The sequence below is a fragment of the Rhipicephalus microplus genome, chromosome 3, assembly GCF_043290135.1.
Source record: "Rhipicephalus microplus isolate Deutch F79 chromosome 3, USDA_Rmic, whole genome shotgun sequence".
Taxonomy (NCBI): Eukaryota; Metazoa; Arthropoda; class Arachnida; order Ixodida; family Ixodidae; genus Rhipicephalus; species Rhipicephalus microplus.
This window is the reverse complement of record NC_134702.1, coordinates 180,463,955-180,608,133: the sequence shown is the minus strand read 5'-3', so window position 1 is coordinate 180,608,133 and position 144,179 is coordinate 180,463,955.

The window sequence follows — 144,179 nt, the reverse complement described above, 5'->3', positions numbered from 1 at the left end:
TTGCAGCATTATGAAGGCTAGGACAATTTCAACAAATCATGAAAGCGAGTTCTTTAAAGCTCTAATCATTCTCGCACATTTTTATCTGTGGTCTAATTCGTCGAACGCCCGCACCGCGAGATGGTTGAAATATCAATGGAGCGAAGTTCGAATCCAGTCGGGTGAACAGAAATCTATTAAAGGTTTTGTTTAAGCGTTAACCTGTTGCTGTGGCCTGATGCACTACGCCAACTGTTTAAGTGGGTTTGTTCAATTGTTTATTTATAAAGTGTCCGCTGCGTTGATTGCTCATCACGGAATCCAACAAAAACATTGCCTCTTTCTAGGGAATATTTAGTCGTTTAAAGTAGTGTTATTTTTATTGAACACCTCTGGATGTATGCCAGAATGCACAACTCAAAAAAAGCACGCGTGGTGACATAATTTATTTTATTTTATTTAATTTATTTAATACATACTGCAGACCATGGTTAGGTCAAAGCAGGGGGGCACAAGAAGATGAAATGCAAAAATACAAACAATACAAGCAAACAAGGCACTTATACAGGGGGTAATTCATTCCACATTTGTATCGTACGCGGAAAAAAAGAGTACTTGAAGGTGTCAGTAGCAGCAAAATATGGGGCGAAAGCATTCGGGTTGTGGTGCCTAGTAGGTCTTGTTTGTAACGGTGACAAGAACGGAGATAGGTCAATGGACAGTGCACCTTTACTTAGTGAAGAAAGGAAATCAAGACGGAAGCACTTTCTCCTGGATTCAAGGCTGGGGATTTTGTTAGCAAGCATTATTTGTGAGGGAGAATCAGTACGTGAGTATTTAGAGTAAATAAACCTTACAGCTTTTCTCTGAATTCTTTCTATATTACGGATGTTGTGATTTGTGTAGGGGTCCCAGACTATACAGGCATATTCGAGCTTAGGTCTAATAAAAGTAAAGTAGCTGAGGAGCTTGACTTTAGAAGGGGAATTTCTGAGTTTGTGTTTTAAGAAGCATAGCTTACGAAAGGCAGATGAGCAAATATTGTCAATGTGTAAATTCCACGAGAGATTGCTGGTTAGTGTGACACCGAGGTATTTATGACTGGTGACTTGTTTCAATGGCGATGTTCTTAGTGTGTATTGATAGTCGTACGGAACTTTCTTTCGTGTTATGCGAAGATACAGTGTTTTGTCGGCGTTCAGCACCATTCCCCAGTTCTCGCACCATTCAAGTATATTAGTAAGATTGGTATTAAGTTCACACTGATCAGCACAGCACGAAACATCCCGAAACAAGACTGCATCATCCGCGAACAACCGAATTTGCACACCAGTTGTAATTACATTAACAATATCATTTATATACAGTATGAAAAGCAATGGACCCAGCACACTTCCCTGAGGAACTCCTGAAGTGACATCAAGATAGCCGGACCCTATTCCGTCTATTATGACCAGTTGTTTGCGGTTTTTTAAGTTATTTGCAACCCATGTGACCAGAATTTCGGGGAGGCCAATACTTCACATCTTAAGAATTAATTTGTCATGTGGTACCTTATCGAATGCTTTACTGAAGTCTAGAAATATTGCATCTATTTGACCGGTGTTGTCTAAGGTGTGTGCAAACGAATGAAATACTGTAACTAACTGTGTGACGGTGGAGTACCCTTTCCTGAACCCGTGCTGGAAACCTGTTAGAATATTATGGTCGTTTAAGTATTCAAGAATGCGAGTGGCGACAATGTGTTCCATTAGTTTGCAACAAGAAGATGTTAGTGATATTGGACGGCAATTTTGAAAACATAGGCGGTCGCCCTTTTTAAAGATAGGTACAACCAGAGCTATCTTCCAGTCTTCGGGGAGCTCGCCATACATTAAAGAATGGTTTTGGGACGTTAAACCCCACACATCATCATCATACATTAAAGAAGTACGAAATAAAACAACAAGAAATTAAGCCAGTGACTCAGCATAGCGACGAAGAAATATGTTTGGAATGCTGTCGGGACCACATGATTTTTTTGTATTAAAGTTCAAAAGCATAGATAACACACCAGAGTAAGAAATAAAGCCACCATCACTAGGACGATACACTGCGGTATGCGCCAACATACATGCGCAAGAATCAGAGAATACACTTTGAAAGTACTGGTTAAAATGCTGAGCAATTGCCTGCGGGTCTGAAATAACCGAACCACCCACTACAATTTCCTTCACCGGCTTCTTTTTTTCAGAAATATAATTCCAAAATTTACTGGGGTCATTTTTAATAAAATTAGGCAACAATGTTTTAAAATAATAGTCTTTAGAGCCACGAACCTCACGTGCCAAAGTATTCTTTATCTCTTCTACAACGGGCAATTGTACATGTCTTTTTTTAAGCGTTTAATTCTTCGCTTAAGGTGAATGATCTTCCGGGTTACCCAAGGCGTGTGTTTATAGACTCGTTTGCGCTTGTTTGGCACAAATTTTGTACGCAGCGTTGGCACATTTCTTTAAATTTATTCCAAAGGGCGCATACGTCCTCTCCATCAAAATCATCAAGGGAAGATTCCAAATGCTCAATTATACATTCATCGTTAGCTTGTGAATAATCCTTGAAAGAGCGTGATGAACATTTATCAGTACTGACAGACCGACCCAATGGCAGAGAGGTACAAACAAGATGATGATCTGACAAGCCCTTTTCTACTGTTACTGTACTCTCTGTAAAGTCGCGGTGAACGAATACAAGATCTAGTACAGAACTGGACGTAGCGTTGACACGAGTGGGTTCTTTAACTAATTGGATCAAGTCGTGAGTAAGCATTATATCAAACAAAATATGTATTTGTTTGTTGGATTCATAGTCTGTCTGGAACCGCTCCCAGTTGACTCCTGGGAAGTTGAAGTATTATTTTGCTATTTTGGAACTGGAGCATGTGATCCCGTAATTTGGCAACATAATCAATTTCTGCATCCGGCGGTCTATAAAGAGCATAAAGAATGAAACTGAAGCCCCAACAAGACAATCTAAGACATGCGCACTCAAGCCCAAAAGGATTATCAACAAAGACGGCTTCTATTGATCTCTTGATCAAAACGGCAACCCCGCCCCCCCTAGATTCCCTATCTTTCCGGTATATATTGTAACCAGGGGGGAAAACGTGGTCGTCACTTTCATCACTGCGCAACCAGGTTTCAGTGACTACCGCAATGTGAGGGTCATGTTGAAGTAACAGAATTTCGAACTGTTCTGTTTTGTTATTGACACTTCGTGCATTTAAATTGATGATTCGCAGCTGTCGTTCCTTGCAAATATTTATGTTATTTTGTGCGCCGTGTTTGTTAAATTGTATGGAATGGTTCGTTTGGTGTTTACTTTTGCCTAGTGTGATGACCCTATAGCCAATGCATGGAGCCGTGTCATTGGGCGGCTCCTGTTCATGGCGTCGTTTTTTTTTTTTTTTTTGTAGTGGTACTCGTTCATTTTTATCGCTGTCCCAGACATAGGCTTTGTCGTTTATGTACAATTTGGTAAATGCTAATGCAACTTTCTCCTTTTTATCGCGGTTCGATTTGGCACTTTCCCACAGTTTCTTACGTACATTTCGTACGTTTTTTTAAAAATCCTCCCCAATTGGCGGTATTCGCAAAAGGCTTGCAAGGAATTTCATGCCCATTGTTTATGCAGTGGCTGACGATGATGAGGAATTATGGCTGAAGTGGGTATTCGTCACTGTTTATAGACCCTTTTACTTTTACAAACACAGACACTTGATTACATCCGGTTTTGTCCGCTGATGGGCCTGAAGAGCATCGGTAGACAAGAAGAGTGTTAGAAAACAGCACACTTAATTTCCACACTTCTCTTCCCTCCTTTGGCTAAATGTATTCTAATAAATGTTTTTAGCTACATGAAAGCTACATGAAATTGCCTTGAATATTACACACATTCTTTTTATGTGAAAAACTACTACGAGACTTTTCTTACCCTTAAAAAAAACGTGAAAACGTCCTTTGATTTTCGACGTTACGAGCTGGTAAATGAGATGACAGGAAGTTTTTTTGGGGGCACAACGCTTCCAATGTTGAAACCGTCTATACAGGTACAAGAAGAAGATTTTGTATTGTACTGGAGCATTGGATGACTCACCCGTTATGCTATTCGCATTTTGCGACGACTGCTTGTTCTTTCGCTGCTTTAAAGTACTTTAAAAGTCGTATTGGCGCGATTGCTTTCCCGACATTGAAACTGCCTAAGGCAACTTTGCCAACCAGTCGCAAGCACTGGCGTAGCTCATTGGTTGAGTACTGGTCTGACACCCAGCAGACCCGGGTTTCGAGCCCCACTGTGTCTTTATTTCTAGATTATTTTTTTATAATTTCGCACGATGTGGTTTCGTACACCGGCGGCGGCGGACAACTGCGCGTGACCCGAATGGTGACCTCATAACAGCTGTCACTGTAAAAATGAGAGGGAGAGAGAAAGAAATGGAGAGAAATAAATTCATAAAGAGAAATAAATAGACCACATGGTGTGTATAGAGAGGCAAAAAATTGAGTAAGAGACATATAGAGAAAGGCAGGAATGAAAGGGAAGCCAGAAAAAGCAAGAAATATAAAGAGAAATATACAGAGGAAGAAAAAGAGATAGGGAAGCAGAGGGCAGAGAGAAAAGGGAAGATGTAGAGGGAGGAAGAATGCATATTTGCAAAACCTAACACAAGAGCAAAAGTTGCCCATCCGCTCCGCTGCCTTGAGAGTATCGCGCTCACTACCGTACCTAAGCTGATTTCTCATACTTACAGTGAAGAGCAAGAGGCATACCAGGTTTTTTGGCGAGTGTGCAATATTATGCTCAACAGAGAGCAGGAAATCAATTGTGCGACAAGAGAGAGAGAGAGAGATAAATATGCAAGGAAAGGCAGGGAGGTTAACCAGACGCACATCCGGTTTGCTACCCTGCACTGGGGAAGGGATAAAAGGGAGAAAAGAGGTTGCAGAGAGATGAGAAGGTACACACAATCACGAGCACACTCGGGGAGCACACACAGTCTACAGGCGGTCGCTCAGGTTTGTTGATTTTAGGTAAATTAGCAGTGCTTTAGTTGCTTTCTGCGCAACTGAGGCAGATGCCCAAGGTCCTAGTATCTTCTGCACACAAAATGGTCCGGGGTCAAGTTGATTCAAAACCACCCGGAGCTGGCATCGCTGTGTGTCGTAGCAAGCGCAGCGGCACAGGACGTGTTTGATGGTCTCTTCAGCTCCGCAGTAGTCGCATGTAGGAGTGTCTGCCATACCAATGCGAAAGGAGTACACCTTTGTAAATGCAACACCCAACCAAAGGCGGCATAACAGTGTCGCATCGGAGCGGGAAAGTTGCGATGGTAGCTTTAGCTTGAGCGAAGGATCCAGTTCATAAAATTGACACCTTTGGAAGCTGGTAGACGACCAGAACGTGCGTGTGAGATCTCGAGCCAGCAGGTAAAGTTGTCCTGCTGCATCGTTCCTTGATAGAGGAATCGGGACAACACGGGTTCCTTCATGGGCTGAGTGGGCTGCATCATCGGCTAATTGATTTCCGGTAATACCGATATGTCCAGGCAGCCATTAATATATAATATCATGCCCTCGTGCTAGAGCTTCATGATGGTAATGTCTTATTTCTTGTACCAATTGGTCATGACTCCTCCTACGCATGGCACACTGCAAACTCTGAAGCGCTGCCTTCGGATCACAGAATATGACCCATTTTCCTGGACGTTCTTGAACGAGATATTGTAAAGCAGCCCTTATAGAAGCAAGCTCTGATGCCGTAGATGTATTCATATGCGACAACTTAAACTTGATTGTCATTGCTGCAGCCGGAATTACAGCGGCACCTGATGAGCTGCTGGACGAGACGGACCCATCAGTGTATATTTGCGTTCGGTCTAAGTACAACTCATGTAATAATAGCAGTGTTGCTTGCTTCAATGCTACTCTGGAGTGATTGCTTTTCTTTTTGATTCCCGGAATTTCTAGACGTACTTGCGGCTGGTCGAGGCACCACAAAGGACATGCCATTCTCGCAGCTGGCGTATATCCTGATGGAATGCTGTTGAGGTGCTTGGCTATGACGTCTGAAAACGTAGCACGTGGTCTTCTGGAGGGTAGAAGGGCCAAGTGGTGGTCGGGGACACGGCTAGCATGTCGAATGTGCCCTCTGAGGCAATCCACAACTCTATATGTCCTGACCGGATGGTCTTTGACAAGCATGATTGTGGCATAAGTAGAAGCGCATCGGGGCAGTCCTTGGCAGATACGCAGTGTCTGACCCTGCAAACTCTCCAATGACTGAGTATTGGATTTGCAAGTGTTAGTCAGTACCGGCAAGCTGTAGCGCAATAGACCCAGAAATAGGGCCCTGTACAGCTGTAGCGTGGAGGCCACAGAAGTTCCCCATGCTTTCCCGCAAATGAATTTCATTATATGCACAATAGATAGCAGTCTCTTCTTCAAGTACGCACAATGTGGGCTCCACGAAAGACTTCTGTCGATTATTATGCCCAGGAAACGATGCGTCCTTGCATATTTGACACTCTGTTCATTGATGTAAACAGGGTATGGCGTCATTGGTTTGCGTGTAAACGCCATCAACGCGCACTTCACAGTTGATATAGTTAGGCCTTGTTTCTGAAGGTAGGCTGTTGTGAGGGTTGCTTCCCGCTGTATTCGTGCACGCACCTGAGGGCGAATAACTGCAGCACTCCAGGAGCAAATATCACCGGCGTATATGGATAGGCCCACCGACTTTGGCAGAACCTTCACCAGACCAATGAGGCCAACATTGAACAATGTGTGGCTTAAAACATCTCCCTGAGGTACTCCGCAGTAGGTGTAATGTTCAGCAGTTGTCCCCTCTTATGTTTGCACAAAGAAACACCTGCCAGTTATATAATCTTTTATCCAATGAAACATTCGTACACCAATGCCCATTGCTGCGAGAAAAGTGAGGATGGCATCGTGAGCTACATTATCATATGCACCCTTCACGTCAAGAAAGAGTGCCACTTATATGCGCTTTCGACTTTTTTCTTGTTGAACAAATGTCGCTAAGTCAAGCACACAGTCGATGGAGGAGCGGCCCCGACGAAAGCCTGCCATGCAAGAAGGGTATTTGGTGTATCGTTCCAAGTACCACTCGAGACGAAATAGAACCATTCTTTCCATCACTTTTCCGAGGCAGCTTGCGAGGGCAATAGGGCGATACGCTGTCAAGTCCAATGGTGATTTTCCCGATTTCAAAAGTGGTATTAATCGACTTATTTTCCCTTCTCGGGGAACACTGCCGCTGAGCCAGGAGTTGTTGAAGCATGTTAAAAGTTCTTTTCTGGCTTTTTGTCCAAGGTGTCCCTACGCACTATAAGTAATACCATCAGGACCTGGCGATGACATGCGCTTAGAAGCGACTAAAGCGCCTTCCAGTTCTTCCATGGTGAATGGAATGTCCATTTCTGGTAATCGCGTCTCAGGAACGATCACGGCGTCGATGCTCTCGTTCATAATATTCCCGGCAACTCTCGTGCAAAATTCTTCAGCCACCTCGAGTTCTGTTTTTCCATGATGGAGTGCCAAAGCTTTAAACGGGTGCCTTGTTTTGGAGAGGAGCGAAGACCACGAACTGTTCTCCAGATATATGACAGCGGTTTATGAGGGTCTAGAGATTCGCAGAATGTTTTCCAGCGTTCGCTCTCCAGCTTGTAAATGCGTCGTTGAATCTTTTTCTGGAGCCGCCTTGCTTCCCTCAGATCGTAAATTGATCTTGTGCGTCTGTATCGTCGTTCAGCACGCCTTCGTATAGCTCGTAATCTTTCCAGTTCGATGTCAAACTGTGTTATTTTAGACGAAAATGGTAATTTACATTTGGACGCTTGCATAGCTTCCGCTATGGTATTTTCCAGGCTGCAGGCGAGGCCTTCTTGGCAAGCGTCCTCAACACGCGATGTAAACATCGACCAGTCAGTGCCAATTACAACACCGGAAGAGAAATTTTTTATGATACCATCGATCGTCACGTTGGTGGGTATGTGATCACTCCCATGAGTCTCAATATCGCAAAACCATTTAACTTTGTGAGAGAAGCACCGTGACACCAATGTCAGCTCAAGGCAACTGCCATACGTGAGACCCCGTAGATACGGGGGGGTACCATCGTTCATGATGGAAAGGTCGTAATCGGAAGCGAATGTAACAATGTTCCGGCCCCTGGCTTTCATTCTAGTGCTTCCCCAAAGCATGTGATGGGCGTTGAAGTCACCGGTGATGATCCAGGGCCCATCGGTCCTCATTAGGATGGCTTTTAATCTGTCGTAGTCAAATCGCGATGACGGAGATATATATCCACCAATAAGCGTGAACGAAACTGCATTCTTCTTTACACGAAGACACGCGTACTGATTGTCGTCATTTGAACTTATTGGGTGTGAAAGATAAGTCATGTCTGTGCGATTGTAAATAATTACTTTGCTTCGTTCTTCGCAAGCGGCTGAACAAAAAGCTTCATAACCGGACAATCTATAAGGCGTTGATACGTTTGGTTCACATATGACAAGTATAGGGAATTGATTGGCCCGGACAAATTGGCGAAAGTCCGAGCTACGGGACTTCATGCCTCTGGCATTCCACTAAAAAATCGACGCACTTTTAACTTCAGTGCGGAAGATGAGATTTTGTGGAGCCATTGTGCTTATACGAAGTTAGCAAGAACTGGATTCAGTGCATCCAGTATTTGCAGTGCACTCTTAGCAGACGGAGATTGTATGCTGCTCAGTAGCGTGCGAATCGTGGCAATTAATGATTGCACGATTGCAGTCACTTGCCTGTCTTGGTTGGAAAGATCTCGAACCGGGATCGCGGACTGGCCGTCATGAAACTCCTTCGGTTCGCTTGATGCTGCTTTCCTTTGAAGTGCAGGCCACTCTGTCGCAGTTAGGGTATGCTGACTGGCTTTGTCCTTTACAGCCTTTCCCACGGCATGTGGTCTTGGAGGCAAAGGAGGTGGTACTGATGAGGGATCTGGCAAACGTGTCGAGGAGGTAGCGGGCGTCCTTGAAGACCGACGTCGACGTGAACGACGCCTTCTGACTTTAGCTGCGGCTTCTCGATGAGATGAGTGATCGCGCACCATCTCCTTCAAAATGTCAATTTCCTTTTGAATCCGCGGGCAGTCCTTCGATGTGGCTTCATGGGATTCATTGCAATTAGAGCATTTCTTGACAGTTGCGACGCACTTATCCGCTTCATGGGGCTCGGCGCAGCGGTGGCATACCACCGAATTTTCGCAGACGCTGCTCACATGTCCAAGTTTTATGCATTTACGGCACTGGAGAGCCTTTGGAATGAAAGGCCGCACAGCATGTCTGAAGTCCCCCACCTTCACATGAGAGGGGAGTGACGTGCTCTTAAACGCAATCTTCACACAGCGAGACTTGCCTAGCCGGGTGACATCAACAATTGGAGTATCAGTTGTTGACTTGACAAGAAATTGTAAGTCATTATTGGAAATAGCCACATCTATGTCGTAGATCACGCCGGTGACTACATCACATCCCAAGGGAACATGAGAGCGCACCTGGTTGCCGTCCAAGTCAGTTACACTGCGCAGAACGCCCAACGCACTTGCGTGCAAAACGTCCACAGCCAGTATATTCTTTCTGGCGTTCACTCTTATGTCCATGATCTCATTCGGCACGAGCGTTTCCAGAGACCTCGACACAGACTGTCTGTTAAGGCGTTTCATGCTGATGGTAGGTAGTGCAGGCAGAAACAAGATGGTATAAGTACCGATTTTGGCGCTTCACTTACAGTTTGAATAGTTGAGGATGAGGATGTCCTCATGTTCCTTCTCTTCGCCTTGCGGCTCAGCACAGGTTGAAAACCGTCATCTGAGAAGTCCTCACTGCTGAGATAGTAAGCATGAGTATCTTCGCTGTCGCTGTCACTCGCTTGTCCCATCCGCTTCCTGGAGGCGGCCGCCGCTGACGCCGCTGGTGCCGGCAGGCGCCCGGGGTGGTCTACATCCATCCCCTCCAAGGGAGCAGCGAAAACTGATCAACAGACTTAAATTACAACTGAAATACGCCGGAGTTAGCAGAAGTAGCTTCTATTCAAAACACACTTCTTCGTCTTCTCCAATTGTGCGACAAACTGACCAACTTTTTCTACGTTCAGTTTTGTCAGGAATGTCAATTTGCTGGCCACTTCATACAATAAGAACGAGGCAGCATGTCAAGAATAGCGCCTCCCAATGGCTTCTGCTTGCAACCACGAATAGCTCCCAAGGAGATGTGCTATAGGATCCGCAACATTTTTAGCGCCTTCCATCACGACGGCCATTCCTGGCCAGGGAGCTTCAGAGACCACTAATACCGATGGACAGACGCGGAATGGGAGGCAGCGTTCGTACGGCTCCTGTGGACGCGCAACTAAATCTGTGTTTCTAAAGTTTTTTCTTCAAGTGTTCATGAACTGTTGCTCGCATCCGTTCCGAGAAGTCATCAGGATCCTACCGATACCATATTTGACCACAGTGAGTGATTTTTTGTCAATTTAGGAACAATTTATTTTCCTGTGGAGCGGTGCCCTCTTTAACCCTAACGAGTGGCTCGAGAGACCGCGCTTTTGCTGGGCTTGTTCTCGACTGCGGCCGGCCCTTCGGAGGCCCGGTGCGCGGAATTATCTGCTCACGATGGAGTATGAAGTGCACGGAGAGGATATTTCAGAAGAAGAGTCTACTCAAGATAAAGGTTGGCAGTCCGCTGGGGCCAGAAGAGCTGGCGACAAAACACGCACTGCTGACACTAACGCGCCATCGTCGCAGCCGGGCGCACGCCGCGGCAAATCGAGGGGCGCTGCGCTGAAGTCCAAAGTAATACGGGCGGGAAAGATGCCTTCCCTTCCTCAAGATGACATCAAGATTGTGATCCGGCCGAGAGGTGGACTCAATATCTCGAAAATTGGTGCAGCTGCGGTGGCAGACGCAATACTAGTTTCCGCTGGCATAAGCCAGGAAGATTTGTGCCAGGATACTCTATGCCCGAATCTGCAGCAAAATATTATGGTTGCCAGTACTCCCAAGCGCGAAAACGCAGACCGATACGTCCGGATGAAGCAAATACTCATTTCAGGCAATGTGCACGAGCTAAGTGCCTATGAGACTGCCCCACACTCCACTTGCAAAGGGGTGATTCGCAACGTCCCACTTCAAGACGGCTCTGACGTCATCGATGCGAAGATTGTCAACACAAATAATCCACTCGCCTTAGCAGCCAAGAGAATAGCCCAAACTGGCACGGTCATCATCGCTTTCGACGGTTATCGTGTACCGAACTTTGTCAGGTATGGACCAGTGCTGATGCAGTGCTCACTCTACCGCAAGCAAATCTACGTGTGTTATGCGTGCCGCCGTCTTGGTCATCGCGCTGACGTGTGCCCCACTCCCGGTGACACGATTTGCCGAGGCTGTGGTGCCGCAAGCCCTGACAAGCAACATGTGTGTACTCCCAAGTGCAAACTCTGTGGTGACCAGCATCTCACGGCTAGCAAAGACTGTGTTCAAAGGTTCAAGATCCCGTACATTGTGCGCCGTCGTCGCAGTGAGCTTGCCAGAATGGTTGGTGCTGCGTCACCGTCCCAGCAACGTCACCTCGACACTGGGGACGAGTTGCAGTCTTCGTCACCCACCACGGATGCTCAGCGCAGAGGACACCCCCGTTCCAGGGGACGCTCGGGAGGCCGCTCCGGATCCGGGCGCCGTGGTGCCTCCAAGGGATGTTCCAGCTCGCGCTCCAGGTCGAAAGAACGTGCCCTGGGAAGTTCCACTTCTCAGCCTCGCTCCAACTCAAAGCCGGGGCACATTTCGTCGGGGCCGATCAGGCCCCGCTCCCGCACGCCCACCACCTCTAACAGCAAGAAGCCGACGCTCTCTTGGGCCGACAAGGCCCGAGAAAGACGTGAGTCTCCTAGAGGCGACGAATCGAATCACGGTTCTCCCCACGCGAGTGAGCTCAACGAGATGCAACGAGCTAACGAGCAGCTGAGGAAAGAAAACGCGCAGCTTAAGCAAGAAATGAGCAGGCTAGCAGCGGAGATGGTGGAGATTAGAAAGCTCGCGTCCTCGCCCCCTTCGGTGCAGCCCGCCCCAACCCCGGTCGCAATGGATACGTCTGAGGCACTTCATAGGCCTAGCGGAACCAAGCGCCGAGCGGTTGAGAACACACAAGAAGAAGGGGCGGTAAACTTACTGTCGGAACTCAAGGTTTCCTTTGTGAGCATGCAGGCTACCTTAGCGAAAATTCAAGAAGCCGTGGCGCACCCCAAGATGGGATTAGGAGCACTGAGTGAACGCATAAGCAAGTTAGAAGAGGTCGATTCGAGGAGAGACCCCGGTCCGACTACTTTGCAGGTCCCAGCACAACGCAATGTACTAGCGCCACCGACTGAGGGCGCGGTCCTCCGGGCTGCTATAGCTGCTCAACCGTCCCCTCAGCCTAAACATGGATAGTGTGGACGAAAACTTCAGAATCTGGCAATGGAACTGTGGCGGGTTCACTCACAAAAAGCCCATTCTACAGCAATATTTAAGAACTCTCGATGTTAAGCCCCAAATCATCGCTGTTCAGGAAGTTGCGTCTGGCACCCCCATCAAACTCCCGGGTTACTTAGTAGCGTCATCCCATTCAAAAGGTAGGGGAGTTGCCACACTTATCAGCAAAAAGTACAATTACCTATCGCGTGACCTTGGTGCAGTTGCTGATGGCATTGAGTACGTAATGACTGAAATTATAATGAACTCCCCCAAGAAGGGTCTTCGAAGAAATAGCCTTTTTATTCTCAACGTATACTGCAGACCCAGTTATCGCAGAGCAAAAGCAAACTCTCTACTCAAAAGGGCTGTTAACATGGCCAGTAGTTACCCCTATGTAGTTGTAGGGGATTTCAACGCCCCACACAGCATGTGGGGATACATGTATGATACCCCCAAGGGACGCGAGCTATGGCAGACTGCGACAGAAGCCGACTTGACGCTTATAACTGACAAGGATTTCCACACTAGGAGAGGTAACTCCATATGTCGGGATACCACCCCGTACCTGACTTTTGTGAAGAATATAGATGGGGTCAAATGGGTCAACACGGCTCTAGACCTCGGAAGTGACCACTACATCATCGAGATATCCTTCGCGATTGCCCGCTTTAGGGCGAAAAAATTCTAGGTGGTTGACTGGGATGTTTTTCGCGAATTCAGAGCTGAGAGAGCACCGACGGCTGGGACAGACTTTAAAGGATGGTACAAAGGAATCAGAGATGACGCCACGGCAGCGACCAAGGAGGTCGTCACTGACCTCGATGTTGAAAACATGGACAGCAGGTTGGCACACCTACTAGAAGCCAAGCACGCCCTACTCACGAGGTGGAAGGGACAGAAGCATAACAGGAGGCTCCGAAAGAAGGTTTCCGAGGTTAACAGGGCGATCGAGGAGCACTGCAAAACCTTGTGTAAACAGCAATGGCATGAGCTCTATGAAAGTATCGAGGGTCAGCTCAGATCTGGGAAGAGCTGGGGTCTTCTCGAACACCTTCTCGATCAGGGCAGCACCAGGTCCAGTCAGAGGCGATCCCTCGCGCGAGCCATTCATCTTGCTACTGACTCTACCCCGGACGAATTGGTTGTGAACAAGCTTATAGACAGGTATCTGCGAGTCGCGGATAGCTCTGCACCCACACAGTTTTCGGACTACGTGGGGTGCGACGTGCCGGAGTTGAACCAGGACTATACTGTGGCCGAGATACGGCAGGCTCTCTTTTCCCTAAATGCCAAATCCGCCCCTGGCCCCTGATGGCATAACCAATAAGACGCTCAAGAACCTTGATGATGAATCCATCGAATTCCTTACGGAAAAGATTAATGAGGTGTGGCGCAGTGGGGAGGTTCCCACACAATGGAAGGTGGCCTACACCATTCTAATCCCAAAACCTGGTAAAGCACCAGGAATAGATAATCCAAGACCGATTTCCTTAGCTTCCTGTGTCGGTAAGGTCGCAGAGCACGCCCTTCTGAACCGGCTCAAGGTGCACCTTGAGACCAATGACATGCACACCCACAATATGATTGGTTTCAGAGCTGGTCTCTCGACACAGGATGCCATGAAGCTGATAAAGCATCAGATCATTGACCGCAGCACAGGAGATACCAGAGCCATCCTTGGATTAGACCTGGAGAAGGCTTTCGACAACGTTTCTCACGAATTCATTCTCCAGTCTATTGCCAGCCTAGGGCTAGGGAAGAGGGTCTACGGCTTCGTGAGATCCTTTCTTTACCAGAGAACTACCAAGCTCAAGATCGAAGGGTACTTCTCACGAGAGATCAACCTCGGTTCACGCGGCACGCCTCAGGGCTCAGTTATTTCACCAACACTATTTAACATCGTGATGATCGGGCTCTCCAATGAACTCGCAAAGATTCAAAGAATCAATCATACCATCCACGTAAATGATATAACCATCTGGTGCACCGGTGGGAGCGATGGTCAAGTTGAGGAAGCCATGCAGCACGCAATCGACGTGACCGAACGTTTCCTCCGTCTCACCGGTCTCAGGTGCTCCCCATCGAAATCTGAACTTCTGCTCTACAAGAAAAGACCCCGAGGCGGTGGCCACCGTGACTGGAAACCTGCGTTTCAAAGTGAAATAAGGCTTTTCACTAGTGACGGGTCCCCAGTGCCCAGAGTGGATTCGCTCCGAATATTAAGAATGTATATCGAGTCCAACGGCGCTAACGGCGCTGCACTGAGACAGATCACTACCAAGACGGAAAGTGCTCTCGGCCTCATCCGGAGGATCACCAACAGACACCGCGGAATCAAGGAAGACAATCTCATCCGCATCATACATGCGTTTGTGCTCTGCCACCTTTCGTACTCGACGGCCATGTATAATTGGCATGTTGCAGAGAGAAGTAAGCTCAATTCCCTCATAAGAAAGGTCTTCAAGCTCGCGCTCGGCTTGCCTGCAAGCACTCGCACTGAAAACCTTTTCAAGCTCGGTGTTCACAATACACTCGAAGAGATAATCGAGGCGCAAGAGCGCTCACAGCTGCTCAGGCTTTCCGGAACCAAATCGGGCCGCAAGATAATCGATGATTTGGGCCTCAACTCTATTGACCAGTGCCCCTATTCCATGCAGATTCCCAGAAACACCAGGTCTCAACTGTGCATCGCACCCATTCCCCGCAATATGCACCCTGCGCACAACGTCGGTCGGCGTAGGGCCAGGGGTAGAGCTCTGCTCGAGCACGTCCGTAGCAACCCGACTGATGCAAGCTTTGTGGATGCTGCGCCATATGTCCAACAAGAGGCATTCGCTGTTTCCATCGTCGACTCAAATTCCAGGCTCACTTGCTCCGCCACAGTACCCACATCGAAGCCCGTGATAGCCGAACAGGTTGCAATCGCGCTGGCTATGCAAGACAGTCGCAGAGAGTCAATATGCAGCGACTCCAAGACGGCTATCAAAGCCTACGGAACCGGGATGGTAGCCCCTCAGGCCCTCCGCATTCTCCAAAGCGTCAAGAGTATCACACCCCATTCTCTCACTTGGTTTCCCGCTCACCTGGGGTCGATTGAGGGCTCTACCTCTAACCCGAACGAGGGCGCACACGAGGCCGCGTGAGGACTCACTGACCGCGCCGCCTCCACAATCCCTCTGCCTCGCTGGGAACCCTTACTTACGTACAAAGAAATAACAAAGCACTTCTATCTGTCAAGAAGGGTATTTTCTCTCCCACACCCGGCCTTGTGCAGGGCGCAGGCAGTGACCCTAAGACTATTGCAAGCCAGTGCGTATCCTAACCCTGCGTTTCTTCATGCCATCTACCCTGAACGGTATCCAAGTGCGGATTGCCCCGCTTGTGGACTGTTAGCCACATTCAATCATGTGTTGTGGGAAAGTGAAGCCATCGGCACCGCCCTCGGAGAGGACAGGTGGGCTGCGCTCTTACGCAGCCCCGAACTTAAGGATCAACTCCTGGCCGTCCAGAGTGCCCGTTAACGGGCCGCCAAGCTCGGCTTGACGGTCCCAACGTGGGAGTAGCCGGGTGGCGTGGGGTCTTCCCTGCGTCTTCTCAGGACAAAAATAAAGTTTTAATCAATCAATCAATCAATCGCCACTTATACCCGTGGGTGACTCAAATGAGAAAGGGCGCGATATATAGAATGACCTATTAATGTAGTTTCTGGACAGATCGTGGAATAACCATACGTAAACAATGTCAGCCGAAAATGGGCAACGATATCCTTCGAAGCAGGAAACACATTTAGTTTACACTACCATCTTACCATTTCCGTGGTTACGCGGCCGTCGTCTCGTCTCTCCTCGGCTCTCGCGTCGAAACCAGGGCATGAAATTCGCAAAGGTGGGAGGCAGCGAACAAAAAAAGCTAACTAAAAAATGTTAGAGGTGAACTAAAATAAGCACACGCCGTGAGACACGTTCTAACGTTAAGAACACAAAAACAACAAAATTGAAACAGTATGATAGAGAGCGTTAAAAACAGATTTAGTTGCGCAACAACTAGTCCGCCAGGCCGTGGGATGGATGTGCAAGACACGAGCAAGACAAACGAAGAAAGCAACAGGAGAGAGATCGGCCTGTTAGAGAAACAAAAAAAAACTGAACAATGACAGTGCAGACATTTATTGCGGCTTTTGTTGTTACAACTGGCGAAGGCTACAGCGGGCAGGTACGAACAAAAGATGCAGCGTGATGGTTGCGCAATAGTGATCTTCAATGCACTCACGTCTGCTCGTGCTTTACGAGAAGGGAGGAACAATTATCGCGTCGCCAGCCACGTTCTTCTTCTCCCGCTTTCTCGCTCATTGTCGAAGAGCCAGCGAAACGCGTTGTTTACGACGCGCTCGCTTTTCAACGCGCACGCTATACAGGAGGGAATGACCCTTTTAGGAACGGGACCGCTTTGTATACAGGAAGTGTTCTCCTTATGAGAGCTAGCTGATGGTCTTAAGAGACCTCAACTGCCAACGGTGAGTGTAACAAGAAAAAAAAAGATAAGCGGAGGACGTGAAGTGCAGGGGACGACCGTGTGTGGCAGGGAAGCTCCGAATGCGCTTGGCTTTACTGCAGAGACAACGCGGCTCCTCCATTCGCCTCTCTCCACTCTCTCTAGCCATTTTTATTTCCAAGAATGTGGATCGAGAGAAAGCGGTACCGCAAACTCGAGCGACTGCAAAAGCTGCACGACGAGGCCGGGCTCTCCGCGACGTTGGGTCCACGAAATCCTCGGAAAGCAGGCGCCTACGTGACTCACGCGCGTCCGAAGAAAGCCGAGACTCGTTTCACTCTGCTCCGTATACGAGCGGTCACGGTTTCCGCTATCGAGCGGATTCGCTTTATCTTTCTGCTCTGATTTCGTTTAACGCTCAGCTGCCGTCGTCGGCTTTGCACTGGTGCAGCTGGGTCGCCCACTTCTGCCACTTACACGTCGCTCGCGGTATTTACGCGCATTTTAGAACGCCGCTTGGCACCTTATCCACTTTTCGCTAATACCGGCGAGTGTGGGCTGGATTATAGATAATCGGCTTTGCTGGGTGCCGGTTTAAACGCGTAGTGCCAGTTTAAAAGGCGCTTACGGCCGTGTTTCGCCGATTACGAAGTCGCGGAATGAAGGTATCGGCAGTCCGTGTGCTGAGATTTGGGTGCACGCTAAGAATCCCCAGGTGGTCGAAAATTCCAGAGCCCTCCACTACGGCTTCTTGCATGATCATATGGTGAATTTGGGACGTTAAACTTCACATATCAATCATTGAAGGTATCGACAGTACCGTACAAAGCTTTCAGGTTTAAAGTACCAAACATCACGATATGACTTCGAATTGTGCAACAGTAGGATGTTTGCTCCACTCCATCTCCGGCTGAGTTGCCTCCAAGGTGCTCATTTACCGAAATAAAACAAAAAGATCAGGCTTCGCTCGCACACACTCCATTTTTCTAGCGCGTTTTTTTTTTGTAGCAATATGGTCCTCTTTTTTTTTGCATTCTGCGATTTTTTTAATTCAGCGAACGCTGTATAACTACAGTAGAGGATACCCGTGTGAGCATGTCAGCGATGATTACCGGGCGGCCCCCAAAGTGCGGTACACACTCACTTTTAGCGAGGAATTACGGATAGAAGGGGCCTGTAGCGAAGTACTGAGATGCCGCGAGAACTCCTGGTCACCGACTCATCTAGGTGTGTGCTAGCCCACTTTTGTTTTCACCTAGCAGCTTTACTAAATGTTTTTATATAGAGAGACCAATAAGGTGTCTTGATCAAGTCGACTCTCCTTTGAAAACATAGTCAGCCATTCCACGGCTCCTTTCACCGACGGTGCAAGCAGCCCAAATTTCGAAGGTCCAGCCTGATATCTTCTGTCTTTTACAGATGTTTACTATAAAAACTAATTTTGACCTATAGAGGTCTCTTGGCATGCTCCTATATCTAAATGCACAACCCTTTTTCGTTTCTGCGCCATCTGAATGCGGCCGCCATCACCGGTAATCGAGGAGGCGTAATCATCGGAAGAGATGTCCACGGTGAACCTTACATGCCTCAGTTGGAAAACCCTCTGCCACGCTTGCTTTATGATAACAACTGCACTGCCGGCAATCATAAAGCAAGAAGAAGCTTGCAAGTTTTTACTGTATAAAGCGCACTCAAAAGAAGACAAAAAGGAAAGAAAAGCGGGAGAAGCGCTTACTCCGCAAATGCAAAAAAATAATAATTTATTGAGCAAGGATTTAGCCGGACATGGGTAACGTTTAATGTTTCATTTATTGAACAAGGAAGCATATAAGTACAACGAGTAACTGACCGACGCATGCGGATGAAGACAAAGGTCGAACATGAAAATTCTGATTTCACTAAAGCAATTAAATATCAAGCTATCAAGAAATACAAACTCCTATTCATGCAACAAAACAGAGGTTCGCAGACACACCGATTTCCTCTTTTTACGGCGATGACTACGAAAAGTATGCGATGAGATTGCAAAAAAAACAACTTAGAAGCCAAACATTTGTTGCATGGAATCAAACAAGTAACCTCTCGATTCTCAGTTTGCGGTGGTGTCCACTACGCCACGCAACGTAAGTTGTCTGGAATCTAACGGCAAGGCATCCATATCAGGCATACATCATGCACCTTTTACATCCATCATATATCATACAAACGATGACTTTGTTTAGATTGAGAAACTGTACTCTGACAACTGTAATGTTACAGCTTTTACTATCATAAGCTCATTACTACAGGATAAAATCAAGTTTCAAGTATCATTCTTAAGCTTGGAGCCGAAATCGCCACGCGTGGTCAAAAATATCAGACTGTATTTTTGGTATGTTCGCAGCATTGACTTCATAATATTTTTAGAAATTTCGTATACTACAGGCCCATAGCACACCCGCAGATGATAATGTATTCACTTTTTATCAATTAGAAGCTCCGCCGAACCCAGTGTACAGCTTCAAAATTTTCCAGGACTTGGGACTTTCAGAGTGGCGTTGCCACCTACGTTTCCTTTCGCGTGTTTTCCCGCTCACCTAGAGTCGTGTCGTGGTAAGAGTGGTGGTTTCGGGAATGTGAAATGGTACTCTACTAATAGGCAAAAAAAAATGTTTTGCTCTTTAGTTAACCTTTGCTTTTACAATTCATTGATTGAGTTCGCTTGTGCTATCAATGCACCTTTTCGTTGAACGTGCCCCTTGATTTATGAGGGATTCAAAACATAACTTCAAGTGGCACCATTCTAGATATAATCGTTACCTCCAACTAGTTTGCTTAAAGGATGAAATGACCGCCTGATTTCTTTTTGTGATAGCTTCTCATTTTTGCAGTTTTTATTAGAGCTTTTAGGCAAGGGCATCATAACTGTGCAATACAGCCATATCAAGTGTGGGGGCTTTTTAGGATGACTCAAGGGTGCTCCTTTAAAAAGGTTGCTGCACCACAACCTATGAGACACCGAAGTCCGCTGCTCGTTACATAGTAGAGTACCCTGTGCTCTAAATCGTTACCCTCTTTTTCTACCCCCCCCCCTGCTCGTTACACGGGAAGTTTCTCGTTACACGGGACGGCTTTACGCTCTCCCATAGTAGAGGACCTAGTACTCTAAATCGTTACCCACTTTTTTAAACACACAGAGAGATGACGTAGTACCTGTCATCTTGGCGATGTGTGCGAGCACCGTTCGAGGGACAGCTTCATGCTCTCCCATAGTAGAGCACCAAGTACTCTAAATCGTTAACAACCTTTTCTAAACACACAGATAGGAGGAAAGATGGGAGGCTGTTCGTTTGCAAAGCTCGTTGTTCTCCAAATACATGAGTACTCGTTTTAAACACAGCTTAAAGAGAGACTTAAGTCAAATAACAATTTACGTCAGAGTGAAAGGTCAATGTATGACAACATCTAAAACGACAATATTATTAACGGGAGTGCACTACTTGCCAAAAAATTATGGTAAATACACAAAAATACATGCGCCACAGTAGGCTATTCTCAGTATGATCCCGATCATGTCAGACGAACCGCCTACGAATATTCACTAGTAATGGATGTATCTGCACTAAATAAAGAAACTTCTGTGCATCAAGAAACTCGATAAAATGCTGCTTGTTTGTTTCTGTTTTATTCATGGAAACAATAATTACCGGACGTTTCTATGGGGAACGGTGCGAGTGGTTCGAAAAGTTAATTTTCGCGTGGTTAAACTGGACAGGTCATGTCATCTAGCGGAGCTCAGTTGAATGAAAACACGTCTGCCATCTCGGAGCCATTGGCAGGAAATTGATCAATGGCTGTTCTTGCTGCTGTGGCTCCGCTGATTTCTTTCTGCTGCTACTAGCGTCGGCGACCGCGCAGTAAAACCGGCCAACGTTGTGCACGGCAACAGTGACGTGAGATTGTCCGTTTGTTGAGGTGGTTAGTTTGAACTGCTCTCACCAGATGCGCACCACTAAAGCGTGATTTTATTTCAAAATAAGCCCTTCATTAGCGCAAAAGTAACACTACGTGGTTTCTGGACCGCAATTTCTACAATCAACGTCGACTTAATAGTTGCCTTTAGTGTCTTTTTAGCGCTCTCTCTCAGTAGAGTGCATCCTACTCTAAATGGTCGAACATAACATACTTTGAAGCTCTGCATAGCCTGCACGATTTCCCGTATTGTTATGCATGGATCACTACAGAGAACAATGATAGTTCTTCAAACGTACCAATAGGAGGGATAGAATCGAGGGCAGGTAGGCAAGGGTTACGATGGCAACAACTCAGACAGAACCGCAATGTTCTTGCGGAGCACGGAGATGTGTGTTATGGCAGTCGCCTAGATTGCAATGCCGCTTCGTTGTTTATGCAGTATGATTTATGTCCGCGTCAGTGTATCAGTGGCTAGGGCGTCCGTCTGCTGAGCCGGAGGTTGAAGGTTCGATCGCGGCCACGGCAATCGCACTTCGATGGAGGCGAATCGGTGGAGGTCGGGGTGTACTGTGTGATGGCAGTCCAGGTCAAAGAACGCCAGATGGTTAAAATTTCTGGAGTGCTCAACTACGACGTCTCAAATAGTCACATCTTTGTTTCGAAACGTAAGACCCCCGCATATTATTTACGGTTAGGTTTATTTCTGAGGTAGCACTCGGGTGTCCATCAGTATGTTTGCAAGCCAGACGAAGAAGAGTTGGTGTCCGTGTCAACGTGCACTTGCGGCCCGCTAAGGAACTACCTGAGGTAGTAACCCCCCCCCCCCCCACTTCGGCACTGTCCGAGCATATTCATCAAGAGCTTGGCTTGGGTCCTTGTCCACTGACAAGGAGCTGTTGGCCGTTCTGCTTGGCAGTTACTTCCCAGTCCGTTGATTATGCCAGCTTCTTTATTTCAGGCTTATATAGTGGTGATCACGGACCAGTGACAAGCTTAACATTCAATTAAAATGCCCCTAAATAGATTTTCACGTACAGAATATGTTGTGTTTGTTGACAAGCAATTAGTCTTGCACCACGCAACGACTTGTTTTCCGAACACAAAAATGCTACCGAGTATACACAATATGCAATACGTACACGATAAGTTTTGGAATGGTTTATTTCGCACAGGCTTGCTCACGAATAGAAAAAAGGGCACTTCTTTGCTTGGCTATCAAGTAGCCTTTCTTATATGGCTGCTATAAACATGCCGACAATAGATGGTGCATTTTTTTATTCCCCAGCACAAAACTTTTACTGCCATTGGGCACCGGTGATTGAAAAGCACTCGCACAGGAAACAAGTTTTTGGCAGCGAAATTTGAATTTTCTGCTTGAGAAAACGTCCACTGCAGATGGGAATTGTATTTTATAACATCTGAAACGTATTACTACCTGTCATAACTTAACTTTACAGCCATATTTAAAGCTTTTTGTGCCGGCATTTCGGCTGTCTAGTCCATCGTTCAACAAACTAAGCAAAGCCTGTCAATAAAAAACAAATCAGCAAATCAATTTTTCGTGATGCGGTCAGAAAGTAGCAGGCCTTTTTCAGTTTGAGCCAAGCGTTGCAAGATATATCGATGTCATTTCGTAAACTGAGAAATCAATCTGAAGTCTTTCCCTGAAGACATTGATGTCAGACTGTTCATTAGCTTGGAAGTAGGACTCTCCCTCACATCTCTCTCTGTATATATGTATAACAACAGATTGTTAACTACGTGCCGAAATTCTGATAAGTTCAGTGCTCAGCGCTTACACTGTACGGGTGCTTTAGGACTGTAGTCGCTGCGATCATGCGTTGCGGTTTTCAACAAGGTAAACGCTATTCTAAAACGCACATGGCGCCCGTTACGCTCGCAATGCCCGCAGCGCTTGCAAACGGTATTTTAAAACTCCCTGTTCTCTTCCACGTTAATTGAAAAGCCATGAAAAAAATTAATGCCATAGTAATCCGCTATCAAAGGTCTGCACTTTCCATTATCATTTACGTTTGCCATAGTTCTGGCGAGCGCCACTACAAGGTACGCAGTCAGCCCCGATATTTTCTAGTAATAGAGGGCCCCTTTAACGAGGCCAGCGTGTTGCAAGCATGGCCTATTACCGCTGTTCACTATTCAATTAAATGAAGATTGAGGAGGGACATTAACTTCAAATCTAATGGTTGGCGTTCACGAAAACGAATCACCGTCAGTGTTTACAAAATAGACAGATGTATTCGCTGCGTAAATTGGCGGCACAGGCGCAAGGCGGCAGTAATATACTCGCTAAGAAACTGTACGACCTCTCTGGCCGCTCGGAACAAGCGTGGCTATTCAACCTGTCGTTCATTACGCGCGGCCATCACGCCGTCACGATTGCACCCGGAAGTTGTAAATATATAGCCTGTTGAACGTAAGAACGTACAATTAGCGAGCGCACCCACCCGAAGAAATATACGGGTTCGAACAGGCGAAGGCGTCATAACAGGCCTGATGCGAGACAGCTAGTTAGGCATTGTCTCACGATGCAAATAAAATGTGTTCTGTCGAGAAGCATGTGGGATGTAAATACGAGATTTTGCTGTTTTGATCGCACGTGATGTTTGTCATAAATATTACGAGATAATGTGATACCGTCGTGTATTTTGTAGCGGATAAAGGTGCTTTTACACCCCTTTACCTTTTCGCTCGATAGATGTGTGTCGATACAACGCGAATAAGTTGTCAAGCACCAGAACCTGTCTTATTATTTACCTTAGGTGGCCTTTGTTTGGTTGAACCATAATGAATCTGGTGCATATATAATATAATTTACCAAAACAAAAATCTTCGGGCCTGGGCTGCCCCAGAAATCGCCTCATCGGAGTCCCGGAATAGGGACCCTACCCGTTTTCTTTGAACTTGCCTAATAAAATGCTTTCATCATCTTCATCAGATGGAATCGTTCAAACCATCACCTATACATTGAGCATGACCTTCGATGGCCTAAGTATTTTTTTTCTTTCGTTCAAACTGCAATATTGACGCCGCCAAAGTGCCAAACGCCAAGGTAACACATTAATGCCTGCTGGGTGTCACAGTTTATTGGAGCATTCACGTGTCAGATGGACACTTGGTTTCGTGAGTACGAGTAAAAAATTGTAGGCTGATCCTTCGATCATAAAAATCTTTATCTCGCGAAAGTGAAATGCACCTTCACAGAAGTAGTGCGTGTTGTGTTGTAATATTATTACACACAATGCATCCTCTTCACCCCTTAGTTCTTGAATTCACGTGAACAATATCAGCACTAAGCTCTCCCATGAGGATTTCGCGCTTCTCGGCTGCATGCTGTTATCACCGCTTGCGAAGTTCTAAACACAAAAAATGAAATGTGATTGGTTGATTGTGCACGAAATTTATGTGAGACAAAAAAGAACCAATGAGTGGCTGCACGAGGAAGGAGTGCTGGAAACAAACAACATGTGTACCAGAATCTTGAAAGAATGCTAACATCATCTTAGTACATAAGAAAGGAGATCACAAGGACGTGAAGAATTACAGGTCGATCAGCTTGCTCTCCGTAGTATACAAGCTATTTACAAAAGTAATTGCTAACAGAATTAAGAAAACATTAAAATTCAATCAACCAAAGGAACAAGCTGGATTTAGAACAGGCTACTCAACAATCGACCACATTCATAGTATCAATTAGGTAATAGAGAAATGCTCAGAATATAGCCAACCACTATACCTAGCCTTCATAGATTACGAGAAAGCGTTTGATTCAGTAGAAATATTAGCAGTCATGCAGACACTGGGGAATCAGGGCGTCGATGAAGCATATATAAACATCCTGGAAGAAATATACAAGGGATCAACTGCTACCATAGTGCTTCTTAAAATAAGCAACAGAATACCAATCAAGAAGGGTGTAAGGCAGGGGGACACAATCTCCCCGATACTATTTACCGCGTGCTTACAGGAGGTTTTCAGAAGCCTAGAATGGGAACAATTAGGGATAAGAGTTAATGGAGAATACCTTAGTAACCTGCGCTTCGCCGATGAAATTGCATTGCTGAGTAACTCAGGGGACGAATTGCAACTCATGATTACGGAGTTAGACAAGGAGAGCAGAAAGGTGGGTCTTAAAATTAATCTGCAGAAAACGAAAGTAATGTACAACAACCTCGGAAAAGAGCAGCGCTTCGAGATAGGTAATAGTGCACTTGAAGTTGTAAAAGACTATGTCTACTTAGGGCAGAGCCGAACCGCAGAGCCGAACCACGAGATTGAAGTAACTAGAAGAATAAGAATGGGGTGGAGCACATTCGGCAAGCACTCTCAAATTGTGACAGGTAGATTGCCACTATCCCTCAAGAGGAAGATATATAACAGCTGTATCTTGCCGGTACTTAGCTACGGAGCAGAAACCTGGAGACTTACAAAGAGGGTTCAGCTTAAATTGAGGACGACGCAGCGAGCAATGCAAAGAAAAATGGTAGGTGTAACCTTGAGAGACAAGAAGAGAGCAGAGTGGATTAGGCGACAAACGGGGGTTAAGGATATCATAGTTGAAATAAAGAAGAGGAAATGAACATGGGCCGAGCATGTAGCGCGTAGACAGGATAACCGCTGGTCATTAAGGGTAACTAACTGGATTCCCAGAGAAGGGAAGCGGGTTAGGGGGAGACAGAAGGTTAGGTGGGCAGATGAGATGAAGAAGTTTGCGCGTATAAATTCGCAGCAGCAAGCACGTCACCGACTTACCTGGTGGAACATGGGAGAGGCCTTTGTCCTGCAGTGGACGTAGTCAGGCTGCTGCTACTGATGATGATGATGATGATAATGATGATTATGATGTTGATGATTTTGCGTATATCAGCAAATCGAGAGCATGTACGCTGTAGATGTCACGGGAACTACTGAGTACGTCACAGGAGTGCGCCAAGAAGGACGAGAAATATCAGGAAGGAGTATAGCGCTTTTTTTGTTTTGGGAGCCTTGTGAGTGGCCCTTCAAGTGAAAGAAAAATTGTCGACATCTTCCCAAAGGGAACCCTGATGGGATCCGAAGCAGCGGCGTTGCGCAATGGTGGCGTCATGGGTAGAACGGCGCTAACGTGGGTGCTGCGGTGAGTGCTGGAAGATTCGTTTGAAGTGATCGCTGGCGTAGGTCTTGCGGTTTCTTCAGAGTGGACCCGGGCGCTTGACAAGAGCTGGCGCGCGTTTAGTCTTGATTAACACGGCCTTGTGATCAGTGAAGTGCACGCTGAGAGGTTACTGCCAGGCATTCGACGTCGAAGTTGGCAAAGAGCAGATCGATGCACGTTCCCCTTATCGTGGTGGGCAGTTTACGTTCCATCGAAACGCACTTGAGCGGGTGCACGTAACACATGTAATCGACAAGTTATTCTCCTCCTCCTCCACTGACGTCAACGTTGGCGTCTCCCGCGACTTTGACGTTGAGGCAAGCGTCGACCCGCCTCGCCGCAATCATTCAGCGTATCCTCCTGACAGCGCTGAATCTGTTCTATCGGCAGCTTAGGAGCGAGGTACAGTGCAAGGATTGCGATGTTAACGCGTGCATGGCAGTGCACTCGGAACAGGAGCGTCTTCGAGAGCTTCCGAATTGTTCTTCCAGGTCGACGTTAAACGTGCACGCTGACTCCGAACGTAAATAGAGAGTTAGAGTATACCGGGCTTACCGGATTACCGGATGTACCATGATAACGGAATCGAAGTGCGCATGTGCAGATACGTATGTCACCCGTACCGCTTCCTGTACGTGCGGTATTTTTCGGATTTCACGTTACCGAAGTAGCGTAGGTGTACGTAGTGTACGTAAAGATGGCGGCGCTCTCGGACGCCCGCGTCGAAGTGATTTTGGCTTAGTTGTTTAAAGATTCACTTTATTCGCAGCAAACGACTGTTCCAAGTGGCTTAGCTTGCTTTCAGTTAGCTTCGATTACCGAATATTACGGATAAGCTTGCGTAGTTTTTGAGATAGCTTCTTATTTAGAACGCATCTAGGCCTAACTACAAGATTGATGTAAACAAATCGGCAACGTAGATGTTTTCGCGTTTGGTACTTGGTTCATATTTTTTACTTAATAATCACCCAAATAAACTTCTAACAATACTTCGCGCGGTGGCGTAGGCAAACATTCTCGTTTTCTTTTCATTTTCACTGCTGCCCCACCACGGTGGTCTAGTGGCTAGAGAGAGATAAAGATGCAAGGAAAGGCAGGGAGGTTAACCAGACGCACATCCGGTTTGCTACCCTGCACCGCGGAAGGTATAAAGGGGAGAAAAGAGGTTGCAGAAAGATGAGAAGGTACTCACAATCACGAGCACACTCGGGGAGCACATACAGTCTACAGGCGGTCGCTCAGGTTTGTTGACTTAAGGTAAAGTAGCAGTGCTTTAGTTGCTTTCTGCGCAACTGAGGCAGATGCCCAAGGTCCTAGTATCTTCTGCACACAAAATGGTCCGGGGTCAAGTCGATTCAAAACCATCCGGAGCTGGCATCGCTGTGTGTCGTAGCAAGCGCAGCTGCACAGGACGTGTTCGATGGTCTCTTCAGCTCCGCAGTAGTCGCATGTAGGAGTGTCTAGTGGCTAAGGTACTCGGCTGCTAACCCGCTGGTCGCGGGTTCGAATCCCGGCTGTGGCGGCTGCATTTCCGATGGAGGCGGAAATGTTGTAGGCCCATGTACTCAGATTTGGGTGCACGTTAAAGAACCCCAGGTGGTCAAAATTACCGGAGCCCTCCATTACGGCATCTCTCATAATCAAATGGTGGTTTTGGGACGTTAAACCCCACATGTCAATCAATCAATTCATTTTCACTGCTTAACTTTTTAACCATCTAATAGGTGGCGCCACCATCCTAGCTGGGGCACGTAAACCACGTAAACGCTATCCCGCTAAACTATAAGACGCTGCCCACAACGAACATTTGCTGCGTGGTAATGTCATTCTTTTATTCTACGCTACCACGCTAACGCTAAACTATAACTATCTAATGACTCCTCTAACTTTGCGAGTGGTGGAGAGGGTGAAGCGAGAGAGATGACCCGCGGCTACAGGCTAGGGAGAGAGTGACGTCAACATGAGCACACTGCGAGGGAAGGCGTGACGTACTTGGCGCCACACCAACACCTGCGTCCAGGGGAGTGCGGTGCGGACGGAGGGACAGCGTTACGCAGGGTAGTCAAAACTGCTTCGCATCTAATATAAGGCGGTATTCGTACGAGGGAAGAAAAGCCGGAGGAGAGGCGAGGATGGCGCATCACGTGAAGACGACGTCACAGGTTAGTTTGTCGACACAACACCGACTAAATTTCAAGGCCAAAAGGCTGCCGCAGTGACGTCAGAAGGTGGGGGCCCAGTTACGCGGCGAATGTGGCGGAATGCCTGCGTTTCGTTCACGTTTTAGGAAAACCAACGCTCCCGCTCTCGCAGCTGCTGCGGCTTGATTGGGCCGAATAAAAGATGTGAAAAAAAGTCTTACTGAGCATGCTCAGTTGGGCAACTGAGCCCCCAACCTCTGACGTCACTGCGGCAGCCTTTCGGCCTTGAAATTTAGTCGGCGTTGGTCGACGCGACGTCCTCGCGGCTACTCGGGGGAGGCGGGGATCGTTCGTTTCTCCGACCGGTAAAACGATCCCCGTGCAGCGGGGGATGTAGCAAAATTTCGGGTGGGTCTCCGGCCACATTGTGGCCCTTTCTCCTGCAGTGCCTGCAGAACCCGGCAGCGGTAGCTGTTCCAATTTACGCTTCTAAATTGCGCTTGTTCCAAATTACGCTGTTCCGCAATCGCGTGCACATCTTGGAAGGAAGCGCAGCCACTATTACAAAGAACACACAACACAAGCGCTTAACTTCAACTAAACGTTTATTGCAAACGTCAGAGTTTATAAAGGAGGTGAAAAGAGAAAAAGAATAAAAAAGGTAGACAACAAAAAGCACACGTGCCAGTCCCGTACATTACTATTCGTTATTGTCTATCACCCCATCCAAAAAACATAGTTCTTTCCGCGTGAGCGACATAGAGGGTGCACTAACACACTCAAAATCATCACGTGTGAATTCCGCCGTTTCTACTATCAAACGAGTTAATAAATCTCTGTCCCGATATAGCACGCACGTGTTATCGAAATAAGGCACACAACCGCACTCCTCACAGTGGATCGCTAAGTGACCATCGGTGCCCTTCTGCGCTTATTTGTGGTGCTCTTTTAGCCTTTCAATAATGCATCTTTCAGTTGTTCCGACATAAACAAGACCACATGACAAGGGCACTCTGTAAATAAGCGACTCTGCACACTCAACATATTTATTGCGATGCTTAATTTGGCAACCTTTCTTTTCTTTTGAAACAGGACAAGTTTTGTGACATATTCTGGACAGTTTTTCAGGAGCAGATATGACCACTCGGACGCCCACCTTATTACCAATCTTTTTAAGATTGTGTGCCACACTATGGATTTAGGGGACAACAGCCGTTTTACGCGGCTGCAGGGAAGTGTTAATACGCTGCCTATTTCGTTTCTTTAGGTCCCTATGTAGAGATTCAGCGACGCTTATAACCATTCGTTGCGGATAACCGGCTGCCTTCAGTCGAAAAACCTGTAGCTCAAAGCTCTTCTTCATGAGGTGAAAACATGACTTCTTCAACTAATTAAAAAGGCACATTCATGCAACGGACCTCTTTACTACTTTGGTATGGGCAGAAGAGAAAGGCAACAATTGCTTTTTGCTCCTATAACGTGGTCATCCTGAAATTTCAACGAAATATCTAGGAACCTGAGCGTATCACCATAGGGAACTTCATGTGTTAGTTTCAGAGGCTGACAAACTGTCCCAAATACTCCGTGTCAAAACAGCAACACTTTGAAACTCTTTGGCATCACACTTAAAAAAAAACAAATAATCACCGACAAACCTGAAGATATTTGAAACCTTACTTCCCGACAACCTCTCACCAATTAATCGATCTAAGTGGGCCATAAAAATATCACTAAGGACGGGTGCAATAGCCGAACCGTTACAAATACCCTGTTTTGGGATATAGGTGTTCCCATTCCAATTAACAAGTTAAGTACAAAGCCAGTAAATCCAGAAAACCTCTCACTGACATACCACAAGTGTTCTGAAAGGTCACTGCACCATGCTCAAGTATGCACTGTTTGACAAATTCTAGAAGCATTTCATGAGGTAAAGAATAGTACAAATCTTTCTTATCTATGAACAGCGCCTTAACGACAGTTTAGGCATACGATACCAAAAAATTCACAATCTGCTCAGAATTCTTTGTATGAAATGGGTCATTAATATGAAGGATGATTTTGATGATATGAAGGTGTTAGTGCACCCTCTATCTCGCTCACGCGGAAAGAACTATGTTTTTGGGATGGGGTGATAGAAAATAACGGATAGTATTGTACGGGACTGGCACGTGTGCTTTTTTTTGTCTACCATTTTTTATTATTTTTCTCTTTTCACCCCCTTTATAAACTCTGACGTTTGCAATAAACGTTTAGTTGAAGTTAAGCGCTTGTGTTGTGTGTTCTTCGTAATAGTGGCTGCGCTTCCTAGCAAGATAGATTCTTACCACCAGGCCCGATACAATTGTTTATTGCGTGCACAGTTGTGGCGAAAATGAACGATGAAGCAGCTTTTTTCTTTTCTATCGTGAAAGAATATCATAGCTTTTGGGACATTTTTCCGATGACTTTAGTAAAGCTAACATAAAGAATGATGTGTTGGAGACCATCGTCAAGCAGATGATGAAGTGCTACAATCTCAATGAAGTGATATTTAGTTTTATTTCAAAGTGGTTATTCTGATAGGAATTGTGACATCGCCCGCTTTTGTTGTTGTTACTACTAGTGCTACTGCTCTGCTTGTTCAGCCTCGTGGAGATAACTTACTTTATACAAAATTTATTCAAGAGTCCTCTTTAGTCAAGTTTAGACGCTTAATATATAGGCAGCCGTAGAATCAGAGAGTAGCTTTTTATATTCAGAAAGATGACATACTTCACATTTTAATTTATCGGTTGCACTGACGCAGCAGAATTTTAGGCTGAGTTCGCGTAGTGAAAACAGAAGTGGTCTTCTATTACTTTGTGTTTAGAAATTATAATGAAACGCTTGTACAGATAACTGTCGAATAATAATAGGCTAGATCCCTTCCATTCTCGGTCGTTCTCATGACAGAAATGTTATGATAGCACAATTCATTCGTTCACAGAAAGCCAACAGATATAGAAAGATGCTGAAATTCCAAACTACCGACTCAATAGTAGCATTTGACGAGTCAGAGAGGCTGTGAGCAATTTCGTAGTAAAAAAAAAGAAAATCTGTTGTCAATGATCCTGCCCGGAAAGTCGCTTTAGGCGAGCTAGTTTTTGCAAAAAGAAAAGATTGTGGTGGCGAGTCAGAACAAGAAAACGCCGCGTCTGCATTCTGCACAAAAAAGACATTTAAACAAGAAAGTTTCTAAAAGCAGCAAAGCGGCAGGGTGGGTGCAAAACGGGCACTTCCCTCAAACCACACCAGCACTTTTCTCACCCAAGAAACACCATCACAACACAACGCGGCTTTGAACCCCCCCCCCCCCCCCTGCAAGACTAAAGGTTGCCTATATCTATGGCGGGGGTGGTCAAAGAATTCTTCAGTGCTCCCACTCCATTACATGGTGGAGGCTGTGGCCACACTGATCACACTGATAACCCCCACCGTTCGCCTCTTACGTGTGAGAGGGGGACATTTGGGGGGACATATCCACACCTGTTAACATCAATGGGTTCCGCCTTTATCTATCTATCTATCTATCTATCTATCTATCTATCTATCTATCTATCTATCTATCTATCTATCTATCTATCTATCTATCTATCTATACGAATCGTGATCTTGTGATCTCTCCCTTAAATTGGCGTGAACCAAAATTAGCATGGGAGGGTAATATAGTTTGACAAATATGACGCGCTGGTCAAGACATGAATAATGCCACTATCCCGTCGCGTGCGTAGTCAAACAATTCCCGCCAGACAGTGGCACATACCCACGGGCGGGTATGTGTCACTTTTTCATCTCCATGCACTGGCATGTAGCATGGCCCGCGGTGGCGGAGGCACCGCCCCGGTGCCTTAAAGGTCGTTGATGATGATTATATGTAGGGTTTAAAGGGGTCGTGAAACGCTCGCTCTAAAGCGACAATTGGAAGCCACCGGCGTCCACACGCACTAACTAGGGGACGTCATCATAAGTAATTATTCGCCTATCGAGGAACGCGGAACTTTTCGGTAGTTGCGTTCGTGCAACTGGGACACTCGTCAGCGTCTTTGTCATACGCAATCAGCGCTAACTTGAACTCTGACGTGATATTAAGCAGCGTCCTTGCGGGACGCGGATCGCGTATGGCAGACGCCGATGCGCGCCTCTTGCGTGTGCTCGATATGCCATAAAGTTCCGCGTTCCTCGATAGGCAAAGCTTCTATGTAGGTTCACTCGGGCTGATGATACCGTTAGCGCATGTGGCTGCCGATGTTGCCGCATTGTCATTGTAAAGTGACCGTTTCACGACCCCTTTAACGTCCCAAAACCACCATATGATTATGAGAGAAGCCGTAGTGCAGGGCTCTGGAAAGTTCAACCACCTGGAATTCTTTCAGGTGTACGCGAATCTGAGCACACGGGTCTACAGCGTTTCAGCCCCCGCCGAAAATGAAGCCGACGCAGCCGGCATCCGATCCCGTAGGTGCGCGTCAACAGCCGAGTACCTTAGCCACTAGACGGCCACGGCGGGGCGAGCGTGCCATGTAAGAACAAGACTACATGCTACGCTCATAGTGCTTTCGCGGTCATCTCGCTAGCTTCACAGAAACCAAATTTGGTATTACATGACATGAATGGGTGATTAAGGCTAATGAGTGACGTGGGTGCCATGTAAAACATGAGTACATGCGACGGTCATAGCGCGCTCGCGGCCTTTTGGCTAGCTCTACATATACCAAATTTGGTATCACAGGACGTGAATAGACGACGAAAGTAAATGGTACGTTCTAACACAATAGGGATCACATATAAGTCATGTACGGCCTAATTTACGTCCGCCTTGCAACGTTGTGCTGATTTTAAAGTGTCATATCAACCTTCTTCACTGGTGCTTCGCATATCACCGATTCTCCCTGTATGTGGGATTGGCCAAGTTTTTTCATGAATCAAACAGAAACAAAAAGGAGCATTTTATTACGTCTCTTGATGCACGGACGGTTCTTTATTTAATGCAGCTAGTTCGATTACTAGTGAATAATTTTAGCCTGTAACTCTGATGTCATCAGGATCGCCTTGCAAACGTCCTACTGCGGTGCACGTGTTCTCTTGCATTCACGTTAATTTCTCGATAAGTAGGACACTGTGATTGATAACATTGTCACTTTAAACATTGCCAAGTGAATTGTCATTTGAGCTTAGTGGCCCTTTCACCTGGGGTAATTAAATTAGTAATGGACGGTAAGATGGTTTGATTAATGTGATTCGCACTGTGGAATTTTTCAGCAAATTCGCTTCAAAGTTTTAAGATCCTAGATATACGCAACGCCGCTGTAACAAATACATTCATTCTATTCCTTTCTACGCAGGGTATCATCATAATATGACCACTTTGCCTGTTCGTTTGCTACCAATTGTAATAGTTCACGTTTTCAATACAGACGCGGTCCTAATAAAGAAGTGTGCTTAACCTGCATAAAATGGGTGCTTCACTTCACAATAGGTAGATCAAGGAACGCACGCTAAACTTGAAAGACTGGAAAGGCTGGCAATTAAAGCTTTCTTCACTTAAATATCTGTGTTCGTGATGACGTATGACTCTCGTAAGAAGGACGTGTAAAAATTGTTTGTTGCAGCTTTGACAAATTATTTAAAAAACAAAACAACGGACTAGGACACCTTTGAGGGTGGGTTGGTAAGTTTCTCAAAAGTAGTACGACGACAGCTGTGGCACCGAAATTCTTTGCAGAATAAGCCGTCAGGTTATTCTCCCGTTGTAGAGTAAAAAGTACTCTTGACCTTTGAACACTTTTTCCTAAACACAGAATATTTGCTCTATATTGAAACGGCTTAATTTTCGCCCATTGTAGAGTTCGAATTACTCTAAATTGTTGACCTTTTTTTTCTTAACACGAGTCGGCGTTCGCCATCTCGTGACGGCTTTGTACTCTTTCACATTAGAGTACGAATATTCTAAATTCTTTCTGTCACTGTTCTTGAGAGCAACATAAAACAACGGCAGGCGATGTGATGTGCGGCTCGGTGAGCTTTGACGAGCAGAGAAACGTAGTACGTCGGTCTTCCATTCACAACTCGGGTGACAATTGAGACTCCCACTGCCTCTCAAATACATCTTTCTTAATAATGGCCAGCTAATTTCGGGTGGTCTGCATGCATAAGGTGAGTTGTGCCTAAGGTCAGTGGTCGGCAACCTCTTGATGCGGACGGCCGACCTGCATGAAGGAGACATGGTGGGGACGAGATGGCCCATCGAAAGAGTGAGCAGGGGCATCGTAGGCAAAAAAAAGTTTGGGGCATTGACAATGATGAACAAAAGTAGAATAAAATACGTGTTTCTTCAAACTAGAATAGAAATCATGTTGAATACCGAAGGATATGTATTGTCTAGCCAGGAACTGAAAAGTGAAGGGGAGGGGGGGGGAGGTTCTGACGTCGTGTGGGGGCCCGTATATTAAAGCCACGCGCGCCGAATGCGACCCTGACCCGTTGGATTCCAATCTATGCGTGCTCGTCGCTGCGTTCACAAGTGCGTGGTTCTGACATGTATGAACTCGTGCTTTTCTAGTGAGCACATGTATTGCTGTTTCTGTATTGCTGTTTCGGCATTAGAGGTAGCACTCTGTGTGGAATCCTGCTTGCTTCCGTGTGAGCACGTACAAAAAGCGGCGTTCTATGTTCTGAGGCCCTTATCTTTCCTTGCTCTATAACATAGCTTTACCACTCCTGTGTTGAAGAGCAACGGCGAGAGTACCTTTTGCTGTCGAACTGTGGGCACAACCGTGAAATTTTCGATGTCACCGACGTCATCACAAACGGCACAAAACGGGAAAGCGCCCCGCCCAGTCTTAAATGAACCAGCTGGTGTGTATCCGGAGTCAGTTCTTATCCGAAAGAGCGGTGTCGCTTGTTCTCTAGGAAGTCCGTGGATTACGCATTACTGATGCGGAAACTTGTGGATCACCCTGAATTGATGGCGTATGACATCTTTTTTGTTCGAACGCTGGCTCGTCGCCGTGTTGGGCTTACCAAAAAGTTGTGATATTGATGATCAAGGAATTCGCAGCAGTGTTGCGGGGCTGAAGACCGTGTACTTGGAACTATTACTCTCAATCACCCCATTTTTTTTTATCGCCATAGCGTTAAATAGCCCGTTTCGCTTAAATTCCGGCATCGCCGCCGGTGTCAACGTCTGCGTCGGCGTCATTGATTGCGAGTTAAAAACTATCGTCTTGTCCGTGTCCGAAAAATTGAGAAAGATGCAAATAAAATAAGTAATGAATTCTCGTGTTTGAGGGGGTTCGAACCTGCGTCGCTTGCATGACAAGCAGTTTTTCCACCACACAGCCAGGCATAGCCTCACTGACTTCCTCAATGATAGTTTCCTTATAGCCTGAACTATTTGTCTTATTATTATATTTCAACAGACAGCTGAAGTTATGGCTTTACCGCAAAGAGACTTTGTTTATTACGTATAATGAATCACGCATCATTTTTCTGTATTTTCTTGGGTTTATAGCAAGAGGAGTTTCATTTCTTACAATTAGCGGTTACGTTTATTTTGACAGTTATGCTACACTGCCTATATAATTTTTGGCTTTGGTTGTGATGTGGACTCGGTGCAATTATTTGTGAATAGTTCTTGTCATTCCGCATGATTGTTGGAATGTCGCTTTCTGACTGCAGGGCCTCTTACTGTATATGCACCTCCTACAACTGCTACTTATCTGCAGACGAAAACAAAACGATTCGAAATACCTAATTTATTCCGTATGTTCTCGTCGCCAAATAAAATAGTTCGCTACAGTTTATATGAAGACCTCAAGCATCATTGGTGACTATTCTATCTCTAATTTTTTATGTTTATCTGTTATGAAGGATACTGATGTTAGTATTGGCTAGAACTAACTAGCACAGCTCGCTTAGCGCACTCATTCGTTCATTCATATCTATCATTTGTTTGCCTATTATATTGCCAGTTCATCTTGTCCATCCATTTCTACAGTGCGAATCTAGTGCGGTGACCGGACCTATACTAGAGCACTCTAATGTATTGTATTGTAGCATTTTGTTGCAGTCATTCGTGGGACGGCATAATCACATTATCGACAAAGTCACCCATGATACTTGCTGGTCACTGAATACTTGTGACCGCTTATCAGTGATACATATACAGGATGAGATGATGAGGACGAGAGCAACTAGAATATTGACAATGAGGGTCAAAATAACTGTGCTGTTATTCACTGGGATTCTCAAACGCTGTAAATCTGCCAAAAACAGGTTTCCTCCAAGAACACCAGCCATCACATTTTCATTTTGAGTTCGTCAGTGCCACAGTCGCATGACCAGAGTATAAGAGTATGGCAGAATGTTACCAGTAAGTCAATCATGGTTCTCAAGAAATCTCTTGGCACTTGCTTTACTGCAGTGTGAAAAACCGCAAAGCACTCCTCAAAATTTCAAAAAAAAACGAGCCATCGAACACGTATGCAATTTCTCGGGATGCAAGGCTCATAAGACAAAAAAAAAGATAACAAGAAAGGCCGTCCGTCAAGGATTGTCTTTTCAAGCAAACTACCCAGCTCTTCTTCATAAATATGTGCTTAGATCTGAACGGATTGACCATGACCTCTTATTTTACGGTGTACATTAAGACGAGGGCGGTAATGATCGAGGAATGAAGGCAAATATAACAATTACGCCATGGCCTAAATATTATGGTTGCGTTACGATCATCTCACCATGGGTCGCTTCGTGCACTGCAGCCGCACAGAAAGGACGACCAGTCGTTATGAGGTCATAACAACCGTTCGGCGCTTGCGTGCTTAGGCAAACAAGCCTCGCGTTGTCCGCGCGAACGCAAACACGAAAGGCCAACTGGCGCTGGTGTCCAATTACCGTCCTTTTCTTTTCTATTATCTCATACTCTCCAGCAGCCTCTTACGAATATTTCTGTTTTCCCGGTGGTGGGCGGGCTGTCAATTGGCACCCGTGAGCGTGGCTTAGCGTGCGCTCTCCTACAGAAGGACTCAAAATAAAGAGCCCGTTCTCGCTCGCTAATTTGGCGCTGCGAATGTGAAATGGCCTCGCGCCCGTATACGATTGTTTCACTCACCGTGGGCGGCCATGTTAATAGCCAATGAATCACTCCTGCTTTGACGCCCTTCTGTGCGTACACAGTAGTGCTACCAAGACGCGTTTTTTTCGCCCATTCTCACCGTTGCGTAAATATGCCACGCTGCGTTTCAGGACTGCGCATGTTTTCGGCTTCGAGCGTGAGCGAACGCTGCATGCAGCAGCAGCTGTATTGGACGCTCTCCTCTCAAGTAGAGCGGTGAAGTGGCACCGCGTGATTCCTATACGCACCACTCATCGGTGCCCTTTTTTGCCGGAACTGGGCGCGGCCCTTCTTCGGGTCGGTTAGAGTTCTACGAATGATACATGGATGTGTACTGTCATTAGGGTCGAGGCCCGCACGTCACCGCGTGCCGAGAAATGTTTTCGCGGCGACCACGTGTGGTGGGAAACTCGAGCGCTGTATTTATACGAAACGTGCGGACATACCGAGACCTTGTGCACTGTGGTGAGTGCGTGTCCCGATGTACCATTAGTCGAGGATTAGCGTGTCTATTTGAGTTGCAGGACAAAGTAAACAGGGGCTACAGAATGCCGGAAAGCTATTATTGACTCGAAATTGAGCGCTTTACTGGATTTAGGTGGCCCTGTCCGATTGCCGCTATGCTTCGGGATTTGAAGAGACTCGAAGACCTGCGTTGATCAATTAGCACCTTTGATGTTTTATGACAAATAGCTATGAAACTTCAATATGCCAGTGCTTTATAGAGAACGCAGGGAACTCGCGAATGCGTTGCACCTTAACTAGGAACTACGGTGCACGATTAACCCGCACGGTTAATCGAATAATACAAGCGACGGTGCTCGTTTTTCTGCATGAAGATAACTTCGGTTTGGATGCATAGATAACTTCGGTTTGGATGCATAAGATAACTTCGGTTCGGCTGGTGCATAGAGTTCGTCATGTTGACCACATGAAAAAAATCGAGTACAGAGAGCGATACGACGCCATGGGCAGTAAACTTTGAACTCCTTTATTCGCAGAAGACCTAGCAATGCAAACCAAGTTCAGGCATGCGCAGACGCAGTTACATTCACTCATCAGCCGAGCGGGGCTGTCTCTTGTGGAAGAAAAACAGACATATCGGTCTGAAATAATCGAATTGGGGTATTGCTGACACGGTCACACCATTATGACATGTTTGTCATAGCTGTCATGCTGTTCGATCATGGCTTCTGCCCAAAATCTTGATGCCCCGAAGCCGCGATTCAGAGGGGCAGTCTTTAAAGTGTGCAGGCCGGCACGCCAGATCAATTTTTTTAACAGCGAAGGCTGTATATGACTAGAAGAAACGAAAAACCGCTCGGCATCGGTGTCAGGAGCGGTCTCCACTGGCTCCGTTATCAGTTACGTCGTCTTCAGATTCCTACCCAAGCACACGCGCCATTGGCTGCACTGTGAGTGACGCCCTCCGTACCGTAGCAGCCGTGGCACCGAGTACGCATGCATCAGTTCCCACTGATAACTTCCTCGTGGTTTAGCCACGGATCCTTCGAACTCCCGAACAGCAGACAACTATACAAGAGCGTCGACAGTGGAAACATAGTAGAGCTTGCTCTCACCGGGCCGATGCAGCAGTCCGAGCACAAAACAGGCCCGGGAGGCCGAGTGCTGACAGTAACTGCTTACCGATGATCCAGCAGCCTTCCAAGCCGCGCTAAATTTCAAGCGGGAATGCAAGCGGTGGTGGCAGGCAGATCCTGCAAACCACGCCGACGATGGGCTAGCGAGTCAACGCTTGCAACAACAGCGCGCCGAGCAAGCGGCGTTGCGGGCACAACAGCGTCAACGTGATGATTGCGGGAGCACGTTCGCCGGGACGAACGCCCGCTTTCGGCGTTTCTTTACCGGAACTTTGCCTTCGGGTGTGACGTCTGTGTGCGGCATGGGAAATAAACACAGTGGTAAATCCATGCCAAACGTGTGTATATCCTCCTTATGAAGCACGAAGATGTAACCAATAATTGTGAATGGCTTCAGTACAGCGCCGGGTTAAACCCACTGCTAAACTCCGGGGCTACGCTTTTCAGCTTTCGCTGGTTAACCGTTTGTACAGTGTGCTTGGGCGGTGACTTTTATTTCGTCGTACTTTTCTCCATCGTCGTCTTACTTCCAGATGTCAATCTGCCAACCTGAGGCATCGTTTCGCTTGAAACACGATATGCCAATTGCACTCGCCATGGTGGTCTGGTGGCTAAGGAACTCGGCTGCTAACCCGCTGGTCGAGAAAATGAATCCCGGCTGCGGTGGCCACATTCAAAATTTCCCGCCGCAGCCGGGATGCTTTTTTCAACGTTTTTGCGACGCCACTTTGTGATTTCAGCGTCATATTAGTGCAACGACTTCCAGAAGACACAGGGACTCTGCCGACACAATTTGCGCGCAGTGAGTGCTTGCTTCTTGCATTTTATTTCGCCTCCGCCATCGTCGCTCGCCCGCCGCCAGCTAGCCCTGACGAGTATCTTCTTTGCTCTAACGTGGCGCGTGCTTGCTCGCGCGCCCCGTAGCCGCACTGTTTCGCTGAGCGATGGAGTACCAAGTGACAGGGGAAGACATTGACCCTGAAGAAATCACGCCAGACCAAGGCTGGCAGACCGCCTCGTGTCGCCGAGCAAAAAATGAAGGCTCCAAACGTGTGCCGTCATATAGCGCTCTGAAACGCAACGAGCACAAGCCCCGCAACAGAGAACATGTGAAGAACAAGATTATTCGAGAAAGCCGAATGCCTCACCTACCAAAGAATGACATCCGCATTATCATTAGACCCAGAGGGGGTCTTAACATCGCTAGGGTTGGCCCAACGACAATCGCTGAAGCCATTTCGACTTCGGCAGGTATCAGCCCATCGGAGCAGCAAGCAGACACGCTCTGCCCCAATATTAAACAGAATATCTTAGTAGCAAGCACGCCGAAGAGAGAAAATGCTAATCGCTACGTGCGCGTTAAAGAAATTCGCATCGCTGACAAGACCTATGAAGTTAGTGCCTACGAAGCGGCACCACATTCTACATGCAAAGGTGTCATTCGAGGGATTCCCGTGCAAGACGGTTCGGCGGACATTGATGCGAAGATTGTCAACGACCGCAATCCACTAGCTTTGGCTGCCAAGCGCATCGGAAGTACCACTGCAGTGATCGTGGCCTTCGATGGACATCGTGTGCCCAATTTTGTGCGATACGGATCGGTGCTACTTCAATGTACACTATACCGTAGACAGATAGATATTTGCTACACCTGTGGTCGGCTCGGCCATCGAGCGGACGTGTGCCCGAACCCTGGAGATGTTATCTGCAGAGGCTGCAGCGTGCCGAACCCCGAAAAGGAACACCGCTGCACACCAACATGCAAGCTTTGCGGAGGAACCCACCTCACTGCCGACAGGGAATGTAAAGAACGCTACCACATTCCATACGTGGTGCGCCGACGACGATGGGAGCGAGCACACTCGATGCGACACAACAGTTACGATGCAATGAACGAGTTCAATGCAACCACTGACGACGACCAGGCCTCGAAGCTTTTTACAGATGGTCGACCCAATGGCAGCCGATCCCGGTCCCGATCCCGGAGTCGTCCCAGGAACCGCACAATGCGTGTATCGAGGTCCCGGAGCCGCCCTCGGACCCACTCCCGCAGCGCGCGAAGTGGGACCCCAACCAGATCTATATCGCGAGGCTACTCCAGGTCTCGTTCTGGTTCACGTCACGGTTCCCGTTCAGGTTCCCGACACGGATCACGCTCCGGCTCCAACTCAGGTTCCGGGCCTCATGCCAGTTCCAGGCCTCACCCCAGTCTCACCGGGGTCTCGCGTCAACGATCGCCTAGCCCATCGGCACCACCATCGCCAGGCAACGTCAGCAAGAATAAGCGGGGACCTCTCACTTGGGCGGACGCCGTCCGGAGAAAAGGAAACACTACATCACAGGTAGGGTCGGGATCACTCCCAGAGCATGATACACACAACACCTCTGAGATAGCGATCTTAAAGCAGGAAAATGCGATGATGAAAGAAACAATACGCAAACTCACAGTCGCAATTGCCGAACTAAAAACTGACAGAAACGCACGCGCTGCTATGCCCCCAACTGACAACGACGACAATGCAGTCACTCCGTTGCAGCCGCAACCCGTAGGCGTTGGTAACGACGACGGCGAGAGCGCACCCAAGAAACGCGCGGTCGCCCACGACCAGCCAGCTTTAAAGGAAGAGTTAGACGACATTAAGAGCACGCTATCGGCGATTAAGGAAAGCCTTCGCTTTCTTGGCGAAAGCATGGCTCTCGTGCAGTCTACTCTCGCGGTACACGGTAATCGTTTGGGCCAAGTGGAGCAATATCTTGATCACGTCGTCGCCCCTGCCGTTGCCGCGGATAAGCCGTTGTCGCAACGTACAGCCGTGCCCAGTCCACCGCATCACGCGGCCCTTATGCACCCGCCGGGTGCTCAGGCCAACTCTTAATGCTTCAAGATGGCCAGGCCAATTGACGAGTTGCGAATCTGGCAATGGAACTGCAGGAGCTTCACCCACAAGAAAGCTTTCCTGCAGCAATACCTCCGTAGCCACGAAGCCAAACCTCACATCATGCTATTACAAGAGACTGTAGTACCAACCGCCACGTTTTCCGGATACCAGTGGTTGCCCGGCCCCTCGGGAGGACGCGGTATCGCCACCTTGGTCGCTAACAAGATTACCTGCACAGCGCACAGTCTCAATGTGCCCGAAATTGAGCACGTTATGGTCGAAATCCTCCCTAGAAACATATCACAACAAAGCGTATACATGCTCAATGTATACAGTAGTCCCAGCCACCATAGACAAAGATTCACACGCTTGTTCCAGAAAGCTGTCCGCCTCGCGGGGCCTAACCCGCTAGTGATTGCAGGCGATTTTAACGCTGCGCATAGCGCCTGGGGCTACACGTACGACACACCCAAAGGTAACGAGCTTTGGAAAAGTGCGAATGACATGGGCCTTATTCTCATTACGGACAAGGCCTTCCCCACTCGCACTGGTACGTCCACGCAAAGAGATACTACGCCGGATCTATGCTTCGTCAAGAATATCTCCGACGCCCACTGGTCCAACCTCGCGGTAGATCTCGGTAGTGACCACTTCATATTGGCTGCACACCTCCCCACAGTAAGCAGGAAGACCAAGTCGTACACGTGGGTCGACTGGGACCTCCTTCGTAAGACCCGCGCAGAACGACCTCCTCCCGATACCCCACCGAGCCTCGAGACGTGGACGGCCCAGCTCAAAGCTGATGTAAACAAGGCAACGAAAACTATCACCACAGACCTTCCAACCGAAAGGATGGACAGTCGTCTCGCCCACCTACTAGAGGCCAAACAGTCTCTATTGGCCCGGTGGAAGGGCCAGCGCCTTAATCGGAGGTTACGCAAACGCATATCTCAGCTGAACAAGACCATGATGGATCACTGCCGCATCCTTTCAAAACAGCAGTGGGACGAAATTTGTAATTCGATTGATGGTCAGGTTCGAAATGGCAAAACGTGGAACTTACTCAAACACCTCCTCAATGAAACCAACACCCGCACAAATCAGCGTCATTCGATCGTGAAGATACTTCATCAGGCTAAACAAACAGTGTCACCAGAAGATGTTGTCAAGAACCTCGTGGAAAAATATCTCCCGCTCCCCACGGGCCCTGTGACCCCTCACCCTGATTACTCTGGCAGCAACAACACTAACTTAGACGCCGAGTTTTCTATTGAAGATGTACGCCGAGCTCTCCATGAGCTCAATGGCCGCTCAGCCCCTGGCCCCGATGGCATCACCAACAAGCTCCTACGCAACCTGGACGATTCTTCCGTCACTTACCTCACTGACACTATCAACGAGATATGGAAAAAGGGTGAGATACCCGATGCTTGGAAACTAGCTCACACGGTTCTGATACCCAAACCGGGAAAGGCGCCGAGCCTAGATAACCTACGCCCCATATCTCTCACGTCGTGCGTGGGCAAAGTGGCTGAGCACGTCGTCCTCAACAGGGTTGGTCGGTACCTCGAAGATAACGACTACATCCCGCACCACATGATTGGCTTCCGACCAGGGTTATCCACTCAAGACGCCATGTTACTCCTAAAGCATCAAATTCTAGATGGCGGAAACACTCGGGACACTCGTGCAATACTCGGTCTCGATTTAGAAAAGGCCTTCGATACCATAACGCACTCGTCAATCTTGAAAGCGATCGCAGCCCTCGGCCTAGGTCATCGATTTTACTACTTTATCCGCTCTTTTCTCACTCGGCGCAGAGCCGTCCTCCGCGTAGGAGACCTAGTGTCGGAAGAAGTGGAGCTCGGACAGCGGGGCACTCCTCAGGGATCCGTCCTCTCACCCACGCTCTTCAACCTCGTGATGATCGGGCTTTCCGAACGACTTTCAAAAATAGACGGGCTAAATCACACTATCTATGCGGATGATGTAACCATATGGTGCTCCACAGGGTCGGATGGCTTCATTGAGTCCGCCCTGCAAGAGGCTATCGACACCACCGAGTCTTACCTCGACCACACCGGTCTCAGGTGCTCACCTGCGAAGTCGGAGCTGTTGATATATTTGCCCAAACGCCGGGGTGCCAAGCCCAAAGGGTGGAAACCTCCGGCGGAACGCAATATCACCCTCCACACCAGAGATGGTCGTACTATACCCAGGGTAGACACCATCAAGGTCCTCGGCATGATCATCGAGTCCCGCGGAACCAACACCCAAACAGTACACAAGCTCAGGACTAAGACCGAGAATGCCATACGACTCGTACGTAGAGTAGCCAACAGGCACCATGGCCTCAAAGAAGACAACCTGCTGCGTCTCGTACACGCGTTTGTTTTGTGCCATTTTACGTACGTTGCCGCTATACACAAGTGGCTACGTGCTGAGCGCGATCAACTCAATGCGCTTATTCGCAAGGTGGTCAAACGAGCCCTTGGCCTCCCTATCACCACTCCAACGTACAAACTCCTCGAGCTTGGCGTACATAACACGCTAGAAGAGATCGCCGAAGCTCAGGAACGTGTGCAATTGACCCGACTCACTACAACCAAGGCGGGCCGCCATATTCTGCGCGAGCTCGGCTTCTTCTCCTCGAGGGCCAGGGACCCCCCAGAGTTGACTCTAATTCCCCGTGAAATCCGCGACCTTATTACGATCGCTCCCATACCACGAAATGTACACCCCGAATACAACAGAGGCAGGCGCCTTGCGCGGGCGACCGCCATTCTCAAGCGCATAGACATGGAAGCGGACAACGTCTCGTTCGTGGACGCCGCTGCCTATCGCAACAACCAAGCCTTCGCTGCGGTCGCGGTATCATCCGTGCAGCAGACTCTTACCTCAGCCACAATCCTCGCCCGAAACCCCGAAGTAGCGGAGCAAGTAGCTATAGCTATAGCTATGCTCGACAGCAAACGGGAATTCATCTACAGCGACTCCAGGCCGGCCATCAAAGCCTTCGAACGCGGAGTCATCTCCGACCAGGCGTTACGTATCCTGCGCAATGCGGACCCGAGTGCCCTGAAGCACCACACTGTCATCTGGTTCCCCGCCCATCTCGGCCAGGTGCCGGGTGCCCTACCCAACCTCAACGAGATCGCCCATGATGCAGCGCGCGCACTTACCGACCGCACTGCCACAGGGCAACCTCATCTTGCTGGGTTGGATACCAATCGGGATGCACCAATTACGTACAATGAAATTACAAAGCACTTTTACTTGGAACGCCGCATTTTTCCACCCCCACATCCGAAACTTAACCGACCGCAGGCATTAACCCTACGCCTATTACAGACACACACGTACCCAAACCTTGCCACGCTTCACATTTATTATCCCGATGCATACCCCAGCGACACATGCCCATCATGTGGACACACAGCGACACTCGAACATATGCTCTGGGAGTGTAGAACAACTCCTCCCGACTCTACCTCAAGCAAGTGGGAGAGGTCCCTCAGGAGCTCACTTCTTGCCGACCAGCGATGGGCCGTCCAGCAGGCCCACGAAGCGGCCGCCAGGTACTCCCTGTCGGTCCCTACGTGGGAGACGCCCGCTACGCGCTAAGCGCGTCCTGCAGGACCGAAATAAAGTTTTTCCATTCCATTCCGGGATTCATTTTGACCGCCACAGCCGGGATTCATTTTCAATGTATCCCGGCTGCGGCGGTCGTAATTTCCGGAGCCCTCCACTACGACGACTTTGATAATCATATGTTACATTTGGGACGCTAAACCCCGACAATCGCACGCTGATTGCATTGTCACATGCGCTTGCGAGTTATGTCTGCTTTTCTGTTATCCAAAAAGAACGCTCACTCGTCTCAGTAGTGTATCACCATACAGCTAGGCAGGCACAAGACATTCAGCCCGTGCGCTGCGACCTCCGCCCCACGGGCTGCATTCCAACGGCGGGGCAGTATTGAGCCCTCCCTCCCTCCTCGACGACTTTTTTCTTTGTCGGTGAACAATTTCGATACAGACAATTGGCAGTTGGCTATGTTTAGCAACAAAATTCGCCTTGAAATTGTTGTTTTTTTTTCTTTATCATGTTTTTGCTGCTTGTACCCTACATATATGAATTGCAATGTTGTGACATTGATGCTGAAAACAAACATGCATTTCATTCAAGTCTTGGGCATCATTTCGCCTGCAAAGCCTTGCTCTCTCCTTTAACTATCCTTGCGGCGCCCTCCGTGTCGACTTCGTGACACCTGGCTCTCCACCTCGAAAGGTTGCCGACACTCGTACTGAAGCAGCCCTATTTAAGCAGCGGCATCTCTCTGTAACATAGCTCTTCTGCACAGGTGCATGGTACTGCAGTGAAGCCAGCAGTTTCTGTGGCTCCGGCAGCGATCAATGAGGAAGGTTTCGGACACGGCGATGACGCATCTCTTCTTCACTGCGGGGAGCAGTTATGACCTATATCTCAAATATCACTGCCGATTGCGGAATGTATATTATGCAATGGTTGTAAATCTTATGGATTGAATAAATAGTAGCGCCTAATTATTTTATGCCTCGTACGTCCGACGTTTAATTTCTTTTATGTTAAAGCCCTCGTCGCCTCAAAAAGGACATGTGCTATTCGGTTTGGAGCCGAAAGCTGTGATAATCTGTCATGGCAGTGTCAGAATGAATAAAATGTCGTTCGAAATCGAGCATCCTAGAAAATTAGAAGTAATATGAAATTACACCATTTGGGAATATTTTACCGTAAATCCGCCAATACAACTCATAACTGATGAATGATGATATTGCCGCGAAGCATTTAACTGTTGGTTTAGTACATGCCGATAACAACCGGCCCACAGCTTTATAATCTTTGTTCGCTATACGAAATGTGTCGCGATTAATCTCGCCTTATTGTGGCCCCACAAATTCCCTTCGAGGTAGTTCCAGATTACTTACTGATGCACTAGCTGTTTTAGGGAGCGTATCTCGAATGTACTATGTTGCCTTTAAATTGTAAGTGGGCGAATACAGCAGGCATTCGCGTTCATCGATGACATATGTGCATGTTGTTTGCTGCTGCCCCAGCAGAGCTGCACAGCTTCTTTTATTGGGCGCACGTCTAACTGATAAACAAAGTCTCTTATATCTTACGAGCCTCCCAGTCTCCTGTCTTCGGGTCACCTTCACTGTTACATGCTGAAAGAAATGAAAGCATTTGTGTAAATGTTAAAAAGCAATATTCGGGTTAGAACATCGCTGAAAAGCATGGTTGATTCATCAGTCATAGGAACGTCTATAACACGAAAGTAAAACGTCTCCTTACAGATGCAGCTTAAAGTTTATTGTACATTGATATAACAGAGCTTTTACTACTCATGTTGGTGTTTGACGGCTAAGAACCAATTTGACGTTAATGAATTCAAGTTGACACTTAGGGACACGTCAGACCAGGAACCATGACCCCTTTGCATATTCCTCTCACAACATCATACCTATTGTAATTCCACAGTGCCCTGGTTTTCATTACCGCTGCCTTCCTGTTACCTTTAGTCGTGACGTATGTTTCGTGATCCCTTAGGTACTCGGCCCCATTGCTTATCCATACGCCCAGATATTTGTATTTATCTGTTATCTCTAGCGTAATCTCCTGTATTCTAAGCTCACTACCTTCATTGTCATTAAAAATCATGACTGCTGATTTTTCTTACTGAATCTGAAATCTAACCTATCTCCCTCATTATCGCAGATGTCCACCAATCTCTGCAAATCTTCCTTGTTGTCGGCCATTAGCAGTATATCATCTGTGTACATCAATGCTGGTAGTGCCTGAGTGCCTGTTCAATGAGTTTACCTTGTTTAATGCCAACAAGCCAACACGCCACCAAACAATAACAAGAACAAGCCAACACGGTGCCCCCTAACTCGTCGCAAATACTTTCCTTAGCTTTTATATACCATAGCAAGATGAAACCATAGGCGTTTCCGCAGCTGGTTACCGTTTTGATTTCCACTTTTTATAGTTAAGGCATTGACGCAAATGTTGCTACATCATTGGTTTCGTGCCCTTGCAGCAGTTTCGTCTATACGGGCATTTGTTGTCTGCCGAGAGATGAATCGACAGCCATCAGTTCACTACAAATAATGGTTGTCCGATGCACATCTGGCGGCTGTTATCTATCCGCTTGGTAATCGCTGTACTGTAGCAGGTGTAGTAGTGGTACACACACGCGTGTGTTTGCATGCGGCGCAAAGCTATAACGCAGACCTGTTCCGAGTCCTTGGCCGCACGTGACCGTCGTGACCGGACAGCGTTCCGGCTCGAAAACGGCGTCGTCGTGCACGACTCGCTGCTGGCGGCTGCGTGTTCGCTACAACGGCTGAATCTGTAAGCTGAACGAAAATGCGCTGCCAAAGTGATGGAGTGTTTCCACAGTCGTCAGTACAATTACCGCCGCCACGCTTCCTGTGATGACAAATTGCATGATGAAGAAACATTGTTCGGTAGGTGTAGATATGCAATAAGTGGTATTTAACATTGAGTGACCTTTGCCATACGTATGGCACAGTGTGCAAAGAAGGCCAGGCTACTGTTCAATTCCAGTTCCATGAATTTCTAAGCCATGTATATGGGCCATTATCCTGGCACAGCGTTGGAATAGTGAATGTGCTTTGTGGTCATGCGAGAACATTTTGTTTTATGCAGATTCGTTGTCTTAATAAAAGTATTGCTAACCAAAGGTGTCGCTATAATTTGTAGTTGATAAAAAAATGCTAGTGCGATTCTCTTTTACCACGCAAGGTGAAGTTTCTTTACAATGAGATAGAGACCAGTGATATCAACTGTACTTACGCGTCAACGTTTCTGAACATGTACTTGGCGTTGCGTATTTTTCTGTTTCACATTAGTTCAGTTCGCTGCGAGCGGAGACTCATAAGCACTTGGAGTCAAAATTTTCAATGTGTCACAGAGTGTATCGTAGTTATTACAGTCGTTGTTGTTCTGTTGTACAATTAGCGACTGATGCGATTCCCGACTTTCGCGGTATTTGCTTTCATCTTCGCTTTCACCAGTGCTGCGTCTTCTCAAAAACGTTCATTTGCTGGATACCATGGCCGCCGCTGCTGCACGTGTGGATCAAAGCACCGCTATGTTAATCACTGTTTTTTTTTAGCGTTGAGTCGGTAGCAGATAAAAAACTTTGGTAGCAGGTGCAAAGGCAGTCTAATCACATCTTCTTTTTACTTTTTCTTTATACACTCCGATGTCATCGCACGTAAAATTACTAGCTGAAATATGTATCGCCTGACGATTGATTTTACGCTAGTATATACTGACCTTCGGAGCGGTACATTTGTCGTGTCCGCGCATTGGCACCTAGCTTACATCAATTGCCACAGCCTGTGTGATATCTGGTATTGCCGATGGTACTTTATCTCAAATTTGAACGATCCCGTCTACCGTGGTGCAACTGTGGTCAGGCTACTCGTAAGCTCATTCGAAGGTCAAGGGTTCGATTCCGGCTGCGCCATTCGCATTTCGATGGAGCCTAAATGCAAGAGGCCCGTGTACTGTCCGATGTCAGTGCACGTTGAAGAATGCGACACGGTCGAAATGGGGGATGTCTTCCAATACGGCGTCTATTGCGGTTTTGGGAGGTAAGATCCCGGATATTAGTATTAGTTTTTATGACCCACTCCAAAAGATCATACATTATTCGTTTTAATTTCTTTTTCAGCAGCATACGCAAAAGAGAGATATCCGAAGGCTTGCTAATTGATAATGGACAGTGAGCTTCGTTGAGTGACAATCGGACCCTGATCTTTGGTACACGTGCCTCGTATGTGACACTCAGAGCTTTGTAATTGATAACGACCATGGAACTTCCAATCCAATCAACTACCACGCCACAACATGACAACATGCTGCCAACAATATTGTGTAGGGCCAGAGGTGTGAACACTTCGTTTTTTTTGGGGGGGGGCGAATACCCACCACCACACAACAAATTGAACAAAACACAGGCTGTAACACCCAGGTTATTACAAACGATTACGTGCCCCAGCCCCCCGATTCTACGACGGAGGGTGGTGAGGGACAGGGGTTAATCTGCTCTTCCCCCACCTCGCCCGAAGGGAACTGCCGGACTTCACATAAAAATTATTCATTCATTCTCGGAAGATGAACGACGGGCATAACACCGTGTGAAATAGAAATAAGCGCGAAAGAATGGACGTTGACAGGAACAGGTATCGGGTAAAAGGCAAGCTGACTCAACTCGTGCACGCGCAGGTGATGCTATATTTTTCTTGATTCTCAGAGCTTCTGCCAATGAACAAATAAATTGAGACCACGCGTGTACGATGCCCTCTCATGTACATGTAACCTTTTTGTGGCATCGATTTACTTCTAAGCATGCAAAACGAGCCACGCCAACAAAAAGTGTATCGCACAGCCCTCCATATATGCGTCAGTGACGTTTTCAAGGATAAAGTTGCGGGCAGAGTGACATCCCGCTCTGGTCTTGTACTGTGCCCATATGACGCTGGCATTTCTCTATAGGTCATCTTTCTTGTGCGAGTAACAAACGCACTACCTTTTAGTCATCAGCGAGTGGGGAAAACACAGCGCTGAGAATGCCTAAAAGCTGAGTCACCTCCTTCCTTTAAGAGGATGCTTGAAAACAGACAAACAAATGCGAGTAATTGCAGACTAGCCCACTGTGCGAGCACCTTATTTTTCATTTACGATTTTTTGTTTGTTTCTTGTGAGAGACAACCAGCTACTGGACCTAATTTGTCCTAGAACCGGGTATTGGAGATTCTAAAGTGCAAGCTCTTGCTCCACAATATCTAGTTTATGTTAAAAGATGTAATAACAGAGAAGCGATGCTTGTTGCAGGCCGTGGCTTTACGCATCCGGTCGCGTCATTGCGGCCCACTCGTCGTCCCGATGACGCAGCGCGGACAAAGTGGCGTGGACCTCGTTGACTTATCGTTCGAGAAAATAGCGTGCTCGAAGTGGGCTGCGTAGGCGCCGGCTTTGAAAGGCACTCTTCGTTCCCACTAGGCTACCACGACAGCAGCACAGACAACGAAGAAAGCAAGAGCGCCAAGTAGCGCCCCGTGAAAGCAGCCTTTGAGCACAAGCACCCGCTCGGTCCTTCAACCAGCGCGTCGTGTCGCCGCTTGAAGGACCATGCTGTCACAATGACGTCCGTACCATCAGCGTGGGATGGTTCTTGCTGATTAATGGCATATTCATGAAGCGTTAGTGATTCTGACGACAAGTTGTGGCCAACGTGCCCGTTATTGCTGCTGTTCATTCAGAAGTTCAAGCATAAAAAGGAGAATACAAACGTAGAAGAATCGTGCTCGGCTTCTATAGGGGGCTCCTACAGGGTGCTAGTCTAGCTCAGTGATGCTTCTACGCAACTAAAAGTATGATTGCCTCATGTTTTCCTGCTACTTGAGGTTGTAAGGACAAAAAATGAAGCATGATTAGTTGATTGTGCAAAATATTCATGAGAGAGAAAGAAGAACGGATGGGCGGCTGCACAGCAAAGCATTGCAGGAGAAAAATCATATGTGATACTTCGCGTATATCAACGAACCGAGAGCATGTATGCTGTAGCCGTCACAGGAACTACTGTCTGCATCACAGTAGTGCGCCAAAAAGGACGAGAAATATCAGAAAAGAATATTGTGCTCTTTTTTGTATTTTGAGAGCACGGTGAATGGGCCTTTAAAGATAGTGCCGGCCTTACGCCACAAAATGAGCTACATTTTGGGCCCAAGTGTAGTAAACGTGCCTGTTAATCCCACGGTGGCCACACAACTACTAAAATCACACAAATACGCCTGTCCATTAGTAGGACTTGGTTCAATGCGCGGCCTAAGCAGATTCTAGCTGGCTGTCGAGCATGATTGAAATTGATGCCCTCAGCACGTCGGATCCTGAAGAATATTTGGTGACGCTCGTTCAAAAAGGAAGCAAGCGAAGCAATATTTTCTCTCTGCGCGAGAGTTTTTAGCTAAAACGTTTTCGTGCTCACTGAATATAAAGTATGCCTAATAGAACGATTACAGAATCAAGAGGAGATGAACACGGTTTGCGTGCGTGTTAGAATATTACTGTTCAAACTGGGATGAAGGTGACTCGCCAGAGCAGGCGCGTTCTACCGTGATCACGGTGGAATCGCGAGAATCTTTGTGACGGTAGTGCAAAGAATAGGCGACTTCTTTTCGCGATATCACTTGTGTGTCGAAGTATTTAGCATCACGGCAACGAAGCAACAGCACACTAATAGCACCAAATAAAAGCGCCTTGTAGTTACGAAATACTGCTCTACCTATGTTAAACTAAACGCGGAAAAACATGGTACGACTGTACTGTCCTTTGCTGCTGCTTGCATCCGAGTGATTCCTATTCAGAGACGGCTTACCTGTCACCTTGAAACAGCGGACGACTTGCACCACCTACCACTATGCCCACTACTCCTTCCACCACTCATGTCACTTCACTGCCACCTCATCCCATTTTTTACGGAAGGAATAAGGCCCAAATAAGACAAACACAAGAATAGAAATGAATGAACGCCTTTCTTTTGCACCTCATTCGTTCCGTAAACTGTGCACAAAATAACGCAACAAAAGCTTTTTCTAATCCCGTTTCATTCCACGCACATCATTCCACTTCCTTCAACACCTTTTCAATCAACACCACTTCAAGCATATATAGCTTCACTGTTTCATCTTTATTTTTACGTGCTTAGTTCCTACCATCGGTTTGCTAAGAGGGTAAAGCAGAAGTATCTCACCAAAGCGCCGATCCTATTTAATGAGCTTACTAATGGCTTCAATATAACTGTCCCTTTTTGGATCATGATTCGGGTGGCAAGTTTTACGTATACGTAGGGGAAATGTTATGCAAATACACATAGAATGGGACTAACAATCTAACACACCATTTGATATTAAAAGGGTTGATATGCTTCCGCGATCAAGATTCAAATGCTCATTAGCAACCGAATCCCTGGAAAATCGTTAAAATCGCTCATTGTTTCATCTTTACATCACGCACTTTACTTTTATAATATATATGACCGGGTGTTTTTTTTGTCACCTCTTTGATTTGGCTACGCAACTGGGCTCTGAAACTTGCCAAGAGCAAAAGAAGGAAAAAAATGCCAGCGTTGTGTGGTGATATAGCTAGGTGATTTTGGCGGAGATGTTTTTATGGTAACAGTTACGGGCTGCGATTGCTTTAATGGGCACTTATGTTAGTCGAAACAACCGCTTCAGTGGCAAATAACTTATTATTCCAGTACTGCTTCCTGCTTTATTGACCACCTACTTACTTACCGCAGTGCGGACATGCACTGAAGTTAGCTGCTCAGTGCTTTTCAACCAACAGATATTCTTAACTGTGCCGGGCTGCCCTACTAGCAACCTAGCGATAAGTACCACCGAAATACTGAACGAACCACGTTTGCTGATTCACGTGGCCTTCGTTTTCTCTTTTACGGCGATGACGTAGTTCACAAGTTGAGCACCACGGCACCATACCTGGTACACTTCGATTCATTTACTTGTACTATTCGAAGTCGTATGGTTAAATATAGGCGTTACGCGCCGCCACTAATAACTGTCGGCAATTATCCATTAGAAAGCACTATGACTGCCAAGGAAAACGTAAAAAACAACAAAAACACAGGAGATATTGCCTCCTGTCCCGGAATCTAAGTGTTTAGAGTGAAAAGTGCACACACGCACAGACACAGACGCGCCGACGCAGTAATTGTTTACTTTCACGCCATACATGTAAGGATGCTCAGGAGAATGGTGTGTTCTGAAGGAGACGAAGGCAGCGTAACACAGGAGAGTCAGCTTCCAAGTTTTAACAATCAAGCTGCCAAAAATGAAAACGAAACGCGACCGCTGGCAAGCATATATGCGCGGTTTTTCCAGCGTCGTTTCAGTCAAATGCGCAAAAAACCATGCCAACTTGTCAAGCGTTTATTCTTAGATACGGCGCATGCTTATCCCAGCGTACCGCAACTGGTTTCTTGCAGGCGGACTCAAAAACAGCCATATTGGAAAACGTACTTCCTGTGATCATACCACGGCCACAATTTCGAGCTCTACGTTCAACGTACCAACCGGCCGATTGATATGTGGGGTTTAACGTCCCGAAACCACTACATGATTATGAGAGACGCCAATACCAACCGGCCGAGCCCTTGGCAGCTTCATCATGCAAATCATGCCTCGTTTCGGCAAGGCCGTTTTCATCGAGACCCCGAAGAAAGTGCACCCTCAAGTAGACAATGTAAATGCGCCCCTACAACGGTGCCATTAAGTGTGACCAGCAGTGGTGTTGGCGGGACACATCCAAGCCGTTCATTCCGTTGGGCGGATTGAGCACGACTTGGATCGCCACGGATAGCCGCCTTCTCGTTGCCAGGAGGGACGCTCGACCGGAAGACCGCAAGGCTGAGAACAAACCACGGAACGTCTCCGTTCCGTTTGTGTGATCCGAGATAGCCACGAGCGAGGGCCGAGTCCACCGAGGACACGCGCTGGCCCTTCCGTAATTAGACAGAACAAGCGGATGGACGGGCAGATTGAGGGATAAGTGCCGCCTCGGAGGATATCGCCTCTCACTCTCTCTTTGGCTCGAGCAAGTGCTCGGGCTTATAGAGCGTCGGCCTTGTATCGCGTAGTCAACGGAAAGTCTTCGATGTTTATAAATATAGTTTTTTCATTCCAAATAAAGTTTTTTCATTCCATTCCATTTCCGAATGGCTACGTATTTCAATAAAAGCCTTCGTTCTTGTGCGTATCTTGCCTTCGCTCTGATATTCCTTTCCACAAAGCTATTGGTAAAAAATATTCACAATTTGCTGGTAACAATGCGTGAATAGATGGCTGGCACTGGCGTCACTATAGAACCATCATGTTTGAGCGCCAACATGCCGGGACGCGAGGTTCGCGATTACAGTATGTCGCGTGCTAGTTGTGTTGTTATTCATGTACGGAGGTCAAAAACGATTTAGCGGCGTCGCTATCAGATTGAATCAGGTACTCTGCACGTGATTACGCTACCTACCTTACATCACCGAAGACGGTACGTTCCAGTACCAGTACTCGAACAACCTGCGTCCGTGACATGGCGTGCAAGCTATCAATAGAAGGAAATTTATCAGAAATAACAAAATGGCACAAGCATTAAATAAAAAGAGCTGTAGTGCACGTTTTGGCCATCCTAATATTCGTGTATGTGACCTGCTGACGCCAACGCCTGCACCTCTGTGCCCCCTTATGGAAACCTCACGTTCCGGATGTTTTTCCTGGGTTCAGCCACATCAATCTCCTGTACATTTGTGCAAATTATTTATGCACGTATGATGCCTGAAAGTGTGAAGTGGAGCAAACCCCACATAATGCTGGAATCCCAGCATACGCATCGGGTTCCTGTTTGTCTACAACTATAGCTCCAAAGACCAGGTTTCACGAACACTAAGCACATGTGTCCGCGTGCGTGTACGCCTTTCTTTATGGTTTTTGCTTTGTGCAGCTATTTTGTTAGCTATCCCTCATAAAACTCTGTGAACATGTTCATTTCTTCTTTTACTCATAATGCAGTGAAGTCATCTTTGAGATGTGAACCCATTCATTGCAAAATTTTTACTGATACCTTCTCGTAATGCCGCAAGCTGCCTTCACCTCACTGTACAGTTGTGAAGCTCTCCTCTCTGCGTCACAGGTGCATTTCGGTATCTGTATTCTGCGCAGTTATGTTTTTCTATATATTTAGCTTCCTTTTTTTCGTCTTCGCTTTAATTAGCTGAAGCTCTTACTGTCTTAAAATTCGAGCTGCGCCTGTGGGGAGGTTCGGTTTTCTTCACCGGGTTTGAACAACTAAGAAAGTTTATTCACCCTCTTATGCGGGTTAAAGGCCGCAACGCGGGAAAGACGCCAGCGTTTCTCACGCCGAGTACACGGTGGCCTTTCATCACGGCCATTATAGGCGCACGGGCAGCCCTGTTGGGGACCTTGCCAGACTCGTATTCTTTCTACCCGGCATAATTTGATACTCCGATCAGACGGAAGGGGCGGCTCGCTTCGTGGCTAACGCATCGTTACGGCGTATTCATCAACCACTTATCTAAATCAACTTAACTAAACGTCCAAGAAGCCCGCGTGGCCGTCCCACTTGGCAAGTGAGTGCTCCAGTTTGCGAGCACCCCGTACATTAACGTGGCGCCCCGGGCTGTTCTTCGAAGCGATCAAAAGATATCTTCATAAGCGGGGATCCATTTGCGAAGATGCGTGCCAATTAAAGCGCCTTAGAATAGGCGAAAGATTGGAGTCCTTAAAGGGAAATGCTCTGGCGCGTGACGTGCGGGTGCGCACGACTGCCTTTGTCGGCCGACGCACCGTTTAGGTGGAAGGACGTAGCCTCGTGATAGCACCTGTTGCATACGCATCTGGTAGTCCCTACCTTTCGAGTGCTCAGAAAACAAGCGACGGTTACGGTATTGCGCGAGAAGCACCCCTTGGTGTTTACTCGCTCACAGTTTCATTGTCAAGCAGAAGAGGAACTGAGCGTCCTCGGATGTCCCTGTCCTTGGCCATATATGCGGGCACGTAGACGCGGACTCGAGCGCGTCGCGTTGTCATCATTGGGGACGCTACGCGTAGTGACATTATTTTCTTGCCACTGAAGGCCCAGGCGAGAAGTGGTAACAAGCTGGCGCGAAGGAAGCGGAAAAGAGGACAGACTCTTTTGACAAACGATGCTTATGAAGAAGGTGCAGAACAACTGTGGTGCTTGTCGACCTTGAGGACGCACCTACAATTTTCAGGCGCGAGATGAGCCAATGTTACTGCGCGCTATACGAGTAATGCCAATAAGTCTTTTTCAAACAATCCCAGAAGGCCCCGTGGGCGCGCGGGGCACTATGGGAGAAGTGTGTACGCCGAGCGACCCAGCTGTTCCACCACCCACTGCTTGATGGCGTTGCGCAAGCACAAAACGAGAAAACGTATCGCCTCGCTTGTTCAATATTGTTACGGGGAGAATTTGTTTACTCGTTAGGGACGGAATAAATTCGGTGGCGGACAAGATGGCGCCCAGCTCCCAGGGTCTCTCAGCGTCGTTCTTATCCCTGTCGTCTTTTTTGTCATCGTCTGCCCGTTAAAATATTAATAAATTCTGAATATTATAGATATGTTCGAAGGCACCTGCATGTATCTCTGCGCATGAGATATGAAAGGAATAACGCAGTTGGTATCACCGGGTGGATGTACATCTAATATAGCAGTGAGCTGTTTCGTACCGATAGATGTACTCAAAACGTGCAATCGTGAAAAAATGTGAGCTGGTGCGCTCAATTCATACTTATTCAACGGTTAACTATTCACAATGCCCTATGGAATTTAGTACAATGGTGACTTCATTGAGCCGCCGATGCCAAACAGCAGAGAAGTGTTTCAGAATCACTTTATTTTTATTGACAATTGACGTGCTGTAACAAAATGAACACATTCTAAACGTGTTTGAGACATTAAGATCGAACTAGAATTCACTTGCTCTGATACCTTACTCTGATAATTTGCGTTGTTTCACTGCGGAGCATGTTTGCTGGCACTCTATTACGCATTCAAAGAAACCAGTGTTAAATTTCGCATCGGAGTTCTCGAATATTTTTCAGTGTGGGATAATAATGCCGTACTTATGATCGGCGTTGAACAAAAAAAAACAAAAAATTTGCGCACATTACGTGAGCAATAATTTTCAAATGCAAATAGATCGTCTCAAGGAGGCGCCGCATTTTGTTTATCATGTTGTGTCTACTTACGAGGAGGTCATTCGCATGGCAAAAATGTAAACGTGAACATTCTTAATTAACCCGTAAAAAAACAAGGAATATTGCAGTATTACATAGGGTTGGGATTGATTGATTGATTGATTGATATGTGGGGTTTAACGTCCCAAAACCACACTATGATTATGAAAGACGCCGTAGTGGAGGTCTGCGAAAATTTCGACCGCCTGAGTTTCTTTAACGTGCGCCCAAATCTGAGCACACGGGCCTACAACATTTCCGCCTTCATTGGAAATGGAGCTGCCGCAGCCGGCATTCGATCCCGCGACCTGCGGGTCAGCAGCCGAGTACCTTAGCCACTAGACCACCGTGGCGGGGCGGAGGGTTGGAAAGCGACATGGGGTATTGGGTTTTCCGCAACTTAGTCACATTCATTCCGCAGTGCATAGGCGGTCGCTGGGTTCTGCGTGGGCAGGGAAAAATACTATCAGATGCACACAAATTGTTGTGTAGGAGTTGATAACCGAATTTCTCTTTCTTGTATTCATATACACACATCGGCCAGACTGATTGATGTACCAACACCCACCGCAAAGAGCACCGAAATTCATTCAATGGAGGTGTCTCGTCGCAACTGGTATTGTCAGTCATGTCACTGTGTTTTGATTACGCACGGTAATTTTACACTGTCACCCTACGTAGAACACATATATCGGAGGCGTATCATAAAGAACATTTCAGTGAGATATATAAGTCAACCTTCTATATCATTACAGCTCAGGAAACTGTATTATTCGACCATAAACACGCACCCTATTTATTTGCCTTTTGTAGCAAACCGGGCTTGCGGTGAACCTCCCCGCCTTTTGTTGCATATTTTTCTCTCGCTCTTCTGCCTCTTTGCGACATGCGCGATGTGTCCCTAATTTTTAACGCGTGCAACAGGCTTTCAGTTGTGTGGGAGCGTTCACGGTGTCCTTGTTCTTGTTTACCTTCACTTGTGGCTCGTACCCACTGTGGGGGATCTTTCTTTTTGCCCTGCAAGTTTTATTCCAACCACGGAGGAAGAAAACAACCAAGGAGAGGCTCTGACGTCACTCGTTGTGAAGCCGTGGTCAAGTCAAAAGTCGACCATACTAACTGAGCATATTTTTCTCTCTTGTTTACATCCGAATGTGAAGCAGAAGGCGCGACTCTTTCTCAGGCGCGAAAACCACGTGCGCTGCACGGCACGCGCGTCGTGGCGAACCGAAACCATCGGAACGGGGCTCAACACGTGGGGCCAGTGCAATATACACCGTTGGCGAAATCATTTCGTCCGAGTATTAACAGCTCGCCGACAGGGACGCAAGCACTAGAACGTGCGCTAGGTGCACTGACAATGGCGAGTGTGGTGTCAGAGTTTTGACGTCATTAATTCACGCTCTGTACAGACAACATCCTTCTACGGTTGCATTTCGTCTCTCACGTGGCTTGCGCGGTGCCCGGTCCCCGTGCCAGCGTTCCGCGTAAAACTCACCGGCGTGATCATCGTGCAACCGCGGTTACTTTGAGCAAGGTGTGAGAGACATTTGAACGCAGTGGCTCTAACGCAAAGAGAACAATGCGGGGGTGTGCTAGAATAGCAAGCGGAACATACAGGTTGTTTTAATACGCACATTCAGCTGTTACTGTATGCATGTCGAACAAGAAACTACGTATGTGCACATGGTCCTCATTGCGTCTTGCTGGGCACAGACGTTTCGTCCGTTGTCACAAGCAGGAACACTGCACAATCGTCACTGACCTGCAAGGCATTCGCCGTGGTGCCGTTTTATTATGGTGCCCAAACTTAATTTCGCAGGACACGTACTTCAAATACATCATCTGCGTCATCCGCTGCGCGGCACATGAATATGCTCTCGTTCCACGCATTAACAAAAGGTTTTGTAAATAACCGCCGGTGAACACTGCGTAACTCACAACGCTGAACAGAGCGCGGATATTATCGGCCATGGCTCAGTACGAGCCCAATAAAGGAGCACATGCCGCCAGCAGCCGTCACCGCTCATAGCTAGACCAACTACACTGCACACAACGCGTAACATCATGCAACGCCGCCATTGTGCCTAGTGAATATGGCCGCCATTGCGTCGATTTATCCACACTCTTCATATTGCGCACCGGCTGGGCACACCCTCTCCTCTCATTCCTTCGTCCCTAATTTCAACCTACAGTTATAGTACCAAAGAACGTTGGTAGGTGCATAAAGTTTTTTTTTTTACCTACATGTGTGGTGAGAGCGACGCGTATGCGGTCTCGCAGAATTTTATTCAATGAAATTTCGGTTATTTCGAGTGCACTTTCAATGCCAGAACATTACCATTCATTTTTCAACAGTGTTCATGGACTATAATTCACAATGCATCCATGACTTATGTAGACCGCTCAAACACCTTTTCGGCAACGAACTTATTTCCTTGCTACCGGTGGCATACAAACGATAAAATATAATTAAAAGCTTGACGCTTCTTAGCCGCTCAGTTGGCCCAACATCCGGACAGATGGAAATCGTAGACGAGCCGTAACAGCTCAACACTTAAGTTAGTGAGTGAATCGAGCTGTAACACATCGCGCCTGGCCGAGTTCACTTGATTTGAGAAGCGCGTACGAACGGAAAGTTGAATCGTGAGGCCCATACGCGCGCTCGTCGCGCGGCTGCGGCAGCGTGCACACTTTTTCCCCTGAGCACTTGCGCACCTGCTGGGGGCGCTAGTGTGCTTGAAAAACGTCTATTGTCAATACTTGTCGTAGCCACAGAGTTTCCTAATATACACTAGAGAGAACTCTGGCACTAGTGTCTATAAGAGCTGCAACACACGGTGCTTCACCGAGCATGGGAATGATGGGTAGTACACACATTTGTCTAATTTTCATACTTCTGGCCTGCTTCTGGCTCAGTGAGTGTTCGTGCGGCTTGGAGCGTTTTTTACGAGAACATAAATTAGCAAATGTTCACCGTTTGCGCTTCACAACCTCATTTTTTTAGGTTTACCAGTTCTAATCAAGTCACTAAGTTCAAAAGGGTTCGTTCTTTCTTTCAAAAAAAAACCGTAACTAACAATAAAGGAAGGCGCAAGTACAATTCACCGCCCGCAAGTACGAAGACTAGGCAAGTGTGTGTACTACCAATCATTCCCATGGTCCCTGAACGATCGCAGCGCCAGAGTGTCCTCTAGTTAATATTGGGAAACTCTATGGTCGTAGCGTCCTCTAGACGCTTGTGTGGTACACTTCATGGAGTGTGCTTGTTTCCTGGTCTTTGCGCACCGGTAATAATAACGAAGCAGTCACACAACCAGCTTTATAAAGTTCCTGGTCTGCTTAACTCGACAGGTTTGATGAAGTAAGCTTTAATTACTTATTATGAAGATACAAGCTGTGGGCAAAAAAAAGCGCCACCGTCTTTAGCTCGCTTTCTCCTCTTTAGCGAAACTAAAGTCCTCCACCCGTGTGAAACACAGTGCAGCTATGAAAGTAACACGGCTCTGAACTTTTCTCTCGCAGCAGTTAAGTGCTCCATAGAGGGATGGCACAGCCGGACCATTGCTGCATCCTTGCCGTCGATGGCAACATAGGGCTAAAATTTACTTCTACAACTCCTTGTAGAGCCGGAAGTTTGAGTTTGGCTATATATATTTTTCTAGCTACTTCGAACTTTTATTTCAGCCTATTTAGCTCCACCTACCACTCATACTGTAAAACAAAAACACGGTTAATCATGCACTCGCTTCATGGCCGTGTCGTATTGCAAAAAAGTAACCGCCAGAACTGACAAAAAATGAGTATCCTCAAACACGAAACTCGCATCACGACCGTGACCGAGAGCGCAGAGCAGATCTAGTCGGCGTCTTGGGCAGCTGGTGGAACCAAAGAAGTAGGCGACAATCGCTGCTGGTGGTATGGACTGCCGGGTTATCACAATCTTTCCGAATGTATACAATAGGTTTTCTTAGCCTCATCTCAGCTGCAGAGAGAAGGTCGGGGCTAGAACCAAGCTCGCTGGAAGTTGTGTAATCACCCTCACCCCTTTCCCCAGCACAGGGTAGCCAGCCGGTCTAAGCACTGGCTAACCTCCCTGTCTTTCCGCTTAAACTTTCCTCGAGACTCACCTTAATGATGGTGATACTTATCGTGACTAAAACACATGAGTGGGTGGGAGGGCCTTAAAACGCTGCCACTTGTTTTTTTATATTCTTGGAAATATTTTTATGTTAGTTCTGGGTTTTCTGTGGCCCTTATGCGCCTGGAATACAAACGAGGTAAGGATAGAGCAACATCAGTTTACCATTTTATTCATATTACGTCTTAGTATTGGGCTTTTGTTGCATCTTGTGAATGGAGGTTGTCATCTTGCACAGCCAGACAGAATCAAAGATGGTGGCATGGCTGGAGTTTCTGTAAATTCTGAGGCAAACGGTGACTGCACGCCATTGTCTTCCTTCTGCACTCCTCTCGTACCTGCAGTGTTCGTGCTTGTGAAGCACGAAAAACGCCATCATGAAGAAGAAGAAATACGCGTCTTGATTTTATATGTGGGGTTTAACGTCCCCATACCACCATATGATTATGAGAGACGCTGTAGTGGATTTTAACCACCTGGGGTCTTGAACGTGCATTAACATTTGAGCACACGGGCCTACAGCGTTTCCGCCTCCATTGAAAATGCAGCCGCCGCAGCCGGGATTCGATCCCGCGACCTGCGGGTCAGGGATGTCGATTCACTGAAATATGTCATTCGGCGTGGTCACACGTCAACTATGCCAGCTTTTTCTAGGTAACAAGCAACATCCTTAACTGTTAGAACAAGACTTTTAGGGGCGAAGCTTCTTAAAGCGGCACCCGTTCATTCCTCGTCGTAGTATGTAAGATGTCTCACGCTTTGACCTGCAAGGTGGTGCCGGTGGGAGATTTTTCCTGTGCGTTGTTGAACAATAAAAAATTCGCAACGTGCGCATTAACTAAAAGCCAAATTCTCCGTAAGAAAGTAAAAGCCAAATTCTCCGGTCTCTCATTTTTCATTAGCAGCCATTGGCATGTACACTGAGCATTATCTGACAAGAAAGGGTTGCTACGTTATACTCGCTGGGTGTAACCTTCTTTATTTTAGAAAGGTTTAGCGAGCGTTGAGCCGCAGTGCCATGAATGCAATGAACTAGTGTATACCATGAATGAACTCGAAGTGGTTAAAGGTGGGAAGTAGATACGAAGCGCAAGCCGTAAGAAAGTAAAAGCCGAATTCTCCGGTCTCTCATTTCCCATTAGCAGCCATTGGCATGTACATTGAGCACTATCTGACAAGAAAGGATTGCTACGTTTTACTCGCTGGGTGTAACCTCCTTTATTTTAGAAAGGTTTAGCGAGCGTTGAGCCGCAGTGCCATGAATACAATGAACTAGTATATAGCATGAATGAACTCGAGGTGGTTAAAGGTGGGAAGTAAATACGAAGCGCAAGCCGTAAGAAAGTAAAAGCCGAATTCTCTTGTCTCTCATTTCTTACCAGCAGCCATTGGCATGTACATTAAGCACTATCTGATTGGAAAAGGTTGCTACGTTATACTCGCTGGGCGTAACCTCCTTGGTTTTAGAAAGGTTTAGCGAGCGTTGGGCCGCAGTGCCATGAATACAATGAACTAGTATATACCATGAATTAACTCGAGGTGGTTAAAGGTGGGAAGTAAATACGAAGCGCAAGCCGTAAGAAAGTAAAAGCCGAATTCTCTTGTCTCTCATTTCCCACTAGCAGCCATTGGCATGTACATTGAGCACTATCTGATTGAAAAAGGTTGCTACGTCATACTCGCTGGGCGTAACCTCTTTGGTTTTAGAAAGGTTTAGCGAGCGTTGGGCCGCATTGCTATGAATACAGTGAACTAGTATATACCATGAACGCCAGGTGGTTAAAGATGGGAAGTAGACCCGAAGCCCAAGCCGTAAGAAAGTGTGCGTGTGCCACCTCTCGTTTAGTCTTTGGAATGTCCGCTGGATGGCGGTGCTTGTATAGTGGAATATATGATGAAACAATGCGAGATGGTGGTACTAGTAGTGTTGAATGGATGGACGAACGGACACACAGACAGGTGCATGGATGGGTGCATGAACGGATGCAGGGGCGTATGCATGGACGAACGCAAGGACGGACGCATGAAGAGACGCACGAACGGGCGGGTGGGTGGACGCATGGACGGTCACGCAGACGGACGCATGGACGGACGAAAGCAAGAACGAATGGACGGACGAATGCTTCACCCCACTCTCCATCATTCACTCCGTGAATATGCTGCCATTTTTTACTATATGATCTAATCTGAGAAGTTCCAATGGCGGAATACTACAATGTAATCGATAAACTTGAAAGTGGCTCATATGAGTAAAGCGCTCGTATATGGCTGCATTTTTTTGTAATGGGTAGCACGTTTTAAGGCTGAAAACATTGAGAACGCATGAGATGTTTTCGAACTTGCCATGCACCCTCTACGTGGTCTTAAAGAAATACGCGCAGTGACGTGCATGCGTTTTGTAACAGGCTTTGAACCATAAAATCGTTAAGACAATAACCCGTTTTTACGGCCAATGGCAATGCACGCTTGTACCGCACAATATTGTCACGACGTCAAAACAGAGGTCTTGCCGTAAAGACTGAGACACCAGAAGCAGGTCGATCTTTTTAATTAGAACGCGCAAGCGAGTTCTTCTTCTTCGTCCATTTCGTAGTCCTTCGTGGCACATGCACAACTGTCATCGTCTTTCTTGAGCAAGCACATGAGATTTGCCTCCCTTCGAAAGAAGCATCGTCCTGATGCGCAACTTAGGTGCTCTACCAGGCGTATGAAGTGGTCGTACGAAAACGGTAACCGGGAGCTAATTAACTTGATAATTACGGTTTCATACGCACGACGTGCACGACTTCGGGCAAACACTTTTGGCACTTAGAACTACAATTAGTGTCGGGAATGACTTCGTAGTTCACGTCGTTCAAGCGTCACGTGACGCTGTATGGACCAAAGTACCGTCTTAGCAGTTTCTCAGACAGTCCACGTCGACGTATCGGAATCCAGTCCCACACTTTGTCGCCTGGTGAGTAGCTAACAAACTTGTGTCGAAATTCGTAGCGTTGTGCATCTTGATGCTGCTGATGACAGATGCACACGCGCGCGAGCTGTCTGGCTTCTTCGGCACGCTGAGTGAATTCTTCGGCGTCTACATGGATGTCGTCACACTCATGCGGCAACATGGCGTCCAATGTTGTCGTGACTTCGCGACCATAGATCAGACTGAACGGTGTCATTCCAGTGGTTTCTTGTCGAGCGGTGTTTTAAGCAAAGGTCACGTACGGCAATATCTGATCCCAGTTTTTATGTTGCGTGTCAACGTACATGCTGATCATGTCTGTGAGGGTCCTATTGAGGCGCTCCGTCAGTCTGTTTGTCTGCGGATGGTATGCAGTTGTTCTCCGGTGAGCGGTATCGCTGAGTCTGAGAACCGACTCCAAAAGCTCTGCGGTGAAGGCAGGTCCTCTGTCTGTGATCTCTGTTGTCGGAGCGCATTCCGAAGGACGATGTCTTCGATGAAAAACAGAGCGGCTTCTGCTGCTGTGCCACGCTGCATAGCTTTAGTCTCCGCATAACGGGACAGGTAATCAGTGACCACAATAATCCATCTATTCCCTGTTGTGGAAGTTGGAAAGGGACCCAGGAAATCCATTCCAATCTGGGTGAATGGCTTTTTTGGTGCTTCGACTGGATGTAAAAGACCGGCTGGCTTGCTGGGAGGCGCTTTCCGTCTTTGGCAGTCGGTGCACGTTCGCACGTGATGGTTAACAGCAGCAGGTAACTTTGGCCAGTAGTACTTGCATCGTAGTCGGCACAATGTTCGGGTGTAGCCAAGATGACCAGAAGTTGCTTCATCATGGCACGCTTCCATAATTTCTTTTAGAAGAGAGGCAGGCACGACGAGCAAGTGCGGGTTACCGGTTGGTAAGTTTTTCTCATAGAGAACATCGTTTCGCAAGCAAAAAGGTGGCAGTCCTCTAGCAAATAACCGCGGCACGTCTTTACGTCGTCCTTTTAAATATTCAATGAGTGGTAACAGCTCAGGGTCACTGCGCTGCTCTCGTGCAATAGTGGCCGTGTTGACAACTCCCAAGAATGCCGCGTCGATGTTTTCGTCATCAGGAGCGACAGTTTCCACTGGCGACCGTGAGAGACAGTCGGCGTCAGTGTGCCTCTTCCCAGATTTGTAGACGATGGTCATGTCAAACTCTTGAAGTCTTAGGCTCCAGCGCCCCAAACGACCAGATGGATCTTAAAGGTTGGTGAGCCAGCACAAAGAGTTAGGAGGTCGCTAACAACATTGCAGGAGCGGCCGTACAAATAAGGACGAAATTTGATGACTGCCCACACCACGGCGAGACACTCCTTCTCGGTGATCGAGTAGTTCTCCTCCGTGTGAAACAGAGTTCTGCTGGCATACGCTATTACTCTTTCACAGCCGTCTTGCCACTGCACCAGAACGGCACCTAGGCCTACATTGCTGGCGTCAGTGTGAAGTACTATAGGGGCGTCCTCGTCGAAGTGCGCAAGGACTGGAGGTGTTTGCAAGCGTTGTCGCAGTTCATTGAATGCCATTTGCTCCTGTTCACCCCAAAAGAAGGGGACGTCCTCACGTGTGAGTCGTGTCAATGGCACCGCAATAGACGAAAAGTCCTCGATAAATCGCCGGTAATAGGAGCACAACCCTAAGAGGCGTCTCACAGCCTTTTTGTCACGGGGTGCAGGAAATTGCGCTACGGCGTCTATTTTGGCGGGGTCAGGTCGAACACCCTCATGACTGACGACGTGGCCTAGGAAGCCGAGTTCATTAAAACCAAAATGACATTTTTCTGGTTTTAAAGTAAGGCCGGCCGAACGTATGGCTTTGAGGACGGTGAATAAACGGCTGCAATGTTCCTCGAATGTTGCTGAGAATACAATAACAACGTCCAGATAGACCAAGCATGTTTGCCACTTCAGACCTGATAGTACGGTGTCCTTGAGACGCTTAAAAGTGGCTGGCGCTGAGCACAACCCAAAAGGAAGCACCTTAAATTCGTAAAGGCCATCAGGCGTCACAAAGGCCGTTTTTTCACGATCTCTCTCGTCGACTTCTATCTGCCAGTAGCCGCTTCAGAGGTCCATTGAAGAGAAATAGCGCGCATGACGCAGCCGCGATCGAGTGAATCGTCTATGCGAGGCAGTGGATAGACGTCTTTCTTCGTGACTTGGTTCAACTTGCGATAATCAATACAGAAACGCAAGCTGCCGTCTTTTTTCTTGACCAAAACCACGGGGGACGCCCAAGGACTTTTCAAAGGTTGTATGACGTCATCCACGAGCATCTTCTGTACTTGCTTGTGAATCTCCTCGCGTTCTTTCGGAGCCACACAGTAGGGGTTCGGCCGAATCGGTCGCGTGTTGTCTTCAGTAATGATGCGGTGCTTCGTCAATGGTGTCCGCTGGACCTTTGACGTACGCGAAAAGCAGTCTTCGAATTGGTGTATAAGTCCACGCAGACGCTTCCTATCAGAGGGTGGTAGCGTGGAGCAGATGTCCCCCGAGAGAGTTGTCGAGGCGAGGGCAGCCGCGTCATCTAGTTGCAAAGCACAGCAATCCCCGGCTTGGTCTATATCGTCGATGTAGGCAATTGTGGTACCCTTCTGGATTTGACGACGTTCGTTGCTGAAGTTTGTAAGGAGCACTTCTGCCTGTCCACCAGTAAGCGTTAGGATGCCGCTCGCGATGGAAATGCCTTTCGTGAGCAAAAGAGCGACTATGTGCTCCACTAGCACATCCTTATAGGAAGGCCAGCCACTGGACACAGACACAAGGCAGCAGGATCTCTGTGGGAGCGTCACATCGTCGGCTATTCGCAAACTGCCGCGTAGTTCGTCGCCGCTGTCGTCGACATACAAATGTGCGCAAAACGTCACCATACGTTGAGGGATCTTGATAACAGCGCCATGATCTCGAAGAAAATCCATGCCCAAAATTAGCTCTTTACAGCATGGCAACAGGACGAAAGTGGCCACGAAGCTAGAATCCCCAATGCGAAGTTGAGCGGTGCATTTACCCGTGGTAATCATCAGCTGAGCATCAACACTCCTTATGTGTGGCCCTGTCCACGGTGTCTTGACCTTTCTAAGGCAGTCGGCGAGTTCTTGTCGCATGATTGAGAAGTCGGCGCCAGTGTCGACCAGTGCTGTAACGTAATGTCCGTCAATGAAAACGCCAAGATCAGCATGTACAACTTCACCGGCATTAGTATTCGTCGTCGTATTCGTCGTCGTATTCATCGTCGTTGTCGTCATACCTTCTTGAGATGATTGGGGGAACATTTCAGTGTCACGACGATTGGCAACCTTGCCCCCCCCCCCCCCCGAGGTCGCATCAGTTAGTTTCCCCGGCGCGGGCTAGGCGAACGGCCTCTGGTGACGTCCAGGTAGCTCTGAGAGAAGTCACGGTGACGCGTCGGTGATGCAGATCGCCAGCGACGCGGTGTAGTTGCTTGGCCAGTCGACAGTTGATCGGCATCGTGGGCACGACGGTCTTCAGAGTGGAAAGAAGCGGGACGAGAAAAGTTCCCGAAGCCGGAATCGCTATGACGGCAATAGCGAGCAATGTGACCTGGTTCTCCGCAGCGGAAGCAAATAGGTCGACGGTCGGCCATGCGCCACAAGTCAGTTCGGCGAACTGGTGGTAGTCTCATGGAATCCCGTTGCCACCAAGGTACGACCGCGGGTCGTAGCTGGAAGGGTGTCGCCACAAATTATGGTGGAGGACGACGGACCACATCAGCGTAGCTCGCTGGATGTGGCTCAGGACTTGGCGCCGGTGGTGTAACGGCTTGCCTCAACTCCGGGCGGACGATTTCGGCAACAGATGCGACGGGCGGTTGGGTAGGAGGGATGCAGAGGGCCCGAAGTTCCTCACGCAGTATATCCCTAATCATTTGTCGCAGAGAACATTCACACACGGCAGTGTTCTGAGCTGCTGAACTTACTGCCGTGTGGTTCGGCAGGCGGTCAAAGTGTCGGTATCGTTGTCGCAGTGCGTGCTCGATGACAGTCGCTTATGAATTCATCTACTGTTGTAGGTGGATTTCATACGAGGCCCGCAAACACTGGTTCTTTGACACCCTGCATTAGGGGACGCACCTTCTTCGCCTCGGGCATGTCAGGGTCAGCTCGTCGAAACAGATGAATCATACCCTCTGCGTACATGGCGGCTGTTTCGTTGGGTTTTTGTGCGCGAGCCACAATCAGTTGCTGTGCGCGATCCCATCTGTCCGTGTTCAAAAACGTGGCAAGGAGCTTTCAACAGAAATCTTCCCAAGATTGGAAAGTAGCCTCGTGGTTCTCGTACCACGTGGGAGCGCTATCTTCCAGGGCGAAATATGCACGGCCAAGTTTGTGCCGCTTGGTCCAGTGGTTAGATACAGCGACCCGTTCGAACTGTTCGAGCCAGTTCTCGACATCCTCGTACTCTTCCCCATGGAAAACTTCAGGAACGCGAGGATGTTCAAGAGTCACCTGTGAGGAAAGAGTGGTCTACGATGGAAGGGTAGCCGTGGATGTGGTAGGAGCTGCCATGCTGGTTAGAGGCGGAACAGGTGCGGACTCCGGACTTAGGCCTAGTAGGCGCCGACTGAATCGGTGCACTGGAGTCTTGACGAGGGGCTGGGTCTCTGGACCAGGTGAACGAGTCCGAGCAAGACTGTCCTGCATCCGGTTGTAGGCTGCAGCACCTCCACCAGTGTCACGACGTCAAAACAGAGGTCTTGCCGTAGAGACTGAGACACCAGAAGCAGGTCGATCTTTTTAATTAGAACGCGCAAGCGAGTTCTTCTTCGTCCATTTTGTAGTCCTTCATGGCACATGCACAACTGTCATCGTCTTTCTTGAGCAAGCATGTGACAATATTACTGTGATATTACATCTTCTATTGTGAGGCCTGTATTCAGGAAGTGCGTGTTTGTAATTTGATATGTAGGGTTTAACGTCCAAAACCACCATAAGATTATGAGAGACGCCGTAGTGGAGGGCTCCGGTAATTTCGACGATCTGGGGTTCTTTAACGTGCGCCCAAATCTGAGCACGCGGGCCTACAACATTTCCGCCTCCATCGGAAATGTTGTAGCCGCTGCAGCCGGGATTCGAACCCGCAACCTGTGGGTCAGCAGACGAGTACCTTAGCCACTAGACACCGCGGCGGGGCAGGGAAGCGTATCGTCGGTAAAGGAACGTTAGGGAGCACTAGAATTACGGCATACGTAGGCGCACCAGTAGGTTTGTCACGTGGTATTTTTTGGTATTTTGTGGGCATTTGTAGTTAGCAGGAAAACACTAATAATTAACAGAAATAATGTTCAAAGCTGTCTAATCAAACGTTTTGCAAACCGATCTACAAGTTTCTCAATGAAATCTTTTATTCATCTTCGTTCTTGCAAAAGTTAGTTAAAGAAGATATCTAATTAAACAGTAATTTAGAACACAAAAAAGTCTGACTAACTGCAGGCAACGTTCAGCAACATGCATTTGGTCGCGTCGTGATTGCTTGTGTCGGTATATTTTTAAATTTTGGCTAAACATAGCTGGGGCACCCTGTAGATAATACAAAGCAAAATGCTTCCCTTTCGGGGCTTGACGTACCAAAACCATGGTATAATTATCACAGACGCCGGAGTGAAGGGCTCTGCAAATTTCGACCACCATCGGTTGCGCAAACGTGCACCTAAATGTAAGTACACACGCCTCAAGCATTCTCGCGTGCATCTGAAATGCGGCCGCCAAGGCCGAAATAGGATCTCGTGACTTGCGGTTTATTTAACATTTAATATTCGAAACCCTGATGTCACGATACATCATATATTGTGGCGGCAGAATTTTACCATGATTAATTTGCGAAAACTCGCTGAAGTTCTTTTTGCTCCATTTTTCCCTGCTTTTTCTGTTCACTGAGCTGAAGAAAAAAACTATACTATCTAATTTAGCCAACCTACAACCACTCAGAATAAATATTATACCCGCAAGCATGACCTCTGGTCAATACCACGATCACGCACAAAATATGGTGACTGAACGATACGCAATACTATTCCGAGAATGTTGAATTATTTAAGCGGCATTATTATTATATAGAAAACATACCACGAAAAATGTTGCGTCATTGTTCTTAAAATTTTATGACGATGTGGTTTACCCTTTTGTTTCAGTTTGACCTATTGTGCGTTTTGGAACACATATATAAATAGTCTTTTAAGCTTCTGATGTTTTGTTTTTTTCCATTCATGGGAACTGTTGTATGTTTTTACGTTTAAAATATGCAATTATAATGACTGACATTACCATAAAGTAGTATAGTATGGTTTTGTGATTTTTTTTGTATGCCAATGCTTCTGACCACTTATTTTAGGTATCGGGAGCTCGTCAAACCGTTTTAGTGCAGCTTTTACTACCGCTATCCTTCATGTAGTATCAAACGTGAAAATAAAGATTCAATTCATTTCAATTCAATTCAAATGCAATGAAGACACCGGATGGAGCTCTAAAGCAGGCTGAAAACAGGGGTAATTTTGTTCCTTGCAAGATGAATAGATAACTATTATGTTCCCGATGCCCAAACACACGTATAGCGAAAAATCGTGTTTGATATTCAGTGCAAACTTTGACTCAGCGCGAAGCCTTCACGTTTGCATATTCCCTTTTGGAATGTTGGCCTTGTTTGTGACCATCTGCGTTGAAATCAGCCCTCTGTGCTTGGTTCACAGTGTGTTTTAAATGACGTCATATTTTTCCGCAGTCATGCCAGATGCTCTGCCTCTGCTTTAAAACTATTTATTTCGCAGAGGTTCCGTTGGTTTCATTGAAATTGCATCATAGTTCTCTTTCTATTATAATCTTCATGATGGTTTGATTGATATGTGGGGTTTAACGTCCCAAAACCACCATATGATTATGAGAGACGCCGTAGTGGAGAGCTCCGGAAATTTTGACCACCTGAGGTTTCTTAACGTGCACCCAAATCTGAGCGCACGGGCGTACAGCATTTCTGCCTTTATCAGAAATGCAGCCGCCGCAGCCGGGATTAAATCCCGCGACTTGCGGGTCAGCAGCCTAGTACCTTAGCCTCTATAAACCACCGCGGCGGGGCTATTATAATCTTCAAGTGTGGCAGCCGCACGTCGTGCTTGTTGGCTTGTCGCGAAAGCTTGGGTTTGATTCAGTTCACACTCAATGATTTCCCGTGTGTGACGAGATCAGCGGCACGTCGCTGGACAGAGCACGAGTACGAAAAATCTGTCGTCGCAGCCATCGTTCTATACACATTTTGCGTCGGTGGGAAACAACAATAATAATCGCAGGGATTTTAAATGACAAATCTACAATATGACTACTAAGCACGCCGTGTTGTGCGGAAGCTCGGATCACAAGAAGACTGAAATGTGGGCTACTTAGTTGGTTGTCCTTCACACCAGAACGACCGCGCAACTACACGCGGCCACCGGAAAGCAGATACACGAAGATGGTGTTTCGTGTCCGTTATTTTTTTTTTGTATACGAATGTGGTTGGGCTGCCGGTCCATCACGAGCATGCGGATTACTTTCAACATCTGGAGACCGTTAACGAGCAGCTAAAGCTAAGAACATGGGTATTCTTTGCACATGGTCCCCATCAGAATTCTATCACCACAGCAGTGAATTGAGCCCACGCACTCGAGGTCGGCCGAAAAGGCGTCGCTTGTTGCAAGTCTTCTCTTTCGTTCTCTTGTATATAATGGCGCGTTCCTGGTGGATTGCTAGCAATGATGCTTTCTTTTTTTCCGGAAGGCGAAAATTGGGGTGAGACCAATTGATACCACGAGAGCGCTGTTTCTCTAACTCGCGAATCGTGCGACATGTCCGCGATCACGTCACCGGAGAGTATCTTCAATGTGAACGATCGTTTAGCGTGGTGGTGGATGATACAAAGAAATTGTGGTGACGTGATGGTGCTTAGGATGACTCTCTGGAATTATGTGTTCATGTGCGATGCCCTCATCTTTTTCTTCAATTTATCTACGTTTGTCAGTATTTGCATACAATGGTGCACATTACATTATCGAAAGGCTAAGCCACGTAAAAGCGTCGTTATAGCATGCCCATTGGCTTCGGCAACAGGAGCCTTCCCGAAGCATTGCCTTTTCCTTCATTGTACTCTTATGAAAATCTAAAAATATGCTGCTTCTGAATTTATGCAATTCGGCATGACATGGTAGACGCCACACATTGTCGCAGGGTGCATAACGCGTTAAAAGTACTTCTGTAGTTTGAAGCGTTCAGTGTGAAAAGCACCACTCAAACAACGTGGAGAAAACTTGTTTCCGCCTCGATTGCGTTCCTCGTGAACTTTATCGTTTGAAATGTTCAAACTACGTTTTAGCTGAATATGCATAAACTCCTGTACTGCCGCAAGCCACCAGCGTTATAACGTTTCTGGGCTTGCCGAAGGTGTATCGTTCGCATTAGTGGTGTCGGCGTTCCGCTGAAATGTCAAATGAAAAAACAGCACCTCCCTTAAATTTAAGTACACCCGGCAATATATTTTGCTGTAGGACTGAATTTCACGTGATCATTCCCGCCACTGTCTCTGCATGACGCTCATTCATAGGAGAAAAAGGACTGAACATTTCCAGTACGTTTCAAAACAATGCAATTTTTTTGCGTCGCTGTGTCCTGCTGATTCTTTTAAGTATGCTGCTAGGTCATTTGCACTTGCGTGAAGTGCTGCTCTATCCGTAATGACAAAGGGGGATGTTTCGCAATCTGGTCTTGTGCGTCAAAAGACACTCCAAATGTTGAGACTGACGTAGAAGCGGCAATGTGCTATACGTCATAAAATATAATAATTTGCCTGTTGTATATTTCTTGAAAGAAGAACAACGAAAGATATTGGGGTATTCTGGATGGCAGTTAACAACTCAGCAATTGCTTCACCATCAATTATGCGTTCACGTTTTTTTAGTCAAACGCGGTATAGTTAGCCGCTATACCACTATAACTTTACAGATAGGGCAACTTGCGCTGGGTGATGGCGAAGCAAAATGCCACAAGGTTTTATAACGGCATGTGTGGGAACTCCCACATACAGTTAGAGCTTGCTATACTTTACATTGGTTACGTGCTGTTTGAATGCAATATTAAGGTGCTATTAGCGTTCGAGCTTGCTCTATCAGGTCTCGTTAAAGCTTCGTATATTTTGTTTCACCTACGTAGCCTCGCATCACGTGTCTTACGTAATAGCACGTCTGGCTTTCTGTACATATTTATTTATTTATTTACTTGTTTATTTATTGAAAATACCCGAAGGACCCCTTAAACAGGGTTTTACATGAAGAATGTCACACCCGTTAGATAGAACCAAACAGACGCTGCGAAAGCAAACAATATTAGGGCTCACCACACCGGCACTGCCTCGCGCGCTCAATCGCGCTCCGCGTGCGCCGGTCTTGACCGCATCTCGCCACCGCGTCTCATTCACAATCATTCGTCACGTCGTGTGCGCGTTCGCGTACAGCTCGTGCACGTGCACGCGACTGCACGCAGACGACGGCGACGTCACATGCCCCGTCACGTGCGTGTCTCCGCTTGCTCAAGAGCGTTGAACCCGCGCACGCTCTCTGCCAAGGACTGTACGCCCGCTGCAGTGGTCTAATTGGCGCATTCCACGTCTGCTGCAGCGCAGTGGGTCGCGTATCAGCGTCGTTTTCGCAAGCGTATATACTTACAATTGTCTCACGTGAGAGACGCCAGGGATTAGGTAGCCGCATTGAGGGCGAATTTTTTTTTGTTTGTTTCTGCGTCGAACGCTGCAAGCACGCACTCGCTATCACACAGGTGAAGAGACTACGAAATAGACCTCAATTTGACATTCGATAGACGGAAAGATGTGTCCTGACGCGTAAAAAGGTATTGCCTTTCTGTTAAAGTATATTTAAATAAGTAACAAAACTTATTAAAACGCTGTCCTTTAACATAAGTTGAAAGTCACCACTAGAACTAATTCTCGCCTCGATTTCAATGTGGTTCTTCTAGAAACCCACTAATATGCAGCTGATGTTTGAGAGACGTTCTAACGCGCGGTGCATAAGCTCTGAATTTGGACCCACACGTACTTTCATATTCACTGCACGTTTACTTCAGAAAAATTCAATGGTGAAGGTAATGAAGAGACTCTTTAGAAAGGAGTCTGATGATGATCGATGATTAGTGGAGTTTATTGGCGCAAGGGCCAGATGTGACCAAAGAGCGCCAGAGCGATGATAATGAACTGTGCAATGTGCAGTGTAGATAAAACAGATGTGACGTGGCTGTAAATGGGCCTAAAACAGTCGCTGTAGGTGCATAAAAATATATATATAGTAAAATTATAGCAATGACAAATGATGTGTGCTATGGAAACATAAAATGGTTTAAAAGTGATATGTATGTGAAATAAAAACTTGGCATGGAGCACCAGTGCCTCGACAGAGCCCTTAAAACAAGAGCATGGAGGCCTGGGCTCATTGAAAGCTGCTATCACAACGGCATCCTCTGAACAGAGGATGCGCTATGAGAAAGGCGTCTCATTGATTCGTGTTTGTATCCTGATGTTTATTCCTCTTTACCAGCTCTCGCACTTTCGTTCACGAATGAAATAGTAGTACTCAATTTGTAACAATGTACGACTGGAAGAGTAAATCAATGAAGGAGTGTGGACATCTTATTCATTCACAACAGGCATCGAGCTCTCCACGTAGTACCAAGCGGAAGACGCAAGTACAATGGCGAGTGAACGCCGGTTACCGTGAGTCGACTTAAGTTCAAACAGAACCGACTGTTGACGACTGTGACGTGGCGTGTGAAGCGTCTTTCCGCTTATTTGCTCGGTAGAATCTGGCAACACTGAAGAGAGCCCTAAACAATTGAACGATTGCCGTCGCGAATATATTCAAGGAGTGTGATAAGTCTCCAATCTACACGCCAAAGAAAAGTTTATTCAACCAGTGAACACAGAAAGCAGATATACATATACACTAAAGACTCCAAAATCACGTCAGTATAATATGCACAAATGCTAGACGCAATTTTACACAGACTCGAGTAATGCGTGCACTGTGCGTTGCTTCGAAAATATTAAAAAAACGTGTGCTTAGAAAAAATTTATGGTCACACACAGCAACAAAATTTAAACAGCATATTTTCTGGTTGGGCATACATTAACAATGACGACAAAACAGACATCATTTACGTGAACATGGATATAAGAGGACGTGGAAAGAATATGTACATTCGATGCTTCACGCAAACACAGCGACGCAAAAACTGCGCCACAAAAAGACATACACATATGTATATTTCAAGGTAAAAAAGAGACAAAAATAAAACAGGAGTATGTACATTTCGCGCATTTAGATGTTGCCATGTCACTTCTGCGAACGCCTCAATACATCAACCTACCAACACAAGGCCGGCCGAAAGGCAAGTTTCACTCGTTCGTCACAGACCCACACAAAAGGGCAAGACCAGTACCGAAGGAATCCCTCTTCACCGAGGAAGAAGAGCTCCTCCGACAAAACAGATAGCAGCTCCAAGTACAATCACTCTAAGATCGCGAAGAGCGCACGGCGGCGGCGGCACGCTGCAACCACCTCGCATCCGTTGCGCCTGACGCAGAAACAACCGGCAACAGTGAGAAGACAAGTGAAGCGGCCTCGAGAACAACGCCTGGAAGAACTTAAGTGATTTATTCTGAGGCTTCAAAATCTAGCCTGTACACGGCTCTCCAGAAAACACAAGGAATGACACAGTGGCTCAGAACATGCTGATCTGTTTCCCGAAGGAAGCTGTTCGAGCATGTTGGTGACTGTACCATGGATTCTCCACCTCTCGAAGCGGTCGAGAGGGGAGAAGGTGCTATATGAAGTCTCGGAGGTGTCCATGCCGAAAAGAAACCGTTAACGTGCATCAAGGCACTTGACCAGAGCGAGCACGGCGGGCCTTTCAAAGAACTCGGCGCCAATAGCGCTTTTTTTTTGTTCACAGTGAGCACTCACCTTGCTCGCGTTATTAATGAATTAACCGAAAGAAAAGATATTTAGGTGAACCATCGACTGCATCGCATGCAATCATATCTCTTTGCGAGATGTTTCAGCGCGCGAACAAAGGAAAAAAGGACAGGGTAGACAGAAACAGCGCTCTTTCTGTCTACCCTGTCCTTTTTTCCTTTGTTCGCGCGCTGAAACATCTCGCAAATATGACTACGTGCCAACTAGCCCAAGCTTCCACTCTTGTGAACCATATCTCGTTTCTTTTTATATGCGACGCATTTCATAGCGAACTTCAGGACTTTGAACGTATCTATCTTTCTGTCTAGCCGCGTACGACGTTTAGCTCTCCTCGCCGTTTTGATAATGGTATCAATACCAAACTTGGTATGGCATAACATGACTGCATGCAGAACATATTAGACTATTCACATCATGAAAATCATGACATGTGTATCATGAATGTCATAATTTACATTTTGTGGTTCTGCAGCTCTTGCGGTGGTTTCATTCACATGGCATGTTGCGAAACTGTTGTGGTATGGCGTGATTGCATGGCAAACACAAGTGACAGTCCCTAACATGAAAATCATGAGATGCGTGTCATGTAACAACCTGACTACATGCCACGCTCATGATGCTCTGGTAGCCGTTTCGCTAGCTTCACTTTTACGAAATTTGGTATTACGGGATAAGAATGTATGACGTAGGCATAATACCGCTGCGCACATGATAAATATTAGATGCATGTTTGTAGGCCCGTGTGCTCAGATTTGGGTGCACGTTAAAGAACCCCAGGTGGTCTAAATTTCCGGAGCCCTCCACTACGGCATCTCTCATAATCATATAGAGGTTTTGGGACGTTAAACCCCACATATCAATCATTATCAATTAGATGCATGTCAAGTAACAACATGACTACATGCTACGCTCATGATGCGCTCGCGGCCGTTTCGCTAGCTTCACATGTACCAAACTCGGTATGACGTGACGTGAATGAACGACATAGGCACACGACACATCCAAACATGATAATTGCGACATTCAAGTCATGTAACAACATGACTACATGCCACACTGTTGATGCGCTCGCGGCCCTTTCGCTAGCTTCACATGTGCCAAATTTGGTATTACACGCACCAACGGATAACGAAGGTATGTGACTGGTGCAAACATGATAATCATGAGATGCGCGTCATGTGAGAACATGACAAAATGCCACAGTCAAGGCGCCAATACATTCCGACGTGACGCGGCGCGCGTGCTCGCCGGCGTTCATTTTGTGGCGTCACGCCGGCGTTGCCACACCAGGCGCCGATCCTGCCATATACTCGCACGCGTACGCTGCGCTGTGTTGCTTTGACGTATGCGCGTTTCAGCGCGTCCGGCGTCCCTCCGGTACGAAAAGAGGGACATGCAGTGTTATCTGGGTAACAGATCGGCCGGAAAGGCAGCATGTCACATTTCACGCCGGTTGCCATCGGGCCGCGCCGACGGACGCTGGTCGCACCTGGCGTTAGACTATAGAGTGCTCGCGTTGTGCTAAAGTAGCATCGCTGTGCCCAGCGTGCGTGCGCGTCAACGCTATATTGGAGTATATTGGGCCCTTCATGATTCGCTCGCGGCCGTTTTGCTAGCTCAACATATACCAAATTTGGTGTTACGTGTCATCAATAGATCACAAAATATATGACTGGTGCAAACATGATAATCCTGACACGCGTGTGATGTGAGAACATGACAACATACCATGCTCATAGCGTGCTTGCGAGCGTTTCGCTAGCTCAACATTTACTAAATTTGGTATCACGTGGCGTGAATAGATAACAAGGGTAAGCGACACATCCAAACTTAGTAATCATGACACGGAAGTCCTTCACGGCATCATTTACCTCCACCTCGTAACATTGTGCTGATTTTAAAGTGACATATAAACATTTTTCATTTGTGGTTCGCATAAAATCTATTCCCACTGTACGTGGGATTTGCCAATTTTTTATGTATAAATAACACTTTTATTTAAAATTGAATATACGCAACGGACTGCTTACAAAATGCTTCAACGGAGATCTCTTGCTAGAAATGTGCATGGCTATAAGCACGGAAAATTCGCAAGAAATCAGAATTCAACGAATTGAATGATTATACTCAATGAGGTAAAAAAAATTGGCCTTGTATCTGCATGTAATCTGCAAGTGTCGTCGAAAGATGATAGGCTAGCGTGTGGAGAGTGAACAAGACATTTATTTGATGTTCTGCGCAAGAAAATCGGTGAATAGTATTCTGGAGGCGCTGCGTTAGAGTGCCTCGAGCGTGCAGCGGAGGCGAACGAGCGCATCAAGTCACGTCACACGTGAGACATAAGCGCCATCTGGCAGTTGTCTCCGAAAACAGAGCGCGTGGCTTTGAGACGGGTGTGCGCGCCCATCTCAGAGGCGATAAGGTGTAGAACGCAAGGCGATGGGTAGATGCCACCACTGTTTCGTTTTAGCAAAGCGTTGGAAACACTCGCCTTTCCGTGCAAGCGTTGCATGGTCAGCGCAGCGTAATAAGTGCTACGGTCCTGAAAATTACTTATGTATGCCTTTTCTAGTAAGAGACGCACATGGAGAATATATACGTGTTTTTATGGTGCCCCAGACATGCTCAATAATTCCTTTTTAATTGACAATTGCCCAAGCATGAATGCTCAACCTTGAGCAACATATGTGGATGCAGCGGATGGGGTCGGCCGTATCAGGTACTCGATGCCGTTGAAAGAGGAAAAACAGACAAATGTACCGTCAGACAGACAGACAGACAGACAGACAGACAGACAGACAGACCAAAATTTTTGCGTCTTTAAAATTGTATTTAAAAATTGCCTTTTTAAAAATTGTCTTTAAAAATTGCCTATCGTCTTTAAAAATTGCTGGTGTATAAACTATTGCCCAGGAGCGAGGCCAGGCCTGTGGCAAGCTGGCGGCTGCAGCAGCAATCTTATTAGGGCCACGATAAAGTACCAACGCTCAGCGGTTGAGAAAGGAAAGTTTATTGTACACTGAACTTGTACACACACAAACTAATCATCGAAAACTAGTTAAGACAGTGTATACATCTTACAAATGAGACCCAAAATCTTATTGATCAGTAGTTATGCAATTGTTACAAGTCAAAGAAGAATTAAAATGAATCAAGTTAATCACATTTTACAGAATGCCACGTATACTTGCGTACAAGAGTAGGTGAATGGCTAGTACGGAACAACTCGAAACTTCAGCTGTCCATCTCATACTTTGAAAAAACGTGCGTGCCATCGTCGAAGAAAAACCTCCTCGTCGTGCGTTTATAGCTGCTGATCTAAGTAATTCCACACACTGAGCCGTATTTTGAGGAGTGTGGGATAGGCGTCTCCATGAGGCTTGTGCCGTACTTCCGCTAAATAGCGTCGCCCCCACAGTACGTACAAGGTCACTGTAAAGCCCAGGTCTTGCAAACAGCCGACGTTCTTTTCCCATGCGCACTGTGCGAAAGCCAAAGAGGCAGGCTAGACCGGACCTGCACGCTTAGCGTGTGCTAGCCGTCTAGCCCGGCCATGGCGCTGTACCATGTGTCAGACGCCTTTCGCCATTGAGCACTGAAACAGCACAAGTTTTGCCGTCTCTCTATTGCCGCAGTTTGGAAAGCGGTCATTTGTAACGACTCCCCAATGTCCTCACCGGTCACTTGTAGGCAATGCCCTCCATCTTCTCAACAAGTCAAACTCGCGCATCTGGTTAGGTACGCGATCGCTACGCCATCGTGTTGAATTTTTCGTGCAGGATGCTGTTTCTTCCTCTTTGCTCAGTGTGCTACTTGTCATGATTTCGCTTATTTCCAGCAATGGAACATCTTCTAGATAGCAGGAACCTATTGATTCCACTGTTCGTTTCAAACCACTGGTAGCTCTGTAAAATGTAAGCAGAATTTCTGCTCGTGGTTCGATGTACGTATTTGCCGTGAAAGTACATTTTAGTGTACTGCTTCAGTACATCAAGAGCCTGTACTAGGGGTAGTTGCTGTGTTGAAGAGCTTTTGTGTTGTTTTTGCAACCTGCGTTCTCGCAAACGTTGGTATGTCTGGCTGACCCAGGCCTCCACAGTTTGTGGGAAGGTTCGAAAATTTTGTTTGTACCTTTGCTAGTTTTCCTCTCCAGAGGAAGGTTCCCGCAATGGAGGCGAAGCGTCCTGATACGTGTCGATGTAGAAGGGCAATGTGTAAAATGCAAAAGCGCGTGCTTGTGTCTTGATGACTGTTGCTTTTGGCGTTAGTGACAGGTTGAAATGAGTGGCTGCTGATATGACATCAGTGGATCTCCTAAATACGTCATCTTAGGTCCTTTTCGCGACATCTCCTTCCTAAAAGTAAATGCCTAACACCTCAACAGCTTGAACGTATTCTAAGTCTCCTGGAGATAGTTCTCTCAAACCACCAAAGCGCAGTGCCTTACATTTGGTGGTGTTTAAAACAGAACCAGACAGATAGGAATACTGAGCAAAAATGTCAAAGAATGTATTGTAGCTAGACAAGTCATGAAAAAATACCGGAGTATGATCGGCGTATGCGAAAATTTTGAAGGTTTTCTTGTCTGCATTCGGCGAACCCACTATGCGCTCGCATTTTGTAACTCTTCTAATGAAAGGCTCTAAAGACGAAATGAATAATACCGGAGACAATGCACAGCCTTGTCTCACTCCTTTTTGAATTGCGAAGCTTCTTGTCACTTCGTTGTTGAAGTAAACACAGCTTGACAGATCCTGATAAAGTATTTCTATCAGTCGCGCATACCGCTCTGGGAGGCCAAAGATGCGCAAAATAGGGTAAAGATACCCGTGTTCCACTCTACCAAATGCTCTGGCCTAATCAAGAGAAATAAGTGCTCCTGAGATCTGCTTTTCTTTGGCATATGCGAAGAGGTCTCTGATGATTGTAAGAGGTACGAAGACGGAATGTCCTGGTACTATACATGACTGCAAGGGAAACACAATCTCTTCCAAGAAAGGCCGCAGACGCCGTGATAGCAGCGTGGCTACTAACTTATAGTCTGAGTTCAGCAGGGTAATAGGCCTCCACGGTTTTGGATCTGACGACTCCATACCCTCTTTCAGCAATAGAACCAGCCTTCGTTCGCAGAAGGACTGTGGTTTTTGGCCATCACGCAACAAAATATTCATGAGATCGGTGATCGCATCTCCCAAGATAGCAAAGAAACACAGATAATATCCCGTGAGTATTCCGTCTAGGTCTGGTGACGCCGGTGTACTTGATTTCAGGGCGTACCATACTTCTTCATCAGTTTCTGCATATAATACTAAGCCGTCTTCTGAGCCTAGCGATAGCAAACCTTCGCAAAAGTGTCAGCATTTAACGCTAATCTTGTCGTCCTGTGCTCCATGGTCTGCAGCAAACAGTTTTGCAAAGTAGTCTAGGAAAACTTCTTGAACTTCGTCCGGGTCATTAACAATGGTACTATCCTCTTTCAGCGCCTCATCGATGTAGCGGGGCTGGCATCGACAATCACGGCTTCTTTGCGCATAAGTCAAGTTCTTGGTTTCATCTGTCGATAAGTGCATCTCTTTTGCGAGCCTTGTAGCCTGAGACCTCTGCTTTAAATGATTTTGAATTTGATTTTTTTTTTTGCGCTCCAACGTATTCGAGCATAGCGAACGTGGTTGACCAACCTCTTTCTACAACTTGAATGCATCGCTGAATCTCATTCATCGTGGCCGTAAGGCGAGCGTGGCGTGCTTTACCTACCTACTGCGCTATGAGGCGCCAGCTAGATTTTAAGTGGTTCCATGTGGCCAGAGTAATGCAACCCACTTCTGCCGGTGAGGCCGCCAGCTCAGTTTGGAGCACAAAAATGTTTTCGTCATCATGAAGAATGGTTGGGTCCATCTTTGATAGTTTGTAGATTGTCGTTGTTGTGCTCACGTTAAAGGTGGAGAGTGACGGAGCGTGATCACCGAGTTTCTTCTGACTTGGTGCAAGCTGAACCACCTCACATGCCTGTACGTTCAGTAAGAAGTCGTTGGGGACATAAACTCTATTATTTCGGCTTTGATAAATGCCACAAGCGCTGGTTGCAACGAACCTTACTCCACGTAGAGTTAACGATACATCTGCCAGGTGAAGATCTTTAACCAATTGCTATAGTTCTCTGGCGTAAAACTTGTTGGCGCCTTGGCCGGGACCCCGAACCCCGCAGAATCCAGTAATGCCCAGATCACGTTCTCCATCTCCTGCGCGGCCCAGTTCACCTAATCATCGCAGTTTTGCCGACGTCACCAGGGGCAGGTCCCCTAGCCCGCGACGGGGAAACTAGACGCAGCGATCTCGGGGGGTGGGGTTGCCAATATTCGAAATTCCGAACAGCCCCCATTGCAGACAAGTGACAGCTCGAAGCTATCAAAACCAAAGAAGACGACAGCAACGACTAATTCGACGAATGAGACAACTGCCGACGTAACCGACGTTATCAGCGCTGACCTCGCCGTTCACATTGACGGCCACCAAGTGACGGCACTTGTGGACACTGGCTCCCATTTTTCTATAATAAGCCTACAGCTAGCCGAAAGGCTAAGGAAGGTGAAAATGCCATGGCAGGGACCCAATATAAGAACTGCAGGAGGTCAGTTGATGACACCGGTTGGAAAGTGCACGGCCCGACTCTTCATTGCTGGTTCCACCTTTGTCGCCACCCTCGTCATTCTCCACGAGTGCTGTAAACAGCTCATATTGGGAATGGATTTCTTGCGCGAATATGGGGCTGTGATTGACATCCGTGACAGAAGCGTAACGTTCACTGTAAGCTCGGAGACTGCTACAGATAAGGAACACCAGCCACCTCGCTTCCGTATTGCCGATGACGACGTCATACTGCCGCCACGAAGTTGTTCACTCGTATCCGTGCACTGTGACAAATTACAAAATGCTACTGGCATCGCTGAACACATCAAGGAGCTCGCATTCACTGGCGGCATTTCTGTTGCCAGGGCTGTCATCACTGTTACTGACGGATGCGCTGAACTGCTAGTGACAAATTTCAGCAGAGAACGCCGACACATAGTTAAAGGCACGGCTATTGCCTATTTTGACGAACTCTCGCAAACAGAAGATTGTCATTTAGTGAAGGAAGCAGCAGCGTCTACTATCACTACACCGACACCTGTAGACGTTGGTCCAATGTTATCTCCCATTGAGCGAGACCGCCTTCTCACGCTGATCAGCAAGTTCCGCGGCTGCTTCTCATCCACATCAAGAGTTGGTCAAACGGCACTGACGAAACACCGCATCATCACGGATTCCGATGCCAGACCCATCCGGCAAAATCCTTATCGAGTCGCCCCAAAGGAGCGTGAGGCAATTCAGAAACAGGTGAAAACGATGCTAGAAGATGGTGTTATTCGGCCGTCTAACAGTCCTTGGGCATCACCTGTAGTACTCGTCAAAAAGAAGGACGGTAGCTTGCGTTTCTGCGTCGACTATCGTAAGCTTAATCAGATCACAAAGAAAGACGTCTACCCTCTGCCGCGTATTGATGATTCATTGGATAGACTACGAAACGCACGCTACTTTTCGTCTATGGACTTAAAAAGCGGCTACTGGCAAATTGAAGTGGATGAGAGAGATCGTGAGAAGACCGCCTTTGTTACGCCCGACGGACTTTATGAATTTCAGGTTCTTCCTTTAGGTTTGTGTTCGGCGCCAGCAACATTCCAGCGTCTCATGGACACAGTTCTGTCGGGACTTAAGTGGCAAACCTGCTTGGTGTACCTCGATGACGTGATTGTCTTTTCAGCGACTTTCGAGGAACACTTACGAAGGCTAGAAGCAGTTTTTGAAGCAATACGCTTGGCCGGTCTTACTCTCAAACCAGAAAAGTGCCACTTCGGCTTCCACGAACTTCGATTCCTCGGTCACGTCATGAGCAGCCAAGGGATCCGACCCGACCCGGATAAAATTGCCGCGTGGCAAACTTCCCGACGCCATCAGACAAAAAATTAGTGCGACGTTTTTTAGGACTCTGTGCCTATTACCGGCGGTTTATTGCTAATTTTTCGCGCATCGCATGGCCATTGACACAGCTTACTCGGGAAGATACCCCCTTCAGATGGGGCAAAGACCAACAGCAGGCATTTCACGAGCTTCGTCAGCGAATGCAAACACCCCCCGTGCTGGCCCACTTCGATGAAGACACGCCGACAATACTTCATACAGACGCTAGTAATGTGGGTCTTGGAGCAGTGCTCGTACAGTCGAAGGACAACAACGAAAACGTGATCGCCTACGCCAGCAAGACGCTGTCCCGAGCTGAAGCTAATTACACTACGACGGAAAAAGAATGCCTTGCAATGGTATGGGCAGTCCTGAAGTTTCGTCCTTATTTGTACGGCCGCCCATTCACCGTTATCAGCGATCACCACTCTCTCTGTTGGTTAGTCAACTTGAAAGATCCGTCTGGCCGCCTTGCATGATGGAGTCTTCGGCTCCAAGAATTTGACTTCACTGTTGCCTACAAATCGGGAAAACGACACACCGATGCCTACTGTCTTTCTCGGTCTCCTGTTGAGACAGCATCCCCGGACAACGACGATGACGACACGGCCTTTCTGGGAATTGTGGACACTGCCACCTTTTCTCAACAGCAGCGTGGCGATGCCGAGCTGCTACCACTTATAGATTACCTACAAGGGCGAGTGAATAGCGTTCCGAAGTTATTTGCGAGAGGGCTTCCGTCATACTGCTTGCGAAATGACGTTCTTTATAAGAGGAACTTTTCACCCACCGGCAGCAGCTACTTGCTCGTCGTTCCCTCTTCGCTTCGCCGTGAGGTACTGCAAGCCTGTCACGACGAACCTACCGCTGGTCACTTGGGTTACGCAAGAACATTGGCGAGGATAAGGCAGAACTATTACTGGCCAAGACTTGCCGAAGTTGTCGAAACTTACGTGCAGGCATGTCTAGATTGCCAGCGCCACAAGCCACCATCCATCAAACCAGCTGGCCTGCTGCAGCCTGTTCGAGTGCCGGCGACACCGTTTGCACAAATTGGCATGGATTTTCTGGGCCCCTTCCCAAAGTCTGCCACTGGAAACAGGTGGATAATCGTCGCCACGGATTACCTGACCCGATACGCGGAGACAGGCGCTCTGCCACGGGCAACGGCAGTCGAAGCGGCGCAATTTTTCATTGAAGCCATCGTCTTAAGACACGGTGCCCCCGCAATAGTCATCACCGACAGAGGTACTGCGTTCATGGCCGAGCTTTTGAACACCATTTTTCGACTAAGTGGTACAGCTCACAGGAAGACAACGGCGTATCATCCCCAGACCAACGGGCTCACCGAACGCCTCAACAAGACCCTGGCTGACATGATAAGCATGTACGTAGATGTAGAGCACAAGAACTGGGACATTATTTTGCCCTACACCACCTTCGCGTACAACACGGCTCGTCAAGAGACCACTCGGAAGACACCCTTTAGTCTCCTTTACGGACGCGAGGTTACAACAACGTTAGACGCAATGCTTCCTCATGAAAGTGATGGCAATGAGACAGACGCCCGAAGAGTTTACCCAGCTAGCAGAAGAAGCCAGACAACTTGCCAGGTTACGAATCACCAAACAGCAAGACGACACTGCCCAGTATTACAACCTCCGGCACAGACCCGTCATATACAACGTGAACGACAAAGTATGGGTCTGGACACCTGTTCGTCAGCGTGGGCTTTCCGAAAAGCTGTTGCGAAGATACTTCGGACCTTACAAGGTTCTGCGACGCATTAGTGACGTCAACTACGAGGTTGTTCCGGACGGCGTGCAGTGTTCAAAGCGGCGCAGACATTCACCAGAAATTGTCCACGTGCTTCGGATGAAGCCTTACTTTCAGTGACTAACTTGCAGTTTTGGTTTCGCCTTGCTTCTCAAACGTTTAACATCGGGACGATGTTTTTTTAAAGGGGGAATAATGACGCGCGTATGTGCCAGTGGTGAGGACAACGAAGCAGCGCGAGTGTCCTTGGCCGAGGGCAAAAGACGAAGAAGTCGTTGCAGTCTGTTTTCCTGCGATCGATAAATCGTATTTCTTTGAGGCGCTTTGTGTGCTCGTCAATCTCGCGTCGTCACAATATCGTGTAGTATCGAGCACGCAGTTGAAATCTTCAGCAAGCACATATGATATCGACTCGATCAAAAATTTATGACACCTTTAGAGAACCCGGTCGTTTGTGACCTCGTTATGGGCGCATATACGTTGACAAATCTGACTCGCTTGCAGTTACGTAACACATCAACTGTTATGATGCGGCCTTCGGTGTCAACAAGACTGGGAATACCCCTCCTCAGCGCTGCGTTCATGAAAAGAACTCCTGTGCCACGTGCACGCGCATCTGCGAGTGAGAAGAAGGCCTCTACATGAAACAGTTCCTTAAACTCTGCAACGTCAAGCTTAGTACGAAAGTTTGTCTTCTGCAACAAGAGCATGTCTACGTGATGAGCCCGCACGAGGTCAAGTACTGCTTGCTTCTTTACCGGATTTCTGAAACCGCGAACATTGAACGACATTAAATAATGTGATGCCACTGTTAAAATAAAAGCGAGGAAGTTGCTTAAAGGAAAGAAAGGTAAGAGTGAGGAGAGCCAAATGCTAAAAGTACGTATCGTCGCCGCTCACAGTTGGTGACGTTTGCCGTGGTGGTGATCCCACGCGGGGTTTCTTAAAAATGTTCCCTGTTTAGCAGAGTCGTTGACGCTGCTCTCACTGCCTGGCTTGGAACGCCGTTCGGAACTCGAAGGACTCGATACGTCTGCAGATTGTGCGGGTTTGGTAGAAACCTCGGTGTCCGCCGGTTTGCTCCGCTTTGGTAGTCCGCTTCTTAGCTGCTCAATCGATGTCGAAGGCGTAGCTTTCGTGTTCTTCACGGTCGTCGACATTCCAATGTTAGCGTTTCGTGTGCTTTCACTGGCGTCTGCCGCTGTTGTGGCAGAGAAAATCAAAGTGGTGCTTTCTGCGATGCCTCTTGTAATGCGTACGTGGTCGTCCGGCGTTTAGAGCTCCTCGGACGTAATCGATGCGCTGTAGTTATGTCGAGTTTCGATTCTACCTACTAGTGAAGAAGATTCACTTGATGTTTCCGTGGAAGTCCCATCTGAGTGTTCATGTAGCGCCTGGCTTACTGGCCGGCTCGACGGGAGTAGCGTCTTCCGACTGTGCGTCTACGAATTCATCGGTCAGGCTCTCTTCATCCCTGTGGTCTAGTGTCTTGACTCGTGTCGTTTTCTTTTGAGGACGCAGTACTACATAGGTTCTAGATTGCTTGGTCACACTTGAGGAGCTTGACGCAGATTCTTCAATTGTTCGGAAGTCTTGGACACTCAGTGACGGCGTCTTCTGAGATGCGTCTGCGTATTATCTGCGCTTAAAATATTCTTCGGTCGGGTGATCACCTCCACACCTTCTCCTGGCTTCAGTGCACTCTTACACAGCGAGTCCATACGCGATGCACCTATGACAAAAAGGTGTTGCGCAGGCCACAGCCATGTGGCCTTCATTGTAGCTACGCGCACAGACGTGACTCATGCCATAGTACTCCTACCTTAACGCGGTGTCCACACATTGCAATGAAGTTCGGTGCGGGCTTCGCCATTTCCTTTTTCACCACTCGTGTACCGGTAAGTGTACACTGACGTCGTTGCAGAGTAACATATGTTATACTGCGTACTTTGCCGAAAGGCTGCAAAGCAGAGACAACCGCGTCATCGCATACGTATGGCGGCAGCCTGTACACACTCACAAACACACTTGGTGGGCCGACGACTTCCACTTGAACCTTTTTTTCTTCTGAAGGACAAAACCTTCATTAACCATGAGCTTGATGGCTTGTTTCGCCGTCCTTGTTGCTACCATGAACTTCAAAGCGCCGAGGAGTTGTAGGAACAGCACCCCTTCGCTACCGGTCGTCACTTCGGACACTCGATGATCTCATCGACGGAGTTCGCGCGTTCAGAAACAGTAAACGTGAAACAACGTTCTTTTGGCGGGGTGCATACTTGCCTTGACGCCATCCTCCCAGGGGCCCCATAGGCCGGCGACTTCTCAGCCAAAGCACAAAGAAACATACTTACAGAAAGAGTGGACACTCCTGTAGGGCCCTGCGGCCCAGCTAGTGCGCTGATTTCAGTGCCACGAGTGGTAGGTCAGACCCAGTAATGTCTTCAGCATGAATAAAATAAAATTTTTTTTCTTTCCGGCGCTTACATTTGAACATGCGCCCTCATGCTCCGAAAGTGAGTGTCTTTACCACTACGCTACACGCCCATGCGTCCACAAAGGGAATACATGTACAGTACATCTAAACCACATCAATGTGCCTCTCTATGCAAAACAAATGCAGAAAGACAGCACTTTCTAGTCACTACTGTTTTCTGTTGTAAGGCATTAAATGTGCTCAGTGGCACATGGTGAAAAGCAGGTAAGGAAAATTGCACAAATAAACAAAATTTTTTCTTTGCAAAAAATTGATGCCAAACTTGGGTATTTATTGTCCTCCTGAGAAGGCTATTACATGTCTTAACAAAAGAGTAAAAGCGAGGATGGGCACGCCATCTATTTCATGGTCAGGGTCTGTCTTGCTAGGCCGTGAAAAGGCTGCAGTGGCCACTCTTTATATAGTATGTTTTTTCTATGGCTGAAGCCCCGGGGATCCTGAATGTGGGGGAGACGCCGAAGGGACGCGCTGCACGCACGCGTCGACGAGAGCCGCACTCACACAATGAAACACAAATAGCGATTGAAACAGGAAAGTTTATTGCGAACTCGTAACAACATTCCGGGTGGATACAACTGTTTGGTGTAACAGAATCACTTCAGTGGCGTGTACAAACAAGAGAGCATAGACAGGATTTGGAACAGATTCAAATTTTACGTGTGACGAGAAGCAATTTTTCCCCCGAGTTAAAACAGCAGTAAAGGAAGTTCAATATTCCTGTTCCGAACTCCAAAAAAACGTGTATGCCACCTTCTGATGAAGGCTTCTTCACCCCGAGTTTCAATCTGTTCGGTAAGGTACAGAACCATGATCAATCTAATCATCTGTAACGCAGGGTATGCAGCTCTTTGGGGTCATCGCCGTGCTTCGGCCATACAGCGGCGAGACCACAAGACGAACATTTTGACGTACAGTACGAGTTGTTCAAATAAGCTCCTTCCGCGCTGTTGGCCCGAAGGAATTGACTGTCCGAATCGACGACGCACTACAAGCCACACGCCTTTGGCCGCTATGCATTCGAACATCGTGTGGCGAATCATTTCTCTTTTTCCGCAGTTGGGGCAGTGGTCATTGGGAACGACGCCCCACTTTGACAGCCTCTGACGAGTGGGCAACACGTCCCATCGCCGCAGCCAATCAAATTCTCTAACTATTTCCGATACGTGGCCGTTGCGCCATTTCTCCCACTTGCTCGACCTCCATCTCTGTTGTTCCTCGTCAGTAATCGAGCGACTGATTAACGTTTCGCTAATGCGTGTGGGTGTAAGCTTTGCAAAGTATTCATTGACGGCGTCGCTGTCAACCGAACGCTTGAAGCCCTCTGCTGCTTTATAGAAGGCAGGTGAGTGTTCTGCTTGAGGTCCCCGGTGCCTTTTCGATGTGAATGCGGCTCCAAGAGTTCCGGCCCAATATAGCAATAAGCTACGACCAGGATTGTCACTGTCCCGAAACAATTTGTAAACTGTTTTAGCTGCAAGTGCCTTTATGAATGTCGCATCATCTGGCACACTGAGTCCTCCACAACTTTTTGGAAACTTCAGGAACTTTTGTTGAACTTCCGGTGTCTTCCCGTCCCATAGGAAGGCTCCAGCCAACGACGTAACGCGGCTCGCAATATTTTGGGTATGAGTGCAATGTGCCCAATATAAAGAGCTTATGCGCATGCTTTGGTTTTCACCACCGTCACTTTGGCGTCAAGTTACAAATTGAAGTCAGTGGCATACGCAAAGACCTGCGTGGCTTTATGTACGGCGTCCTCCAAAGTTTTTTTGGCCACCTCCCCGTCTCGAAAGTATACCCCGAGAACTTTTACGGCATCCTCGTATTGAATACCACACGGCAATGAGCCATGGAAGCCACCGAAGCGAAGGGATTTGCTTTTCTCCGCATTCAGGAAAGCACCCGATAAACTGGCATACTCTTCGAACAGCTCCAAGAAAGCGCGGTAATTGGCTTCGGTTCGCACGAACACATAGATATCATCCGCAAAAGCGGTGATGCTAGCTGACCCCAGACCTGTCATTGGAAAGCCCTGAATACCAGGGCACTTTGCCACTTTCCTAATGACAGGATCTATGGGAAGAACAAAGAGCACCGGTGCGATTGGGCTTCCCTGGCGAACACCTCTTGTTACTGGAAAGCTTGTCTCCACGCCGTTGATGAGGAGTCGGATGGTCATGTTGGTGTACAGGAGCTTTATACAGCGGACGTACTGCCCAGGCAAACCAAACATTCTAAGTACGCAGTATAGGTAGTCATGTTTGACCCTGTCGAGTACCTTAGCTTGATCCGACGACACGAAAGCACCGGTAACGTTTTTGTCGTTGGCATAGTATAAAAAATCTCTTATCAGAGTAAATTTTTGAAAATTTACCTACCCGCTACTGCACACGTTTGCGTGGGTGACATTATATAGGACAGAAAAGGTTTTAGCCTCAAGCCAAGGATCGTAGCTACAAGTTTGTAGTCCGTGTTTAGGAGGGTAATCGACCTCCACGACCATGGATTGTAAGGATCCATGCCCTCCTTTGGTCGCAAGACTACGCGACCCTCACTGAAAGACCTCGGATTTTGCCCATGAACAATGAACCCATTAACGATGCCAGTAAGTGCGTCGCCTAGGACGTCGAAGAAAGGTATATAAAACCCCGTCAGTATTTTGTCTCGACCTGGAGCCGCGGTAGTGTTCATTTTCCTCGGGGCTTGCCAAACTTCATTGTTTCCTTCAAGGTTTCCTTGAAGACGTGGTCTTTACTTCTTTCGTGGGCGTCGTCTTCACGCTACCTTCCAGGCCCACAGGTGGACGATCTTGGAGCTCGTCACTTGCACTTGTTGTTTCGGAAGGTCGGAGCAATTTTCCCGGTTGGCCAGCGCCCCGAGATGCGTGCGACGCTTCTTCCAGCGGTGATGCGTTCGAGGATTGTTCGTCTTCTGTGGCCTGGAGTTCCTCTGATGAAGACGAAGCAGACGCACTTGGCGTCTCCACAGCGTTGCTGGGCTCCTCTGGTGACGTTGTGCGAGATGACAACGCTGCGGTGTCCCCAGTCAGCGCATAAACACCGTTGTCACTCCTTGTGCATGGTGACGCAGCATCAACGCCACTGGCGTCTTCTGTCTTGGCGTCATGAAATTCTGTGTCGGTTGCGCTGTCTTCATCACAATAATCTGGAATCTTCTATTGCCGTGGCTTGGTTTTGCGTTGCAAAACTTCCATGTGCCTGGAGGTTCGAATTTGGGTCGTTCTCTTCGAAGCAGATTCTCCAAGTTCTGGGAATTCTTTCAGTGACTGTGAGGTGCTCTGCGTCTGCGTATGACTTAGGACGAAAGCAATCTTTCGTCGCGTGGTCCCCATTACAGCGCTTACACTTGGACACACAATCCTCAGATGTATAGCCGAATGTGCCACATCGCTGACATAAGGGTGTTGTGCACGTAGCCGCAAGATGACCTTCTGTGCTGCAGCGTGCGCACACTCTGCTCATACCGCGATACTCGAGCATCACGCGGTGAGCTTGAATTGATAGGAAGTTAGGGGCGGGCTTGGCCATCTTGGTTCGGACGATGCGGGTACCAGTGTACGTTGATTGATGCCTTTGCAAGGTAACGAATGTGATACCATTCTCTTCTAAATATGGCTGAAGAGCTGAAATAACTGCGTCGTCTGACACGTATGGCGAGAGGCGGAACATACTGACTTGTACGCTTGGCGCCCCGACTGCTTCAACTTGTACCTTGTGACCTTGTACCTTGATACCTTGGTTTACCATCAACTTGGTTGCCTATGCAGCTGACCGAGCCGTGACTAGGAACTTCGAAGCTCCGAGGTGTTGCAGGGACAGCACCCCTTCACTCCCCATGACGTCTTCAAGGTCATCGATGATCTTGTCGACGAACGCCGTCTCCTCCGGGACGGTGAAGCTGAAGCAGTGTTCCTTGACAGGGAGCGCTGCAGGCCTTGACGCCATCCTCGCTAGTCCCGGCAGGCGCCGACGACGATGGGATCAGGCCTCAAAATAGATGGCTAGCAAAGTCACGAGTGGACACCCGGCAGCAACGCCACTGGAACGCCGAAACGAGCACAACAAAACGACGGAGCGTTTTTCTCGCGCGCTCAACGAGTGCGATGTGGAAACTTTTTTCGGTCAAATAGTGCTCCAAGTGCGTCTTAGTGTTACTAGTTTTTCTCGGTGAGCCTCTAATTGAAGGCAGTGTTCTTTGGAGATTTAGTCATCTGTACTCGTTTCCGTGTGTTATTTCGCCGGGAACAACTATCTTTTAATATAAAAAGAACGTGGCATTCAGACTCACATATCATAGGATCTTGACTTCTATGTGGGCACTACCAGAATAGAGCATGTTTCCGACCTCTTGGCAGTGACAAAAGCTGTTTTCACTTCTGCTGGCAAGATGTTGTGGCAGATTCCACTCGAGCACTTTTTCTTTAAACCTCCTTGGTATACTCTATCTCAGAAGTTACCTTCAGCTCTGTGAAGGCTACAGGATCCCTTAATTTGTAGAGTTAGGAAACTCCATGACTTAAACAATGGAAGAACTAAAAGACCATCTACATGTATTCATACTCGCCGCGTCATCTGCTAAGCGGCCCCTGGCGTCGGCACGCAACCGTTCGGCAAGCAGACGACAGCGCCTAAAAGAAAATTTAACATGGCTTCGCCGACGAATGTGGTGCCCTCTGCGTTAAGTTTATCATGACGTCATTTTGCGCTCTGTGGACCGTAAGTTCCGAACTGACGCTTGTATTTGCTTTAGGTTTGTCATGGCGCTTTGAATGCGTTCATTACATAGAGCACAATAGTACCTATAGGAATATCTGGCGCTAGTCTACGCGGGCTCCGTCAGTGCCGCTTGTCCCCACGGGAATTATTGGAAGTACAGGCTCCAGATCATTCTTGGGATGGATTACGTATTTGAGTGATATGAGGCTATATCTAATAAAACTTGCTTCAATCTTTTGCACGTAATTCTTGTTTAAACGTTTTCGTGATCACGAGGTAGAAGTGAAACCTGGACAAATATAACCCCCAGGGTATGCATTCCCCTTCTATTTCATTCCAGATTTGGCATCAATATATAGTTATTTGTTTTTCAACATTTGAAAAGAAATATGCTTGTTTTGTCCTCGAAAGTACGCATTATCTATTTATGAAAATAACAGTACAATATTAGGTGAGAAACGCTTAACGTTTCGTCTGCTGCGATGCCAGGTGCATCTGACCAAGTGGTCTTCCACCAACGCACCTCTCGTTTTTTTTTGTGTGTGTGGGAGGGGGGAGGAGTAGAGCCAGAGGAGCGTGGCGGTGCGTCTACTTAGCTCGGCTGTCATTTTGCAGTCGATTTACACTAGTTTTGGCGAGGCCAGATCACACACACACAACAAAAATGTTCATTCTTCACTGGCATGAAACGCTACATTTATGCGTAGCGGGGAGTGCACGAACGCCTCGCTTAAGCTGCTCCAACCTGTAAAGCTCTAAAGTCGCAGCCAATCTAGAGACATAGTGGTCTTCACCCTCCTTGAGCAATGAAGGCGCAGCTTCAATGCTTTGCACCGCACCCCACTACCCACCATGCGCGAAAAACGAAACAGAAGTTGCAGAAAAATATTTGTAGGCAGTTCGCTAGCTGACTCAATCTAACCTGCAGCGTGTGCTTCCCATAATTCCCACGAGTGTACACGATCACAGCGCGAGATTCTTCTCTGGATATTATTCTATGACGCTGTATGACTCGGGGCCAGCGTTGCTAGAATAAAATCAGTTTCAAAGCTCCGCCGGAGAGGTGGGCCGCATGGCGGTCACGAGAACCAGGGCGCTGTAGTCTGATCTTTCTCCCGCGGCTGGCGCGTACAGTCATGGGCGGCGGCACCGTTCCAGCGGTTACCGCGAATGGTGCGCTGTATTCCCACGTCATGTCTCAGATTGTTTTAGATGCGAAGCAGCTCTTCGACTAGCCTGTGCAACGCTGTCCCGTACGTCCATACAATCGCGCCGCCATGCGTTCCCCCCTCTTCAGTTGTTGGAACGATTCCAAGTAGGTCAAGTCACAGCTGCGCGGTAATGTCAATCCCTCCGTCACTCGCAACAGCTGTCGGCTCCACCACCCGCTCGCAACACACTTCTCTATCACTTCACCCCCTCCACCACCCGCAACGCTCGACGGCACATCAAATGGAAACACTCTTTCAAATCCTTTATATGCGATAAAACTTACATAAAACCCAACTCGCCCGCCGAGTCCTTGCGTTTCAAAGAAACATTTACTCGAGTAAAGAGTAAACTGAGTTCACTTTCAAACCATTCGTCCTGCAACCCACGGACGCCCCTTTCAGCCGGGTAAACGGCGCGCACACCACCTCTGCTTAGCATCCTATCAAGGTTCCTTTCTGGAAGATGGTCCAAATTTTTTTGGCACTGCGAAGTTTCTTGTACGAAAACGCGTTTGTCATGTATTAGGCTTAGCAAGGTGGAGCAGATTTATCTACAGGGAGGTACGCCAACTTGCATTGCGCAGGGATCCAACAGCGGTGACCCCAGTGATGACGTCACTTCGCACTTGTTTGTTTGTTAATTATTAATTTATTTTCTTAGCAAACATGGTTACACAGTTGCAGGCGCCTAGTTAAAAGCTGCTAATAAAAGCTTTAGCAGCTCCTATTTATAGCCCCTGGTCTCTTTTGTCCTGCAGTAACGGGCTAGTAGACAGATGATCGTAAGGGATTTTTCTGCGTAGCCTTGCACGTCACTTGAGAGGTCCTATTGTCGTGCATATAAAAAATATTACTCCATTGCAATACTATTATTATTACACGAGGTAACGTTTGCTGGATATGGCATGCAGGTGCTGCGCTGAGTATTATATGTGTTCTGTGACAACAATGAGGCAACAGCTACAAACAGAACAATTAAAAAACTTGGGGGACCTTGGAGCTTCGTCTTCAAGATGGGAACTCGATAGCGTACTCTGTGCAAATCATTTTCTCAAATATTTGCCCAGCGTCGGTCTCAGTGCATGCCTCACACGTGCTAAGGCACGTGTGAGGCTCGTACTAAGGCACTGCTGCGATTCTTCGGTGGGGAGAGGACTGCGCGCTTCGTAGACGCGGCAGAATACACACACCAACACCGGTTCACCGCGGTTGTCGTAGATGTTAACTCCCAGCTTACCCACACGTGTAGCGTCAGTACAAAGTACCCAGACACCGCGGAAGTGGTTGCAATTGCGATTGCACTTACCGACCCCAATCCGTAGTTCGTAACTAGGTGCGCGGACGCATTTCTCCCGAAGCTCTACAAATTCTGAGGAAGGCTGGTCGACAGCGATTCAATTGCTTCAATAGCACCACGTTTCTGTGTTTTCCAGCTCATGTCACCACACCCACACACGAAGCTCCCCCCGCCCCTTGTTCAAACGAGGTGGCACACCGCTATGCGCGAGAAATGACCCACCGTGCAGAGTCTGAGACTACCTTGTCTAATTCGGACCTCCTGCTTCAAAACGTGGGAGAACGCTTAGCGAGGTATAACGACATTACCGAACACTACCAGTTAGGCAGGTGAATACCAGTACCAGTTAGGCAGGTGAACACTACCAGTTAGGCCCGCAACTCACCCTAAGCTGAAACGATGCCAAGCAGTCGTCTGGCGACAGCTACAGACAGACACCTTCCTCAGTCCGGTGCGACTGCAGCGCTTTTTCCCCGCGCAATACCCGATTGTTACTTGCAAATTACGTCCGACAACTCGAGCGACACTCTCGCACATGTTCTGGGAGAGCTCTGTTACAGCAGCTCAAATGGCAATAGCTCAAGATGTTATTGCGTCGAAGTAGGTAGCCGCTCTGCGGAGCTCAAATTTCGAGACACAAGAGTAGGCAGTCCAGCGGGCCCGAGAGGCGGCAACGAGGCAAGTCCTTGAAGTTCCCTCCTGGGAGACCTGAGCCCGGGTTGTAAACATCACCTGACTTCCAAAAAAGTTGTTTCCATCCATCCATCGACCGTTACGTTGAGCGTATACGTCACAGGCGCTTGGAGTACATGAAAAGTATACGCGAAAATTTTCTAACTGCTAAAGAATAGACGGGCTCCCCCTTTAGAATTGTATCCTATTTCGTTGGTGTTTTGGAGTAGTAAATAAAAGTCTGGTGAAAAAACAAAGCAATATACCATCTCCTCGAAGGGAACCCTGATGGGATGCGACGCAATAGTGGTGAGCACGGCGTTGACCAGGTTGAAACGGACGTCGACATGGGTGCGCAAAGAAGGGTTTGAAGCGAATCTCGGTGTAGCATTTACTCGAGTATAAGTTTGTTTAAAACGCAAGGACATGGAAGGCGGGACGCCTTGAAGACGATTGCGCTTGGCGTCCTCAGCTGGCGTTAGTGTTACCCGCGCGCCGTCTGTATAGATCCTTGATGACTTCCCGTTTCGTCCACCTGTGTGCCTGAATAGCATAGGGGAGCAAGAAGAGTGTTAGAGATTAGCCCGCGAATTTTCTACATTCATTTAGCAAAATATATTCAAATAAATGTTATTTTGGGCTACATAAAAACTAAAAGATTATGTATTGAACATTTCGCACGTTCTTTTCATCTCAAAAATTAATAAGAGATTTTTCTTACTCTTGAAAAAACTTGATAACGTCCTTTCAGTTTCGACGTTACGAGCTGGTGAATGAGGTGACCGGACGTTTTTTGGGGCACAACGCTTGCAATCTTGAAACCGTCCATAGGCACCACTTAGTCGAGTTTTCCAGTCACACTGTAGCGCCAAAATGCATAGCCCAGCGGATAAAAAGCAACATTGATACAGCGTTGGTGATAATGAAACGTGACTCACGTGACTCGCTTCCTGCATCTGTTGGCGGAATGTGGCCGGTATACAACGAGAACGCGCACACTCGTCTACTTTCTGCATGCCCTTAACAGCGAATGTGAAAAAATTTTGAGACAGGGCAGTGTGAGCAACGCAGCTCCCTCTGCTCAGTGTGCGGTGCCTATTCTCCAACGCGATTGGTGTTCTTCACTCGCACAATAGCACCTCGATTATACTCTATAAGCACTAAACTTGCACTTCGTCGGTGCCACTGGTTTTCCACTGCCGACGCTTGCCTTCGCCTTCCCTCGCTCGTGCTTCGTTGGTTTTGACGGTGCCATTTGCGAACGCAATCGGCTTCGCTAACTTTCGCAACGCCGGAGACAGCCGGGAAAGGTACGCGCGCAGTAGCGGGCAGCACGCCGCGACGGCGTATTGCCTGTCGGCGTAATCGCGCGGCAAGCAACGACGCGCCGTCCACATTGTCGGTGACGCGAGATGTTCGAGGCACGCGCAGCGCGCGCTCCTGCCGGCTCGCGGCTTCTTCTTACTTACAGATGGAGAGTAGTGGCGCGGGTGAGATGATGCCCACGCGAAGAGTGGGCTCAAGTGTTGCGAGCGGTGGAGAGGGTGAAACGAAAGAGATCTGGCATGCGGTGAGCGTGCGGTAGGTAGGTCAGGGAAAGAGACGTCACGGTGCACTGCTAGGAGTGTGTGATCCACTTGGCACCGCTCGAATGCTTACGGCGAGCGGAGCGGTGCGCACGGAGGGACAGCGTTACACAGGCTAGTCAAAAAGCTGCTCCGCATTTAATAGATACAGTGGTGGCTGCTTCCCTGTCAGGAGTCAGATATACGTACTTGTAATTACATACACGGTGAGTCTAGTGATGTAGAATAGAGGATGAAAATGTAATGAGCCCAGTATATGTAACCCCTGAGAGCGGCAAATGGCGAGAAGCTTTGTATAAAAGTAATTATGTTTTGTGTCAGCTTGAATTGATAGACGACGACGACTCTCGGCACCACACACATGTGTCTATAAAAATTTCTTAACGATATAGAGTATGAGGTATTCCTATGGGAGAGCATAAAGCCGTCCTGTGGACCTCCCACTTGATAAGGTCATGGCGACAAAAATTACGCCGTGACCAAGCTTTCTACAAGTGGGTGAAGAATCAACTTATCAACCAAATGGCCCCGTCGACACATGGTCGTTTAAGAGAAGTTTATTTCCAAATCTGTGTTACATAACTTAATGTGCACACAAAAGAATATAAAATGTTGTTCATGCATATGCACAGTGCAAGCTATTATGTACATCGAAAATAACATATTCGTGTATGCAGTTATGTTCCATCTAAAAAGATTGCCCGCAGCTTCCCTCGGGGGAACACTGAGGAGGATGCGGAGCATATAATTGGTTAACGGGGTGTTAAAGTGCGACTTACTTGGGTCGATGGCTAAATTGGTTAACGTGGTTGTGAAATGGGGTGTTAAATTGCGACTTACTTGGGTCGATGGCTAAATTGGTTAACATGGTTGTAGGAGGGTGTGTTAAATGAGTGAACACGTACACACGTATGCGAAAGGGCGGCGCTGGTCGAAGGGACGTCGATCATTGTGTTTGTGGATTCGTTGGAATTCATTTCACCGCGACCTTGGACGTCGACGCGCCGTACAAACCAACCGACGAGCGGCAACTGAGCGAGCGAGCGCCGACCTTGAGTATATATACAGCGCGACGGCGCATGCACTGTCAGCTGTTGAATGTTCTCGAAGCGCAACGGCGCATGCGCGTCCACTGGAGAATCAGGAGAATTGTAGAATGTTTGTGAAGAGGAGAAGCGCACGCGGTGTGTAGAGGAGGAAGGGTGCACAGATGGTGGAGGAGTGAAGCGCGCGCGGTGTGTAGAGGAGGAAGGGATGCACAGATGGTGGAAGAAGGAGGAGGAAGCTTGCGTACGGCGCCGCACTACAAGCCTCGAGTATTGGATGCTCCGCATCTAAAACTTGTACATGGACGGGACATTCAGAAGGTTCGAGATGATGAAGCTTATACGAACAATAAAGGCTATGTGTATGAGCAAACAAGCATTTCACACTATATGGTGATGTTTTTGCATCCACCTATCAGTACAGTTTGCTCTCGGGGCAACAATGTTAAGTCCACTTTTTTTTCTTTATTGCCAATGTTAAGTCAACTGACACGTTAAGCTAACAAGTGTGAGCCCTTATAGTGGTACGCTTGGTGAACACAACTGGTGCCGGTGGGCGGCTATGCTTTAACATGAATATTTTGAATTTGCCTCTTTTTTCAGGCTGTGCACAATTATATTATGAGCTGGAGGTAACGTGACGTAGGAGTTTTAATGCAGTGTTGACACAAAGAATATAATACTTCTACTTTGCATAATACCGCCTCAGCATGGCCGATGTAATATACAGGACCCAAGATGGGTATATACTAAGCTTACATATAGAGAATCAATGAACTTTAACGGATCCTCGTGCTATAGTAATAGCTTGTTAGACGCTCGTAATAATGACATGTAAGATTTGTTCGACAAATTCGTTAAACCGGTGCATGGCATAATGTTAGCAAAAGTGTGCAAAAGAACCATTTCAACTTTTAGATGTCTGCAAGCATACGTAGTAAACAGGATACAAAAGTTCGTAAGTGACCAATAAAGTTAGTATCAGGTCCTATTACTAAGGCTTTTCTTGTGGTTACAGGCTTTCTACTGTTATTTTTGTCTAAAAAGTGCACACTTAAAGCACAGTGACTCGTCCGTGAATGGATATAGAGAATCTACTCGAATACAGTTTTAGTTTAACGAGCGGCGCAAAATCCAAGCGTGCGGGCCGCATCCACGACCGCGGCGGGGCGAGCGTTTCATTTCGAATGGGGACTCTTGACACACACTATGCTAACAGAATGGACTGGAAGACCGTGCTCTGTGAACCGCGGGGAACAAAGGGCGATTGCATGGCTAGGCTCAATAGCTGACGCCTTTGTCCCACCGTAAACAACATTTCTCGCTGCCTCGTCGTAGATACAAGTCACGCATTTTTTCATTTAATGTCACCTGGAATTATGAAAGAATTTGCTGAAGCTATGTCTGCGTTGGTGGAGGCCTAAAACCTTGTTTTTTCCGCTGGTTTCTTGCGCCTAAAATGAACTGCTTTTTTGTCTTGCCGAAAAATTCAGCCTGTGGTGATTGAGTTGTAGTGATTCAGCCTGTAGTGATTGAGATGCACGTGGCACCTCCGTTTTGGCTAGTCTGCAATGATCCAGAAGACATGGCGGGTGGAACGGGCTCGGAGAGGAACAGAAAGAAAACAAAATACTGCATGAGTGCCCACCGGCCTTTAAAGCCGGCGATTTCTGATTACTGAGCCTTAGCTTACAGGTTTCTTTGCAAGTCTTTATAGTTGTTAGTTTTTCGCCCCCCCCCTAACTATTCTTTATCTTCATCCCACTCTGTCCAGTGCGTATCGAAAGTCCTCGTGGTGTAATGCGGCATAGTTTCCTGGTTTCTCCTCACCATAGCCTGGCTGGCCTCAGTTAAATACGTGTGGGTGCACCATCGGCTCTTTGCAACCCACGCTATACTCTAGATATAGGTTGTGAGATAGTTGTTTCTTTTTAATAGCCGGCGAGTTTTCACCACCCACCTCGCATTGGCGCAATTCAATGATATCATGCACCGTAAGTGACCACCGTGCCTTCATTCTCAAACGACGCTGCACACAAGCTGCAAATGATTACGCATTGAAGATGTTAGTGCATTTGATATCAGCGTGGAGATTCTGTCTCTTACTGAGTGGAATATACAGGTTTTAGTGAGGTTAAAAATGACTGAACTTCAATAACGAACGCAGTCCTACACCTATATGCCATTGCCGATGCCTATAACATCCGGGTTGTTCAAACTATAGAATATGAAACACTGAAATATTCGTTTTTATCAAATAATTTACATTACACTCAAATCCATGTCGTATCGCGAGGCACTTTCACCTGCACCATCGAGCGTATAAGAGCTTCAAAAATTTTGAAAGCAATGCTACGAAGAAGCAACTGCTATCTTGCTACTCGTTTGCAGAATTCGAATTCACCTAGTATTCCTTAGGAGCCTTCACACATTAAATTGCGCATTTTTGTTAAATTTTTCTTCTACCTGACAGAACAGCAATTGGCTATAATATTTATCAAATATACGCATTCAAGTACACGTATTTTCAGAAATGAAAACATATAAGGAAGTACGCTGTCGCGAGTAGGCCACCATGGTAGATCAGAAGATACGGTGCTTAGCTGCGCACTGACCCGTAGGTCGCAAATTCAATCCCAGCTGCAGCGATCACATTTTCAGCGGATGCAAAATGTTAAAGGCCCCCGTACTGCACGATGTCAGTGCACTTCAAATAACGCCACACAGTTCCAATTCCCCAAGCCCTCCACTACGGAATCCGTCACGATCATTTCGGGGTTTTGGGACTTCGAACTCCACATATTATTGCTACCGCTGCTGTGTGAACTTGGTTCAAAGACTACTTTTCATAAACATTGAAAAAAAATCACAGCATATCCACGTACTGAATGATGATGATGAGTGGGCTGAAGCACCGTCAATCCGTCCACGCTTCAGTCCGACCGTTCGTTCTTGATTCCGTCCGTCAGTGTGACCGTCCCTGCAACCGTCCAGCCATCCATATCTTCGTGCGTCCGTCCGTGCGTCTGTCCGTGCGTCCGTCTGTGCGTCGTTCATTCGTGCCTTCGTCCATGCGTCCATCGAGTGAACACTTGAAGTACCTCCGCCTTGCTTCTTTTCATCATACGTTCGTCATGTAGAGGTACCGCCATGCAGCGGACATTCCAAGGACTAAACGAGAGGTGGCTACATACTACTACTACTACTACTACTACTACTACTACTACTACTACTACTACTACCACCATTACTACTACTACTACTACTACTACTACCACTACCACTACTACTATTACTACTACTACTACTTCCACTACTACCACTACTACTATACTACTACTCCGACATATATCGCGGACGCACGACCTGTGCCTTAAGGAGCTTCGCCCCTAAATCTTGACTACAAATACTGATAACCTTCGCAAAACTTTTCTTCCTCGGTTTTGTTCGATGTTTCTGAAATTTCTAGCAGTGCCGAAGAACAGTTGATTGCATTCATTTGAAACTTGTGATTTTCACTCTTTGAAGGAGAGCACGCAGCGTTGTGCATAAGACCGCAAACGAAGATATACTTGTGACTGCTTTCACTCGGCAATTACTTACCCCATTTACCTCCGTTCTGCATTCAACTATACGTAATGGAGCTTTAGGAGAATATAGTTGAATTCATGCTACACGGCTTACTGCACGCATTCAATGGGGGCCGCACGGGGCAGAAACAGTGCTGCTGCGCTTGTCAAAACATCCGACATTTTACATGTGCATACGTCGCCTTTAAAGCAAAGTACACGTCTCTATCTCTCTCATGTTGTTCGCATGCAGCCCCGCCGCGGTGGTCTAGTGGCTAAGGTACTCGGCTGCTGACCCGCAGGTCGCGGGTTCGATTCCCGGCTGCGGCAGCTGCATTTCCGATGGAGGCGGAAATGTTGTAGGCCCGTGTACTCAGATTTGGGTGCACGTTAAAGAACCCCAGGTGGTCTAAATTTCCGGAGCCCTCCACTTCGGCGTCTCTCATAATCAAATGGTGGTTTTGGGACGTTAAACCCCACAAATCAATCAATTGTTCGCATGCATTCTGATAAAAACTAAAGTTAGAAAGCATGCGAGAGAGTACACTGCGCACGTACATACGTGCGTCTTGCGTGCCTATGAGCAAACAATAGGGCGCAACACTTCCCGGTAGCCGCATGGCGAAGCGTTAGTTTAGAAGATAAAAACACTGAAGTCCTCAAAAACAGAACTCAAACTTGCACTAGATGGCGTGCAATGCTACACAAAACAAAAACATAATGTTAAAATCTACCATTTTGGTTACTAAGATGATTTTGTTTGCGCGGTTTTCTTCGTACCATTGCTATGTCGGAACGTGAGTACTCCATGGAGCTCCAATGGTCATTACCAAACTTTCCCTCTCTGCTCTCTATCTTTTATCTCCCCACTCCCCCTCCTATGCGCAAGGTAGCGAACCGGCTGCCTAAAGGCTGGTTAACCTCCCTGCCGTTCTTTTCCTTCCTTCACCTCCAATAGCTTCACTTAAATTTACGGCGAAATGAAGGCTGAGCGACATGAAGCACATCTCCCTCGATGAAAAGACTAAGTGCTTAAATGGAGTTCCGTGGTGGCCGTGTGGCCGTGATCAACCAGACACGAGGAAATAATGTCCTTAGTATGACAATCTTCATAACGCCCAGGGAAGATAATCGGCGTCATCTAGAAATTGCGAAATGCGTTTCAGAGGAAGGGACCTGTGGCCGAGCACGAAACAGTGGTGCAAATAAGTCATAGTAAATAAGAAGGTATACGGAGGGATCGATGACACCATCTCCACCTTGATTGAACATATTCAGTTTCCCATCAGGCAAGGTTTGTTAGAGTGAGCTGTGACGGGCCTTTGTTACAGTATTATGATCATCATCATCAGCCTGACTACATCCACTGCAGGACAAAGACCTCTCCCATGTTCTGCCAGTCAACTCGGTCCTGTGCGTGCTGCTGTCACTTTATACCCGCGAACTTCATAATCTGATATTCCCACCTATTTTTCTGTTTCCCCCTAAACTGCATGCCTTCTCTTCGAATCCAGCTAATTATTCTTAATGACCAGCGGTTATCCTGCCTACGCGCTACTTGACCGGCCCATATCCAGTTCCTCTTCTTGATTTCAACTATGAGATCCTTGTCCCCGGTTTGTTCCTTGATCCACTCTGCTCTCTTCTTGTCTCTTAAGGTTACACCTATTATTTTCCTTTTCGTCACTCGCTGCAATTTCCTCAATTTAAGTTTAACATTTTTGTAAGTCTCCAGGTTTCTGCTCCGTAGGTGAGTACCAGCAAGATGCAGCTGCTATATGCCTTCCTCTTGAGGGATAGTGGCATCTGCCAGTCATTCATGATCTGAGAGTGCTTGCCGAATGCGCTCTACCCTATTCTTATTCTTCTAGTTACTTCAATCTGTCCTAAATACACGTAGTCTTTTACAACTTCAAGTGCACTACTACCTACCTTGAAGCGCTGTTGTCTTCCGAGGTTGCTGTACATTACTTTCGTTTTATGCAGATTAACATTTCTGTTCTCCTTGTCTAGTTTAGTAATCACGAGTTTTAAAGCGTCCGCTGAGTTTTTCAGCCATGCAATTTCATTGGTGCAGCGCAGGTTACTAAGGCACTTTCCATTGACTCTTATTCATAGCTCTTCCTTTTCTAGGCCTCCTGCAAGCACGCAGCAAATAGCATTGGGGAGATTGTATATTCTTGTCTTACATCATTCTTAATTGGTATTCTGGCACTTTCTTTATGGAGCACTATGGCGGCAGTTGATCCTTTGTAGGTTTTTTCCTGAATGTTTATATATGCTTTGTCGACGCCCTGATTCCGCAGTGTCTACATGACTGCTGAAATTTGTACTGAATCAAGTGCAGCGAGTGCAAAATACCATGGTTACCGTTGTGACGATTGGGATGAACTGACTCTTGGGCACTCCCCTTCGAGACGATGAAGCCTGAAAGGTGCCGTGAACTATGCTTCCAGTACTGCGAGGGCACGTGAAAATTACGCAACTTTAACGTGTGAAGCCAAGTGATAATTTTGCATCGTTATCTCATCACAACAAAATCCTTATTTAAACAGCAACGTGCATGATTCAGAAACCGTCGCTTTATGTTACCCCATTGGAGATTCTGCAGCGTTCAGCATGTTTTGCAGTAGTTCAAAACATGTATATACGCTCCTCCTCCATGTCCTCCCGTGTCAAACGACTAAAAAGTTTATTTGTCTTCGATTTATCGTCAGATCACCTGCCACGAAACGGAGTAGCAGCGGCGCAACGTGGCTCAGACAAAGGTATAGTCTTACATTGTGGCTTTAGTTCATTGGTGATTCATTGTAGTTAATTGGCAGCTACAGGTACTCTTGCACTTGCATTGGATTCGTGTTTGAAAAATTACAGTGGTTCAAATCAATCAGGAGTTTCTCAGTAAATAGTAGATCACTATGACGCTGCGGTTTTGACGCGTATTATCACAAATTCTTACTTACACACGTCTACGAAAAATGTGCTCACTCCTTTTTGAGCATCTTACACCGCTGCATCATCAACCTTGCACGGTTCCGTTTGCTTCTCTCATAGAGTTTTCTAAAATTAACTACTCTGGTGCTGCGATCATTCAGTGACCATGGGAATGATGGGTTTGCCTAGGCTTCATACTTTCAGGCGGCGAATCGCACTTGTGGCTTCGTTTATTGCTGTGTTCCGGTTTTATTTCGAAGGAAAAAAACTAACCCTTTTGAACCGTGTGCGCCGCATTGATATGGTAAGTTCAAACGATTATGGTGGAGAAGGGCAACCGCTGAACAATTTCTGATTTTGTTTCGTGACGAAAAGCTCTAAACCATGCACTCGAACACGCATGGAGCCAGAAGTACGAAAATTAGAGGAATGTGATTACTACCCATCATTCCCATGCTCGCTGAAGCGTCGTGCATTGCAGATCCCATAGACATTAGCGCTAGAGTTCTCTGCAGTGTATATTTAGAAACTCTATGACTTCTTTGGATCAGTATGGTAAGTTGGGCCAGTTGGTTGAAGCTCATTTTGATGAAACAGCACGCTACTATAGGAGACCGACGAGAAGAAGACCTGTTTTTGGAAAACATTCGTTATAACATTAACGCGAGGTAGGCGATACAGAGTAAAATAGAACAAACATATTTGCAAAGACACCGATGTTTCATTGACACTGTTCTCAGAAAACACGAAATGGGGCTCAGGCTATCGACATATATAGCAAGCAGAGGTAAAAGCTGTCTTAATCAAGCCTCCCTGACAATGAGAGAAAAAATGATAGTCTGCTTGGGCTTCATTTAGGTGAATTTTGTGACCCACGTACATTCTCCTATTTTACTTTGCATCAGCTTTTGATGTGTAACGTTATTAAAAATAAATTTTAAGTGGTTTAATATCAACCTTTCTTGCGAGTTTCACGCCTGTCCTGCGCACATCTTTAACCGTGATTCGTCTAACAACGTTTTATTTTATGAAAATGAGCTCGTATAAATGACAAGAGCGGAAGCCATTTGCGATAGGAATCTTACAACTGAAACGATTGCTTTATGACAGCACTAATCGCTTGATCAGCAACATCGACGACTTTTACGAGCCACGCTGCCGTGGTTTCTGCATGTTGTGGTTGCTCTTATTTGGTGCGAACATATCGGCTAAAAATGAGAGTGTCGGTCTGCGACTAAAGCACAATGTATCTTCGTCGAAACGTTAGTGAGCTAGTCGTTTACACCTCCTGCGGTGTCCTCATTAGCTATCTACTCCCTTACCTGTCCGCCATCGGGATGGAAGCCATGTCGCCGCTCAGCACTACTCCACTTTCGCGTGATTGCTGTCTACTGCCTACGAAACGGCCTGTGTATCAACCTGCAGCGTCGCCTCAAGCAACGGCAGCCAAGAAAGGCGGGCAGCACTTAATTTGGATCATTCAAGGTTCCTCGTCGTCAAGAAAAAACACGCGCAATGTCGACACCATGTCCATATCGGGGAGGGAGAGCTGTCAGAGAAACAAAAAAAAAATCACAACACTTTTTTTTCGAAGGTCAGCGAAGCCTTTCGTTAGTTTGGGGCGTACGGTTTGTCGCATTAACTTCGCGTTCTTTAGGATAGAACATGGTTAGACGTGCAGTACAGTGAACACCGAAGTGATTAGCAACTTTATAACGTCACGGTATAATTATGCCTTTCAAAAGACCGAGGCTTCTATTTAAGCAAGCACGGTAGAAATAAGATAGTTTCTATGCGTTGCGTGCCAAGCGTAATGAACGCCAAGTGATATTACGATAAGAAATTAGACAGAGCGGCGAAAACGCCTATCAAAACTAAATAAATGAAGAGAAAAGAGAAAACGAGAAACACAGCTTTGACCTTTCCGGTAAAAACACGGCCTACAGAAGGAAGCTGCTATTGAGTCTTCTATCGCCGACTGCCGGAATGTAGACTGTTTCAACAGCCATTGAGACCTTTTTCAAAAGGACGACTGCGTATACGCACTGAATGCCGGCGAGGGTTACTACTTTTTTTTTTTCTTCCTCGGACAGCGCTTCTTTCCCTTTGTTACAAGGCGCGCATAAACTTCAAATGCATGCAAAGTGCAACGATTGTTTTTTTTTCTTCAAGGCATTAGCATTCAAGTCCACAAAACTTCAAGGTACCAAGGCGCACATGTTTGTGTCCAGACCGGTGGCTTCCTATCAATGAATAAAGGCTACAGAGCCCAGCGGCCATTCAACCATCTCTCACAACATTAGCGAGGTCGTCTTTGTGTGTATACATTGGAGCTATCACACCGCACAATATTATTATCGGTTGTACTTGTGCCTAAATAGATTGCCCACATATTCTGTCCTTCGTTATACGGTAGTCATGGAGCTGCGCCACACACCATGAAGGCATTCACCTCTGAAGTGCACGTTGGAGCGCGCGTATAGATTTAGTATATGAAAAATGAGGGCAGCCTAATGAGGCCGCGAGCAAACGATGAGTTGCCGCCGGGCTCGGTTTTATTATTATTTAACGTTAACTTGCGCCGGTTCATGTAGAGACGCTTTCTCGCTAACAGCTTCGTGATGCGTAAACTGGCCCAGCCGAGAGCGGCTGCACGAAGTCCTCGAACGACGGCGCTGTATTTGCGTTAGCGGCAGCAGCCGGCTTGGCCTCGTTTCCGGCACCGTCGTGACTGGCGCATTCGCGCAGCCGAGTCCGTATAGGCATTTCTTATTCGGGATCCGTGTCCGACCGAGCGAAAACTCTGACTTGAAAGTTTAGAGGTGAATGAGGTCAAACTTCACAGTTCTTGTGTAATATGTGGTGGAGCATGCGTTGCTAGCGGAGTGAATTTAGCGGCATCGACGAAGTTATCGGGTGAGCGTGACAAATGTTTTGGCGGCACTTTGTTTTGTTTTAGTTCAGCACCGGATGAATGCATGTTCAGTTGAAAAGTAGAACGGAAGAAATGAAAAAGATTACGATGGCATATAGGGAACAAAACTAACGGTAATTTCTCAAGGCTAACCGACTAACACACCGACACTAGCCGCGTAATTTTTCCCGTGCGACCGCTGCGAGCAAGCATATACATTTACACATGGAAAGGTAGACAAGAACTTCCAGTTATCGCTGGGAAAGAGAAAAAAAAAACTAATATTTGAATTTGCTGCATAGGCTGGCAAAATCAAAATGTTGCGTTTTGCCCCGTGTGTCATAAGCCCATGCATCCTACCCTACGTATCGCGCTTGAGACACTCAGAGCTTTTCCAGCATGTCCACTTTTCAAATGTCTTCACTTGGTTGAAAAGAGTATGATGCACTAAAAGTAAATCACGGAATTTCGAAATGCAATTTAGTTCACAGCGAATGAACTTCATTGCGTTCAGGTTCCCAAAGCGATCTTCTTATACACCCTTATTAGACAGGCAGCGTAAAGTGGGGCTAACGTAACGGCGGTTGCATGTAACAGTGGTTCGCTTATGTTATACAGTATACGCGAAATCACGGTTATGCAGCTTGCTGCGGCTGCGAAAAACTGAGCTCGGCAACCTGGGTAGGTCGTTGACCGAAGCAATGGTGGCGCCCATGTAGGTGGGGTTAGACGCCTTAGCCGAGGACGCTTTTGCGTTGTGTAACGTCGGTGAGCTGGACTTGGCGCTGATAGCGGTTCAACGCGGTTAACCGTAGTTGGTCGTAACTATGGTTCACTTGTCTGTAGAACATGGGTATTAAAGTCAAGACTGTGAGTTATCACGAAATATTTTATATAATTACTCTTGCTAAGCGTAAATATTTAAGTCAACTCACGCTTGGTATGCTAGTGCTGGCCGCTTCTCTCACTCTACGTAGCCACGCCAAAGGCATTCATCGATAGCGGGAATGGAAGCAGTGTGCGGGGTGGCCAGTTAGGTTCCTATTAGTGTCTCAAGAAGGAAGTTAAAATCTGTAATGGCTGCAAATAACATGACCGCAAAAACAAAACAGTATGCAACGATTGCATCTTGTTGTCTTCCAATATCCTTGCAGATCTGTACCAGCACTAAATGGCAGGCTTACGGTTAGTTATGAGGTCAACATTATTTACGTCCATATTTACAGAGTCACCGCCCTGATTGAACACAATCTGTCGTGGTGGCGCGACCAAGCATGATTCCTGCAGCTTGCATCTCTGCTTCTCGGACAAACAGCAGCTGCCGCCACCTAAACTGAGATAGAGCCTGCATTCTATACAAAGAGGGGTCTCTTTGCCGGTTCGTGGCTTTCACGCATTCAACACATCGCTGTCACCGTGCATTCAGAGAGCGTCACGCGCGAAACGGCAGGGCCGTCGTTGCATTGAAGAAAAATCAAGGAAACGAAAGAAAAAGAAAGAGGGTAACGGCGCCATTCCAGGCCCCGCCACAGAAGCTCCGTGTAACGGTAAACGAACGACAGGTACACAAAAGCCGACCCCTTGCAGCCAGCACAGGAGCAAAGCGAAAGCTCGATGCAATCAGGCCTCTGATTGCTTCACTCCATGGCAGCTGCTGCAGTACCACATGGGAGTTCTGCAAGTGTATAGAGGAATGTGAGCGAAGTTTACCGAGGCCTGTCTGTCTGTCTGTATTTGCCTCTGGTACAAAACGACTTTGTTCTTTCAGACTTTTTTTTATGCTTCTAGACCTACGTACGGTTTGAGATTCGTGGTAAAGGAACCCCTCGAGGCGTCGAACAGAAAAGAGACAGCGCGAAAAGAGCGAGGAAGAACTGTGCGCGGCGTGGTCACTCTTCCGCGATGATTCCGGAATCCCTGCTGGCCGCTGCTGCCGCTTGGCGGAACGGACGCCACGAACAGGGCGTGTTCTTCCCTCTTGGCTCGACTCACGGTTTCCGGGTTCTGAGCGTGCATGCCTGATTGCGCCTTGCGCCAAATGCCGAGAGCTGAAAAACGCTGCGGGCAGAAAGAAGATGAAAACCTGAAAAAGAAAAGAAAAGAGATGTAGCCCTGCCAATAGAGTTATGCCCCATCCGTGCGGTCACGGTCTGGCTCTGCGCTGAGGACTAGGGTAGCTTCACCGAAGCGTTTTACCTGCATGGGCTGCAATTATTACGTGGTGGTCGCTGCCAAGAAGCTCGTTCGAAGTCGCACATGAATCGTTGTGGAATAAATTGTCGAGTAACACAGTAGTGACAGCTGCGCGGTACCTCATCTTCCTTTATGCTCCGTCATACAACACACTGCTGCAATGAAATACTCGGTCTTGCACGTTGTTGTGTTATTCATATGATCTAAGTGGTACATTAGAACTGGTCGAGCTTCGCGATCAACAGTGTGGCCACGCTGGCTTCGCGCACGCCAGACACCCCGGTGCCTTTAATATATATATATATATATATATATATATATATATATATATATATATATATATATATATATATATATATATATATATATATATATATATATATATATATATATATATATTGAAGGCGCTATGAAATCATTTCAGCCTGTTAGTTTTAAACGCGGATTAGTTGCTGACGTCAGGTCCCGGTGACTTATATATATGTGCGTGTGTGTGCCTTTCGAATAAAATTAGTTGATAGTGTGCGCTTGTCCGCCTGTCATCTTTATTTTGCGCTAAAAGCTACCGTACGCATAAAAAGAAGGTTTTCTGTTTCGCACTTAAAAAAAAAACTTACCGGGTTCTTAAGACGACTAGAAGGGGAAAACCATCTTTACCTTCTGCCTGCATTGCTACTACAAATATTCACCCCGTCGTTCCGACGTCATAGTATAGTCAAATTTTGCAACGTCGTCAGGACGATGACATTGCAGTCGGTTATGCGGCGTCCCACTTTTTAATGACATGCCACGTTAATATGATGTGACATTAACTCACGATACCGATTGCACGTCGACGCTACCGACACAAATTTGCGCCGCGTCCGATGACGAATCGATCTAATGATTTCGCCGTAATAATAATAATAAAAAGGCTTCTTCAAGCCTTTCACCTCCCGAGTAGGAGACGCTCGCTTCCTCGGACGATCACCGCACGGAACGACCAACACCTGCGCGGCGCCTTTCCGTCACAATCGCACAGGGGTCGTGAAACGCTGGCTCTAACGGGACAATGCCAAACCACCGGCGTCCACACACACTAACTAGGTGACGTCATTACAAGTAATGCATTGCTTATCAGAGAACGCAGAACTCTTCGGTACTCGTGAGTCCATGCAATAGAGACCCTTATCAGCGTTTTTGCCATACGCAATCGGCGCTAATTTGAAATTTGAACTCTTTAGGTGACGTCGTCAGGACCTCATATATATATATATATATTTATATATATATATATATATATATATATATATATATATATATATATATATATATATATATATATATATATATATATATATATATGAGGTCGTCGCCTTTTCTGACCGTCGTATGTTCTAACCAACCCAAATTGCTACATTCCTTCAGGAATCGTAGAAACCACAGGGCCACGCCATGTCTGAGAGGTAGGAACATGCAACTGCTTCGAAAACGACTCTATGCAGACCTTATGGCAGTGAAACATCAATTGGAACTGCACTGCTCAGTGTCTTATTCTACAAACATATGTAACCCTATGATACAGGCGTCACGTCGGGTTATCTTCACCATATATATATATATATATATATATATATATATATATATATATATATATATATATCAGTAGACAACGCCAGGTGCCCTCATGTACCTCCGTTAGTAAACACTGGGGAAACTTTTGTCTATCGGGTGGAGTCCTTAGATCATAACTCCTGTAAGGCTCGATGGGCTTGGTCGAGCATAGCTCTCCCGATTCTCGCAAGTTACGTATCCCACAGCCTTCTTCGAGATCTTGTCCTCAAAAGGTGAGTATTGATGGTCTGTGGCCACGATTCACATTCCCACTTAGTGTTGGGGGGAGGGGGCTGTTCGCCACACCACGGACAGTTACGTGCGTATGCTCTGGGATTTATATGATGTTATATTTCTAAGTAAGGGCATGCGTTGGGTTGTTCCTGAAGCTGATCTCGTGTCTGTACTGCGTTAAATAAACACTAAAGACAAATACTAATATATGTCAGAGTGGAAGATTAATGTGAGACAACGTCTAAAACGATAATATTTAACATTGTTCTCCTACTTACCAAAAAATTAAGGTAAATGCACGATAACACATTCGCCTCGACTAAGACATTCGCAAGATGATCCAGATGACGTCAGAGTTACCACCAACAATTAATCACTAGTAATCGAACTAGCTGCACTGAATAAAGAACCTTCCGTGCATCGACAGCCGTAATAAAATGGTGCTTGTTCGTTTCTGTTTGATTCATAAGAAAAAGAACCACCGGACGCTTTTATAGGGAATGGTGCGAGTGGTTCGAAAGTTTGATTTCCGCCTCGTCAAACTGGACAGGTCCTGTCATCTAGCGGGCTCCAGTTGAACCAAGCACGTCTATCATCTCGTAGGCTATGGCAGAACATTGTTCATTGTCCGTTGTTGTTGCAGCGCATCTCGCTACTTTCGCTCTGCTGCTAGTAGTGTCGGCGACCACACCATAGAGAAATATGCTATATAAAGAGTGACCACTCAAGCCATTTCGCGGCCCAGCAAGAAAAAAAAATCTGACCGACCACTAGATGACGTTCTCATGCTCGCTTCTATTCTTTTTTGAAAACATCTAACTAGCCGCCTCAAGAGGACAATAACACCAGATGTATGGCCTCAAATTTTTCCAATGACGAAATTTAATTGATTCACACAATTTTCCACATCCGCTCTACATTGTGTCTAATCAAGGACGTTAAATGCTTTCTCGCAAAAATCAGTAAATTCTGACTAGAAAGTGTTGTGTTTCTGCGTTTGTTTTGCACAAAGGGTGCGCATTCATGTGGTTTAGATGTGCGGTACATGTATTCCCCTTGTGGAAGCATGGGTGTGTAGCCTAGTGGTAAAGACACTCGCTTTCGAACCTTGAGGGCACACGTTTAAACATCAGCGTAGGGAAGAAAATTTTTTTCTAGTTTTATTTGCGCTCAAGACATTAATTATCGGGTGTGATCAGCCACTCGTGACGCTGAAAGCAGCGCAGTAGCTAAGCCGCAGGGCCCTATACGGGAGTGTCGGCTCTTTATGTAACTATGTTCCTCCATGACCGCACAGTAAATTCGGGCAATGTTGTGCACGACAACAGTGATGTGGGTGTTTTCACTTTGAGGCGGGTAATTTGAAGTGTGCTAACGCGATGTGGACCACTAAAATGTGATTGTATTCCTAAATAAGCACTACCTTGGCACAGAAGTAGCACGACGAGTTTTCGGGACATCTATTTCAGCCATCCACATTGATTTGTTATTTGCTTTAGTGTCTCTTTCAGATCCGGCCGCGGATGACTGTACTTTTGCCGTCTTCCTTTTTTTTGTTTTATAGGATGCCCATAGGAGATGGCGGCGCTTTCTCGAGTGTTGCGACTAGTGCTCAGATGCGTATTTCCCGAGGAAGCCAATCAGCCGTTTTGCTGAGCTCAAGTCGCGTATGTGCGAGGCTCAGGAGTTATTTCGCGGGGATTGTCCTTGTCGTCCTAGGAATGGCCCCTTCCTCAGACATATCACAATTGAACAGAGAGTTGGTAAATACCAAGCACCAAGATTCCCCCTTGTTCTGGGTATCTTGTCGACTTAGCAACCATCACCTTCTCGGCCGAACTGAATGATGGCGGTTTTCATCGGTGCCGTTGTGTTCGTACGGGAGCTTGTAGCAAGGATGGTGTAACAATTGCCGTGCAACAATGGAGGCTTCAGGGTAGATGGCATTGAGTTATTACCGCAACGCTTTTGTAATGTCAAGGTTCTAGATACCGTCTACGTGGGCGATATTTTGAGCTCAAAGTATCAAGGCTGTGTCCTCTGCGGCGTATTGAGGTCTTAAGGAATGGCAAGCCCAGTTGAATGGAGCTCTACTTTGTGCCGTAGAATTTAATCTTACAATTTGGGGTATCAGGCTCAAACAAAAGTTTAATTAGTTAGCAGACGGAGTTTGTGCCGCAACTGTTCTCATCAACACTTCTGATTCCGTCCTCAGTTTGCTTATTGAGTGAGCACCCTTGATTCTTAACCCTGAACTCAATTGGCCTTACACGCGAAACATGCATGATTGTTTCTCGGTTATCAATAACAATATCCTGATATGCGCTGAGTAACGCGACCAAAGTGCTCCTTTCAAGAGAAACAGCATGTGGCTGATTCCGCAGCTTCATCCATGTTGGTTGCTGCGTGATATCGCGAACACAGATCTAATAAAGTGAAGCCTACGTAGGCTGTCTCAAACAGCTTATATAGCAGCGGATTTTGTTTCCTTTTCTTTTCTTTTTTTTCACAGTTACCATCGCTGTTACCACGGGATGTGACGCAGTACATCTTTGATGTAGGCCAGTGAGAGTGTCCGTTAATGCCACGATCCGGCGCCTCTCTGATCATAAGTCACGCGGGAACGCATATGCCGATGCGCAAGGAAGTAAATGCGATGATATCGATTTCGCGAGCAGCTGCATGGGGTCCATCTTTTTTTCCGGTCACGTTCACCACTTTGCATGCCGCAAGGACGCGTTCGAGTTGGCTCTTGTTCTTTGTATCTATTACCAACCACCTCTGGGCTATCTGCGGGACACATTAAACTGGCGAACTATTAAAATAAACTCGGCTTAAAGTTAACGAGAACGCCTCACTGGAGCAGGATTCTCTTACCTGCCAAGTAGTGTAAGCCAGATGTCGCGACAACGACTCGAAGGCGAATAAACGCGCCAAGGACGAGTGCTGTGTTCTACGCATACTTCGCTGTTTGTGTTGATACGAGGCGACATTGCCGTCGGGAAGGTCGTGCTTTGTACGTGGCTGTGAGCCTAGCGTCTGCGGAAAACCAGGAGTGGACAGAAACGAGTCGAATGTACTTTCTTCTTTAAAATTAAATTCCGAAGCTGGAAGTAAGCTGTTACAGGCCTGAAAATGTGAAACTGCACAATTCTGGAAACGAATCTTATTGCTTCCTGAGAGAGATTATTTACAGAAAATCAGATATGTGGGCCTGAACTACAGTTTGCTGCTTCTTTTCACCAGGGACGTTCTACAGGGGAGCGAAGGAGTGATGAATGATGACGGTAAGGTATAGAGGTGAGGATATTGTCCCGCTACGCTGGAGCTAATTTAAAAACGTGCATCCAGTCCAGAGGCTGGCAAGAATGCGAACGGCTCCTGCAACCCCATTTGGGCTACTGACGCCAGCCCCTATCACTACGTCATCAAATAATGATGCGCTAAGATACCGTACAATCAAAGAGGTCAGTAGTGGACGTTGTCTTGAACCCACACTGAACAGGCGCAAAATATATGTTCGAGTGTTTGTGGTAACTGGCAGTGGCCACAGTCGCAACCTGTGTCACACCAGCCAGTCAAGTGTCCATAACGCCTCGTGTATACCACAATGAGACGAATTTCATGAACCGAGCATGTGATACTTCACTTTAGCTTGTGAGGCATATGGAACTTCATTTCTGGTTCCCATTTGCGCAGCCGCTTGTGCCGGTGTTCTAGTTTGTTCCAGTGACCCGAGGTGTAGTTGCACAATACGCGTCGATGTGAGGCGTTAGTGCCTGTATATCATCTTGCCGCTCTAGGTTGGTTCTAGATTCGCGATAGGGCGATGTGCTGGGTGTAGGACCACAGAGCATTATTTGTGCTGTGTGTTCGCTATACTTTTAGGTGGTCTTTGGGCGTTAGTCATTCCACGAAGGTTGTTTCTAGGCCACTTTTAGGCCATGGCTAGTATGTAGCTATTGGTGATGCTAGGTTCTTTATACGTTGATTTTCAGTTCAGGGAGGACCGAGTTGAACATAGTTAGCAGCCATCGTACGGATGTCCAAACTCCAGATACAGAATTCTGCATGACATTTTGCCGCTAGTGAAAACAGCACACATGTCACATGTGGGCATGTCAAATGTGCATGTATACTGTTCACTCCGTTTCATTCGTGCAGTAAATTGTTCAGAAGTGCCCTCGTTGTCACCGCGTTATTCGTGCGTCTCTTGTCTCACTAGCGTTAAAACTCCATGCAGTGAGCAGTATCAACTATAGGATAAGCAGAAGTTCTTCAAGAGAGACAGAATCTCGCACTGCAAATAAGTGTTCGCACCAGTCATTGATCATCTACGGGCCCTTCGTCACTGGCATAGGCCATCCATCGCAACGGGTCTTGCCACACCCGCCTTTGTCTAGTATACTCTCTCGTTGCACGAACTCGGGGTCTTCGGCTCGCGGCCGTCGCTTCGCAGTCATTTGTTGGGCTAACTGTTGCCTTCGTCCTTTCGAATGAAGCAGTGGCGAGCAGTAAGATTAACCCCATTTCTTTGGCACACACCCGTTATACTTATGATGGTTTTCACGTACGCCACACTGCACATGCCCGTAGGCCGCTCCAATTACGGTTCCTATGAGCATTTTCGGTGTTGAAAACGCACGGGGTTCTTTATGCGACCACTTCAGTCAACTCAAAATCTAAAGCCACCTTATGCTTTTTACTTTAATTCGACGTACAGATCCCCATGCACCAACCTCCAAAAAATGTCTGCTACCAACGTGGCTTTGCAGTGTTTCCAGGATCGGAGGCCTTGAGGGCGTTCTGCTCCACGCCTTGTTTCAACCTGCCTCTGGGATCGGCGCACCCAACAGACGACATCACACGACGTCGCGTTACATGGCTTCATGATTGGTTGATTTGTGGGGTTTAACGTCCCAATACATGGCGTCACAGTTACGACATAACTTCATACGCCGACGTCATCATGTGATGGTAGTTTTTCCCATCATTTGTGTTGACGCAGCCGACGTCGGAAGCCGGTAAATTTTCGCGTTTGAGAGAGAGATAGGTTTATTTACAGAAAGGCAGAGAGGTCGGCCTGGGTCATACCTTGCTCTAGCCTGCTACTCTACACTGGGGGAGGGGAAAGGGGAAAAGAAAGAATAATGGATGGTGATGGTGAGAAAGAGATGTTAGTATGTATTATTCTTTCTAGCTGTGACAAACTTTATAGCCGCGCATATAGTCCAGTTGCTTCCAAAGAGGTTATACGGTATATCTAAGGCATTTTCCCCTTAACTATGAAGCCATTCAACTTTGCAAAAGTGGTTGATGCGCAATTATGAAGGTAAAAAAATCCGCATCGTATGTTGAGTAAGACATGCCTAAGAGCAGAGTTTCATTGTAAATTGCAGCTATCCCTAAAACGCTGTTTTCACGTGCCATCAGCTTCGCTCCTTCCTAGTGATCGTCAAGATTTCCTTTCTTACCAGAATTGTGCCCGTTCTTCGCCTATTTGCGACATTGAATATATATGCGACATCCTCACGACATCACGGTGCGGAGCGTTGTTCGGTCGACGCAAAGTCTGCCCAGGCCAAGCGTCGACACAGGACACACTTAGCATGACAGTTGGAAGACAGTTTGGCAGCATGGCAGATTTACCATGTCAGTTGATATACAGTCAGCCTGCGTGACACCTAATGACGTAGATGTTAAAAATTTTTCACTGTGCTTTTTTTTCGCTTTGTCATTTCAGTGTCGAGAGAAACACAAGAGATGTAACTACGATATATCGTTCAGGTGAACGAGGGCTCTGGCAATATGCCAAGGTTAGTAGATATTTGACATGTCTGACTATGACATACCACAGCCCCGCATAAAGAGGCCGTTGCGTAACTAGCGGCGACTAAGCTTCACAAAAAACTTACATCATGGCACGTCATCGGTATCTACAACACCTTCACCAATATTTTTCCAGCATATTACCTTTAGCTGTAAGACGAAGCATACACAGAGACAGCAAAGCACTGGAGGACAACCATAGCAGACTAAATATTCTGTCGAAATAATAACCTAATTATAAGCATACCATTCAGACATGAAAGCTACATTACAGATACACTGAAACATGGAACTACAGATTTTAGCACTACGGCTGGTACGTACTCTTGCTCGATATAACCGTACTATGTCATTAGGTATGTGGCCATGCTAATTTTCACGTGGGTCTAAGTTATTTTACTCGATATTACGCTGTTATATTACAAGAGATGAAATCCAAAGCAAAAGTAAGCATACATTGAAGGTCTTTATCACGTGAGCGCTGTGGACCGGTACTCAGAAGTCCGTAAAATACAGATAAGAAAAATGGTCACTTTCTATGGTTGTTCCCTATTAGCTTTTTTTTCTGGGGCAATTGACATTAACCCAATGTTCCACCGCATTGAAAGCTTTGTAATGATGACTGTTCTACAAAATTGGCTACCCTGATATGCAACTTTGGACGATTCATCCTGAGCATGTATAATTTATACGTTGCATATCTGCGCTAAGCATATGGCCGTAGCTGCTGTTAAGCAACGCAGTAGTGTATTCGTACGGCCTCATTTTCATGTTCAACCTCAATACTCCACATTGATGCAAAGCGCTTACAAGATAGTGTCACTGCGGCGCACGAATTGCCCGTACGAAAGTTGCTAATCGGTCAGTTCGCACCCGTGCCACTCGGAATGGTTTCAAGGTATACAAACTTCCAGCGGTGCACTGCTACCGACGTACGTTGCTCAAAGTTCTGGCAACGCCCAGTGATGGCCTCTTTTTAAAAAACGCCGTGAGGCCACTGTGCTTCAAATTTGCTAACGTTTTTGTTTCGTTCACGCATGCATTCCCTCGGGCTCACTTAACCTAGCCGGTGGGCTAGCTATCGATTACAGTAAATGCGGCTTCGATCTGATGACACGTTTTCTACTCTGCCGATTCGACATTATGGCGATTGAACTGAAATTACATGAACAAATCACTCACAATGATTTAGATCACGATGATTCCTCATGCGAATGGAAAAGAAAAAAAATCCCCACCCTTACTCTCTAAATATGACTGATCAGCGAGGCTGAAAGAAGTGGTCCCCAAGGCGAGCGCAGAGTTCTCCGTTATGATGGGGGCAGGTAGGAAATATTCCATCATTGACCCCTCCCCCCCCCCTAATTACACGAATCTGATGCAAACACGACCACTACTCTTGATGCCCTGATGCACAAATCAAAAGACAAAACGACGACGACATGCTCCTCGCAACGAAAATGAAGACGAAAATATAGCGATGACGCACAGCTCACAGCGGCCTGCCATGAATGTGTCCCATGCTTTCCAAGAGTAAATATGGAAAGTAAGCAGTTCTTAGGATGCGACATCAGAATTGCTCGTTCGCCATTCTTGTGACGAAGCATACGTAGCTGCAGGCCCGTATAGCCAGGGCGTGGTGTCCCAGATGTGTCCCCCTAACATTTTGACTATAGGGGGTTCTTTTCCAAAAATAAAGAATGAAAATGTATGTTGTTTTTTTTTCTCGAAGAGTGAAGGCCTTAAGCAAAACAAAAAAAACTTGGCTAAAGCGATCCCCCCGCATTCGCAAAACACTCAACATTGAAAAGTGACGGGAAAGGTCTGATTATGGGGAACAATTTGTGCACCCCCCTCGCTATTTCTACTCTATAAAGGTAGGTCACCTATGGAACTGCGCAGGACACGACACCGAGGTGACACGCATTGTTGAAGGTACAGAAAAATACGGAAAATGCCTATTGATTCAAGCGTGGGCTCCTTTACAGAGCTTCCCATTACGGCAGCATGCGTCGCTTTGCTCATGGTTGCATCTTCTTGTCTGGCTTGCCGCAGGTGCGTGGCGTTTTGTGCGCTGTTTTGAGGAACCATCTGAGCGCAATGCGCACTTTTGCCGCATTATTAATTTCCTCGTTCTTTCAGTAGAGCAGCGGTGATTAGCTGAGTTTCTGAAATCCATGCGACACGCTCGTTCATGGCCAGCGAACACTTCATCTTTGATGATTCATTGATATGTGGGGTTTAACGTCCCAACATCACCATAGCGTTATGAGAGATGCTGTAGTTGAAGGCTCCAGAAATTTCGAACAACTGGGGTTGTTTAACGTGCACCCCAATATGAGCATATGGGCCTACAGCATCTTCACCTTCATAGAAAAAAGTCACCTTTATTGAGAGAATCGCACGTTTCGGGGCTCGTCCGATTCTTGTGGCACATAGCTGCTTGCGTACATTCGCTTCGCCTCGACATTTACGGTTTCAAATTAAAGAAATGACCCAAACACTCTCACGTATGTAGAAGCGTCTCTTTTGGAACGGCTACATGCCTAGTCGAACTAGGTGAAATTAACACACAAAAAAGAGACATTACCGTGTTGTGTCGTCATAGTCCCCTGCAGAGCCACGAATGATTTCAATCAGCTACAATTATTCACGGCCGAAACACTCACACCGTACAGCGCAAATGCCTTCAACGTTCCTCCTCCACCGAAATGCGAGCACTGTGGTCGGAACTGATCGCTCGTCTTTCGTGTCAGCAACCATACCCAGCCGCGGTGGTCTATGGCTAAGGTACTCGGCTGCTGACCCGCAGGTCGCGGAATTGAATCCCGGCGGCGGCGGCTGCATTTCCGTTGGAGGCGGAAATGTTGTAGGCCCATGTGCTCAGATTTGGGTGCACGTTAAAGAACCCCCGGTGGTCGAAATTTCCGGAGCCCTCCTCTACGGCGTCTTTCATAATCACATGGTGGTTTTAGGACGTTAAACCCCACATATACCATCAATCGTGTCAGCAACCGAGCAGCATAGCCACTGTGTCACCACGGTCGAACATTCCTAGTGCTCAGCCGCAAAATATGACCATTTATCGTGCTTTAGGCTGCGCCGATGGCGTAGTGGTTAGAGCATCCGCCTCACATGCAAGAGGTCCGTGGTTCAAATCCCGGTACCGCGCAGTTCCCAACCAGATTAAAAAAAATCCGCGTGTTGATGGAACTGCATTAAGAGGCCTGGGGTGCGGCCTCACCGGCAAACACCGCCGAGAACGCACTCCCTCACCAGAGAAGGATTGGCCACCCTGGTGCAGTATCTGGCCACTACCTCCCACATGCTTACGTCAAATACCTCACGGCCCTCAGTCCCCAGCAGCTGCGAAGCAACGGACCATGGCGGCGGTCAGATCTGCAACGCAGCAGAGGGTGCTAAGAATCTCTGGATCCGGACAGGCCGCCATTGGAACCTGAACTTGGCAACGTTTAACGCTAGAACCTTGTCTAGTGAGGGAAGCTAGCTGTACTATTCGAGGATCTAGAGGGTGTTAAATGTGTAAAGGGGGTTTATTGAAGGACTGAGCAAGCGGGTGGTAGCTCTGAAAGGAACGCAGGCGAACCCAGATGACGGTGCTTGATCGCCGATCTCGTGCCTTCTTCTTGTGCTGATGATAGCTCACCGGATGGTATCAACGTCTTTCTTCTTCACTACAATTACCCCCGGCGAAAAAGTTGAAGCCATCCTGGCGATCTAACACGTGGGGACAAGCGGGTCAAAGTACGGCTTCAGACGGTTTACGTGAACGATATCACGTCCACGCCGACGACGGTCGCTCGGTGGCGTGAGGGGTTCAATGGCGTAGTTCACGGGTGAAGTACGCTCGACCACGCGGTAGGGACCATGATAATTGGAGAGTAGCTTGGGTGATACACCAGGGGCGCAGGGCGGTACATGAAGCCATACAAGTGCTCCAGGAACGAACGTTGGTGCAGAACGATGGTCGTCGTCATGGATCTCCGTCTGGCGCTGTTGGTCGGATGTAGTAAGCCGCTTGGCTAGCTTGCGGCACTCTTCTGCGTAACGAGCGGCTTCCGAGACAGGCTTGTATTCGGAGGGATCTGGCGAGTATGGGAGTAAAGTGTCGATGGTGTGTGATGGTTCGCGACCGTACAGGAGAAAAAATGGGGAAAACCCTGTAGTGACTTGCGTAGCGGTGTTATACGCGTATGTCACGAATGGGAGAACGAGGTCCCAGTTTGTTTGATCAGAAGCGACATGCGTCGCGAGCATGTCCCCCAGAGTACGATTAAACCGCTCAGTCAAGCCGTTCGTCTGTGGGTGGTAGGCTGTACTCTTCCGGTGAACAATATGGCACTGTTGAAGAAGTGCTTGTATTACATCGGAGAGGAAAACACGCCCTCGGTCACTGAGGAGTTCTCGAGGAGGACCATGACGAAGCACAAAACGATTGAGTATGAAAGTTGCGACGTCTTGTGCTGCAGCTGTGGGGAGAGCAGCAGTTTCAGCGTACCGTGTTAGATGATCCACTGCCACGATAGCCCATCGGTTGCCTGCCGTTGTTAATGGGAGTGGTCCGTAGAGGTCAATTCCTACACGGTCGAATGGGCGGTCTGGGCATGGAAGTGGCTGCAATGAACCTGTTGCAGGATGTGGCGGGCTTTTCCGCCGCTGACATTCGTGGCAGCCGCGAATGAACTGGCGGACGAAGGTAAACATTCCGCGCCAGTAATACCTTTTTCGTAAGCGCTCGTAGGTCTTGAAAACACCGGCGTGAGCACATTGCGGGTCGGAATGAAACGACGCGCAGATGGTAGAGCGCAGCGTTCGGGGAATGACTAGTAGCCATTTCCTACCATCTGCTGAATAGTTGCGCCGGTACAAAAGGCCATCCCGAATACTGAAGTGCGGAGCCTGGCGGCGCAGGGTTCGAGTGGTTGGAAGTGTCGGTGCCTCGGATAACGCGTCAAGAAGCGAAGCGATCCATGGGTCATTGCGTTGTGCAGAAGAGATGGTGTCCTCGTCAAGCGCTGACAACGTGTTGTCCGAGGAAACAGATGCGATGTCCGGGGATAGGGGAGATCGTGACAGTGCATCAGCATCGGCATGCTTGTGGCCGGAACGATATACCACGCGAATGTCATATTCTTGAAGCCGAAGAGCCCAACGGGCAAGACGACCTGATGGGTCCTTAAGCGACGATAACCAGCATAATGCGTGGTGGTCCGTTACTACATCAAAAGCACGGCCATAAAGGTATGGGCGGAACTTGACAAGCGCCCAAACGATCGCCAAGCATTCCTTCTCGGTGACGCTGTAGTTTGATTCAGCCTTGGTAAGAGTTCTGCTGGCGTAGGCGACGACATACTCGGCGAATCCAGGCTTGCGTTGCGCGAGAACCGCACCGAGGCCGACACCACTGGCGTCGGTGTGGACCTCAGTTGCTGCCGTAGGATCGTAGTGACGCAGTATTGGTGGCGAAGTGAGGAGACGACGAAGGGTACAGAAGGCTTGGTCACACTCAGAAGACCATGCCAAAATATCAGTGGTGCTGCCTATAAGTTCGGTCAAAGGCGCAATGATAGAGGCGAAGTTGCGCACGAACCGGCGAAAGTAGGAGCATAACCCCACGAAGCTCCGTAACTGCTTCATAGTCGTTGGTTTGGGGAAGTCGGCGACAGCACGTAACTTAGCCGGGTCTGGAAGTATACCGTCCTTTGATACGACGTGCCCGAGAATCGTAAGTTGGCGAGCAGCAAAGTGACACTTCTTGAGGTTGAGTTGGAGCTGAGCATTCTTCAGGCACGTGAGAACGTGTTTGAGGCGCTCGAGATGTGTTCTAAAGTCTGGCGCAAAGACGACTATATCGTCGAGATAGCAGAGACAGATTTGCCATTTCAAACCCCGAAGAACCGAGTCCATCATACGCTCGAAGGTGGCAGGCGCATTGCAGAGGCCGAAGGGCATGACATTAAACTCATACAGACCGTCCGGTGTCACGAAGGCTGTTTTTGGTCGATCGGCATCGGCAAGGGGGACCTGCCAATACCCTGAGCGCAAATCTAATGATGAAAAAAACTCGGCACCTTGTAAAGTATCAAGGGCATCGTCAATCCTGGGTAAAGGATACACGTCTCTTCGAGTGATCTTATTTAGGCGCCGGTAATCCACGCAGAAACGAACGGAACCATCCTTTTTCTTAACGAGCACTACAGGTGAGGCCCATGGACTTTGGGAAGGTTTAATGACGCCACGTTGCAGCATATCGTTCACCTGTTCGGTAATAACTTGGCGTTCCATCACGGAAACACGATATGGTCGCTGTCGTATTGGCGCATGGGAGCCGGTATCGATGTAATGTAGAGTGGTAGAAGTGCGGCCAAGTGAAGGTTGAACAACATCGAAAGATTCGCGGTACTGGTACAGCAGTTGGAGGAGTTCAGATCGTTCAGATGGTGACAGTCCGTCTGCGATCGCCGAATCGAACACTTTTGAAGCCTGTAGATGAGAGTGGTTAAGAGCACTGAGGGCGGCGAGGTCACTTTGGGATGATTCTTGCGGCACGGTAAAAATTTGTCCGTTATCAATGGGCTGTACGCATCCAAGAGACTCGCCTTTAAACAGTTTGATGGTATGCGGAAAGGGATTGGTAAGGCAGAGAGCACTGGCTCCATTAGAAATTGAGAGGGCTGAATAAGGGAGCAGAAGTGGTTTCCGACTTAGAAAGAGGCGTGATGGCTCGAAAAATGCTACTTCATCACGCATGCCGTCGGAGACCACAGGGAGCAAAACAGCTGTTGTCGGTGGAATGTCAGTGTCTTCTTTGACAACTAGCTTGTGCGCGGCTTGATTAGTGTGGTCGTAGGGCTGCTCGAAGAACGGAAGCAGTTCAAGTTCGGAACGGGCACAATCTATAACGGCACGATTACGGGATAGGAAATCCCAGCCAAGTATGATGTCATGAGAGCACGAGGAAAGGACGATAAACTCAACAATGTAGTGGTCCTCCGCAATTTTTAGTCGGGCAGTGCAGGCGGCTATAAGTCGAACAGGTTCTCCATTTGCTGCACGTAAGAACATATCAAGCGGCGTGGTCACCTTTCGGAGCTTGCGGCAAAGTTTGGCGTCTATAACAGACACAGCGGCACCGGTATCCACAAGAGCATATGCATGGGCGCCGTCTACAAAAACTTCGACGATATTTGACGGCAAGGTGCGAGGACTTGAACATTTCGATAGCGCAGTTCTTGCCCCTTGAACTGCGACGGCTAGTTTCCCTCATTTTGAGGGGCTGGTCGTGGACGCATGGGTGACAAGGAGCGTCGATTGGGTGAAGGTGAGCGACGAGACGAAGTTGCCGGATAGTCACGGGAAGACATGTTTGACTGACGATCCGAACTTTCATAGCCAAAAGGTGGTCGGTCCATGTAATTGCTTCGTGGTCGGACGTCTGTGTAGGCGGGCACGCGACGACGGCAGTATCGGGAGATATGGCCAGGTCCGCCACACGCAAAACAAATCGGCCGGTTATCGCGCGTTCGCCAGGCATTTGCAGCAAGGGGCGCCGCCCACGCGGCATACGGCTGAGTCGAGGCTGTGGTAGCGAGGGGAGGAGCCCATGCGACGGAAGACTGAGTAGGAGCGGTGACATGCGGCAGTCCATTGAACGGCGAGGGCTGGTGTGGCTGCTGCCTCTTTACTGCGTCAGCATAAGTAAGGGGCGCGGCGACAACTTGCTGCTGAAAGGGCACTGGCATGGCCTCGGCTATCTGGTCCTGAAGTGCATGTCGGAGCATGGGAGCTAACGGTGTCGGTGGTTGCTCTTGCTGCTGCTGCGGGAGCTCTTGGCGCTGACAAAACGGCAGGAGGGAAAGCTGACGTGCGACCTCCTCACGCACAAAGTCTTTCATTTGTGCTAGAAGGCGGGAGTGGTCAAGTACGACGTCCAGGGCAGCGAGTGGTTGGTTAGGCTGAAATGGACGACGGGTGAGAGCTCGTTGCCGTCGCAATTCGTCGTAGTTCTGGCACAGAGTTACCACTTCAGACACCGTGCAAGGAGACTTCGCCAGGAGCATTTGAAAGACGTCGTCATCAACACCTTTCATAATGTGCTGGATCTTGGCACTTTCGCTCATTGCGGCATCGACGCGCTTGCAGAGATCGAGTATATCTTCAATATAGGCGGTAAACGTTTCGCCAGGTTCTTGTGCCCGTGAGCGCAGGCGTTGTTCGGCGCGCAACTTCCGCACGGCAGGGCGACCGAAAACCGAGGATATTGCCTGCTTGAAAGTGGCCCAGTTCTCGAACTCGGATTCGTGGTTTGTATACCACAGTTTCGCCACATTAGCCAAGTAAAAGTTGACGGTGCTCAACTTAGCAGCGTCATCCCACCTGTTTGGTCCACTGACTTTTTCGTAGGACGACAGCCAGTCCTCGACGTCCTGGTCTTCGGCGCCCGAAAAGATCGGGGGGTCTCGCTGGTGAACCGGGCCGGGGCAAGTAGGAGCCGCGAGAGGTGCTGTCTGTTGGGCAGCGTCAACTTGCATGGTCGACGGCAGCGTGCGGGATCGGAGTTCCAGGGTGTAGGTGATGCAGTTACCCAGCACGATCCACCAAATGTAAAGGGGGTTTATTGAAGGACTGAGCAAGCGGGTGGTAGCTCTGAAAGGAACGCAGGCGAACCCAGATGACGGTGCTTGATCGCCGATCTCGTGCCTTCTTCTTGTGCTGATGATAGCTCACCGGATGGTATCAACGTCTTTCTTCTTCACTACAAATGGGATATATTAGGGCTCAGTGAGGTTAGGAGGACAGATGAGGCCTATACGGTGCTACAGAATGGGCACGTCCTTTGCTACAGGGGCTTGGCAGGCAGAAGAGAACTGTGAGTGGGGTTCCTAATTCACAGAAACATACCTGGCAGCATAGAGGAATACTATAACATTAATGAAAGGGTGGTAGGTATCGTAATTAAACTGAATAAAAGATACAATATGAAGGTAGTACACGCTTACGCGCCTACATCCAGCCATGATGACGCTTCAGTTGAAAGCTTCTATGAAGACGTTGAATCGGCAATGAGTAAGGTAAAAACACAGTATACTATAGTGATGGGCGACTTTAATGGAAAGGTAGGGAAGAAGCAGGCTGGAGACCAGGCAGTAGGAGATTATGGTATCGGTACTAGAAACGCCAGAGGAGAGCTACTAGTAGAATTCGCAGAACTCAATAATTTACGGATTTTGAATACTTTCTACCGAAAACGAGAAAACCGCAAATGGACATGGACGAGCCCTAATGACAAAAATAAGAACGAAATAGATTTTATATTGAGTGCACACCCTGGAATCGTGCAGGATGTGGAAGTGATTGGCAAGGTACGATGCAGTGATCATAGAATGGTACGGTCTCGAATTCGCCTAGACTTGAAGAAGGAACGATAGAAACTGATACGCAAGAAGCCAATCAATCAGCTAGCACTGAGAGGGAAAGTACAGGAATTCAGAGTGTCACTGCAGAACAGGTACTCGGCTCTTAGTGAGGAAACCAACGTTAGCCTAGATACAATGAATGATAATCTGACGAGTATCATTACAGAGTGTGCAGTGGAAGTTGGAGGCAGGGTAGTTAGACAGGGCACTGGCAAGCTTTCCCAGGAAACGAAGAACCTAATTAAGAAGCGTCAAATAATGAAAGTTTCAAGTACAACAGACAAAATAGAACTGGCAGAGCTTAGGAAGTTGATTAATAAACGTAAGGTATGCGATGTAAGAAGGTATAACATGGAGAGAATTGAACACGCTCTGAAAAACGGAGGAAGTGTCAAAGCATTGAAGAGGAAACTTGGGATAGGCAAAAGTCGGATGTATGCACTAAGGGACAAAGAAGGCAAAAGAACTACCAATATGAATGGGATAGTTAAAATAGCGGAGGAGTTTTAAAGAGATCTGTACAGTAGCCGAAACAACCACGACCTTAATACTATAGGAACTAGCAGTAACCCAGATTACACCCCACCAGTAATGATAGAAGAAGCGAGAAAAGCTTTGGAGAGCATGCAAATGGGCAAAGCTGTTGGTGAGGATCAGGTAACATCAGATCTGCTGAAAGATGGAGGACAGATTGTGTTAGAAAAACTAGCCACCCTGTTTACGAGGTGTCTCCTGACGGGAAGAGTACCAGTGTCTTGGAAGAACGCTAACATCATCTTAATACATAAGAAAGGAGATGACAAGGACTTGAAGAATTACAGGCCGATCAGCTTGCTCTCTGTAGTATACAAGCTATTTACAAAGGTAATCGCTAACAAATAAAACATTAGAATTTAAGCAACCAAAGGAACAAGCAGGATTTCTAACAGGCTACTCAACAATTGACCACATTTATACTATCAATCACGTAATAGAGAAATGCTCAGAGTATAACCAACCACTATACATAGCCTTCATAGATTACGAAAAGGCGTTTGATTCAGTAGAAATATCAGCCGTCATGCAAACACTGCGGAATCAGGGCGTAGATGAAGTATATATAAACATTCTGGAAGAAATCTACAGGAGATCAACTGCTACCATAGTGCTTCATAAAGAAAGCAACAGAATACCAATCAAGAAGGGTAGAAGGCAGGGGGACACAATTTCCCCAATGCTATTTACCGCGTGCTTACAGGAGGTTTTCAGAAGCCTAGAATTGGAACAGTTAGGAATAAGAGTCAATGGAGAATACCTTAGTAACCTGCGCTTCGCCGATGACATTGCATTGCTGAGTAACTCGGGGGACGAATTGCAACTGATAATTACGGAGTTAGACAAGGAGAGCAGAAAGGCGGGTCTTAAAATTAATCTGCAGAAAACGAAAGTAATGTACAACAACCTCGGCAAGGAGCAGCGCTTCGAGATATGTAATAGTGCACTTGAAGTTGTAAAAGACTATATCTACTTAGGGCAGGTAATAACCGCAGAGCCGAACCACGAGATTGAAGTAACTAGAAGAATAAGAATGGGGTGGAGCACATTCGGCAAGCACTCTCAAATTATAACAGGTAGAGTGCCACTATCCCTCAAGAGGAAGGTATATAACAGCTGTATCTTGCCGGTACTTAGCTACGGAGCAGAAACCTGGAGACTTACAAAGAGGGTTCAGCTAAAATTGAGGACGACGCAGCGAGCAATTGAAAGAAAAATGGTAGGTGTAACCTTAAGAGACAAGAAGAGCGCAGAGTGGATTACGGAACAAACGGGGGTTAAGAATATCATAGCTGAAATCAAGAAGAAGAAATGGACATGGGCAGGGCATGTAGCGCGCAGACAGGATAACCGCTGGTCATTAAGGGTAACTGACTGGATTCCCAGAGAAGGGAAGAGGGTTAGGGGGAGACAGAAGGTTAGGTGGGCAGATGAGATTAAGAAGTTTGTGGGTATAAATTGGCAGCAGCAAGCACAGGACCCGGTTAACTGGTGGAACATGGGAGAGGCCTTTGTCCTGCAGTGGACGTAGTCAGGCCGATGATGATGATCGTGCTTTTGGCTGGTATATCCGTCACACGCCGTGAGCTTACTTCAAGTGTGCCCTTGCCATCAGCTGGCCTAATTAATAGGCGCCATGGAAAATTCGCACGTTGTTTCAGAAAACCGCGCTCGAGCCTAGAGGGCGTTGAGGCGCTCTAACCTTCGCAGTACGAGAGCCACTGATATCTGGTTGCGTTCCGGTCTCGTGACACCCGCACTATCCACTGTCGGTGTGACGTCAGACAAGGCAACCAACCCGGCCTCCCTCCTTTCACGAAAATGAGACGCGTGGCCCGAGTTCACTCGTCCAGCCAGGAATCGCAACTGCAACTCAGCAATAATTTCAATTCCAGAGCTTCACAGTTGTTCAGAAAAGTTCGCTTCTGGTTCGCTTTCTCTGGCTCGAATCAAGAGCGGACTTTATACAAATTGAGTTATTCAAGCCATCCATCCTCATTCTTGCGAGAGTGCGGCTGCGGTGTGACAGTGCGAATGTATTACTGCAGTAGAAGGGAAAGTGCGGCTAGAGGGAATACTTGTGTAGCTGACTCAATACTAAAGACAAAGACGTAAAAATAAAGCACACAGGACGGGCGCTGTCTTAAGCACTGCGTGTTATTTTTTTTTGTCTTCGTCTTTAACGCTGCATCAACCACGAATGCGCCATTAGACGTCCTGACACTTCTCCACGAAATTACACACCTCTCGAAGAAGTTCGAGTGAGAGACGCTCGTTGACGAAAGCGCACATTAACTTGATAGTGCTAATAATGAAGGATCGCTCTGGGCTTACGTCCCAAGGTAACATTATAATCATGAGGGACGCCGTAACGGAAGACTGCGGAAATATTAACCATCTGATGGTCTTTAACGTCCACCTAAGTACTCATGTTTCAATCATTTTGCCTTTGCGTAAATGTGGCCACCGCGGCCGAGATATGATCCCTGCCTTCGGGTCAGCATTGGTGTGTGACTGGAGTATGCAACAGCGTGCATACAACTAATCAGCATTTTCGTGTTAAGGGGGATAGAGCAGCCAACATGAATCACCAGAAACGCAAGATGACCAGTGTGTGAACAATGGATCGTAAATTAATTCTCTTTTGACTTGTCATGCTTTGAAGGCCGCCATCTTGTGCGACTGTTGGGTGAATGGTTTATATTAGCAGGCCTACATATGTACACCTATTATTCAGTATCCATAAAAGTTTATTGTTGCTCCTTTAGCTACCAGGAACACTGGCCGGAAAGGAGATACAATCGAGCTTCGGGCCCGTCCACGCGAAGCAAGAAGTTGAACAATATCCAACCGAATAGGCCGAACCCGCTGAATTTTGCTAGAAACCCCTACACAGCCAAGAGACAAGCTGCGAAGCCGTACGCGCCTTGGGAGCGAAAGCAGCACAGCCAGCCTCCCTATAGCAAAGACAAAGTGACTGTAGTCAAGAATTCAAGGTCCCCTCGTAAAAGTCGAGCTTCGCATACTAACAAACGGGTTTTCTGGAAGCGGGTTGCGCACTTGCTCGGTCGCTGGCGAAACGGCAAACGCTTTCCCAGTTTCGCGACATCCGCGGCAGTCTAGCGTCACGTGTTACCCGACTAGTCGACGTGCCAGGCGCTAATTGTTTTCGTCAGCGGGAAACGTAAGCCCGCCAAAGGGCACAATAGCGAAGTAACAGCCAAGAAGCGAGCTTTGGCATTTCCTATTGCAATTTTGGTCACGTTTTCACACGGCCAAAGAGAAAAGTGTAAAAGGAGACTCTGACCGAGCATATCGCTGATTTATATAGCACCTGTTCTTCTAGCTCAACGGAACGCGCAGTTTGGCATATGCACGCGAGATGATGCACATACCTAGACAGCTTAGCTTTTTTAAGCATAAATTATTGCGGGCAAGCAGAGAATACATAAAGATGCCTGCCGAACGGGACTGCTGCATGTATGCATAACTGGCTGGATGTCAAGTGCTATCAGCTGATTGCTAAAAGTGACTAGCTAAAAATAAACATAAAATATTCATTCAAGAGTGCGCAAGAAAAAAAGACCCTCACTTCTCACTATGGAGCAGCCGAAACTTTAGTACAGTCGTCTCGTACGTACGTCGTCTCGAAACACCATGAGTGCACACAAAATGCGAAAGAATTTCACGCACTGGAGTATAAAGCAGTCGCTCGCATGAAATCAATGCAATTAGGGAAGAACACACGTAGCGCATATAAATATAACAAACGTGTATATTACAGCACATATCATATCAAGCATACACAGTGCTTCGTTTAATTTAGCTCAATGGCATCATGTTTATTGCTATGCTTCTTCGCATGAGACTTAGTTTCCAGGGCACCAAGGTTACAGTGAATAAGCACTCTAAGGCTGCGAGGCGTGGATATATGTTGTGTGGCGTCTATGAAAACCAGTGTCAACTCAGCCATACAGAACATTGATTTATATGTGGGGTTTAACGTCCCAAAACCACCATATGAGAGACGCTGCAGTGGAGGGCTCCGGAAGTTTCGACCACCTGGGGTTCTTTAACGCGCACCCGAATCCGAGCACACGGGCCTACAATATTTCCGCCTCCATCAGAAATGCAGCCACCGCGACCGGGATTTGAACCCGCGACTTGCGGGTCAGCAGCCGAGTACCTTAGCCAGTAGACCACCGCGGCGGGGCGCCATACAGAACATAACGCATGTCCTCACCCAGGACAGTGCCTATTAAAAGATCGATTTGGCGGTTCTCAGTAATAGACCGCCATAGCACCACAGGTAGACACCTCATCGTCACTGCATGGCGGCTAAGCACCATTAATAACAGCCCGATGACAAGACGACAATTCAAACCCGTTATCTCTCAAAAACTTCCATCACCATTAGTCAACCAAATATCTACATGATTGTCCTGGGGTTTCCATGTTGCGTTGTGCTGAATAGCTTATTTGAAAGTAGCATTAACAAAATCGGTAAATCATTATTTAAAGGAGTGCCCCGCTAAAAGCTAAATCTTCAGCGATTTCCATCTCTCATTTAGTGGACTTAATGGAATAAACCTTTTCGATTGATCGGTTTACGGTCGATGACGGTATTGACGCCGAAACTTCGAAATCGTGCTATCATGCTGAGTAAGAGCCGCGACTGGGTTGATGCAGCGAGGGTGATCACGAGGGTGACATGAAGTGATCGAGTGAGAGCCACTTCCTATGCCGCCAAGTTTTTTTAGGTGCCAAGCTGTGAGGCAGTCGCTTTCCTCTCTCCAACTAAACTGCAGATGTTTTACGTCGTGCACTTAGCCTTCGTGAATAAATAAATAAACGTTGTTCATGTGGACATTCTCTTGTATCGATTCTAACTATATTACTACAAATATGCTTGGTGTTGATCTGAATCGGTGTGCACTTCGGTAGCTGTACTACCATGAAGTTTTGCCTGCGGAGCAGAGCGTCCGCGAGGCGTAACCGTCTTATTTTTGCTGGTGGAGCGCACATTCTCCTCTAAAGGCAACCTACCAGTAATACCATTGGTTTAGTGAATCAAGTGTCGGCAAGTCGTGGATCTCTTACACATTCCCAAGTGTGCAAAGCTGAATCGTAGAATGTTGCGGAAATTTCACTGGAAACGTTGAATGTTTGAATAACTAATCTTGCTAGCAACGTACGCGCGCGCGCAGGGTCCCGATATTGACTGCGTATTAGCTGCATAGTCAGGGAATCACTGTAGTAGCGCAGCTATCTACGCAGACGCAGCCGCTACGTGGTTCTCTGAGCTGATAACACATTTGTACAACTAACATATTTGTACTAATCAAACACTTTCACGGCTACAGATGACATTCATAAATGTGTTAAAAAGTTTTCAGGCCGCTGTCCTATGTAATCCTACGCAATCACGGCCGGCGAAATGTTGATTACCTGCACGTTTTCCACAGGGCGCGAACAATTACATCGTCAATGACGAAGGGGTCATGCGTTTTTTTGCCGTGTCGCCCCTGTGAGACACTAGAACACATAATTTTAGAGTGCCCCCCATTTGTTACGCAGCCAGCACTGCTCACGAAAGAGTATGAACTTGTTGAAGTGCACGACCTTTGACAAATTGCCTGTTCCCATGCAGGATGTGCTACTAGGCGTAACCGCAGGCTCATCGAACCCTTCTAATCTTCTTAAAGAAAATTGACTTGGCCTTAGGGTTATAGACATTTTTACTTATGACTGTTTATTTCTCTTAACGCTTCGTTTTTTCATCTTCTCTCTAATTTTGCCTCCCTCCTGCCTTCCTTTCCTCCTTCTGGCATTGTGCCCCTATAGATGGTAGTTATCAGCTTGTTCTCTTCTTATTTACACCATGTTTTAGTGTGTCTAAAGCAAATAAATAAAAAAGAAGTAAATTGCGGTAAACAATTTAGGAATTTTCGTTTAACAAAAGGGCAAGAACACTAACATAAGTTACAGGGCCAAAGAGGAATGGAGATCTTGAAGCAGGGACACTGCTTCAAGTCATTAGTCATTAGTTAGGTGCGAGGTATCTGTGTCACCAATTCAAATCACATATGGGAGCTTCTTTTATATGTGGCCTGCAAGTGACGAATCTGCTAGTCGGCAAATTAATTGACACCCTCATTTTTTTCTTTTCTTCGTGTGCATTCACCTCTATGCATACAAATGAAGTTGTCGATAGTAGATACACCTGCAGAGTCTGCACGATTGTTCTCACGTGGTAATCGTGGAGCCACTCCAGCTGCCGGTTAGTTTGCTGCCGTGTCTATTTTTCACAAATTTTTCAGAATGGCCGACAATCGATAAAAGAGTAAGTGGATAAAAGATGGCAGCATATCCACGGGGTGAATGATGAACAGTGAGACAAAGCTTCCGTCCGTCCATTCGTTCTTGCTTCCGTCCATCGATGCGTCCGTCAGTGTGACCGTCCGTGCGTCCTTCCGCCTGCCCGTGCGTGCGTCTGTTCGTGCATCCACACGTCCATCCGTGCGTCCTCCCCTGTGTTCATACATGCATCCGCCCCTGCGTTCATCCATGCGTCCATCCGTCTGTGCAGCCATCCGTGCGTCCGTCCATGCATCTGTCTGTGAGTCCGGTCGTCCATATAGTACCACCATCTTGCATTTTTTCATGATATGTTCCGCATATAGAAGCACCGCCATCCAGCGGACATTCAAAGAACAAAATGAGAGGTGGCACATGCACACTTTCTTACTGCTTGCGCTTCGTGTCTACTTCCCACCTTTAACCACCTCTAGTTCATGGTATATACTAGTTCACTGCATTCATGGCACTGCGGCTCTACGCTAACTAAACCTTTCTAAAACCAAGGAGGTTACGCCCAGCGAGTATAACCTAGCAACCCTTTCTTGACAGATAGTGCTCAATGTACATGCCTATGGCTGCTAATGGGGAATGAGAGACATGAAAATTCGGCTTTTGGTTCACGCGCACGTTGCGATTTTTTTATTGTTCAAGAACGCGCAGGAGAAATCTCCCACCGGCACCACCTTGCAGGTCAAAGCGTAAGACATGTTACGTACTACGACGAGGGACGAACGGGTGCCGCTTTGAGGAGCTTCGCCACTAAAAGGCTTGCTCTAACAGCTAAGGATGTTACTGGTCGCCCAGAAAAAGCTGGCATAGTTGACGTGTGACCACGCCGAATCACAGATTTCAGTGAATCGACATACATGTGGTCTCTTTCGGCACCGTGTTCTGCCTTCCTTGTCATGCATTGCTCTCTCTCTCTCTCTCTCTCTTTATATATATATATATATATATATATATATATATATATATGGGTGTATGTCAAGATACGAATGGTTTTAAAGCAAATGTTTCCTCAGCAAGCGACCCTTTGCTCCACGCAGCGAGACGCACCGAAGGTTAAACCTCTAGGTTTGAAACGCATATATCAATCATTTATTCATTTAGAGTACTTTGTACTGAACTACGGAGATCAGTGAGCCGTCCCTTATGAACACGCAGTTATGGGACTCGAACAGGCCAACGGTACTGTGTGTTTAGAAAAAAATGCACGTTGACAGGAAGGTGATAACGAAAAGAGAAAAATGACAGCACATCCACGGAGTGAATGCTGATGAGCGGGGCGGAGCGTCTCTCCGTCCGTTCGTCCATTTGATCGAGCTTCCATCCGTCCGTGCTTCTTTGCTCCGTCCGTTTGTCCGGGCGCACGGACGGACGGATGGATAGACGGATGAAAGCACGGACAGGCAGATGGACGAACAGGCGTACGGACGGATGCATGGACGGACAGACGGAAGCACGGATGCACAGGCAGACGGAAGGAGACACGAATGAACGCTTCGCCCCACTGATCATCATTCACTGCGCGAACATACAGTGAAAACCACTAACGCCATCTAGTTATAATATTTCCAAAAACATATCCACGCATCAATATCTATCGGGCAAGTTATAAACTAGAGGTGGCTACATACTACTACTACGACTGCAGAGGAGGAAACGACCCACGTCTTAATTAGCTTCGCCACTAAAAAGTGTTCAACGAATTAGAAAACTTAATACTGTACTGAGAGAGCAGAAAGCCCTCCCAGATGATAAGGTCGCAATTTTCTGGTAGATAACGCCGCAAGCGTGAAAAATGATGTTTAGAAAAAGCAGTTAACGATTTAGAGCACTAGGTGCTCTACTATGGAAGAGCTGTGTGCCGTCCCTGAATCCAAGGTATCCCATGTATCTGTACCTTTAAGGTATATATACGAAGCGCAGCACTCAAGGCCACACGCAGCCGAAGTGATCCTGAAAAACCACCATGCTTAATCTGGTTATACTGCAGAGTTACGCTCCCTATCTAAAAAAGCTTTTTTTTATCAAGAAAATAAGAAACTACTGCAAAAAGAAATAAACCTTCAATTTTATCCTTTAACCAAACAATTTCAACGTAATGACATTACCTGAATTAGTGACACCTCCATTTCTGGTGCGAATTACTCACCAAGGATAGGGTAGGCTCAACTAAATAATTATGCATATAGTAACGGCACAATGAATGAATGAATGAATGAAGTTCAAACACTTCACGGAAACCCTACACAGCAAAGCTGTCAGTCCTTTATGGCATCACATTTACGACTTCGAAATAGTCTTGCCAACTGCATGGTGCCAATTGACTCGAAGATTCTAATCTTTCCATACATGGCTAAAGTACCGCACCAGGAGCATGACCTGGCATCATGCGGTGAGGTTTTTATGTGCGCTACCGTAGTGTTGCCAGGGCCTGGCCCTCTCTTGGGTTCACCCTGCTTGATGCATCTTCGCATGCGGTAACCGTGAAAGGGTGGATAAATTGTAGTCCTCAGCTGGAACATTTTTCAAATAGCTTCTGTCCGAGGCACAATTAGTGTTTGAAAGAGTTGTCTGTCCCTTTTTTTAGTTTCTCCTGGGCCGTCAGGTGTCCTTTGGCCCAGGAGGGATTTCAAAATACCCTACGATTTGCTAGAGCTTGCTGATCCGTCAATCTGCTCACATATTTGTATGCACTGTTAATATGTTGGCCCCCAGTTTACTAAATTACATTTTGTAACGGTTTTCCCCTGGAGAGAGACAGACAAAGATAATTGAAAGGCATGAATAAGATATTCAGCTTGCTAGCCTGCCCTGGGGAAGGGGTAAAGGGCGATAGTAAAACAAGAAATGAAAGTGAGAAAACACATAAAAGCTATTAAAAAAACGTCCCCCCCCCCACCCCGAAGGGAATTGTGGGGAAACGCGAATGCATTGCGTAGCGTCTAAAACGGCGTTTTGCACGTGAGAACCCAGCTTTCGAAGAATAATAGAGGGTTCGAGAATCGGTAGCCAAGAAGCTTGGGGAACCAAGAGGCTTGAGATGCGCCTGGGCGCATGCGCAGAACCCAAGATATTTTTGGATTTATCCGTTTGTGTTGACCCATGGTCCAAAAGTCGAAAACCAGCATGGAACCCAAAGCCTCCTCGGATCGCCAGCGGGACGAAACAGACGCAGCGCGGGACACAGCGCCGTATGGCCCGCACTTCGCATAATTTTCAATTTGGCCACGGGTGGCGCCCCGTGTGTTTCACCCACCGCAGCCTGCGTTTGAACCACTTCTCAAACTCAGCTAATTCTCCGAACGCAAGAGTAACCTGCGCAATGCCATTTGGGGACCCAGTGTCTTGGGCCCCCAAATCGCAAACTATGTAATGTTTATTATTTTTTTTACACCATGCTGCCAATAGCGCCATTCGCCGCATGTGGCGTTTTTCAGTCGCGGGAAATGCGTTAGCCTCCTTGGAAATGCATGCCCCGTTTCTAGCCCTAGTAGCTAGCGTACACGGTTAAAAAATTCCCACGTACAGTGGGAATCCATGATATGCAAAGCACGAATGTGACAGGTAGATATATCACTTTAAAATCAGCACAACGTTACGAGGTGGAAATAAATGATGCCGCACATGACTTCCGTGTCATGATTATCACGTTTGGATGTGTAGTTTACCTTCGTCATCTATTCACGTCACGTGATACCACATTTAGTATATGTGGAGCTAGCGAAAAGGTCACGAGCACGCCGCTATGAACGTGGTATGTTGTCATGTGGTCACGGGTATAGATAGATAGATTCCCGCGTGTAAGGATTAATATGTTTGCACCAGTCATATAATTCATCATCCCTCAACGTCTTGTATCACCGAATTTGGTATATGTGCGGCCAGTCAAACGGCCACGAGAGTGCATCATAAAGTACCCAATATACTACAATGTAGCGTTGACGCGCGCGCGCGAGGGGTCCGGCGACGCTACGTTAGCAAAACGCGAGCACTTGCAGCCATACGGCAACTGGTGCAAAATGCGGCATGCTGCATTTCTCTTCGATGCGTTACCATGACAACACTGCGTCTCCCTTTTTTGTGACGAAGGGGCACCGGACGCGCTCAAACGCGCATGCGTCAAAGCGGCGTAGCGCGGCGCGCACCTGCGAGTATATGGCAGGACCGGCGCCTGGCGTGGCAACACCGGCGTGACGCGACGAAATGAACGCCGGCGAGCACCCGCACCGCGTCATGTCGAAATGCATTGGAGCATTTACTATGGTATATAGTCATGTTCTTAAAGGACACGCGTCTCATGACTATAATGTTGGCACTAGTCACATACCTTCGTCATCCATCGACGTCACGTAATACCAAATTTGGCATATGTGAAGCTAGTGAAACGAAGGTGAGTGCATTATTAGCGTGGCATGTAGTCATGTTTTTACATGACACGCATCTCATGATTATCATGTTTGCACCAGTAACATACGTTCATCAGCTATTCACATTACCGTAATATAAATTTGGTATATGTGACGCTACCGAAATTGCCACGAGCGCATCATGAGCGTGGCATGCAGTCATGTTGTCACATGACACGCATGCCATGATTTTCATGTTAGGGTCTGTCGCTTGTGTTCGCCATGCAATCATGTCATACCATACCAGTTTTGCAACATGTCATGTGAACGAAATCACCGCAAGAGCTGCAGGATCTTGAAGTGTAACTCACAATATTCATGACATGCATGTCATGATTTTCGTGTTATGACTAGTCATATATATTCCTCATACAGTCATGTTATGCCATAGGAAGTTTGGTATCGATACCATAGTCGAAACGGCCAGGAGAGCTAAAAGTTATAGATAGATAGATAGATAGATAGATAGATAGATAGATAGATAGATAGATAGATAGATAGATAGATAGATAGATAGATAGATAGATAGATAGATAGATAGATAGATAGATAGATAGATAGATAGATAGATAGATACGCTCAATATCACCGAAGATCACTAAGAAATGCTTGTCATTTGAAATACTAAGTGAACAAAACAAACAGCCTTCTCGGCTTGTCGTTAGCGTTCCACAGCGACGTCTCTAGCACACGTTTCTGGATGTTCTTGGGAGGTGATCAGCCAGCAAATTGTCGAGAGGAAGGCGTGAGCGGATAGGAAAGTGGGGCGCAAGGAGGAGAGAGAGTTATTGGTGGGAAGAGGGGGGAAGAAGCACTGCACCTACCCTCTCCTACACTCTCTCGTACCACATGCTCTGTTGATAGGGGCGAGGATAAGCGCGCGAGCCTGCAGCTGCTGTATCGCAGAGGGAGCGAGAGCCAAGAGATAGCCGGCTCGTGGACATCGCCGTGGACGCCACGTCTCCGGGCACCATCCTCGTCCCCTACCGATCCGGAACTCGAACCCAATCCTGCCTACACCTTTAAGGAGATCACACAATTTTATCAATCCGGCCATAACGTCTATCCTAAACCCTGTAAGGGCCTCACGAAGGCGGAGGAGCGAATCCTCCTTCGCCTTTATACTAAAACTCTATTGTGCCCGGCAATCATAAAACACTTTGACCCCGCTTGCACGGGGAAGTGCCCACATTGTCAGGAAAGTTCCTCTGACATTTTCCACATGGTGTGGGCATGCCCAAAAACCCCAAATCTTACCCCACTACCCAACCCTTCGCGGGAGGACTGGGAGGCAGCCCTGCTCGGCTGCTCTGACCTGACGGCCCAACGGGCCCTGGTCGAGCGTGCCCGGGCCGCGGCCAACGCCAATGGGCTCCCGTAAGAGGGAGCCCACCTAGTGTTTGTACGGGGCGGCCCCTTAAGGACCATTCCCACCCTCCCTGTAAATAACATCTGTAAATAAATGTTTTTCAGCAGCAGCAGCGTCAAACGCCGGAAGCCTGACATAGCCCGACTAAGAAATGCATTCGCATTTAGAATGCACGGCATGGGCATCGTGCAGTAGATTTTGGGGGCGAAGCTCCTTATGCCTTGGGTCGTGTGCCCGTGATGTATGTCGTCGTCGTAGCAATAGTAGGTAGCCACCTTTATGGCCTGACTAAAGGAGCGGCACGTGCGCACTCTTTTCAACATTGAGATTGTGTCAAATGGAACGCGACGCCTGCGTCTCCCTTTGTGACCGGGCTGCACAGGGAACGCGTGTGCGCGTCTGTTTTTTGCGGGACGGCCCATGCCAGCGAACTTGGGAAGGGGTCGGGCGAGGAACGCAGCTCCTTCTGGTCAGTGTGCGGTGTCTATATCCACGGATTCATTGATAATGAGTGGGCGAAAAGAAAATAAGCGTTGCCTTAAGAGACAAGAATAGAGCAGAGTGGGTCAGGAAACAAACCGCGTTTAAGGATGCCATAGTTGTAACCAAGAAGAAAAATCGGCACATTCCACATACAGTGGCAATCGATGATATGCGAAGCATGAATGAGGAAAGTTGATATGTCACTTTGTAATCAGCACAACGTCACAAGGCGGACGTAAATTATGCGTATATGACTTCCATATCATGATTATCGCGTTCGGATGTGTCATTTACTCTCGCCGTCTATATACGTCACGCGATACCAAATCTGGTATATGTGGACCTAGGGAAGTGGCCACGAGCACGCTATGAGCGTACCGTGTAGTCATGTTTTACATAGCACGCATGTCATGATTATCAAGTTTCGACGTGTCATTTACCTTCGTCGTCTATTCATGTCACGTGTTACTACATTTGCTCTGTGGAGCTAACGAAACGACCGCGAGCGCGCTATGGGCACAGCATATATTCATGTTTTACATGACACGCATGCAATGTTTATCATGTTTGTACGTCGTCCATTCACTTCAAGTGATACTAAACTTGTTATATGTGAAGCTAGCGAAACGGCTGCCAGCGCATCATGAGCGTAGTATAATGTCATGTTCTTGCATGACACTTATGTCATGATTACCTTGTTTGCACCAGTCATATATTTTCGTCATCTATTGACGTCACGTACACCAAATTTAGTATATGTGAAGCTAGTGAAGCGGCCACGAGTGCACTGCGAGCGTAGCATGTAGTGATGCTTTACATGACACGCATATCATGATTATAATATTTGAACGTGTCATTTACCTTCGTCATCCGTTCGTGTCACGTTACACCAAATTTGATATATGTGAAGCTAGCGAAACGGCCTCGAGCGCATCATGAGCGTCGCATGTCGTCACGTTCTTACATGACACGCACCTCATGATTATCGTGTTTCCACCAGTCACATATAAACCTTTATTCATTGACGTCACGTATTGCCAAATTTGGTATATGTGAAGCTAGCTAAATGAACACGAGCGTAATATGAGTGTGGTGTGTAGTCATGACTTACATGACATCCATGTCATGAATTTCATGCTAGGGTCCGTCACATATGTTCGTCAGGCAGTCATGTCATACCGCACCAGTTTTCCAATATGTCATGTGAACGAAACCACCGCAAGAGCAGCAACACCATGAAATGTGAATCACGACATTCATGAGTGATGACATCCATGTCATGATTTCCATGCTAGGGTCAGTCACATATGCTCGTCATGCAGTCATGTCATATGGTACCAGTTTTGCAATATGTCATGTGAACGAAACCACCGCAAGAGCAGCAAGACCATGAAATGTAAATCACGGCATTCATGAGTCATGACATATATATAATAGTTTTCATGTTATGACTAGTCACTTATGCGCGTCATGTTATTCCAAGCTAATTGTGGTGTCGATACCATTATCGAAATGGGCAGGAGAGCTAAATGTCACAGACAGACAGACAGACAGACACACAGACAGACAGACAGACAGATAGATAGACAGATAGATAGATAGATAGATAGATAGATAGATAGATAGATAGATAGATAGATAGATAGATAGATAGATAGATAGATAGATAGATAGATAGATAGATAGATAGATAGATAGATAGATAGAGACAGACAGACAGACAGACAGACAGACAGACAGACAGACCGACAGACAGACGGATGGATGGATGGATGGATGGATGGATGGATGGATGGATGGATGGATGGATGGATGGATGGATGGATGGATGGATGGATGGATGGATGGATGGATGGATGGATGGATGAGATGAGATGAGATGAGATGAGATGAGATGAGATGAGATGAGATGAGATGAGATGAGATGAGATGAGATGAGATGAGATGAGATGAGATGGGATGGGATGGGATGGGATGGGATGGGATGGGATGGGATGGGATGGGATGGGATGGGATGGGATGGGATGGGATGGGATGGGATGGGATGGGATGGGATGGGATGGGATGGGATGGGATGGGATGGATGGATGGATGGATGGATGGATGGATGGATGGATGGATGGATGGATGGATGGATGGATGGATGGATGGATGGATGGATGGATAGATAGATAGATAGATAGATAGATAGATAGATAGATAGATAGATAGATAGATAGATAGATAGATAGATAGATAGATAGATACGCTCAAAGGCGCCGAAGTTCACCAAGAAATGCTTCGCAATGAAATGAACATGAACCGAGCACATAACACGTAGGCAGGATAACCACTGGTCATCAAGGGTAACTGACTGGATTCCGAGAAAAGGCAAATGCACGAAGGGGAGACAGAAAGTTAGGTGGGCCGATGAGATTAAAAAATTTCACAGGTATAACGTGGTAGCATAAAGCGGAAGACCGGGTCGATTGGCGGATCATGGGAGAGGCAGTGGGCGTAGTCCGGCTTTTCATGATGATGATGAGGTTGAGTCTACCACTCAGCACTTGGAAAGCGATAAGCGACTTCACTATAAAGTATTTGCAGAGTGTGAGGAGGCTTTTCGCTTTTGCCAACACAATCGCCCAA